Raw genomic sequence first — 133,627 nt, forward strand, 5'->3', positions numbered from 1 at the left:
GAAAATTCCTTACGATGCCCTCAAAACGCTTTACATTTTGACTACTCATTTACCTTCTGACACAGCATCAGGAGCAAATGGGAGTTCAGTATCTTGCTTAAAGGATACTTTGACATGGTCACAAAGGCCAGGGATAGAAACCACAACCTCCATCCATTTTCTTAACCACTTTTCCTCACAAGGATCGCGGGGGGGCGCTGGAGCCTATCCCAGCTGGCTTCGGGCAATAGGCGGGGTACACCCTGAACTGGTTGCCAGCCAATCGCAGGGAACACAGAAATGAACAACCATACTCACAATCACACCTATGGACAATTTGGAGTGTTCAATTAACCTGCCATGCATGTCTTTGGAATGTGGGAGGAAACCCACGCAAGCACGGGGAGAACCTGCAAACTCCACCCAGGAAGGCCGAAGCCTGGACTCCATCTCAGGTCCTCTGCACTGGAAGGCGGATGTGCTAACCAGTCTTCCACCGTGCCGCCAGAAACCACAACCTAAAAAAAAAAAAAAGAAAAGAAAAGAAAAGAAAAAAGAAACCACAACCTCAGGGATACTAGACGACCACAGCCATGCCGCTGCTGTTTCAAAGTGATTTTAGATTACATGAAATGTATACTTAGTTGGTAGTGCTCATGCCCCATAAGCAGAGGCAGCATCCCTATAAGTTAAAGTCAAATTATTTGCTTTGCATATTATTCACACTGTCAAACGTTCCCTTTTCTCTGTATCTCATTAGATGTCCTTTCAAAATAAATGTCAATTAATGCTACCATCTAGGAAATTACAATATTTGTAGTTTTATTATAAAAACACTTGTCAATTAAATAATGTATGCATGAATAAAATTATTGAAACTTGAATTTTGGTCCGTTTTCTTTTTTCAGTAATATCAGTTTACATTGAATACAATAAAGCTGAAAAATATTATTTTTAAATATTATTTTACTATTAATTACAATGAAGTCTATTAAACAAAGTATGCCTAACTTTAAGGTTATTCATTTCAGTAAAGGTGAACATTTTAGGCCATCAATTACATTAAAATGTAGAATAAAAGCTAATGAGTTCCACTATAAACATTTAAAAAATGTTAATGCATATCTTTAAAAACAACAGGCAGATTTGCACGAGCCTCCTAACAATAGAATGACGATGCTTAAAATTACTTGTTTGGATTTTTATTAACTTTCATAGAATATGTAAAACAAAAGAGAAGAATAAAAGCTAATCATTTCCACTAAAATAATATTTATAAAAAAAACTTTATGCATAACTTTAGAAATAATAACAGGCAGGCAATGAGAACTATGGCTATAATGACTTGTTTAGATTTGTATTGACTCATATCAGATAAAAGAAAACTGCTTTGCTCATTTAATGCCTTCAATTTCTTCTTTTTTTTCTGGCCATGTTATGCCTTCGATTTCTCATTAAACTGAATTTAGAATGCTCATAAATCAAGGTTTAAACAGTTTAGGCATGTGAGTGATATTTCCTTACATCAGGTCGGGACTCGAAACTATTTCTGGCAAAGATGCGATTCCTCTCGAGACACGCGATGGTTCGGCGTTTCCACTATCCGCAGCTGGGCCCGGGAAAAGCCATGAGGCCTGCATTGAAGACAAGTGACGTACCACTGCCACCCAGAACCCAGCTCGCTGTCTAGCAGTAAACTCGTACGTGTTTAACCCTTAAGATTGTTTAAAAATACCTTAAGTACAAATCATACGTAACACAGTATTCTGAAATGTGATTTTATTATTATATATTTTTTTCTCCAACACGACTTCCAGCCAATCCTGCTGCGTGATGTCTTCGGTACAGTTGTGTAAAGGCCCGGGAGCCGAAGGACCAGACCAGTGTTTTTCCATGACGTCACTCACTAAGACGTCACACGCCAGCATCCCGAGTCTAGCTAGTACCCAGACCAGTATTTTTCCATGATGTCAATCACAACGACGTCACACACCAGTTTCCCGCGCATGACGCTTTATAATCCGAAAGTGAGCATTTGCTCGGTTTGGCACTTGACAGTAAGGACACGTACCGAGGGGGATGCCGGAGAAATGTTTGTTGGACACGAGCGTTATTGCGGAAACGGTGGTTTGGGTGCGGATCTGCACCCAATAACCGCGGAAAAAATGCGGAGAAACGGAATGGACGACGGAAAACAGCACATTTAGAAACCAGGTCGGTAGTATTTGTGTGTGTAAGTGTGTGCGTGGGCGGGTTAGGTTGGCTGTGTCCAAATTCACAAGGCTCGCTCCGCGAAGGCCGAGTTTGTCGACCGTAGAGTACATCCCGGCGCGACTCGACTACACTCACGGAATTTATATTTAAATGGTTTGTCAATGAGTCATTACCACTCCGTCTGTAGATCTGGTACACTTACCGGTATTTTCTCCATTAAGTCAACGTGTTACCGACAAGCAGCATTGACAGTCCATTCATATGTAAGTCCGTGTCTTGTCGAGTATCGCCGGGGATGGCGTCATACGGTCGACAAATTTGGCCTTCGGGGGACCCAACCATGAGAATTTGGACACAGAGAAAGTCCTTCGGCTGTGTTGTAGCGGGGTTGTTAGTCTTTGCAAATAATTATGGTCGATGGTCCAATGAAACAGATACCTTGACGCTTGTTTCGGATTTCGTCAATCAGTGTTTCGGAGTTTGTATCATTCTGCAAGTATCACGTAACCGATGACGTTCGAAGCTTCACACGTCTCAGTCTCATTTGTTTGACAGTTTGCTTTGTCGCTAAGTGCCAACTACCAAACTATTGAATAGTCTGCGTGTGTTAGTAATGGTGACCAGTATAAAAGTGGCGTTTGGGGCCGTTTGAGATTGTGGGAAGAGGCTCGAAAATACGTCGACTTCCATCTATCCCCCCAATTTCCAATAATAATGATGATAATTATTTTTTTTACATGCTTTTCAGTATTCATTAAATACATTTTAAAAACTGTTTATGATTGTAAATACTGTCATTTTGTCTGTTTTTTAAAGTATTTTTTCTGCTGCTACCTGCTGTCCTTTTAGATCGATTATAGGCTGCCTTTTTATTTAGTCCGCCCTACCGTCGACCTGTCTAGCTGGGCTAGCAGGGTTGTGAAGGGTAGGCTAACTTATTTTCGTATTTTTTGTTATTGTTTTTGTATTGTTATTCTCAGGTCACTTCCCTTTATAATACTGATGCCCGATTGGCCACAGTGGGGCATAGGGCTTTGCTGTTTGCAGCGTTGGGTGCCATAACCATATACCTCGAGGATCGCAATTTGTGAACCCTGCTTTAATATTAACATTTTTTAACTGCACAATCATTGCACCTTGAAGTAATCCACCCATTAGCTGTACACGTTTGGACTAAAAGTCTTGGCCTGCATGAAAGTGTTCAGGTTTCTCTTTGAACCAGACTGGTTCAAGCTTGAGTTCGACAATACGATACAATGCAAGTTAGACCCTTTTCCTAATATTTCATGTTACAATAATATAATTTATCTTGATTATTTTGGCCACAATGGTGACATGTTTTCTAATTATACAGCCTCTATTTTCAGGAAACCATTTGGTGACATTGGCAAGCACGATGATACTGCTGGAGACGGATGTCACTCTGTTATGTAACAAATAAAGACAAGAGTGGAGTATCAAAATAGGACGACTACGCTTGCTTAACGCCACAGAGAAGGAAGATGGATGGGTATACATATATATATATATATATATACAGGTAAAACCATAAATTTTGACCAATAGCCCGGCTGAAACAAGATAAAACATACTTTTTTCTTGCCTACTTTATTGACATTTGGCATTGACACTTTTCACATCAAACATGTGGTGTCAATTAGGGCTGAGCGATTATGGAAAATAATCTAATTACGATTTTTTTCCCCACAAAATTTTCCGATTGCCATTTACTATGCGATTAAAAAAAAATAATAAATTAGGTCCTGTTCTATTTTTCAACATACACAAATAAATCCATGTTATAAACATAAATCAACCAATGAGAAGCATTAGAACTTTTATCTATAAACTTTTATCATAGAAGTGCAAACATTTTTAAGGTTCTGTACTTTCAAAAAGTCACAAAATGAATTAACATAAAATATGTGTACACTATATTCTCATTCAAATTTGAAAATAAAAAACTCTTTTGAATACCAATGAAAATATTAAATTAACTCAGTAATAGCAATTCATGAGCAAAATAAGTATAGCACTCTTAGCCACAAAAGTTGTTCTGTATAATTGTGAGTACCTCACAGTTTTTTTACTAGGAAAACCAGCATGTCAACTTATGCTGGTTTTAAAGATGAGCGCAAGTAACTTCAAGGTAATAATTTTTGCAATAAACACATTTTCAACCTCTGTCCCTCACATCTGGTTTATCTCTATCCCTTTCCCCCCTCCCTCCCGCTCACGCTGTCTCTCTCTCGCTCTCCCGCACACACGCATTGACCCTCTGCTCACACACACAGAAGTTGAAACACTGGTCGCTGGCGTTTTAGTCATAATGCAGCTATCATTCAGTGCTGTGTGGTGTTTTTTTTTAAGCGCTGAAAAAGGTTCGTATTGTCCCCTTTTGAGGTAGCAATGGGAGGGAGGCAGATTCTGCACGATGCTTTACATTGCGTAGCGTCGTTTTTATAGCCAAAATGCATCCACACAATTGCCTTGCTGGTACTAAACTTTCTGTTGCATCCGCCATTATAGCGTCGTGTTGAAGTCGCTTCTACACTTCCCTCCATCCTGGACTGTTCCACTCGGCCTCGCTCGGCCCCACCACTTTCCTCCCTACCCCGCGGCTCCTACCCCTCCCCTACTGAAATGACTCCAGCTAAGACGCACGCATGTTTTCAAACCGCAGTCAAATCGCAAATGCAATTAATCGTTCAGCCCTTGTGTCAATAGCGTAGTAGACACAGGTGTAATTAAATGTGATTATGGCCCTGGTCCATTTATGTTTTAGCTGAGCCAGGGTGTGGATATTGTGCATAGTGGCACTATGGCATGGCTGTGACAGTGTGAGACACTCAATAAAGTGTGACCTTAATTCATTTGGTAAAATACACCTGTGTGTACCCCACTATGACAATGCAAAATGAATGCTGTGTAATGTGTCTATTTAGTTACAGAACCCTGAATGAAACTGCTGACCCTTCAGTCATGAGACAACCTACTCCAAATTCTGAGGTATAATACCCCTATACAATTGATACCCTGTGATGCCATCCACTGTGTGTGTGAGGTGGGGCTCAGCAGATTTGCCAGAGGGGGAGACAGAGACAAAGTTGGAGGATATAAACTCAGGCATGCAATCTACTGTCGGGACGTTAAAAGTCTCCCCGCCCATGGAAAATGCATAGACACAGAGGCGTCTCTGTGGGCTGGGAGATTTGGGGCAATAACTAACCCATTATGAATGGGATGGGATGGCAGAAGGCCAGAAAATGTTGCAAGATGGTGAACTATGCCCGAGCAGGGCGAACCCAGAGGAAACTCTGGTGGAGGCCCGCAGCGGTCCTGTCGTTGTACCGCTGGTAACGAGCTTGATCGGCCAACGTGATGCCCACAAGGTGTGTGTCTAATAAACTTCTCCCTGAAAAAGAGGTCTGTTGCGTGGCGGTACAGGTGTCCGATGAAGGTGTCAGAAAGTGCACGGACAGAGAGGCGTCTCTGTGGGCTGAGTGAACTGGGGCAGTAACAAACCCATTACGAATGGGATGGTTTGGCAGACGGCCGGAAAATGTTGCGCCGGCGTGGAGGGGGACGTTAAAAGTCTCCCCGCCCATGGAAAATGCATGGACACAGAGGCGTCTCTGTGGGCTGGGAGATTTGGGGCAAAAACTAACCCATTATGAATGGGATGGGATGGCAGAAGGCCGGAAAATGTTGCGAAAGATGGTGAACTATGCCCGAGCAGGGCGAACCCAGAGGAAACTCTGGTGGAGGCCCGCAGCGGTCCTGTCGTTGTACCGCTGGTAACGAGCTTGACCGGCCAACGTGATGCCCACAGGGTGTGTGTCTAATAAACCTCTCCCTGAAAAAGAGATCTGTTGCGTGGCGGTACAGGTGTCCGATGAAGGTGTCAGAAAGTGCACGGACACAGAGGCGTCTCTGTGGGCTGAGTGAACTGGGGCAGTAAAAAATCCCATTACGAATGGGATGGTTTTGCAGACGGCCGGAAAATGTTGCGCCGGCGTGGAGCGGGACGTTAAAAGTCTCCCCGCCCATGGAAAATGCATGGACACAGAGGCGTCTCTGTGGTCTGGGAGATTTGGGGCAATAACTAACCCATTATGAATGGGATAGGATGGCAGAAGGCCGGAAAATGTTGCAAAAGATGGTGAACTATGCCCGAGCAGGGCGAACCCAGAGAAAACTCTGGTGGAGGCCCGCAGCGGTCCTGTCGTTGTACCGCTGGTAACGAGCTTGATCGGCCAACGTGATGCCCACAGGGTGTGTGTCTAATAAACTTCTCCCTGAAAAAGAGATCTGTTGCGTGGCGGTACAGGTGTCCGATGAAGGTGTCAGAAAGTGCACGGACACAGGCGTCTCTGTGGGCTGAGTGAACTGGGGCAGTAACAAACCCATTATGAATGGGATGGTTTGGCAGACGGCCGGAAAATGTTGTGCCGCCGTGGAGCGGGACGTTAAAAGTCTCCCCGCCCATGGAAAATGCATGGACACAGAGGCGTCTCTGTGGGCTGGGAGATTTGGGGCAATAACTAACCCATTATGAATGGGATGGGATGGCAGAAGGCCGGAAAATGTTGCAAAAGATGGTGAACTATGCCCGAGCAGGGCGAACCCAGAGGAAACTCTGGTGGAGGCCCGCAGCGGTCATGTCGTTGTACCGCTGGTAACGAGCTTGACCGGCCAACGTGATGCCCACAGGGTGTGTGTCTAATAAACCTCTCCCTGAAAAAGAGATCTGTTGCGTGGCGGTACAGGTGTCCGATGAAGGTGTCAGAAAGTGCACAGACACAGAGGCGTCTCTGTGGGCTGAGTGAACTGGGGCAGTAACAAACCCATTACGAATGGGATGGTTTTGCAGACGGCCAGAAAATGTTGCGCCGGCGTGGAGCGGGACGTTAAAAGTCTCCCCACTTATGGTAAATGCATGGACACAGAGGCGTCTCTGTGGCTGGGAGTTTTGGGGCAATAACTAACCCATTATGAATGGGATGGGATGGAAGTATGCCGGAAAATGTTGCAAAAGATGGTGAACTATGCCCGAGCAGGGCGTACCCAGAGGAAACTCTGGTGGACGTCCGCAGCGGTCCTGTCGTTGTACTGCTGATAACGAAATTGATCGGCCAACCTGATGCCCATAGGGTGTGTCTAATAAACCTCTCCCTGAAAAAGAGATCTGTTGCGTGGCGGTACAGGTGTCAGAAAGTGCACGGACACAGAGGCGTCTCTGGGCTGAGTAAACTGGGGCAGTAACAAACCCATTACGAGTGGGATGGTTTGGCAGACGGCCGGAAAATGTTGCGCCGGCATGGAGCGGGACGTTAAAAGTCTCCCTGCCCATGGAAAATGCATGGACACAGAAGCGTCTCTTTGGGCTGGGAGATTTGGGGCAATAACTAACCCATTATGAATGGGATGGGATGGCAGAAGGCCGGAAAATGTTGCAAAAGTCGGTGAACTATGCCTGAGTAGGGCGAACCCAGAGGAAAGTCTAGTGGAGGCCCGCAGCGGTCCTGTCGTTGTACCGCTGGTAACGAGCATGATCGGCCATCGTGATACCCAAAGGGTGTGTGTCTAATAAACTTCTCCCTGAAAAAGAGGTCTGTTGCGTGGCGGTACAGGTGTCCGATGAAGGTGTCAGAAAGTGCACGGACACAGAGGCGTCTGTGTGGGCTGAGTGAACTGGGGCAGTAACAAACCCATTACGAATGGGATGGTTTGGCAGACGGCCAGAAAATGTTGCGCCGACGTGGAGCGGGACGTTAAAAGTCTCCCCGCCCATGGAAAATGCATGGACACAGAGGCGTCTCTGTGGGCTTGGAGATTTGGGGCAATAACTAACCCATTATGAATGGGATGGGATGGCAGAAGTCAGAAAATGTTGCAAAAGATGGTGAACTATGCCCGAGCAGGGCGAACCCAGAGGAAACTCTGGGGGAGGCCCGCAGCGGTCCTGTCATTGTACTGCTGGTAACGAGCTTGACCGGCCAACGTGATGCCCACAGGGTGTGTGTCTAATAAACCTCTCCCTGAAAAAGAGATCTGTTGCGTGGCGGTACAGGTGTCCGATGAAGGTGTCAGAAAGTGCACGGACACAGAGGCGTCTCTGTGGGCTGAGTGAACTGGGGCAGTAACAAACCCATTACGAATGGGATGGTTTTGCAGACGGCCGTAAAATGTTGCGCCGGCGTGGAGCGGGACGTTAAAAGTCTCCCCGCTTATGGTAAATGCATGGACACAGAGGCGTCTCTGTGGCTGGGAGATTTGGGGCAATAACTAACCCATTATGAATGTGATGGGATGGCAGAAGGCCGGAAAATTTTGCAAAATATGGTGAACTCACAACACAACGTGATGCCCATAGGGTGTGTGTCTAATAAACCTCTCCCTGAAAAAGTGATCTGTTGCGTGGCGGTACAGGTGTCAGAAAGTGCACGGACACAGAGGCGTCTCTGTGGGCTGAGTGAACTGGGGCAGTAACAAACCCATTACGAATGGGATGGTTTTGCAGACGGCCGGAAAATGTTGCGCCGGCGTGGAGCGGGACGTTAAAATTCTCCCCGCCCATGGAAAATGCATGAACACAGAGGCGTCTCTGTGGGCTGGGGGATTAGGGGCAATAACTAACCCATTATGAATGGGATGGGATGGCAGAAGGCCGGAAAATGTTGCAAAAGATGGTGAGCTATGCCCGAGTAGGGCGAACCCAGGGGAAACTCTGGTGGATGCCCGAGTAGGGCGAACCCAGAGGAAACTCTGGTGGACGCCCGCAGCGGTCCTGTCGTTGTACTGCTGGTAACGAGCTTGACCGGCCAACGTGATGCCCACAGAGTGTGTGTCTAATAAACTTCTCCCTGAAAAAGGAATCTGTTGCGTGGCGGTACAGGTGTCAGAAAGTGCACGGACACAGAGGCGTCTCTGTGGTCTGAATGAACTGGGACAGTAACAAACCCATTACGAATGGGTTGGTTTTGCAGAAAAGATGGTGAACTATTCCCGAGTAGGGCGAACCCAGAGGAAACTCTGGTGGAGGCCCTCAGCGGTCCTGTCGTTGTACCGCTAGTAACGAGCATGAACGGCCAACGTGATGCCCACAGGGTGTGTGTCTAATAAATCTCTTCCTGAAAAAGAGATCTGTTGCGTGGCGGTACAGGTTTCCGATGAAGGTGTCAGAAAGTGTACGGACACAGTCTCTGTGGGCTGAGTGAACTGGGGCAGTAACAAACCCATTTCGAATGGGATAGTTTGGCAGACGGCCGGAAAATGTTGCGCCGCCGTGGAGCGGGACGTTAAAAGTCTCCCCGCCCATGGAAAATGCATGGACACAGAGGCGTCTCTGTGGGCTGGGAGATTTGGGGCAATAACTAACCCATTATGAATGGGATGGGATGGCAGAAGGCTGGAAAATGTTGCAAAAGATGGTGAACTATGCCCGAGCAGGGCGTACCCAGAGGAAACTCTGGTGGAGGCCCGCAGCGGTCCTGTCGTTGTACTGCTGATAACGAAATTGATCGGCCAACCTGATGCCCATAGGGTGTGTCTAATAAACCTCTCCCTGAAAAAGAGATCTGTTGCGTGGCGGTACAGGTGTCAGAAAGTGTACGGACACAGAGGCGTCTCTGTGGGCTGAGTGAACTGGGGCAGTAACAAACCCATTATGAGTGGGATGGTTTGGCAGACGGCCGGAAAATGTTGCGCCGGCGTGGAGCGGGACGTTAAAAGTCTCCCTGCCCATGGAAAATGCATGGACACAGAAGCGTCTCTGTGGGCTGGGAGATTTGGGGCAATAACTAACCCATTATGAATGGGATGGGATGGCAGAAGGCCGGAAAATGTTGCAAAAGTCGGTGAATTATGCCTGAGTAGGGCGAACCCAGAGTGAAGTCCCGCAGCGGTCCTGTCGTTGTACCGCTGGTAACGAGCTTGATCGGCCATCGTGATACCCAAAGGGTGTGTGTCTAATAAACTTCTCCCTGAAAAAGAGGTCTGTTGCGTGGCGGTACAGGTGTCCGATGAAGGTGTCAGAAAGTGCACGGACACAGGCGTCTGTGTGGGCTGAGTGAACTGGGGCAGTAACAAACCCATTACGAATGGGATGGTTTGGCAGACGGCCGGAAAATGTTGCGCCGGCGTGGAGCGGGACGTTAAAAGTCTCCCCGCCCATGGAAAATGCATGGACATAGAGGCATCTCTGTGGGCTTGGAGATTTGGGGCAATAACTAACCCATTATGAATGGGATGGGATGGCAGAAGTCGGAAAATGTTGCAAAAGATGGTGAACTATGCCCGAGCAGGGCGAACCCAGAGAAAACTCTGGTGGAGGCCCAAAGCGGTCCTGTCGTTGTACCGCTGTTAACGAGCTTGATCGGCCAACGTGATGCCCACAGGGTGTGTGTCTAATAAACTTCTCCCTGAAAAAGAGATCTGTTGCGTGGCGGTACAGGTGTCCAATGAAGGTGTCAGAAAGTGCACGGACACAGAGGCGTCTCTGTGGGCTGAGTGAACTGGGGCAGTAACAAACCCATTACGAATGGGATGGTTTGGCAGACGGCCGGAAAATGTTGTGCCGGCTTGGAGCGGGACGTTAAAAGTCTCCCCGCCCATGGAAAATGCATGGACACAGAGGCGTCTCTGTGGGCTGGGAGATTTGGGGCAATAACTAACCCATTATGAATAGGATGGGATGGCAGAAGGCCGGAAAATGTTGCAAAAGATGGTGAACTATGCCTGAGCAGGGCGAAACCAGAGGAAACTGTAGTGGAGGCCCGCAGCGGTCCTGTCGTTGTACCGCTGGTAACGAGCTTGATCGGCCAACGTTATGTCCACAGGGTGTCTGTCTAATAAAACTCTCCCTGAAAAAGAGATCTGTTGTGTGGCGGTACAGGTGTCCGATGAAGGTGTCAGAAAGTGCACGGACACAGAGGCGTCTCTGTGGGCTGAGTGAACTGGGGCAGTAACAAACCCATTACGAATGGGATGGTTTTGCAGACGCCCGGAAAATGTTGCGCCGGCGTGGAGCGGGACGTTAAAAGTCTCCCCGCCCCTGGAAAATGCATGAACACAGAGGCGTCTCTGTGGGCTGGGGGATTAGGGGCAATAACTAACCCATTATGAATTGGATGGGATGGCAGAATGCCAGAAAATGTTGCAAAAGATGGTGAACTATGCCCGAGCAGGGCGAACCCAGAGGAAACTCTGGTGGACGCCCGCAGCGGTCCTGTCGTTGTACCGCTGGTAACGAGCTTGACCAAACAACGTGATGCCCACAGGGTGTGTGTCTAATAAATCTCTTCCTGAAAAAGAGATCTGTTGCGTGGCGGTACAGGTTTCCGATAAAGGTGTCAGAAAGTGCACGGACACAGTCCCTGTGGGCTGAGTGAACTGGGGCAGTAACAAACCCATTTCGAATGGGATAGTTTGGCAGACGGCCGGAAAATGTTGCGCCGCCGTGGAGCGGGACGTTAAAAGTCTCCCCGCCCATGGAAAATGCATGGACACAGAGGCGTCTCTGTGGGCTGGGAGATTTGGGGCAATAACTAACCCATTATGAATGGGATGGGATGGCAGAAGGCTGGAAAATGTTGCAAAAGATGGTGAACTATGCCCGAGCAGGGCGTACCCAGAGGAAACTCTGGTGGAGGCCCGCAGCGGTCCTGTCGTTGTACTGCTGATAACGAAATTGATGGGCCAACCTGATGCCCATAGGGTGTGTCTAATAAACCTCTCCCTGAAAAAGAGATCTGTTGCGTGGCGGTACAGGTGTCAGAAAGTGTACGGACACAGAGGCGTCTCTGTGGGCTGAGTGAACTGGGGCAGTAACAAACCCATTATGAGTGGGATGGTTTGGGAGACGGCCGGAAAATGTTGCGCCGGCGTGGAGCGGGACGTTAAAAGTCTCCCTGCCCATGGAAAATGCATGGACACAGAAGCGTCTCTGTGGGCTGGGAGATTTGGGGCAATAACTAACCCATTATGAATGGGATGGGATGGCAGAAGGCCGGAAAATGTTGCAAAAGTCGGTGAATTATGCCTGAGTAGGGCGAACCCAGAGTGAAGTCCCGCAGCGGTCCTGTCGTTGTACCGCTGGTAACGAGCTTGATCGGCCATCGTGATACCCAAAGGGTGTGTGTCTAATAAACTTCTCCCTGAAAAAGAGATCTGTTGCGTGGCGGTACAGGTTTCCGATGAAGGTGTCAGAAAGTGCACGGACACAGTCTCTGTGGGCTGAGTGAACTGGGGCAGTAACAAACCCATTTCGAATGGGATAGTTTGGCAGACGGCCGGAAAATGTTGTGCCGGCTTGGAGCGGGACGTTAAAAGTCTCCCCGCCCATGGAAAATGCATGAACACGGAGGTGTCTCTGTGGGCTGGGGGATTAGGGAAAATAACTAACCCATTATGAATGGGATGGGATCGCAGAAGGCCGGAAAATGTTGCAAAAGATGGTGAACTATGCCCGAGCAGGGCGAACCCAGAGAAAACTCTGGTGGAGGCCCGCAGCGGTCCTGTCGTTGTACCGCTGGTAACGAAATTGATCGGCCAACGTGATGCTTGTAGGGTGTGTGTCTAATAAACCTCTCCCTGAAAAAGTGATCTGTTGCTTGGCGGTACAGGTGTCAGAAAGTGCACGGACACAGAGGCGTCTCTGTGGGCTCAGTGAACTGGGGCAGTAACAAACCCATTACGAATGGGATGGTTTTGCAGACGGCCGGAAAATGTTGCGCCGCCGTGGAGCGGGACGTTAAAAGTCTCCCCGCCCCTGGAAAATGCATGAACACAGAGGCGTCTCTGTGGGCTGGGGGATTAGGGACAATAACTAACCCATTATGAATGGGATGGGATGGCAGAATGCCAGAAAATGTTGCAAAAGGTGGTGAACTATGCCCGAGCAGGGCGAACCCAGAGGAAACTCTGGTGGACGTCCGCAGCGGTCCTGTCGTTGTACCGCTGGTAACAAGCTTGATCGGCCATCGTGATACCCAAAGGGTGTGTGTCTAATAAACTTCTCCCTGAAAAAGAGATCTGTTGCGTGGCGGTACAGGTGTCAGAAAGTGCACGGACACAGAGGCGTCTCTGTGGGCTGAGTGAACTGGGGCAGTAACAAACCCATTACGAATGGGATGGTTTGGCAGACGGCCGGAAAATGTTGCGCCGGCGTGGAGCGGGACGTTAAAAGTCTCCCCGCCCATGGAAAATGCATGGACACAGAGGCGTCTCTGTGGGCTTGGAGATTTGGGGCAATAACTAACCCATTATGAATGGGATGGGATGGCAGAAGGCCGGAAAATGTTGCAAAAGATGGTGAACTATTCCCGAGTAGGGCGAACCCAGAGGAAACTCTGGTGGAGGCCCGCAGCGGTCCTGTCGTTGTACCGCTGGTAACGAGCTTGACCGGCCAACGTGATGCCCACAGGGTGTGTGTCTAGTAAACCTCTCCCTGAAAAAGAGATCTGTTGCGTGGCGGTACAGGTGTCCGATGGTGTCAGAAAGTGCACGGACACAGAGGCGTCTCTGTGGGCTGAGTGAACTGGGGCAGTAACAAACCCATTACGAATGGGATGGTTTGGCAGACGGCCGGAAAATGTTGCGCCGGCGTGGAGCGGGACGTTAAAAGTCTCCCCGCCCATGGAAAATGCATGGACACAGAGGCGTCTCTGTGCGCTTGGAGAGTTGGGGCAATAACTAACCCATTTTGAATGGGATGGGATGGCAGAAGTCGGAAAATGTTGCAAAAGATGGTGAACTATGCCCGAGCAGGGCGAACCCAGAGGAAACTCTGGTGGAGGCCCAAAGCGGTCCTGTCGTTGTACCGCTGATAACGAGCTTGATCGGCCAACGTGATGCCCACAGGGTGTGTGTCTAATAAAACTCTCCCTGAAAAAGAGATCTGTTGTGTGGCGGTACAGGTGTCCGATGAAGGTGTCAGAAAGTGCACGGACACAGAGGCGTCTCTGTGGGCTGAGTGAACTGGGGCAGTAACAAACCCATTACGAATGGGATGGTTTTGCAGACGCCCGGAAAATGTTGCGCCGGCGTGGAGCGGGACGTTAAAAGTCTCCCCGCCCCTGGAAAATGCATGAACACAGAGGCGTCTCTGTGGGCTGGGGGATTAGGGACAATAACTAACCCATTATGAATGGGATGGGATGGCAGAATGCCAGAAAATGTTGCAAAAGGTGGTGAACTATGCCCGAGCAGGGCGAACCCAGAGGAAACTCTGGTGGACGTCCGCAGCGGTCCTGTCGTTGTACCGCTGGTAACAAGCTTGATCGGCCATCGTGATACCCAAAAGGTGTGTGTCTAATAAACTTCTCCCTGAAAAAGAGATCTGTTGTGTGGCGGTACAGGTGTCAGAAAGTGCACGGACACAGAGGCGTCTCTGTGGGCTGAGTGAACTGGGGCAGTAACAAACCCATTACGAATGGGATGGTTTGGCAGACGGCCGGAAAATGTTGCGCCGGCGTGGAGCGGGACGTTAAAAGTCTCCCCGCCCATGGAAAATGCATGGACACAGAGGCGTCTCTGTGGGCTTGGAGATTTGGGGCAATAACTAACCCATTATGAATGGGATGGGATGGCAGAAGGCCGGAAAATGTTGCAAAAGATGGTGAACTATTCCCGAGTAGGGCGAACCCAGAGGAAACTCTGGTGGAGGCCCGCAGCGGTCCTGTTGTTGTACCGCTGGTAACGAGCTTGACCGGCCAACGTGATGCCCACAGGGTGTGTGTCTAATAAACCTCTCCCTGAAAAAGAGATCTGTTGCGTGGCGGTACAGGTGTCCGATGGTGTCAGAAAGTGCACGGACACAGAGGCGTCTCTGTGGGCTGAGTGAACTGGGGCAGTAACAAACCCATTACAAATGGGATGGTTTGGCAGACGGCCGGAAAATGTTGCGCCGGCGTGGAGCGGGACGTTAAAAGTCTCCCCGCCCATGGAAAATGCATGAACACAGAGGCGTCTCTTTGGGCTGGGGGATTAGGGGCAATAACTAACACATTATGAATGGGATGGGATGGCAGAAGGCCGGAAAATTTTGCAAAATATGGTGAACTATGCCCGAGCAGGGCAAACCCAGAGAAAACTCTGGTGGAGGCCCGCAGCGGTCCTGTCGTTGTACCGCTGGTAACGAGCATGACCGGCCAACGTGATGCCCACAGGGTGTGTGTCTAATAAACCTTTCCCTGAAAAAGAGATCTGTTGCGTGGCAGTACAGGTGTCAGAAAGTGCACGGACACAGAGGCGTCTCTGTGGGCTGAGTGAACTGGGGCAGTAACAAACCCATTACGAATGGGATGGTTTGGCAGACGGCCGGAAAATGTTGCGCCGGCGTGGAGCGGGACGTTAAAAGTCTCCCCGCCCATGGAAAATGCATGAACACAGAGGCGTCTCTTTGGGCTGGGGGATTAGGGGCAATAACTAACACATTACGAATGGGATGGGATGGCAGAAGGCCGGAAAATTTTGCAAAATATGGTGAACTATGCCCGAGCAGGGCAAACCCAGAGAAAACTCTGGTGGAGGCCCGCAGCGGTCCTGTCGTTGTACCGCTGGTAACGAGCATGACCGGCCAACGTGATGCCCACAGGGTGTGTGTCTAATAAACCTTTCCCTGAAAAAGAGATCTGTTGCGTGGCAGTACAGGTGTCAGAAAGTGCACGGACACAAGGGCGTCTCTGTGGGCTGAGTGAACTGGGGCAGTAACAAACCCATTACGAATGGGATGGTTTGGCAGACGGCCGGAAAATGTTGCGCCGGCGTGGAGCGGGACGTTAAAAGTCACCCCGCCCATGGAAAATGCATGAACACAGAGGCGTCTCTTTGGGCTGGGGGATTAGGGGCAATAACTAACACATTACGAATGGGATGGGATGGCAGAAGGCCGGAAAATTTTGCAAAATATGGTGAACTATGCCCGAGCAGGGCAAACCCAGAGAAAACTCTGGTGGAGGCCCGCAGCGGTCCTGTCGTTGTACCGCTGGTAACGAGCATGACCGGCCAACGTGATGCCCACAGGGTGTGTGTCTAATAAACCTTTCCCTGAAAAAGAGATCTGTTGTGTGGCGGTACAGGTGTCCGATGAAGGTGTCAGAAAGTGCACGGACATAGAGGCGTCTCTGTGGGCTGAGTGAACTGGGGCAGTAACAAACCCATTACGAATGGGATGGTTTGGCAGACGGCCGGAAAATGTTGCGCCGGCGTGGAGCGGGACGTTAAAAGTCTCCCTGCCCATGGAAAATGCATGGACACAGAGGCGTCTCTGTGGGCTGGGAGATTTGGGGCAACAACTAACCCATTATGAATGGGATGGGATGGCAGAAGGCCGGAAAATGTTGCAAAAGATGGTGAACTATTCCCGAGTAGGGCGAACCCAGAGGAAACTCTGGTGGAGGCCCTCAGCGGTCCTGTCGTTGTACCGCTGGTAACGAGCATGACCGGCCAACGTGATGCCCACAGGGTGTGTGTCTAATAAACCTCTGCCTGAAAAAGAGATCTGTTGCGTGGCAGTACAGGTGTCAGAAAGTGCACGGACACAGAGGCGTCTCTGTGGGCTGAGTGAACTGGGGCAGTAACAAACCCATTACGAATGGGATGGTTTGGCAGACGGCCGGAAAATGTTGCGCCGGCGTTGAGCGGGACGTTAAAAGTCTCCCTGCCCATGGAAAATGCATGGACACAGAGGCGTCTCTGTGGGCTGGGAGATTTGGGGCAATAACTAACCCATTATGAATGGGATGGGATGGCAGAAGGCCGGAAAATGTTGCAAAAGATGGTGAACTATGCCCGAGCAGGGCGAACCCAGAGGAAACTCTGGTGGAGGCCCGCAGCGGTCCTGTCGTTGTACCGCTGGTAACGAGCTTGATCGGCCATCGTGATACCCAAAGGGTGTGTGTCTAATAAACTTCTCCCTGAAAAAGAGGTCTGTTGCGTGGCTGTACAGCTGTCCGATGAAGGTGTCAGAAAGTAAACGGACCTAGAGGCGTCTGTGTGGGCTGAGTGAACTGGGGCAGTAACAAACCCATTACGAATGGGATGGTTTGGCAGACGGACGGAAAATGTTGCGCCGGCGTGGAGCGGGACGTTAAAAGTCTCCCCGCCCATGGAAAATGCATGGACACAGAGGCGTCTCTTTGGGCTTGGAGATTTGGGGCAATAACTAACCCATTATAAATGGGATGGGATGGCAGAAGTCGGAAAATGTTGCAAAAGATGGTGAACTATGCCCGGGCAGGGCGAACCCAGAGGAAACTCTGGTGGAGGCCCAAAGCGGTCCTGTCATTGTACCGCTGATAACGAGCTTGATCGGCCAACGTGATGCCCACAGGGTGTGTGTCTAATAAACCTCTTCCTGAAAAAGAGATCTGTTGCGTGGCGGTACAGGTGTCCGATGAAGGTGTCAGAAAGTGCACGGACACAGAGGCGTCTCTGTGGGCTGAGTGAACTGGGGCAGTAACAAACCCATTACGAATGGGATGGTTTTGCAGACGGCCGCAAAATGTTGCGCCGGCGTGGATCGGGACGTTAAAAGTCTCCCCGCCCATGGAAAATGCATGGACACAGAGGCGTCTCTTTGGGCTTGGAGATTTGGGGCAATAACTAACCCATTATGAATGGGATGGGATGGCAGAAGTCGGAAAATGTTGCAAAAGATGGTGAACTATGCCCGAGCAGGGCGAACCCAGAGGAAACTCTGGTGGAGGCCCAAAGCGGTCCTGTCGTTGTACCGCTGATAACGAGCTTGATCGGCCAACGTGATGCCCACAGGGTGTGTGTCTAATAAAACTCTCCCTGAAAAAGAGATCTGTTGTGTGGCGGTACAGGTGTCCGATGAAGGTGTCAGAAAGTGCACGGACATAGAGGCGTCTCTGTGGGCTGAGTGAACTGGGGCAGTAACAACCCCATTACGAATGGGATGGTTTGGCAGACGGCCGGAAAATGTTGCGCCGGCGTGGAGCGGGACGTTAAAAGTCTCCCTGCCCATGGAAAATGCATGGACACAGAGGCGTCTCTGTGGGCTGGGAGATTTGGGGCAACAACTAACCCATTATGAATGGAATGGGATGGCAGAAGGCCGGAAAATGTTGCAAAAGATGGTGAACTATTCCCGAGTAGGGCGAACCCAGAGGAAACTCTGGTGGAGGCCCTCAGCGGTCCTGTCGTTGTACCGCTGGTAACGAGCATGACCGGCCAACGTGATGCCCACAGGGTGTGTGTCTAATAAACCTCTGCCTGAAAAAGAGATCTGTTGCGTGGCAGTACAGGTGTCAGAAAGTGCACGGACACAGAGGCGTCTCTGTGGGCTGAGTTAACTGGGGCAGTAACAAACCCATTACGAATGGGATGGTTTGGCAGACGGCCGGAAAATGTTGCGCCGGCGTAGAGCGGGACGTTAAAAGTCTCCCTGCCCATGGAAAATGCATGGACACAGAGGCGTCTCTGTGGGCTGGGAGATTTGGGGCAATAACTAACCCATTATGAATGGGATGGGATGGCAGAAGGCCGGAAAATGTTGCAAAAGATGGTGAACTATGCCCGAGCAGGGCGAACCCAGAGGAAACTCTGGTGGAGGCCCGCAGCGGTCCTGTCGTTGTACCGCTGGTAACGAGCTTGATCGGCCATCGTGATACCCAAAGGGCGTGTGTCTAATAAACTTCTCCCTGAAAAAGAGGTCTGTTGCGTGGCTGTACAGCTGTCCGATGAAGGTGTCAGAAAGTGCACGGACCTAGAGGCGTCTGTGTGGGCTGAGTGAACTGGGGCAGTAACAAACCCATTACGAATGGGATGGTTTGGCAGACGGACGGAAAATGTTGCGCCGGCGTGGAGCGGGACGTTAAAAGTCTCCCCGCCCATGGAAAATGCATGGACACAGAGGCGTCTCTTTGGGCTTGGAGATTTGGGGCAATAACTAACCCATTATAAATGGGATGGGATGGCAGAAGTCGGAAAATGTTGCAAAAGATGGTGAACTATGCCCGGGCAGGGCGAACCCAGAGGAAACTCTGGTGGAGGCCCAAAGCGGTCCTGTCATTGTACCGCTGATAACGAGCTTGATCGGCCAACGTGATGCCCACAGGGTGTGTGTCTAATAAACCTCTTCCTGAAAAAGAGATCTGTTGCGTGGCGGTACAGGTGTCCGATGAAGGTGTCAGAAAGTGCACGGACACAGAGGCGTCTCTGTGGGCTGAGTGAACTGGGGCAGTAACAAACCAATTATGAATGGGATGGTTTGTCAGACGGCCGGAAAATGTTGCGCCGCCGTGGAGCGGGACGTTAAAAGTCTCCCCGCCCATGGAAAATGCATGGACAAAGAGGGGTCTCTGTGGGCTGGGAGATTTGGGGCAATAACTAACCCATTATGAATGGGATGGGATGGCAGAAGGCTGGAAAATGTTGCAAAAGATGGTGAACTATGCCCGAGCAGGGCGAACCCAGAGGAAACTCTGGTGGAGGCCCGCAACGGTCCTGTCGTTGTACCGCTGACAACGAAATTGATCGGCCAACGTGATGCCCATAGGGTGTGTGTCTAATAAACCTCTCCCTGAAAAAGAGATCTGTTGCGCGGCGGTACAGGTGTCAGAAAGTGCACGGACACAGAGGCGTCTCTGTGGGCTGAGTGAACTGGGGCAGTAACAAACCCATTACGAATGGGATGGTTTGGCAGACGGCCGGAAAATAATGCGCCGGCGTGGAGCGGGACGTTAAAAGTCTCCCTGCCCATGGAAAATGCATGGACACAGAGGTGTCTTTGTGGGCTGGGAGATTTGGGGCAAAACTAACCCATTATGAATGGGATGGGATGGCAGAAGTCGGAAAATGTTGCAAAAGATGGTGAACTATGCCCGAGCAGGGCGAACCCAGAGAAAACTCTGGTGGAGGCCCGCAGCGGTCCTGTCGTTGTACCGCTGGTAACGAAATTGATCGGCCAACGTGATGCCCATAGTGTGTTTCTAATAAACCTCTCCCTGAAAAAGAGATCTGTTGCGTGGCGGGACAGGTGTCCGATGAAGGTGTCAGAAAGTGCATGGACAGGGAGGCGTCTCTGTGGGCTGAGTAAACTGGGGCAGTAACAAAACCATTACGAATGGGATGGTTTGGCAGACGGCCGGAAAATGTTGCGCCGGCGTGGATCGGGACGTTAAAAGTCTCCCCGCCCATGGAAAATGCATGGACACAGAGGCGTCTCTGTGGGCTTGGAGATTTGGGGCAATAACTAACCCATTATGAATGGGATGGGATGGCAGAAGGCCGAAAAATGTTGCAAAAGATGGTGAACTATGCCCGAGCAGGGCGAACCCAGAGGAAACTCTGGTGGAGGCCCAAAGCGGTCCTGTCGTTGTACCGCTGGTAACGAAATTGATCGGCCAACATCGTGATGCCCATAGGGTGTGTGTCTAATAAACCTCTCCCTGAAAAAGTGATCTGTTGCGTGGCGGTACAGGTGTCAGAAAGTGCACGGACACAGAGGCGTCTCTGTGGGCTGAGTGAACTGGGGCAGTAACAAACCCATTACGAATGGGATAGTTTTGCAGACGGCCGAAAAATGTTGCGCCGGCGTGGAGCGGGACGTTAAAAGTCTCCCCGCCCATGAAAAATGCATGGACATAGAGGCGTCTCTGTGGGCTGGGGGATTAGGGGCAATAACTAACCCATTATGAATGGGATGGGATCGCAGAAGGCCGGAAAATGTTGCAAAAGATGGTGAACTATTCCCGAGTAGGGCGAACCCAGAGGAAACTCTGGAGGAGGCCCTCAGCGGTCCTGTCGTTGTACCGTTGGTAACGAGCTTGACCGGCCAACGTGATGCCCACAGGGTGTGTGTCTAATAAAGCTCTCCCTGAAAAAGAGCTCTGTTGCGTGGTGGTACAGATGTCCGATGGTGTCAGAAAGTGCACGGACACAGAGGCGTCTCTGAGGGCTGAGTGAACTGGGGCAGTAACAAACCCATTACGAATGGGATGGTTTTGCAGACGGCCGGAAAATGTTGCGCCGGCGTGGAGCGGGACGTTAAAAGTCTCCCTGCCCATTGAAAATGCATGGACACACAAGTGTCTCTGTGGGCTGGGAGAATTGGGGCAATAACTAACCCATTATGATTGGGATGGGATGGCAGAACGCCGGAAAATGTTGCAAAAGATGGTGATTTATGCCTGAGCAGAGCGAACCCAGAGAAAACTCTAGTGGAGGCCCGCAGCGGTCCTGTCGTTGTACCGCTGGTAACGAGCTTGATCGGCCATCGTGATACCCAAAGGGTGTGTGTCTCATAAACCTCTCCCTGAAAAAGAGATCTGTTGCGTGGCGGTACAGGTGTCCGATGAAGGTGTCAGAAAGTGCACGGACACAGAGGCGTCTCTGTGGGCTGAGTGAACTGGGGCAGTAACCAAACCCATTACGAATGGGATGGTTTGGCAGACGGCCGGAAAATGTTGCGCCGGCGTGGAGCGGGACGTTAAAAGTCTCCCCGCCCATGGAAAATGCATGGACACAGAGGCGTCTCTGTGGGCTTGGAGATTTGGGGCAATAACTAACCCATTTGGAATGAGATGGGATGGCAGAAGTCGGAAAATGTTGCAAAAGATGGTGAACTATGCCCGAGCAGGGCGAACCCAGAGGAAACTCTGGTGGAGGCCCAAAGCGGTCCTGTCGTTGTACCGCTGATAACGAGCTTGATCGGCCAACGTGATGCCCACAGAGGGTGTGTGATTAATAAACTTCTCCCTAAAAAAGAGATCTGTTGCGTGGCGGTACAGGTGTCCGATGAAGGTGTCAGAATGTGCACGGACACAGAAGCGTCTCTGTGGGCTGAGTGAACTGGGGCAGTAACAAACCCATTACGAATGGGATGGTTTGGCAGACGGACGGAAAATGTTGCGCCGGCGTGGAGCGGGACGTTAAAAGTTTCCCCGCCCATGGAAAATGCATGGACACAGAGGCGTCTCTGTGGGCTGGGAGATTTGGGGCAATAACAAACCCATTATGAATGGGATGGAATGGCAGAAGGCCGGAAAATGTTGCAAAAGATGGCGAACTATGCACGAGCAGGGCGAATCCAGAGAAAACTCTGGTGGAGGCCCGCAGCGGTCCTGTCGTTGTACCGCTGTTAACGAGCTTGATCGGCCAACGTGATGCCCACAGGGTTTGTGATTAATAAACTTCTCCCTGAAAAAGAGATCTGTTGCGTGGCGGTACAGGTGTCCGATGAAGGTGTCAGAAAGTGCACGGACACAGAGGCGTCTCTGTGGGCTGAGTGAACTGGGGCAGTAACAAACCCATTACGAATGGGATGGTTTGGCAGACGGCCGGAAAATGTTGCGCCGGCGTGGAGCGGGACGTTAAAAGTCTCCCTGCCCATGGAAAATGCATGGACACAGAGGCGTCTCTGTGGGCTGGGGGATTAGGGGCAATAACTAACCCATTATGAATTTGATGGGATGGCAGAATGCCAGAAAATGTTGCAAAAGATGGTGAACTATGCCCGAGCAGGGCGAACCCAGAGGAAACTCTGGTGGACGCCCGCAGCGGTCCTGTCGTTGTACCGCTGGTAACGAGCTTGACCAAACAACGTGATGCATACAGGGTGTGTGTCTAATAAACCTCTCCCTGAAAAAGAGATCTGTTGCGTGGCGGTACAGGTGTCAGAAAGTGCACGGACACAGAGGCGTCTCTGTGGGCTGAGTGAACTGGGGCAGTAACAAACCCATTACGAATGGGATGGTTTGGCAGACGGCCGGAAAATGTTGCGCCGGCGTGGAGCGGGACGTTAAAAGTCTCCCTGCCCATGGAAAATGCATGGACACAGAGGCGTCTCTGTAGGCTGGGAGATTTGGGGCAATAACTAACCCATTATGAATGGGATGGGATGGCAGAAGGCCGGAAAATGTTGCAAAAGATGGTGAACTATTCCCAAGTAGGGCGAACCCAGAGGAAACTCTGGTGGAGGCCCTCAGCGGTCCTGTCGTTGTACCGCTGGTAACGAGCATGACCGGCCAACTTGATGCCCACAGGGTGTGTGTCTAATAAACCTCTCCCTGAAAAAGAGATCTGTTGCGTGGCAGTACAGGTGTCAGAAAGTGCACGGACACAGAGGCGTCTCTGTGGGCTGAGTGAACTGGGGCAGTAACAAACCCATTACGAATGGGATGGTTTGGCAGACGGCCGGAAAATGTTTCGCCGGCGTGGAGCGGGACGTTAAAAGTCTCCCTGCCCATGGAAAATGCATGGACACATAGGCGTCTCTGTGGGCTGGGAGATTTGGGGCAATAACTAACCCATTATGAATGGGATGGGATGGCAGAAGGCCGGAAAATGTTGCAAAAGATGGTGAACTATGCCTGAGCAGGGCGAACCCAGAGGAAACTCTAGTGGAGGCCCGCAGCGGTCCTGTCGTTGTACCGCTGGTAACGAGCTTGATCGGCCATCGTGATACCCAAAGGGTGTGTGTCTAATAAACTTCTCCCTGAAAAAGAGGTCTGTTGCGTGGCGGTACAGGTGTCCGATGAAGGTGTCAGAAAGTGCACGGACACAGGCGTCTGTGTGGGCTGAGTGAACTGGGGCAGTAACAAACCCATTACGAATGGGATGGTTTGGCAGACGGCCGGAAAATGTTGCGCCGACGTGGAGCGGGACGTTAAGTCTCCCCGCCCATGGAAAATGTATGGACACAGAGGTGTCTCTGTGCGCTTGGAGATTTGGGGCAATAACTAACCCATTTTGAATGGGATGGGATGGCAGAAGTCGGAAAATGTTGCAAAAGATGGTGAACTATGCCCGAGCAGGGCGAACCCAGAGGAAACTCTGGTGGAGGCCCAAAGCGGTCCTGTCGTTGTACCGCTGATAACGAGCTTGATCGGCCAACGTGATGCCCACAGGGTGTGTGTCTAATTAACCTCTCCCTGAAAAAGAGATCTGTTACGTGGCGGTACAGGTGTCCGATGGTGTCAGAAAGTGCACGGACACAGAGGCGTCTCTGTGGACTGAGTTAACTGGGGCAGTAACAAACCCATTACGAATGAGATGGTTTTGCAGACGGCCGGAAAATGTTGCGCCGGCGTGGAGCGGGACGTTAAAAGTCTCCCTGCCCATTGAAAATGCATGGACACACAAGCGTCTCTGTGGGCTGGGAGATTTGGGGCAATAACTAACCCATTTGGAATGGGATGGGATGGCAGAAGGCCGGAAAATGTTGCAAAAGATGGTGAACTATGCCTGAGCAGGGCGAACCCAGAGGAAACTCTAGTGGAGGCCCGCAGCGGTCCTGTCGTTGTGGCGCTGGTAACGAGCTTGATCGGCCATCATGATACCCAAAGGGTGTGTGTCTAATAAACTTCTCCCTGAAAAAGAGGTCTGTTGCGTGGCGGTACAGGTGTCCGATGAAGGTGTCAGAAAGTGCACGGACACAGGCGTCTGTGTGGGCTGAGTGAACTGGGGCAGTAACAAACCCATTACGAATGGGATGGTTTGGCAGACGGCCGGAAAATGTTGCGCCGACGTGGAGCGGGACGTTAAGTCTCCCCGCCCATGGAAAATGTATGGACACAGAGGCGTCTCTGTGCGCTTGGAGATTTGGGGCAATAACTAACCCATTTTGAATGGGATGGGATGGCAGAAGTCGGAAAATGTTGCAAAAGATGGTGAACTATGCCCGAGCAGGGCGAACCCAGAGGAAACTCTGGTGGAGGCCCAAAGCGGTCCTGTCGTTGTACCGCTGATAACGAGCTTGATCGGCCAACGTGATGCCCACAGAGGGTGTGTGATTAATAAACTTCTCCCTAAAAAAGAGATCTGTTGCGTGGCGATACAGGTGTCCGATGAAGGTGTCAGAATGTGCACGGACATAGAAGCGTCTCTGTGGGCTGAGTGAACTGGGGCAGTAACAAACCCATTACGAATGGGATGGTTTGGCAGACGGACGGAAAATGTTGCGCCGGCGTGGAGCGGGACGTTAAAAGTCTCCCTGCCCATGGAAAATGCATGGACACAGAGGCGTCTCTGTGGGCTTGGAGATTTGGGGCAATAACTAACCCATTTGGAATAGGATGGGATGGCAGAAGTCGGAAAATGTTGCAAAAGATGGTGAACTATGCCCGAGCAGGGCGAACCCAGAGGAAACTCTGGTGGAGGCCCAAAGCGGTCCTGTCGTTGTACCGCTGATAACGAGCTTGATCGGCCAACGTGATGCCCACAGAGGGTGTGTGATTAATAAACTTCTCCCTAAAAAAGAGATCTGTTGCGTGGCGATACAGGTGTCCGATGAAGGTGTCAGAATGTGCACGGACATAGAAGCGTCTCTGTGGGCTGAGTGAACTGGGGCAGTAACAAACCCATTACGAATGGGATGGTTTGGCAGATGGACGGAAAATGTTGCGCCGGCGTGGAGCGGGACGTTAAAAGTCTCCCTGCCCATGGAAAATGCATGGACACAGAGGCGTCTCTGTGGGCTGGGAGATTTGGGGCAATAACTAACCCATTATGAATGGGATGGGATGGCAGAAGGCCGGAAAATGTTGCAAAAGATGGTGAACTATTCCCAAGTAGGGCGAACCCAGAGGAAACTCTGGTGGAGGCCCTCAGCGGTCCTGTCGTTGTACCGCTGGTAACGAGCATGACCGGCCAACTTGATGCCCACAGGGTGTGTGTCTAATAAACCTCTCCCTGAAAAAGAGATCTGTTGCGTGGCAGTACAGGTGTCAGAAAGTGCACGGACACAGAGGCGTCTCTGTGGGCTGAGTGAACTGGGGCAGTAACAAACCCATTACGAATGGGATGGTTTGGCAGACGGCCGGAAAATGTTTCGCCGGCGTGGAGCGGGACGTTAAAAGTCTCCCTGCCCATGGAAAATGCATGGACACATAGGCGTCTCTGTGGGCTGGGAGATTTGGGGCAATAACTAACCCATTATGAATGGGATGGGATGGCAGAAGGCCGGAAAATGTTGCAAAAGATGGTGAACTATTCCCAAGTAGGGCGAACCCAGAGGAAACTCTGGTGGAGGCCCTCAGCGGTCCTGTCGTTGTACCGCTGGTAACGAGCATGACCGGCCAACTTGATGCCCACAGGGTGTGTGTCTAATAAACCTCTCCCTGAAAAAGAGATCTGTTGCGTGGCAGTACAGGTGTCAGAAAGTGCACGGACACAGAGGCGTCTCTGTGGGCTGAGTGAACTGGGGCAGTAACAAACCCATTACGAATGGGATGGTTTGGCAGACGGCCGGAAAATGTTTCGCCGGCGTGGAGCGGGACGTTAAAAGTCTCCCTGCCCATGGAAAATGCATGGACACATAGGCGTCTCTGTGGGCTGGGAGATTTGGGGCAATAACTAACCCATTATGAATGGGATGGGATGGCAGAAGGCCGGAAAATGTTGCAAAAGATGGTGAACTATGCCTGAGCAGGGCGAACCCAGAGGAAACTCTAGTGGAGGCCCGCAGCGGTCCTGTCGTTGTACCGCTGGTAACGAGCTTGATCGGCCATCGTGATACCCAAAGGGTGTGTGTCTAATAAACTTCTCCCTGAAAAAGAGGTCTGTTGCGTGGCGGTACAGGTGTCCGATGAAGGTGTCAGAAAGTGCACGGACACAGGCGTCTGTGTGGGCTGAGTGAACTGGGGCAGTAACAAACCCATTACGAATGGGATGGTTTGGCAGACGGCCGGAAAATGTTGCGCCGACGTGGAGCGGGACGTTAAGTCTCCCCGCCCATGGAAAATGTATGGACACAGAGGTGTCTCTGTGCGCTTGGAGATTTGGGGCAATAACTAACCCATTTTGAATGGGATGGGATGGCAGAAGTCGGAAAATGTTGCAAAAGATGGTGAACTATGCCCGAGCAGGGCGAACCCAGAGGAAACTCTGGTGGAGGCCCAAAGCGGTCCTGTCGTTGTACCGATGATAACGAGCTTGATCGGCCAACGTGATGCCCACAGGGTGTGTGTCTAATTAACCTCTCCCTGAAAAAGAGATCTGTTACGTGGCGGTACAGGTGTCCGATGGTGTCAGAAAGTGCACGGACACAGAGGCGTCTCTGTGGACTGAGTTAACTGGGGCAGTAACAAACCCATTACGAATGAGATGGTTTTGCAGACGGCCGGAAAATGTTGCGCCGGCGTGGAGCGGGACGTTAAAAGTCTCCCTGCCCATTGAAAATGCATGGACACACAAGCGTCTCTGTGGGCTGGGAGATTTGGGGCAATAACTAACCCATTATGAATGGGATGGGATGGCAGAAGGCCGGAAAATGTTGCAAAAGATGGTGAACTATGCCTGAGCAGGGCGAACCCAGAGGAAACTCTAGTGGAGGCCCGCAGCGGTCCTGTCGTTGTGCCGCTGGTAACGAGCTTGATCGGCCATCATGATACCCAAAGGGTGTGTGTCTAATAAACTTCTCCCTGAAAAAGAGGTCTGTTGCGTGGCGGTACAGGTGTCCGATGAAGGTGTCAGAAAGTGCACGGACACAGGCGTCTGTGTGGGCTGAGTGAACTGGGGCAGTAACAAACCCATTACGAATGGGATGGTTTGGCAGACGGCCGGAAAATGTTGCGCCGACGTGGAGCGGGACGTTAAGTCTCCCCGCCCATGGAAAATGTATGGACACAGAGGTGTCTCTGTGCGCTTGGAGATTTGGGGCAATAACTAACCCATTTTGAATGGGATGGGATGGCAGAAGTCGGAAAATGTTGCAAAAGATGGTGAACTATGCCCGAGCAGGGCGAACCCAGAGGAAACTCTGGTGGAGGCCCAAAGCGGTCCTGTCGTTGTACCGCTGATAACGAGCTTGATCGGCCAACGTGATGCCCACAGAGGGTGTGTGATTAATAAACTTCTCCCTAAAAAAGAGATCTGTTGCGTGGCGATACAGGTGTCCGATGAAGGTGTCAGAATGTGCACGGACATAGAAGCGTCTCTGTGGGCTGAGTGAACTGGGGCAGTAACAAACCCATTACGAATGGGATGGTTTGGCAGACGGACGGAAAATGTTGCGCCGGCGTGGAGCGGGACGTTAAAAGTCTCCCTGCCCATGGAAAATGCATGGACACAGAGGCGTCTCTGTGGGCTTGGAGATTTGGGGCAATAACTAACCCATTTGGAATGGGATGGGATGGCAGAAGTCGGAAAATGTTGCAAAAGATGGTGAACTATGCCCGAGCAGGGCGAACCCAGAGGAAACTCTGGTGGAGGCCCAAAGCGGTCCTGTCGTTGTACCGCTGATAACGAGCTTGATCGGCCAACGTGATGCCCACAGAGGGTGTGTGATTAATAAACTTCTCCCTAAAAAAGAGATCTGTTGCGTGGCGATACAGGTGTCCGATGAAGGTGTCAGAATGTGCACGGACATAGAAGCGTCTCTGTGGGCTGAGTGAACTGGGGCAGTAACAAACCCATTACGAATGGGATGGTTTGGCAGACGGACGGAAAATGTTGCGCCGGCGTGGAGCGGGACGTTAAAAGTCTCCCTGCCCATGGAAAATGCATGGACACAGAGGCGTCTCTGTGGGCTGGGAGATTTGGGGCAATAACTAACCCATTATGAATGGGATGGGATGGCAGAAGGCCGGAAAATGTTGCAAAAGATGGTGAACTATTCCCAAGTAGGGCGAACCCAGAGGAAACTCTGGTGGAGGCCCTCAGCGGTCCTGTCGTTGTACCGCTGGTAACGAGCATGACCGGCCAACTTGATGCCCACAGGGTGTGTGTCTAATAAACCTCTCCCTGAAAAAGAGATCTGTTGCGTGGCAGTACAGGTGTCAGAAAGTGCACGGACACAGAGGCGTCTCTGTGGGCTGAGTGAACTGGGGCAGTAACAAACCCATTACGAATGGGATGGTTTGGCAGACGGCCGGAAAATGTTTCGCCGGCGTGGAGCGGGACGTTAAAAGTCTCCCTGCCCATGGAAAATGCATGGACACATAGGCGTCTCTGTGGGCTGGGAGATTTGGGGCAATAACTAACCCATTATGAATGGGATGGGATGGCAGAAGGCCGGAAAATGTTGCAAAAGATGGTGAACTATGCCTGAGCAGGGCGAACCCAGAGGAAACTCTAGTGGAGGCCCGCAGCGGTCCTGTCGTTGTACCGCTGGTAACGAGCTTGATCGGCCATCGTGATACCCAAAGGGTGTGTGTCTAATAAACTTCTCCCTGAAAAAGAGGTCTGTTGCGTGGCGGTACAGGTGTCCGATGAAGGTGTCAGAAAGTGCACGGACACAGGCGTCTGTGTGGGCTGAGTGAACTGGGGCAATAACAAACCCATTACGAATGGGATGGTTTGGCAGACGGCCGGAAAATGTTGCGCCGACGTGGAGCGGGACGTTAAGTCTCCCCGCCCATGGAAAATGTATGGACACAGAGGTGTCTCTGTGCGCTTGGAGATTTGGGGCAATAACTAACCCATTTTGAATGGGATGGGATGGCAGAAGTCGGAAAATGTTGCAAAAGATGGTGAACTATGCCCGAGCAGGGCGAACCCAGAGGAAACTCTGGTGGAGGCCCAAAGCGGTCCTGTCGTTGTACCGCTGATAACGAGCTTGATCGGCCAACGTGATGCCCACAGAGGGTGTGTGATTAATAAACTTCTCCCTAAAAAAGAGATCTGTTGCGTGGCGATACAGGTGTCCGATGAAGGTGTCAGAATGTGCACGGACATAGAAGCGTCTCTGTGGGCTGAGTGAACTGGGGCAGTAACAAACCCATTACGAATGGGATGGTTTGGCAGACGGACGGAAAATGTTGCGCCGGCGTGGAGCGGGACGTTAAAAGTCTCCCTGCCCATGGAAAATGCATGGACACAGAGGCGTCTCTGTGGGCTGGGAGATTTGGGGCAATAACTAACCCATTATGAATGGGATGGGATGGCAGAAGGCCGGAAAATGTTGCAAAAGATGGTGAACTATGCCCGAGCAGGGCGAACCCAGAGGAAACTCTAGTGGAGGCCCGCAGCGGTCCTGTCGTTGTACCGCTGGTAACGAGCGTGATCGGCCATCGTGATACCCAAAGCGTGTGTGTCTAATAAATTTCTCCCTGAAAAAGAGGTCTGTTGCGTGGCGGTACAGGTGTCCGATGAAGGTGTCAGAAAGTGCACGGACACAGAGGCGTCAGTGTGGGCTGAGTAAACTGGGGCAGTAACAAAACCATTACGAATGGGATGGTTTGGCAGAGGGCCGGAAAATGTTGCGCCGGCGTGGAGCGGGATGTTAAAAGTCTCCCCGCCCATGGAAAATGCATGGACACACAAGCGTCTCTGTGGGCTGGTAGAATTGGGGCAATAACTAACCCATTATGATTGGGATGGGATGGCAGAAGTCGGAAAATGTTGCAAAAGATGGTGAACTATGCCCGAGCAGGGCGAACCCAGAGGAAACTCTGGTGGAGGCCCAAAGCAGTCCTGTCGTTGTACCGCTGATAACGACCTTGATCGGCCAACGTGATACCCACAGGGTGTGTGTCTAATAAACCTCTCCCTGAAAAAGAGGTCTGTTGCGTGGCGGGACAGGTGTCCGATGAAGGTGTCAGAAACTGCACGGACATAGAGGCGTCTGTGTGGGCTGAGTGAACTGGGGCAGTAACAAACCCATTACGAAAGGGATGGTTTTGCAGACGGACGGAAAATGTTGCGCCGGCGTGGAGCAGGCCGTTAAAAGTCTCCCCGCTTATGGTAAATGCATGGACACAGAGGCGTCTCTGTGGGCTGGGAGATTTGGGGCAATAACTAACCCATTATGAATGAGATGGGATGGCAGAAGGCCGGAAAATTTTGCAAAATATGGTGCACTATGCCCGAGCAGGGCGAACCCAGAGAAAACTCTGGTGGAGGCCCGCAGCGGTCCTGTCGTTGTACCGCTGGTAACGAAATTGATCGGCCAACGTGATGCCCATAGGGTGTGTGTCTAATAAACCTCTCCCTGAAAAAGTGATCTGTTGCGTGGCGGTACAGGTGTCAGAAAGTGCACGGACACAGAGGCGTCTCTGTGGGCTGAGTGAACTGGGGCAGTAACAAACCCATTACGAATGGGATGGTTTTGCAGACGGCCGAAAAATGTTGCGCCGGCGTGGAGCTGGACGTTAAAAGTCTCCCCGCCCATGGAAAATGCATGCACACAGAGGCGTCACTGTGGGCTGGGGGATTAGGGGCAATAACTAACCCATTATAAATGGGATGGGATGGCAGAAGGCCGGAAAATGTTGCAAAAGATGGTGAACTATTCCCGAGTAGGGCGAACCCAGAGGATACTCTGGTGGAGGCCCTCAGCGGTCCTGTCGTTGTACCGCTGGTAACGAGCTTGACCGGCCAACGTGATGCCCACAGGGTGTGTGTCTAATAAACCTCTCCCTGAAAAAGAGATCTGTTGCGTGGCGGTACAGGTGTCCGATGGTGTCAGAAAGTGCACGGACACAGAGGCGTCTCTGTGGACTGAGTTAACTGGGGCAGTAACAAACCCATTACGAATGGGATGGTTTGGCAGACGGCCGGAAAATGTTGCGCCGGCGTGGAGCGGGATGTTAAAAGTCTCCCCGCCCATGGAAAATGCATGGACACACAAGCGTCTCTGTGGGCTGGTAGAATTGGGGCAATAACTAACCCATTATGATTGGGATGGGATGGCAGAAGTCGGAAAATGTTGCAAAAGATGGTGAACTATGCCCGAGCAGGGCGAACCCAGAGGAAACTCTGGTGGAGGCCCAAAGCAGTCCTGTCGTTGTACCGCTGATAACGACCTTGATCGGCCAACGTGATACCCACAGGGTGTGTGTCTAATAAACCTCTCCCTGAAAAAGAGGTCTGTTGCGTGGCGGGACAGGTGTCCGATGAAGGTGTCAGAAACTGCACGGACACAGAGGCGTCTGTGTGGGCTGAGTGAACTGGGGCAGTAACAAACCCATTACGAAAGGGATGGTTTTGCAGACGGACGGAAAATGTTGCGCCGGCGTGGAGCAGGACGTTAAAAGTCTTCCCGCTTATGGTAAATGCATGGACACAGAGGCGTCTCTGTGGGCTGGGAGATTTGGGGCAATAACTAACCCATTATGAATGAGATGGGATGGCAGAAGGCCGGAAATTTTTGCAAAATATGGTGCACTATGCCCGAGCAGGGCGAACCCAGAGAAAACTCTGGTGGAGGCCCGCAGCGGTCCTGTCGTTGTACCGCTGGTAACGAAATTGATCGGCCAACGTGATGCCCATAGGGTGTGTGTCTAATAAACCTCTCCCTGAAAAAGTGATCTGTTGCGTGGCGGTACAGGTGTCAGAAAGTGCACGGACACAGAGGCGTCTCTGTGGGCTCAGTGAACTGGGGCAGTAACAAACCCATTACGAATGGGATGGTTTTGCAGACGGCCGAAAAATGTTGCGCCGGCGTGGAGCTGGACGTTAAAAGTCTCCCCGCCCATGGAAAATGCATGCACACAGAGGCGTCACTGTGGGCTGGGGGATTAGGGGCAATAACTAACCCATTATAAATGGGATGGGATGGCAGAAGGCCGGAAAATGTTGCAAAAGATGGTGAACTATTCCCGAGTAGGGCGAACCCAGAGGATACTCTGGTGGAGGCCCTCAGCGGTCCTGTCGTTGTACCGCTGGTAACGAGCTTGACCGGTCAACGTGATGCCCACAGGGTGTGTGTCTAATAAACCTCTCCCTGAAAAAGAGATCTGTTGCGTGGCGGTACAGGTGTCCGATGGTGTCAGAAAGTGCACGGATACAGAGGCGTCTCTGTGGACTGAGTTAACTGGGGCAGTAACAAACCCATTACGAATGAGATGGTTTGGCAGACGGCCGGAAAATGTTGTGCCGGCGTGGAGCGGGACGTTAAAAGTCTCCCCGCTTATGGTAAATGCATGGACACAGAGGCGTCTCTGTGGGCTGGGAGATTTGGGGCAATAACTAACCCATTATGAATGGGATGGGATGGCAGAAGGCCGGAAAATGTTGCAAAAGATGGTGAACTACGCCCGAGCAGGGCGAACCCAGAGGAAACTCTGGTGGAGGCCCAAAGCGGTCCTGTCGTTGTACCGCTGGTAACGAAATTGATCGGCCAACATCGTGATGCCCATAGGGTGTGTGTCTAATAAACCTCTCCCTGAAAAAGTGATCTGTTGCGTGGCGGTGCAGGTGTCAGAAAGTGCACGGACACAGAGGCGTCTCTGTGGGCTGAGTGAACTGGGGCAGTAACAAACCCATTACGAATGGGATGGTTTTGCAGACGGCCGAAAAATGTTGCGCCGGCGTGGAGCGGGACGTTAAAAGTCTCCCCGCCCATGAAAAATGCATGGACACAGAGGCGTCTCTGTGGGCTGAGGGATTAGGGGCAATAACTAACCCATTATGAATGGGATGGGATGGCAGAAGGCCGGAAAATGTTGCAAAAGATGGTGAACTATTCCCGAGTATGGCGAACCCAGAGGAAACTCTGGTGGAGGCCCTCAGCGGTCCTGTCATTGTACCGCTGGTAATGAGCTTGACCGGCCAACGTGATGCCCACAGGGTGTGTGTCTAATAAACCTCTCCCTGAAAAAGAGATCTGTTGCGTGGTGGTACAGGTGTCCGATAGTGTCAGAAAGTGCACGGACACAGAGGCGTCTCTGTGGGCTGAGTGAACTGGGGCAGTAACAAACCCATTACGAATGGGATGGTTTTGCAGACGGCCGGAAAATGTTGCGCCGGCGTGGAGCGGGACGTTAAAAGTCTCCCCGCTTATGGTAAATGCATGGACACAGAGGCGTCTCTGTGGGCTGGGAGATTTGGGGCAATAACTAACCCATTATGAATGGGATGGGATGGCAGAAGGCCGGAAAATTTTGCAAAATACGGTGAACTATGCCCGAGCAGGGCGAACCCAGAGAAAACTCTGGTGGAGGCCCGCAGCGGTCCTGTCGTTGTACCGCTGGTAACGAAATTGATCGGCCAACGTGATGCTTATAGGGTGTGTGTCTAATAAACCTCTCCCTGAAAAAGTGATCTGTTGCGTTGGGTACAGGTGTCAGAAAGTGCACGGACACAGAGGCGTCTCTGTGGGCTGAGCGAACTGGGGCAGTAACAAACCCATTACGAATGGGATGGTTTTGCAGACGGCCGGAAAATGTTGCGCCGGCGTGGAGCGGGACGTTAAAAGTCTCCCTTCCCTTTGAAAATGCATGGACACAGAGGCGTCTCTGTGGGCTGGGAGATTTGGGGCAATAACTAACCCATTATTAATGGTATGGGATGGCAGAAGGCCGGAAAATGTTGCAAAAGATTGTGAACTATGCCTGAGCAGGGCGAACCCAGAGGAAACTCTAGTGGAGGCCCGCAGCGGTCCTGTCGTTGTACCGCTGGTAACGAAATTGATCGGCCAACGTGATGCCCATAGGGTGTGTGTCTAATAAACCTTTCCCTGAAAAAGTGATCTGTTGCGTGGCGGTACAGGTGTCAGAAAGTGCACGGACACAGAGGCGTCTCTGCGGGCTGAGTGAACTGGGGCAGTAACAAACCCATTACGAATGGGATGGTTTGGCAGACGGTCGGAAAATGTTGCGCCGGTGTGGAGCGGGACGTTAAAAGTCTCCCTTCCCTTTGAAAATGCATGGACACAGAGGCGTCTCTGTGGGCTGGGAGATTTGGGGCAATAACTAACCCATTATTAATGGTATGGGATGGCAGAAGGCCGGAAAATGTTGCAAAAGATTGTGAACTATGCCTGAGCAGGGCGAACCCAGAGGAAACTCTAGTGGAGGCCCGCAGCGGTCCTGTCGTTGTACCGCTGGTAACAAGCTTGATCGGCCATCGTGATGCCCACAGGGTGTGTGTCTAATATACCTCTCCCTGAAAAAGAGATCTGTTGCGTGGCGGTACAGGTGTCCAATGGTGTCAGAAAGTGCACGGACACAGAGGCGTCTCTGTGGACTGAGTGAACTGGGGCAGTAACAAACCCATTACGAATGGGATGGTTTGGCAGACGGCCGGAAAATTTTGTGCCGGCCTGGAGCGGGACGTTAAAAGTCTCCCCGCCAATGGAAAATGCATGAACACAGAGGCGTCTCTGTGGGCTGGGGGATTAGGGGCAATAACTAACCCAATATGAATGGGATGGGATGGCAGAAGGCCGGAAAATGTTGCAAAAGATGGTGAACTATGCCCGAGCAGGGCGAACCCAGAGAAAACTCTGGTGGAGGCCCGCAGCGGTCCTGTCGTTGTACCGCTGGTAACGAAATTGATCGGCCAACGTGATGCCCATAGGGTGTGTGTCTAATAAACCTTTCCCTGAAAAAGTGATCTGTTGCGTGGCGGTACAGGTGTCAGAAAGTGCACGGACACAGAGGCGTCTCTGTGGGCTGAGTGAACTGGGGCAGTAACAAACCCATTACGAATGGGATGGTTTGGCAGACGGCCGGAAAATGTTGCGCCAGCGTGGAGCGGGACGTTAAAAGTCTCCCTTCCGTTTGAAAATGCATGGACACAGAGGCGTCTCTGGTGGCTGGGAGATTTGGGGCAATAACTAACCCATTATTAATGGTATGGGATGGCAGAAGGCCGGAAAATGTTGCAAAAGATTGTGAACTATGCCCGAGTAGAGCGAACCCAGAGGAAACTCTGGTGGAGGCCCGCAGCGGTCCTGTCGTTGTACCGCTGGTAACGAGCTTGACCGGCCAACGTGATGCCCACAGGGTGTGTGTCTAATAAACATCTCCCTGAAAAAGAGATCTGTTGCGTGGCGGTACAGGTGTCAGAAAGTGCACGGACACAGAGACGTCTCTGTGGGCTGAGTGAACTGGGGCAGTAACAAACCCATTACGAATGGGATGGTTTGGCAGATGGCCGGAAAATGTTGCGCCGGCGTGGAGCGGGACGTTAAAAGTCTCCCTTCCGTTTGAAAATGCATGGACACAGAGGCGTCTCTGGTGGCTGGGAGATTTGGGGCAATAACTAACCCATTATTAATGGTATGGGATGGCAGAAGGCCGGAAAATGTTGCAAAAGATTGTGAACTATGCCCGAGTAGGGCGAACCCAGAGGAAACTCTGGTGGAGGCCCGCAGCGGTCCTGTCGTTGTACCGCTGGTAACGAGCTTGACCGGCCAACGTGATGCCCACAGGGTGTGTGTCTAATAAACATCTCCCTGAAAAAGAGATCTGTTGCGTGGCGGTACAGGTGTCAGAAAGTGCACGGACACAGAGACGTCTCTGTGGGCTGAGTGAACTGGGGCAGTAACAAACCCATTACGAATGGGATGGTTTGGCAGATGGCCGGAAAATGTTGCGCCGGCGTGGAGCGGGACGTTAAAAGTCTCCCTTCCCTTTGAAAATGCATGGACACAGAGGCGTCTCTGTGGGCTGGGAGATTTGGGGCAATAACTAACCCATTATTAATGGTATGGGATGGCAGAAGGCCGGAAAATGTTGCAAAAGATTGTGAACTATGCCTGAGCAGGGCGAACCCAGAGGAAACTCTAGTGGAGGCCCGCAGCGGTCCTGTCGTTGTACCGCTGGTAACGAGCTTGACCGGCCAACGTGATGCCCATAGGGTGTGTGTATAATAAACCTCTCCCTGAAAAAGTGATCTGTTGCGTGGCGGTACAGGTGTCAGAAAGTGCACGGACACAGAGGCGTCTCTGTGGGCTGAGTGAACTGGGGCAGGAACAAACCCATTACGAATGGGATGGTTTTGCAGACGGACGAAAAATGTTGCGCCGGTGTGGAGCGGGACGTTAAAAGTCTCCCCGCCCATGGAAAATGCATGAACACAGAGGCGTCTCTGTGGGCTGGTGGATTCGGGGCAATAACTAACCCATTATGAATGGGATGGGATGGCAGAAGGCCGGAAAATGTTGCAAAATATGGTGAACTATTCCCGAGTAGGGCGAACCCAGAGGAAACTCTGGTGGAGGCCCTCAGTGGTCCTGTCGTTGTACCGCTGGTAACGAGCTTGACCGGCCAACGTGATGCCCACAGGGTGTGTGTCTAATATACCTCTCCCTGAAAAAGAGATCTGTTGCGTGGCGGTACAGGTGTCCAATGGTGTCAGAAAGTGCACGGACACAGAGGCGTCTCTGTGGACTGAGTGAACTGGGGCAGTAACAAACCCATTACGAATGGGATGGTTTGGCAGACGGCCGGAAAATTTTGTGCCGGCCTGGAGCGGGACGTTAAAAGTCTCCCCGCCAATGGAAAATGCATGAACACAGAGGCGTCTCTGTGGGCTGGGGGATTAGGGGCAATAACTAACCCAATATGAATGGGATGGGATGGCAGAAGGCCGGAAAATGTTGCAAAAGATGGTGAACTATGCCCGAGCAGGGCGAACCCAGAGAAAACTCTGGTGGAGGCCCGCAGCGGTCCTGTCGTTGTACCGCTGGTAACGAAATTGATCGGCCAACGTGATGCCCATAGGGTGTGTGTCTAATAAACCTTTCCCTGAAAAAGTGATCTGTTGCGTGGCGGTACAGGTGTCAGAAAGTGCACGGACACAGAGGCGTCTCTGTGGGCTGAGTGAACTGGGGCAGTAACAAACCCATTACGAATGGGATGGTTTGGCAGACGGCCGGAAAATGTTGCGCCAGCGTGGAGCGGGACGTTAAAAGTCTCCCTTCCCTTTGAAAATGCATGGACACAGAGGCGTCTCTGTGGGCTGGGAGATTTGGGGCAATAACTAACCCATTATTAATGGTATGGGATGGCAGAAGGCCGGAAAATGTTGCAAAAGATTGTGAACTATGCCTGAGCAGGGCGAACCCAGAGGAAACTCTAGTGGAGGCCCGCAGCGGTCCTGTCGTTGTACCGCTGGTAACGAGCTTGACCGGCCAACGTGATGCCCACAGGGTGTGTGTCTAATAAACATCTCCCTGAAAAAGAGATCTGTTGCGTGGCGGTATAGGTGTCAGAAAGTGCACGGACACAGGGGTCTGTGTGGGCTGAGTGAACTGGGGCAGTAACAAACCCATTACGAATGGGATGGTTTTGCAGACGGCCGAAAAATGTTGCGCCGGTGTGGAGCGGGACGTTAAATGCCTCCCCGCCCATGGAAAATGCATGAACACAGAGGCGTCTCTGTGGGCTGGGGGATTCGGGGCAATAACTAACCCATTTTGAATGGGATGGGATGGCAGAAGGCCGGAAAATGTTGCAAAATATGGTGAACTATTCCCGAGTAGGGCGAACCCAGAGGAAACTCTGGTGGAGGCCCTCAGCGGTCCTGTCGTTGTACCGCTGGTAACGAGCTTGACCGGCCAACGTGATGCCTACAGGGTGTGTGTCTAATAAACCTCTCCCTGAAAAAGAGATCTGTTGCGTGGCGGTACAGGTGTCCAATGGTGTCAGAAAGTGCACGGACACAGAGGCGTGTCTGTGGACTGAGTGAACTGGGGCAGTAACAAACCCATTACGAATGGGATGGTTTGGCAGACGGCCGGAAAATGTTGCGATGGCGTGGAGCGGGACGTTAAAAGTCTCCCTGCCCATGGAAAACGCATGGACACAGAGGCGTCTCTGTGGGCTGGGGGATTAGGGGCAATAACTAACCCATTATGAATGGGATAGGATGGCAGAAGGCCGGAAAATGTTGCAAAAGATGGTGAACTATGCCCGAGCAGGGCGTACCCAGTGGAAACTCTGGTGGAGGCCTGCAGCGGTCCTGTCGTTGTACCGCTGGTAACGAGCTTGATCGGCCAAAGTTATTCCCACAGGGTTTGTGTCTAATAAACCTCTCCCTGAAAAAGAGGTCTGTTGCGTGGCGGTACAGGTGTCCGATGAAGGTGTCAGAAAGTGCACGGACACAGGCGTCTGTGTGGGCTGAGTGAACTGGGGCAGTAACAAACCAATTATGAATGGGATTGTTTGTCAGACGGCCGGAAAATGTTGCGCCGGCGTGGAGCGGGACGTTAAAAGTCTCCCCTCCCATGGAAAATGCATGGACACAGAGGCGTCTCTGTGGGCTTGGAGATTTGGGGCAATAACTAACCCATTATGAATGGGATGGGATGGCAGAAGTCAGAAAATGTTGCAAAAGATGGTGTACTATGCCCGGGCAGGGCGAACCCAGAGGAAACTCTGGTGGAGGCCCAAAGCGGTCCTGTCATTGTACCGCTGATAACGAGCTTGATCGGCCAACGTGATGCCCACAGGGTGTGTGTCTAATAAAACTTTTCCTGAAAAATTGATCTGTTGCGTGGCGGTACAGTTGTCCGATGAAGGTGTCAGAAAGTGCACGGACACAGAGGCGTGCGTCTGTGTGGGCTGAGTTAACTGGGGCAGTAACAAACCCATTACGAATGGGATGGTTTGGCAGACGTCCGGAAAATGTTGCGCCGCCGTGGAGCGAGACGTTAAAAGTCTCCCCGCCCATGGAAAATGCATGGACACAGAGGCGTCTCTGTGGGCTGGGAGATTTGGGGCAATAACTAACCCATTATGAATGGGATGGGATGGCAGAAGGCCGGAAAAAGTTGCAAAAGATGGTGAACTATGCCCGAGCAGGGCGTACCCAGAGGAAACTCTGGTGGAGGCCCGCAGCGGTCCTGTCGTTGTACTGCTGATAACGTAATTGATCGGCCAACCTGATTCCCATAGGGTGTGTCTAATAAACCTCTCCCTGAAAACTAGATCTGTTGCGTGGCGGTACAGGTGTCAGAAAGTGTACGGACACAGAGGCGTCTCTGTGGGCTGAGTGAACTGGGGCAGTAACAAACCCATTACGTGTGGGATGGTTTGGCAGACGATCGGAAAATGTTGCTCCGGCGTGGAGCGGGACGTTAAAAGTCTCCCCGCCCATGGAAAATGCATGGACACAGAGGCATCTCTGTGGGCTGGGAGATTTGGGGCAATAACTAACCCATTATGATTGGGATGGCAGAAGGCCGGAAAATGTTGCAAAAGATGGTGAACTATACCCGAGCAGGGAGAACCCAGAGGAAACTCTGTTGGAGGCCCAAAGCGGTCCTGTCGTTGTACCGCTGGTAACGAGCTTGATCGGCCAACGTGATGCCCACAGGGTGTGTGTCTAATAAACTTCTCCCTGAAAAAGATATCTGTTGCGTGGCGGTACAGGTGTCCGATGAAGGTGTCAGAAAGTGCACGGACACAGAGGCGTCTCTGTGGGCTGAGTGAACTGGGGCAGTAACAAACCCATTACGAATGGGACGGTTTGGCAGACGATCGGAAAATGTTGCTCCGGCGTGGAGCGGGACGTTAAAAGTCTCCCCGCCCATGGAAAATGCATGGACACAGAGGCATCTCTGTGGGCTGGGAGATTTGGGGCAATAACTAACCCATTATGATTGGGATGGCAGAAGGCCGGAAAATGTTGCAAAAGATGGTGAACTATACCCAAGCAGGGCGAACCCAGAGGAAACTCTGTTGGAGGCCCAAAGCGGTCCTGTCGTTGTACCGCTGGTAACGAGCTTGATCGGCCAACGTGATGCCCACAGGGTGTGTGTCTAATAAACTTCTCCCTGAGAAAGATATCTGTTGCGTGTTGGTACAGGTGTCCAATGAAGGTGTCAGAAAGTGCACGGACACAGAGGCGTCTCTGTGGGCTGAGAGAACTTGGAGAGTAACAAACCCATTACGAATGGGATGGTTAGGCAGACGGCCGGAAAATGTTGCGCCGGCGTGGTGCGGGACGTTAAAAGTCTCCCCGTCCATGGAAAATGCATTGACACAGAGTGGGCTGGGAGATTTGGGGCAATAACTAACCCATTATGAATGGGATGGCAGAAGGCCGGAAAATGTTGCAAAAGATGGTCAACTATACCCGAGCAAGGCGAACCCAGAGGAAACTCTGGTGGAGGCCCAAAGCGGTCCTGTCGTTGTACCGCTGGTAACGAGCTTGATCGGCCAACGTGATGCCCACAGGGTGTGTGTCTAATAAACTTCTCCCTGAAAAAGATATCTGTTGCGTGGCGGTACAGGTGTCCGATGAAGGTGTCAGAAAGTGCACGGACACAGAGGCGTCTCTGTGGGCTGAGTGAACTGGGGCAGTAACAAACCCATTACGAATGGGACGGTTTGGCAGACGGCCGGAAAATGTTGCGCCGGCGTGGAGTGGGATGTTAAAAGTCTCCCCGCCCATGGAAAATGCATGGACACAAAGGCGTCTCTGTGGGCTGGGAGATTTGGGGCAATAACTTACCTATTATGAATGGGATGGGATGGCAGAAGGCCGGAAAATATTGCAAAAGATGGTGAATTATGACCGAGCAGGGCGAACCCAGAGGAAACTCTGGTGGTGGCCCGCAGCGTTCCTGTCGTTGTACCGCTGGTAACGAGCTTGATCGGCCAACGTGATGCCCACAGGGTGTGTGTCTAATTAACTTCTCCCTGAAAAAGAGATCTGTTGCGTGGCGGTTCAGGTGTCCGATGAAGGTGTCAGAAAGTGCACGGACACAGAGGCGTCTCTGTGGGCTGAGTGAACTGGGGCAGTAACAAACCCATTACGAATGGGATGGGATGGCAGAAGGCCAGAAAATGTTGCACTGGCAGGGAGCCAGAGGTTTGTCTTCCGGCCCGCCGAAAGTGCCGGGATACAGAGGCATCTCTGGGCCAAGAGAACAGGGTGTTAAACCATTGCGAATGGAATGGATCAGCAGACGGTCGGAAAATGTAATGTCGGCGTGGGGCTAGGCGGGGGCCGGGTGTTTAAAGTTTCCCCGCCAAAAACTGCCCAGATACCGAGGTATCTCTATTGGCTGAGAGACTACAAATGGGATGAGATGGCAGAAGGCCTAAAAATGTTGCGCTGTGGTGTGGCTGGGTGTTAAGTCTCCCCGCCTGCGTAATATGCCCAGATACAGAGGCCAACGCAACGTCCAAGAGAACAGTCTCTGATTTTACCGCTCCCTGAACAAGACATCTGTTGCGTTATTGTACAGGAGTCCAATAATAGTGCCTGCAAGTGCCCAGACAGAGGTGTTTCTCTGGGCTCAGAAAACTGGGCCTGTAACTAATGCAATATGAATGGCAGAAGGCCAGAATATGTTGAGAAAGATGTATGCCTGGGCAGGAAAAAGCCAAAGGAAAACATGGTGAAGCGGTCCTGCCGTGTCCCGCTGGTCACGATTTTGCTGGGCCAAAACAGCGCCCAAGAGAATTGTCTCCCTGAACATGACATCTGTTGCGTGACTGTACAGTAGTGTGATAAAGGTTCCAGCAAGTGCCCAAATACAGAGTATCTCTGGGATGATAGAATTTGGGTAAGGGCAGGGCAATGACGGCCTCCCCCAGGGCCGTTAGTCCCGGGACGACTGTTTACCCCCCAACAGGCTGACGCTACGTCAAAAAAAGCCAGAGGAAAACCTGGTGGGACTTCCGCAGTGGTCCTGACGTGTCCCGCTGTTAATGAGTTATCTGGGCCAACGCAGCGCTTAAGAGAATTGTCTCTGATTAACTGCTCCCTGAACAAGACATGAGTTGTGTGACTGTACAGGAGTCCGATAAATGTGCCTCCAAGTGCTCAGACAGAGGCGTCTCTGTGGGCTCAGAGAACTGGGCCTGTAACTAATCCAATATGAATGGCATGGAATGGCAGAAGCCCATAAAATGTTGAGGAAAAATGTTGAACTATGGCTGGGCTGGAAGAAGCCAGAGGAAAACCTGGTGGAGGCCCGCAGTGGTCCTGACGTATCCAGCTGATAACGAGTTAGCTGGGCCAATGTAGGGCTCAAGAGAATTGTCTTTGATTAACTGCTCCCTGAACAAGACATCTGTTGCGTGGCTGTACAGGAGTCTGATAAAGGTGCCAGCAAGAACCCAAATACAGAGGAGTATCTCTGGACTGATAGAATTGGATCGGTAACTAACCCATTACAAAAGAGCTGAAAAGGCAGAAAGCTGGAAAATGTTGCGAAGGATGGTGAACTATGCCCGGTAGGCAGAAGCCAAAGAGAAACCTGGTGGAGGCCCGCAGCGACCCTGACGTGTCCCGCTGGTATTGAGTTTGCTGGGCCAATGCAGCGCCCAAGAAAATTGTCTTTGATTAACTGCTTCCTGAACAAGAATCTGTTGCGTGACTATACTGGAGTCCGATAAAGGTGCCTGCAAGTGCTCAAATACAGAGGAGTATCTCTGGGCTGATAGAATTGGGGCGGTAACTAACCCATTACAAAAGGGATGGAAAGGCAGAATGCTGGAAAATATGGGAGGGCAATGACGGCCTTACCGAGGGCCTTTAGTCCCGGGACTGCTGTCTCCCCCCCAGCGGGCTGACGCTATATAAAAAGAAAAGCCAAAGGACAACCTGGTGGACGCCCACAGTGGTCCTGACGTGTCCCGCTGGTAACGAGTTTGCTGGGCCAACGTAGCGCCCAAGAGAATTGTCTCTGATTAAATTGAACGATCTTCCCTTTTTTTTTTATGAATTTATGGAAGTGAATGAGTTAAGGATGCTTGTTACTAAATGTATGAAATGGCAGAAGGCCACAAAATGTTGCGAAAGATGGTGAAATATACCCGGTAGACAGAAGCCAGAGGAAAACCTGGTGGATCATTACAAATGGGATGGATTGGCAAAAAGCCGGAAAATGTTGCTCTGCGAAAAGTGCGCGGATACAGAGACATACAGTATCTGTGATCCGAGAGAACTGGGGCAAGTGCAACTTTGCAAACAGACCAAACCAAATTGTACAAATTGGTGCATCTAATTGGGTTCAGCAATTAGGTTAAATTTTGGTCCCATGTTTGCCCATGTTTGTTCCGGTTCCCTTTTTAAAGAAGGATGCAGAGAACGGGGACCGGAGGGTGTGCTCCAACTATAGAGGGATCACACTCCTCAGCCTCCCTGGTAAAGTCTATTCAGGGGTGCTGGAGAGGAGGGTCTGTCGTCTCTGGTATTCAGGAGGAGCATTGTGGTTTTCGTCCCGGTCGTGGAATAGTGGACCAGCGCTACACCCGTGGGTGAAATTAGTTACTATGGGAAATGTTGCTTTCAAAAGCTTAATTTGTCCCTTTTCTCCCCATTCCGCATTACAGCAACAACAGTTTTGTTAGCCAGCAAAACTTTACTTTACCTTATTGGGACATCTGTCGGTTTGACAACAGAATATGGCCTTCAATCAATCAGCCTATCTATACAATCATGCATTTAATCGATGTGAATTATAAAAGGATTGTTGCTATCTGTAGGCTGCCTGGGTCCCAATCACCCACAAATAGCAGGGACGCACTATTGTGGTGATAATTATAACTAAATTTTTACGCAGATAACTTGTAACTCTAGCGGAATAAATTTTAAAAGTAACCCTCCCAACCCTGACTACTGATTCCTTGAAATAAGGCTAAGTATCGGTACTCCACCAGCCGTAGGTGAGCTTTGCCACAAAAGAGTGTGATCGATGGTCTGAAGTTGAACTAGGGGCCTCATCAACAGAAGACCGTTTAAGGGACAATTGACTGTAGCGATTATTTGGGTTGCCGTAATGGCTTAATGAGAAATTTAGACGGTACTGAGGGGAGTTGTAATTTCCTAAGCAACCTCTGGGGCACCACGTTGACTTTGCTTGTTTATAGGAGCAAAATAAACGCTAAAAATCCTATTGTCAAGTATTCATAATCTTAAATTGCTACTTTAGTTAATCATGGAGTTATTTGCTTTCAGAAGAGAATTACTAATCTACTCAGTAAACACAAATGATTCGCCAGAAATTTAATTTCTAGACAACAAATTTATTCAGTAAATACACATAAATCAGTCACAGCCTAACCTATTAATGAAACGGATAGGAGCGTCGTAAAGGTAATGAGTGATTATAGCTACAAATTATTTTTGTTATAAGTGCATTTAGTGGGATTCAAATCTATGGCAAATTGCACATGTTTAAACAGATTTAAAAGTTGTAAAACAGAATATAATCTATTGGAAGATTTTTGTGGTATATTTTTAATGTTCAATATAGATGTCATAATATTGAAATTGGAGGCCCTGCAAAAGTCCTTGGTGACAAGTCACACTTCTCTCCAAAGAATGTGTGCGAGCACGTGTGTGTGTGCGTGCGTGCGTGTGTGCGCAGGAGCGCTCGTGTGTGGGCAGTGGATGGGGGAAAAAAAATTTTTGGGGTGGGGGGCTGGCCAAGTTTTTTTTTTTTTTTACACCGGGGCCTCTCAGCATGGTGTTACGTCACTGGACATACCTACGTCGTCGTCCTTTTGGTTTTGTAGTATTGATCAATAGCGAGAGGGAGCGAAACGTCAATCACACACTAACAAGCACGTTCTAACTCTTTTTTTCCCTTTTTTAAATTTATTTAAATGTTTATTTATTTCTCTCCTGGATATATATACTACATGGCCGCTTAAAAAAAACTTAGACTGTTCTTTTTTTTCTTTCATAAAAGCTTTACTACTATTAACTCTTTGACTGCCAGACGTTTTCAAAAACGGGTTGTCGCCAGTGCCAGCCGATTTAAGCATTTTGAGTGATCTTTCATGGTCCACAGAAAATGTTGTGTTTGGACTATGGAAACACATACTACCAAATGAAAGATCGGACTATCAGCTTTCATCAGAAAAAAAAGTTTGTTTCTACCTTATTCCGTTCTTCAGTAATCAACAATAGAAAATGGTTACTTTCACCGAAATTCTCTCTTTTGAAACAAAAAACGGAGAAAAAGAGCTTTTTGTGAAACGATGTTATTTCATGCACTCTAGTGAATTCTACACTTCTTTTTGTCCATGAATGATGCCACAAACACCTAAATAGTGCTTTACTTCTGTAAAACGCTTTCACCAACAATGAAAAAGTGTTTTTTGATTGCAAAATACGTTTATTTCCATTCAACAGTGTAACAATTTGACAAAACAATTTCGCAAACTATTTACAAATGTGTGCAACTGTGGTACTACTTACAATTATGTGGATGTTTCAAATACAGTTTTTCCTTTTGTAACGCTCTCCTGCGTGCAAGGAGACGCCAGGACTCGCACAACAGTTTACTTTCACTTTCACATTGGTCCGTTTTGCGTGCAAACGTTACACTTTCTTGACGGCCTTTTTTTCCGGGGAATAAAAAGCAAGTAGCAGACTGTACACACTTCCTCCGATGAATATGCATTGGACTCGGGGCACTCTCCGTCGTCCGATCGAACGTCCGCCTGTGCGTGCTCGGTTGCGCTCCGCGTTACGACACCGTCATAGCCGCCGCGTCAGCGGTTCCAATTTCGCCGTCAAGCTCGGATTCACCTTCATCATCATCGTCATCAATGTACTCTTTTAGCGTTGGTCGATGCCTTTTGTCTTGTAAGTGTAGAGCTGCTTGCAAACGCTCGCCATTGCCCGTTCCCTCCTCCATCTAGCTCCATCTAACGTCTTCTACTGCCGCGTCAATGCTTTCCAACCACGGAGTCACCATCATCTTCATCATCGATGATGATCATCGTCATCAACAATGTGCTCTTTTAGCGATGCTTTTGGTCTTTGAAAAAAACGGCTCTGGCGTTAGCTCCTCGCGACCGGCCGCCATTTTTCCTTTGTTTTCCATTCTGATCTCCTGCTCAACGCTCTAGCTCCGCCTCTACTGACGCCCACCGATCTTGTCAAAAGAGAGTCATCGCTGCCCTCTAGGGGCCAAAAATAGTCATTAGGCTCACGAGACCTGCTTAAAACTTTCAGGAGAGCTCCGCAAGCCTTCCCAGCACCCGTTTCAAAAAAAAAAAAAAAAAATGGGAGGACGTCTTTTAACGTCTTTGGTGCTCCTCCGTAGGTTTTTGCAGAACGTCATTTAACGTCTTTGGCAGTAAAAGAGTTAATGACATGTTTGTTTGTTTTAAGAAAAAAAAACACCTGACGTGGAATTCGAGACGGTCAATTGTATGGAGGTAAATATGGTGCAATGGAGGTAAATATGGTGCAAAACTAACTTGTAAAAAAAGTCTAAATTTGTATCTGTAAAAGTCATGATTTGTACCTGTAAAAAAAATGTGTACCTGTAAAAAAAAAATGTGTACCTGTAAAAAAAAAAATTGTATCTGTAATAAAAATTTGTACCTGTAAAAAAAAATGTGTACCTGTAAAAAAAAAAATTGTATCTGTAATAAAAATTTGTACCTGTAAAAAAAAAAGTGTACCTGTAAAAAAAAAAAATTGTATCTGTAATAAAAATTTGTACCTGTAAAAAAAAATGTGTACCTGTAAAAAAAAAAATTGTATCTGTAATAAAAAAAATTGTACCTGTACTGAAAGTGTAAATTTGTATCTGTAAAAGTGATTTGTACTTGTAGAAATGACAACTTGTAGTCAAAGAAGTCGCCACTAGGTGTCACAAGTGTTTTTTCTGCTGCTTTCCAGTGACGTAAGTTTTGCACCAAATGTACCGCGACGTATGGGGCAAATTGATTTGTACTTGTAGAGCGCCGTGATTTGTACTCGTAGAGAAAGAGGCGGGCTCTGGTGCAATGGATGGTAATTTTGACCAATCAAGTGAGAAGGATTTGAGCGGACTGAAGCGCAAACTCATTGGTTTAGCGAACGACGGTGGCGGGACTCGCGGAAGGATACAAGCAGGACACATCGTCGCCAACCACATACAATTAAGAAGACTACAGTCTCTTTTGGTTTCTGGTATTACAAGGTAGGTATTATGTTACTTCATCATTCTTTCAAATATTGTTGTTTAAACGCTGGCCATCCAACCTGTTTTTGATTAGCATCACATATTTCGCTTTCTAGCTAGCTGGCATTTGATTTCATGCTAAAGCAGTCTAGTCGTTATCGTCATTTCTGGCGCAACGGACTTAATTGCATCTCATGCTTTGGAATACTGTGGCTATATGACAACAATGAACAACTAAACTACTTCATTATATGCCAAGAGTGGTGCAGTGCGCTGCTCCCCTATGTTGGTTAAAATTGTTATTTCTTGTATTTAGTTAGCTGGCTAACAAACGAATTCATGTCGCTGACATATGCGCCATTGACAGGTACTGCAGGGAAGATGCACCGAATCGATGTTATGTATGTACACATTTGACTCTATAGTGTACTTTATCTTGTTTTGCCTTCTAGAAAAATGACCGATCAGAGCAACAGCTCTTCGCTGCAACAGCAGGTGAGCGGAATATCGCTACTGTCTTGACATTAATGGTTTGGTTATTATTATTATTTCTTCCTGTTTGCATAATAATGTAATCAATAATCATGCACATTACACACGACCTATACAAAGTGTCCCAAAGGTCTCTTTACAATTATAACAATTTTGAGAATTTTAAGTACCTTTATTTTTGTGAGTTTTTTTTTTTTTAACTTAATTTAATAGACCTCTATATGGTCATCATCATTTACACCAGGCACATGAAAACGCTACTCGATTTGTTGCCATGTTTGCTGGACGTTTACCATCCATCAACACAGTATCTGAAACAAATAAATTCAATATGAATAAATACTTTATTTAATAAACACTGGTTAAAATAAAACAAATCTGGTTAAGACATCTCAACAACTGCCTTTATAATATATTGTTTTAAAAATTGTAAACAGATGTTATGGACACCCTGTATTTCTCTCTAGGAACTGCTGCTGAATCTTTTACTGGCCCGACTCCATAACAGACTATCAGGTGCCCTTGAGCGTGCCCCTCTGGACCTGGACTATCTGCAATTTATAATTTCACAGGACATGGTTTTACTAAGTGCACTAGCTAACCAAATTCAGATCCCTCAGCAAGTGTATGAAGCCCTTACTGATGTGCATGGTCTCCTCTCTGCCCAAGATGAAATGGAGCTTCATGTAACGGTTCCTGTGGGGAGAACAAAACCTGGTTGTCCAAAAATGTTAATATGTAGGGAATATGTTTCGGAGCTCCTCAGCATAGGGCTATCTGCAACGTACATTGCCAGACTTTTAGGAGTTTCTAGGTGGACGCTGCAGAGAAACATGAACAGCTGGGGTATTTCTGTTAGGGCCTTGTACAGTCAACTGACTAATGATGAGCTTGACAACCTGGTGTCACAAACACACCTCTGCAACCCACATGCTGGGTACAGATTAATGATGGGATTGTTGCGGGCACAGGGGCATCGTGTACAGTGGCAGAGGATTCGTGAATCGATGCATAGGGTTGACACAGCAGGAATTGTGCTGAGAATGTCAACGTTGAGGTGTGTTGTTCGCAGAACATACTCTGTCCCAGGCCCAAGATCGCTGATGCATATAGACACAAACCACAAACTTATAAGGTTGGTTATGTTTTTCAAATCAAAACATATTACCTGTACATGACTTAACTATGTACAAAAAAGTCATAATACCTAATGTTTTTCTTTATCTCAAATGTCATTGAAGGTACAATATGGTGATATTTGGAGGAATCGATGGTTTCTCAAGGAAGGTATAAATAATTGGATATTCCCTTTAAACGTCTAAACTTTTTGTCATCGAATCAGGTATTTAAATTGTGATTAGTTGTTTTTTGTTTTTGAAGACCTTTATTCAGATTGTAGCACTAGTTTAGGATGGCTACCTCAGAAATCAGTTTCATTTTCTTTGGGAGCACCTTTGTATTTGTATTCTTCAATGGTAACATAATAGTACTGTAATACTCTTACTTACAGTCATTTTAGTTGTAAAGCTTTAATTGCACTTACAGTAACAAATCAAAACTCCATCATCTGTTACCTGTGACTTTATGCTAACACTTCGCTGGCACTCTTCGTCTGAGAATTAGATTACATGTTTTCTTTTTTGACATTTTATAAAGACTAGTGCCATTACACCAATTGCATGGTGTATTATTGTTGCATTTTACCTTTTTAAATATAATCCTGTTTTAACTACTACATGACTTTTAGGGGTTATTGAAATTGTATTTGTTAAGAGCTTTGAAATTGACACTTAAAATTGATATTGTTATTGTTAACCCACTTTGATCATTTGAAAATAAAAAGTACAGTTGCTTGAAGTCATAATGGGACAATTATATTCTTCTCACATAGATAATGTATCTTGCTGTTGCAAATAATAACAGAGCCTCCACAACCCATGCCTTCTTCAATGAAGCTGTTGAGAAGTATGGCTTACCCCAAAGGTTAGTCAGACATCATCACCTAGCCTATCCTACCCTTAATAATGTCAATCTACCTGTTCTAACCATTGACTTGTTTTAAGGTTTTCATTTCAGTGAAGTGTAATACATAATTAATAGGAGTTCTCATTTTTGTTACATTTTCTTCTCAAGGGTTCGTGGTGACCATGGGGTGGAAAATGTGGATGTAGCCCAGGTGATGTTCTCCACAAGAGGAATCGGCAGAAACAGCTTCATTGCAGGGAAAAGTGTGCATAATCAGAGATACTTTAGAAGACACTTCATTTTTATGGAACTACCACATTCATAACCTTGTAGGTTTACAGGGTGAGTAAAAAAAAAAAAGAATACGCCAAAATCAATACACAATATTAAAAAATAATAATAATAACAACACAGAAAACTTCCGGTTAGACACATGTTGTAAATACGTTCAAATTATTCTTGTTTTTGAAGTTGTTAATGTGGCCACCACCAGCAGCACGGGCAACATCTAGCTTATTTGAAAAAGAGAAAAGAGCTTAACTGAATGAAAACTTCACTTAGCAGTCGATGGCTGTGATTGGCCTGGCAGAACCTCAGTGTGTGTGATTTTATTTTTTTCTTCTTGTAGTGGTATGTGAAAGATTAGGAGGTATTTTGTCCTCCTTGCGTGTTCAAATATGAGGGTGAGTTGTTGTAAGAAAAATACATTCTTTGCAAAAATGATTTTTAATCAAACAAGAGATCTCTTGGAACATTCAACACTCAGGTACATCACTTAAGAACGTGGAATTTCTGAGCGTCAGAATGTGTCCCCTCTTCCGGGTTGCAGACGCTATATATAGTTTCTTAAAATCCGCCCCTCTGATCATTTCGGCCAGTACTTTTCCAAAGGAGGTGGCAAGACGAAGTCTAATGTAAACAAACGTTCAGGGGCAAATTTGGTGCATAAACTGGGACATAGTTGAAGGGTCTGACTTCCCCAAAACAATATCTCGCAAAACAACCCGAACTGGACATAACTGATAGAGACAATAATGTATGTGTATGTGTATTATTTCAAAACGAATTCTGTTTTCATTGGTGAGATGTGCGTGTATTTAAAACAACGAATTTCTGGCCCAATCAGTGTCTAGGCAGACTGTGAGAGCCAAATGTGTTTTGGCAAAGAAGTGCGGAGAAGGAACTTTTTAGACAAAACAACGTCGTTCAAGCTTAAGGTTAGAGCATACGAGGTCAACATCATGTGCCCTGCTGAGACACAAGATTTCTAATTCAAAGGTTAATATGGAAAATTAAAATGTTCATATGTGTAACAATAGTTGGTATATAAATTTAGGTATTAAAAATGTTATTATATCTTTCAGTCCGCCCTTTGGGCTTACGTAAACACTAACTAAGCCCAACAACTAAATATTTAAACATTTTTACCAAAGGATTCCCACGGGATCTTCATCATCATAATAGCAGGTGCAACACAGGAAGAAGAAAAACACCCTTTTAACAAGAGAGGACGCCCGTCATATGTCAAACAGTGTGATTCATCAGAAGATATTTTGTTTTTTCAGTTTTTTGTGTTTTTTCGGTTTTTCAGCAAAATAAGCATATCACATATAAAGACAGTGGGTTATGATTATGTCAAAAAATTGTAGCAGGGGATTTCAGGAAATTGGCATGGCAGTTAAGGATTAAAAGGAGTGTCATTGTGTATGTGCAATTCGGGACGCGATTGAAGACTTGTCGTCGTTTGGGCTAGGGAGGTTTTGTTGCTTGCGTTTTGTTGTTGTTTTTTTCAAACAGAGTCCTTCAGCTCTGCGTTTGGCTGGCAACCTGTCCAGGTTGCACCTTGTCTCCTGCCCGAAGCCAGTTGGGATCGGCTTCAGCACCCCCACAATCATTGTGAGGACAAGCGGTCAGGGGAATGGATGGATGAATCCTTTAGCCCACATCTACTGCCAGAGATGTAGGAATTCATCGAATTGGGGTTTGTTTCCTGAAAGTGTGGCTCATTTTTTTTTTTTTTTTTTTTTTTTTTTGCAACGCCGGGGAAAAGGGACACATTACTCCTATTTCCATTGGGTAATGCTCAGCTCGTTAGCTGACACTGGAAGCAGCAGTCGACTGGTTTCTCTGTTGACTCCCCCTGGTGGCTCGAGCAGTTGGTCAGGTGGCTCGAGCAGTGGTCTCTCTGAAGGTAATGGTTGAGTAGGAAGTGGACCCGGCAGGTCTGAAGGCCGGATGTTGAACGAACCAGGTGTCGGCGTCATTGGACTGATTGACCCCTCCATCACCTCAGGTCTGAGTGCAGGACATTTTTATTAGTCACTAATAAACATTTTATTCACATCCCTTCTTCTGAGAGAGAGCATTTTGGTAGTGTTATTAGTTAGGGGTTAGTAAATTTTTAGTAAAGTTCTGCAGGCCCGTCCTGTGGAAAAAATTCTGTATGTTGTGACATTCAATTATGATCCAGCCTTTGGCTGGTTTTTTAATGACCTAAGCACATTGATTGCAAGGAAAATAAAGATCTTTTTTAGCCAGTTCAAATCTGACAAGGCCAATTTTGTTTACAGAATGTGATTATTAAAATATGTTATTATAATACTTATTGTTATAGATATAGCATGTCAAATGTGCTTCCGGCCATTAAACAAATGCAACTTTCGCCTCAATAATAAAATCAAAAAATAACAACTTCCCCCAGGGCCCCAGGGATTAATAAAAATAGAAATGGAACATATTCACCTTAATTTGTCGTCTCTGCCGAAACTTACTCCTTCTCCATGGTCCAAAAAATTCCCCAAGGTCCTCCTATAAAATTCGTTCTCACGGACTATCTCTAATTATCATATTAAGACTAACTTTTAATTTTATATTTATTTTTTATTTCGCAATGACATACCCAGACCAACTAATAATTCCCCCTTCTGAAAAAGATCGCTTTAGAGAATTTTTCAGACTAATATATAAAGTTTTGCAGTACCTAAATTTAGCTTGTGTATTTATTTTAAAAAGAGGGGAAAAAGTTTATATTTAACCAGTAAATTCAACAATGCATCCCAAGCCAGTGTTTAAATTTGAAAAGAGAATTTGGGAAAATATCAAAAGACCAAGTTTTAAAAAATAAAATATAATAATTAAGGTTCAAATAAATTATATCTTATCTATATTCATATTAGCTGTTTTCAATTTCTGAAACTTTAAATTTACCAATATTATCTTTTGTACTTTAAAATATTGTAGCTTAACCAATAAATTTAACAAAAAATCAAATATTATCAATACATAAAGTTGCCCTTAGTTTTAATATTACCATTAAGCTTACTAGTCCCCCTGTTTGATGTTTGTCCAAAAAACTGACTGTTTTAAAATAGCAAAATAAACAAATCAGATCAAATCAAAAATAGACATCAAAAAGTTTTTAAAATATAAAAAATTTGTATATATAAAATGTTGTCAATCAATTAGTTAAATTTACCAAATGTTTTACTGTAAATGTTATAACCCTACCCATGTCAAAATATAGATTTCAGTGCAAACAGTCAGCGTCAAATCATATGGCCCGGTATCAGCAATTCAAAGAGAGCATTGTTTGTTGGGTGTGGCCTTCGTATGGCATAGTTCTTTCGTAGGACAGTTCTGGACGCAGGAACGCTTTGAAGACGCTTGTGCAGAATATTTGGAGCAGTTTCATAGAACAGTTCATTTGGCAGTGGAGCAGTTTTTCTTTTTTCACATTTGTATATGATGGCACAGTCTTTGTGGCAATAGTCGGCAGGAATCTCCGCCCTTCCATCTGGCGTTAGCAGGCTGCAGGTGTAGTCAGGTATGGCGGCATCTTTTTCCACCGCCCTGCTGGTGGTGGTGACAGGTGGCAGTTGCAGTTTCTCTGTGGGTGGGGGTTTTAAAGAGGTCTGTGTCCCGCCAGTTGACTTTGTTCCGAAATAATGACCCTTGACCAATAATCCTCACTCGACTGAAAACACTAAAATCCGCCCCAACAGTATTTAGGTTATAACATGTCAGTAAATATTAAAACCAAAAACTTCTTTTATTAAAAAAATTAAATAAAAATAATAAAAAATAATAATTAAAACAATGAAAGTTTACAATTTTAAATAATTGCTAATTATATGTCAATATTTGTTATGGTTTACAATATTTAATTTAATATGTTTTGCATACCTTCATAAATAATACTTAGGATAAAATAGGACAGATATACTCTAACAATTTACAAATATAGTTAATTAATAAGTGTGTAGTTTTCAATTAATGTTTTCTCAATGGAGGCCGCAGCCCGTAAAGTCAGCCTTTGGTCAAACGTCAAAGCAGGAATGATTTTAATTACATAGCACCTCAAATTATGTCAAAAATGTGTTTCTTCCAGATAGCTTCCCCAGTCTGTTTGTAATGAGACTTCAAATGTCGAATTCAAAGGTTAAATATATTCAGGAGAGATTAAAATTACTTTCTATTTATAAACGTCGGAGAAAAAAAAAAATAAAAACTCCTTTTAAATTATAATTAACACATTACTTCATCCCCAGGACCGGAACATGGCACTTTGGTGCGACCCCAATTGTCCTTAATGGGTGTGTCTCCTGATTCTGAAAAGATATTTAAAATTTATTAAACAATGTTCTCGCGCACAAACAAAATCATAAGGGAAAAAACAATCATCTATATAAGAATTATTCCACATTAATTGCCATCCAAGTTATTTGTTTTTAGTTATTATTATTATTATTATTAAAATAAGAGTAGAGACTAAACTATTTAATCTAAAACAATCACACAATTAACATTACCTTTTATAAAAACATTTTATTTGACCTCATTACAAAGATTGATGGCTGTTGGCATTTTTTAACCCGAGAAAGGGAATGAGTCATAGCAACTACAATCAGTCAAAGCCACCCATGCTCTACAAGCATAAGACATGCATCTAAATTTTATAATATCTTAAAACTATACCTCTCTATGTTATTTGTGTATTAATATTCGTTCGTTTTATAGCAAACATAATTTTTAAATATGACGTATTTGCACTCTTGAAGCCAGTTTAAGTATTCAACATTAGTGCTTAAGAAATTTATGTAAGGGGCTTATAAAATCAGTTACGGCAACAATTTATATAATGTCGTTCAATTATTTAACGCAGACAATTGCGGGTTTTAGCGTTAGAAGTTTTATTAGTAATTTTACCGTCTAATTAATTTATCCCGTTTAGCGCTTATTAAACGGCTTAATTTGTTTTATTACATAAATTTGTATTATACAGTTATTTTATTTGCAAAGCAACATTTCAGTATTCATCATTTTTTCAATACACTTTTCTTAAAGATACGTCCGGGACTCTCCTTTATATAAAATTACATACACTCATAACATTATTAACGGGCGGTCGCCGTGTACGCACATTCAAAGTTAAATTGCCGTCATTAAAACCATCGAACAAATGCCATATCTTATTAGAATAAACTAACCTTTTTCACAATATAATCAAGTCCCGTCGTTCAATATTAATTACATTTTAAGTCATTATTTAAACGGTATGATTAATCCGGAAGCTTTAATTCCGACTAGCGGAAGTCATATCAGGTCAAATCATTTAGTCTTATATCATTATTTAGTTATATAAATGGTTATAACTTCACAAAAATACCTAAAGCTAGTATTCTAGCATTATTCATTATTTTGTCAACAAGCTTTCGATCATTTCTGGCTTTTCTTCCACTCGAAGAAATTACAGATGTGTGTTGCACCAGCTCATCTAGTTCGTGACGTTTTTTCACACATGCAAGTTCAACGTTCTTCATCAAAGAGATTAGACACACTGCAGATTGTAATGACGGAAAATAACCTTTTCTACAGCCGTCTTGCATCCAGTCGCAAAGTTCTTTTTTTGTTTCTCGTTTAGCCTTTGTAGGTAAAATCCCTATAGCCACAGCGCATGCGTTCCCAATTTGTTTATCCAGCGTCATCCCATCTAAACTCAACGGAATCCCATTCGGGTCAAACCACTGTGTTTTGAGTTCAAATAGAGTGTCCATGTTTCGTCTTAATTATTAACTCAGGTATTTTATAGCTTATTGATTTGTATTATATTATATTATATTGTAAATTATCATAGTTCAGTTGTATTAATATTTAAATGAAGTGACGTCTCACTTATAACAGAATTAATCAACTGTTCTCGTCGCGGTCCCTTTAAGATTTTACCGTAACGTTAGAGTTTCTTCACCGATCAGACGGCATACACACAACGGACAGACAAGACATGTCGTTTTGTACGACATATCAACACATAAATATCCGGATGTCAACTGCGCTACCCCAGCTTCAACAGTTTCTTTGTCTTTGAATTTTAATCACGAATATTCAATAGACCTATTGGCTTGATCTAAAGCGTCGTATCAAATATGCTTTAGTCAGCCCGACTTACACGAGTTGAGTCAATACATCTTATCTCTTATATCTTGTCTAAAAATGTCAATATCCAATTATTCATAGACCTATCGATTAATCTTAAAACGGCGTATTAAGTCCGTTTTATGTCAATCTGACTTCCATAAGTTGAGTCTTTTGTCCCTAGAAAATGAAGCAGTCGATCCTCCCGCAGCTTTAATCGGCAACACTTATTCAAGGATCTTCGTTATCTAATTACCCAAGAATCTATTACTCATAAAAACAAAGTGTTTGTCTCTCCCGCGCATCAGGCAGGGATCAAGACAAAGATGCTTTTTGAGCCGACTTCTCTCAACTTAAATATGTATGGACGTAAAACCAATGCCCATACATCTACCGCTTGGTTACAACAATAATGTTTCCCCAGCTGATTTACTCTCAACTTCAACAACTTAATCTTAATCTTAACCTCATATACACAGACTTCAAATCAATTATCTACGTATCTATCGTCTGTAAAAACCAAATTGTAAAGACAAAATGTTTCCCAGACTGACTTACAAGCGATCGTTATTAATCTTTATAACTCCAAAAAGATCGCATATCATCTGCGCATTTCCGCATACACTACCACGTCACCACGTGTATAGTTCAAACACCGCGGTAAAATCCGAAATCTGGGACTTTCACGTCCAAGCAAACGATTTCAAAATTCATCACTATTTTTCTTACACAGACTCCAGCCTCAAAATAATTTTACACGACGAATTTACCAGCCGCCGCGCCCTGAAACAGACAGAATTCCTAAAACGTGGATTCATTTGTCCACTTACCTTAATTATTATGTGGCCGTAGAATTCTGCCCGTCCCTGAACGCCCCGCTGGAAACTGTCGAAACGTCGGTGGTCGCCAATTGAAAGATTAGGAGGTATTTTGTCCTCCTTGCGTGTTCAAATATGAGGGTGAGTTGTTGTAAGAAAAATACATTCTTTGCAAAAATGATTTTTAATCAAACAAGAGATCTCTTGGAACATTCAACACTCAGGTACATCACTTAAGAACGTGGAATTTCTGAGCGTCAGAATGTGTCCCCTCTTCCGGGTTGCAGACGCTATATATAGTTTCTTAAAATCCGCCCCTCTGATCATTTCGGCCAGTACTTTTCCAAAGGAGGTGGCAAGACGAAGTCTAATGTAAACAAACGTTCAGGGGCAAATTTGGTGCATAAACTGGGACATAGTTGAAGGGTCTGACTTCCCCAAAACAATATCTCGCAAAACAACCCGAACTGGACATAACTGATAGAGACAATAATGTATGTGTATGTGTATTATTTCAAAACGAATTCTGTTTTCATTGGTGAGATGTGCGTGTATTTAAAACAACGAATTTCTGGCCCAATCAGTGTCTAGGCAGACTGTGAGAGCCAAATGTGTTTTGGCAAAGAAGTGCGGAGAAGGAACTTTTTAGACAAAACAACGTCGTTCAAGCTTAAGGTTAGAGCATACGAGGTCAACATCATGTGCCCTGCTGAGACACAAGATTTCTAATTCAAAGGTTAATATGGAAAATTAAAATGTTCATATGTGTAACAATAGTTGGTATATAAATTTAGGTATTAAAAATGTTATTATATCTTTCATATGTTAAAGACAAAGTTTATGTTACACCACTTACATCAAATATAAATTACATGAAAGACCGAGTTACAGTTGCAATCAACATTGGCAACTTACGGTTGTCTTTACTGCCAGTGGTAAACACTAGCCACGTGTAAAACCTAAAAACTTGAAGCTATTTACAACACAAGTCCAAGCTACAGTTTTCCATTGTTTTTCATTTTTGCAATATCGCATGATTTTTAATTTTCATTTGATTTGTAGCTTTAAAGGGTATCCCCTTGAGATGCAACATCTTTCAAAGGTGACATTCCAACACATACAAATAGTAATAATGTACAAAATAAAGGTAAAGAATTCCGCTGTGTTCTTTTTTTAATCACCCTTACTTTCTCATTAATTGAAATTAATGGAATATTTGTTTCATTTATGAAACTGCATTTATCATTTTAAACTACTTTTTTTGTTGATAATAGAAAAAAACATTTGCTATTGAAATGCTTAAATTTAAAAGGATTTGGAACAATTCAAACCTGCTCTCAAAAATGATTAAATAATTAATTGGATAGCCAAGTAGTTTATTAAGTAGTTGATTAATTGTTGCACCCAGTTGCTTGTTTTTCCAAATATGATTCACTCTTTTACATGGTTTAAAAGGTTATCTATATGTCTTCTTTAATTAAAAAAAAGGGCAGGGGGCACAATTACATTGACTTTACAGAATTGAACGTCTTTGGCGAGATGTCTACACAGCAGTCACTTGCCTCTACTATGCTGTGTTGCACCAAATGGAGGAAGATGATCTCCTGGACCTGTCCAGCAGTGTTCACCTTTTCTGCTGCCATTATGTCTTCATTCCTCGCTTACAAGCCCAGCTTGATGTTTTTAACGATGGCTGGGACAGTCATCCCATGAGCAGCGAGGGAAATCGTACCCCGAACCAACTGTGGCACATGGGACTGCACTATAATTTACAAGAGTCTAATGATGTTGTAAGTACTTTTAAAAATTTGGTAAGCAAAACTTACTTTAAACAGTAGACAATGATTATTTTTTTCATATCAACTACAGGATTTGAACATCCCCCTGGTAAACTGAGAGAGTAGTGGCCTTGTGTCCAGCGACACCGACTCTTGTGTCTATGTGCCTGAAACTGACTGCCCTTTGACACCTCAAGAACTGGCTGGACTCCATGCTGCTGTGGATCCAGCAGGACCTTCTACATGCATGGGAGTAGACCATTATTTGGCTGCAGTGAACTACATGCACAGTATAAACTGTGTAGGGTCTAGCCAAGCGCTTCTGGGCTGTTATTTGTTTAAAACTGCCTGCACTAAATGACATTTTATGATTTAGTACTATATTAAGTTTGTATTTTTTTTTAATTGCTTACACTTTAAGAAAACAACCTGTTAAAAGTGGAGCACATTCATTTACAGTAAATGTATATTTAAAAATAAACTATTCAATCAGCAAGCAGACTCTTTATTGACATAACAATTTGGTTCATTGATTGTGCTGCAAACTTGTCACGGTGTGGTCACAGAGCGGCGTGGTGTCTGTTGGCGTAAGAGGTGGAGGACCACAGCAGGAGTGCGGGTTAGACTGACGTACTTTATTGTACCACATACACTAACCAGGGTACTGGTTAGTATTAAATAAACAAAGAACTGAAAAGATACAAAATCAAAATGACAGACAGAACTCCGGGGGTGACCGTGACAAGTGGCAATGATCCCACGCCGACTGATCACCACCTGGGAATTAAATACACCCACACTAATTAGGGACTAGTCACACCTGGGGCCAGGCACAAGTGGCTGAGGGCCCGGATTGGTTAACCCGCGGAAGGGCGGGACCCCACTCAGGGCCCTCAACCAAAGCCAGATCTTCCCAGACTTGACAAAACTACACTAAAACGTTGATAGTTATTTGAATTGTCTTTTCGTACAAATGGACAATGAACTGTAATAAGAACCTATCTAGCGAAACATCAGAACTACATTATTTAAAGTAATGAAATAAAGATTTTGATCTATACCAAACCAAAACCAGTATCAGTTGTGGCTATGCAGTTCTTTAAATGGTCACTGAATTCTGTGTAATGGCTGTAGTGGCCAGGCAACTTTTAAGTTTTGGAAGCATGTAGAAAACGTGGGATGTTCCCACGTTTTCTCTCACCACCACGTTTCTCTCACCACCTCCACTTTCATATCTGGCATGGGTATCTCCCATCCCACCCAGAACTTTAGGAGCCTTTTAAGATTCTCTTGAGACTCTAAAAAAAAGAAGAAAAAGTGAAATTAAGTTGTGCATGCTATTAAGTAACAATAATCAATTAGATTAGTTTTTATTTTATTTATGTATTTTTTTGGGGTGAAAAAAACAGGGGTTCTGCAACATCAGGGAAAAAAAAGTGATCCCTGCTAGAGGATGATCATTTAAGAAAATCAAATCACAGATGTCCCTATAAATAACTGATTAAAATTCAGCCTTGTAGCAATATGTGTATGCTTATGCTTAATACTCATAATACAACTTGTGTTCATAAACAAGAAAAAATGGTTAAAACGAACTTTTAATTCTCAACCACATTTGAAAATCTGCATTTATGCATTACAAAATGTGTACAAATATCAACATGTAATTTACCTGTCCTCACAAACTGACGCAAGTACCACATTATTCTACATCTACAGTCAACGGAGTAACCATCTTCATTGTCCAACCCAGATTCCTCAGGCCATTTGATTAGGTCCAAAACAACCTAGGACAGCAAATGACACAATCATTATGGCACCATAGTTGGCATTGAACCAATTCATTCTATTTTACAATTTTCTCTCTAATTTATATAAATGGTCATTCCACACATGGGTGTTAATTGTGTGAAGGCTGATGTTGTGGTCTCAACAGCTTAACAATGAAATCTGTATCCTGCTGAGGGAAACAACATGTGATTGTTGATTTCTCGTCAGACTTTGTTCAAGGTTGGAATTGTTCATTGAGCTTTTACTATGCATATCTGTGATTTCCTACTGTGTGCCTGTTCATTGAACGCACCCTAAGTCCACTGCAGGAATGATTGCTGCTTTTTCTTCTGCTTCTTCACGAAAAACATTTGCTCTTGTCACAAAACGTTTCTAAAACTGAAAATTGAAAACCACACGTGTTCTTCATGTGCTTATTGAAAACATGCGTAGGCAATGCCAATGCTGTTGCATAGTTTACGTGGACGTCCAGCGAGCACTACACTTAATAAGCTTAATTAGTGCTTCATGCTTCTCCACGAGCAGTGCACGTCCAGCGAGCGCTTCAGTGCGTGAAGCTATCTTCCTGCGCCCTCTCGCACACACGTGGAAAGAGGCGTGTTGCTTACTTAAGGCGTTTTCCACATACCGGTAGATATAAAACAGAGTTGGTGGGCTGTCTCGTATTTATTTTTTTTAAGTACCGGTACTAAGAAAAAAATTATACTGAGCCGTTTTTGACACCAAAACATCAAGGTACGGTACTGGCACCAGTATCCCATGCAACACTATTTTCATTACACTTTTGCGAAATACTTGTATTTAAACAAGTCTCAAAAACAATGGGAGCGTAAATTTTTTGGGGCGATATTTGCATTTTTTGAAATTACAGTGTTTCCATTAACAGTTTGCTTTTGCGCAACTTGCATTTTGCGCAAATCTGAGGGTAATGGAAACACACATATACAGAAGGAAACAAAACATTAAAAAACAATACAAGACTCAAGTGTAGAATTATCTTTTAGGCTTACCTCCGCGTGATCGGCATTGTCACCCATATTTATGGTCCTCCTTCCAAGACCCGCTTCCAAGAGAAAAGTTTCCTCTTTTGGCGTTTTTTCTATGTTTGTTGATAGCAGACAGAACTGCAGTTCTATCAACTTACAGACAGAAACAATAAGAGGATTTGCCAAACTTCTTTTGCGCTTCTGACCTCGAGAAGCAAACACATGGAAACATCTATGAAGCACAAAAAGTTTTTAATTAGTGAACATTAAATTGTCAAGGATCTGTCAGTGACTCAAAGACAAATATATCTTCTAAATATATTATATTTAATGCATTTTTTTAATTCAATGGTACAAAGTTGTTGTTTTTTAAATCTACATACCACATGAGTACTGTCATTCTAAAATCGTAATATCGTTAACCAATGTAATATTGGCTTCCATTTTTCAAAAACAAGCTATCACATTGTAATGGTCACTTACCTCTGCATCTCTTGCTGCACTGTGCCTGGTCTGGCTATGACACTGCTGGTAGGCGTCATAGCTGCTGGTTGAACAGTGCGCTGGGATGTAGGTTGAGCAACAGGTGTAGAACTTGTGGTGCTTCCAAGCTGATGACTTAAGCAGTCAAGCAGCACACGGACTGCTGATTCCACATTTTGTGTATTCTGAAAATATAGAGATATGTGAAGGCTACATACAGCAATTAGAGACAGCTGGAACATGAGATTTTTGAGTGACTAAAATGATGTGTTGTCACATGTGAAGAACAGCTGAAAAATGAAAAGATACATTAATTAAATAATTGTTTAATGGATCAAATACAAGACATTCCCAAAAAAGAGGGGGAAACAACCAACTACAGCACTACAAATCACACAAAAGGGCTCATCTCGATTGTCTTAATTGAAACATACAACTAGGAGCTCCAAGTTGTCCCTCAAATCTTTGGAAGCAACTCAAAAGATGTTCTTATGCAGCCGTTTTAAGGAGGGAGTAAATTGTTTTAAAGACACATCTTGGAACAAGGATGGACCACTGAAAAGATTTCATGGGTCAGCTTAAGTAACGGGTCCGCCGATAGATCCTCTAAGGATATATATATATATATAGCTTCTTGATGTTGAGGTTTGAAAACCAGCTGGACTGTAAATAATCCTAAACTAATATTGCATTGTTTATCATATTGGATAGTATATCATATTTCACATTTAATATACAGTAAATATTTTGTTGCAGTATGTCTGTTCTTTTTTGTGAAGTGTTTGATACTAATGACTTAATTATATGGGTGTTAAAAAAAAAGATTCAGCAATATATCACGAAATTACAGCGCACAGCACAATTCTTGAATCGATTTGATATGCGGCCGAATCTATTCTTAAACCTCAATTTTTTTAATGGAGATATTCAACCAAACGTCTTACTTTAGGGTTAGGGTTCATACGTTAAACATGGAATAATGTTATATTAATGGACATTAAGCCTTAATATTTTATTTCAATGCTGTTCAAACATCAAACAGATTTTAACAGATTGTTTTGTTAAATACAGTGGCTCACAGTTATGAGCCTGAATTTTAGTATTAGTAAATAAATAAATGTTCATACTAATCTTACAGTGTACACGTACAAGTTTACTGATGAGTATTTTCTAAATTTGAGTTAAAAACAAACAACACACGCAATAAACAATTTATAGATTTGTATCAGGATTAATTGGTATTGAATAGAATCGTGACCTATGAATCATGATACGGATCAAATCGCCACGTACTAGGCAATTCACACCCCTACTTAATTACACTGGCTCATGATTACCAAATCTAAGAAAGTGATACCACCTACGCCTGAGGTATTTGTCGAATGACACAATCAAGGGATGACGTCTCATTTTCCTGAATTATTTACAAAAGGCCAGGTTTTTTTTTTTTAAAGGTTGGTTGGGTTATTTGAAATGCTTGTCCTGTTTAGTGTAACAGTAGTAGTAGTACGGCATCATAACTGATCAATTAATATTAAAAATGGAAACTCCCATTAGTCCATTAGTTGTTGTGTAACTATTGTATATATATATATATATATATATATATATATATATATATATATATATATATGCTATACATATAAACTTGCTACCAGTAACTCCCCTAAATTAACTCTTTCACTGCCACTGACGTCAAATAACGTCAAGTAAAAACCTACGGAGGGCTGCCAATGACGTTAAAAGACGTCATCCAATTTTTTTATTATTATTTTTTGAAACGGGTGCCGGCAAGCCTTCAGGACATGTGGTGAAAATTTCAATCAGGTTTTTTGAGCCTAATGACTATTTTTGGCCCCTAGAGGGCAGCGATGACTCTCTTTTGACAAGATCGGATGGGCGTCAGTAGAGGCGGAGCTAGAGCGTCGAGCAGGAGATGAGAATGTTAGACAAAGGAAAAATGGCGACCGGTTGCGAGGTTTTCAAATTCGAAAAGCATCGACCAACGATAAAAAGCACATTGATGACGACGATGATCATCATCGATGATGATGATGACTCCGTGTTTGGAAAGCATTGACGCGGCAGTAGGAGACGTTAGATGGAGCTAGATGGAGGAGGGAGGAAATGGACAAGGCGCCCGTTTGCAAGCAGCTCTACACTTACAAGACGAAAGGCATCGACCAACGCTAAAAGAGCACATTGATGACGACGATGATCATCATCGATGATGATCATGGTGAATCCGAGCTTGACGGCGAAGTTGCAAGCGCTGACGCGGCGGCTATGACAACGTCATAAACGCGGAGCACAACCGAGCACGTTCAGGCGGACGTTCAATCGGACGACGGAGAGTGCCCCGAGTCCAATGCATATTCATCGGAGGAGTGTGTACAGTCTGCTACTTGCTATTTATTCCCCGGAAAAAAAGTCCGTCAAGAAAGTGTAACGTTTGCACGCGAAACGGACAATCAAAAGTGAAAGTAAACTTTTGTGCGAGTCCTGGTCCCTCTCCTTGCACGCAGGAGAGCGTTACAAAAAGAAAAACTGTATTTGAAACATCCACATAATTGTAAGTAGTACCACAGTTGCACACATTTGTAAATAGTTTGCGAAATTGTTTTGTCAAATTTTTACATTGTTGAATGGAAATAAACGTATTTTGCAAACTAAAAACACTTTTTTATTGTTGGTGAAAGCGTTTTACAGAAGTAAAGCACTATTTAGGTGTCTGTGGCATCATTCATGGACAAAAAGAAGTGTACAATTCACTAGAGTGCATGAAATAACATCGTTTCACAAAAAGCTCTTTTTCTCCGTTTTTTGTTTCAAAACAGAGAATTTCGGTGAAAGTAACCATTTTCTATTGTTGATTACTGAAGAACGGAATAAGGTAGAAACAAACTTTTTTTTCTGATGAAAGATGAAAGTCCATTCTTTCATTTGGTAGTATGTGTGTTTCCATAGTCCAAACACAATATTTTCTGTGGACCTTGGAAGATCAGTCAAAATGCTTAAATCGGCTGGCACTGGGGACAACCCGTTTCTGAAAACGTCTGGCAGTGAAAGAGTTAAACTACATCAGGCTCACAACTTTGCGTTTAGACTACTGCATAACTATTACTTTGACAAGAACCGCACCAGGCTCATGGTGTGCGTGCTGAATAATGTATGCAAAGCAGACCTGAAAAGAACTCAGACGCTGAGTTAAAGCTACGAGACGCTCAAGGAAGCGCTGGTGAACTATATGTCGACCACCCACTTAAAAAAAAAAACCCATTAATGTCAAGATAGTAGCGATATTCCGCTCACCTGCTGCTGCAGCGAAGAGCTGTTGCTCTGACCCAGAGGTGGGCATCGAGGGCCGGAGTCCTGCAGGTTTTGCATGTTGCCCTTCTTCAACACAGCTGATATATGATCAGCTCATCAGCAAGCTCCGCATAAGCCTGATAACGATCCTGCTGATTGGAATCAGCTTGTGTTGGAAGTGAGAAACCTCTAAAACCTGCAGGACTCCGGCCCTCGAGGACCGAGATTGCCCACCTCTGCTCTGATCGGTCATTTTTCTAGAAGGCAAAACAAGATAAAGTACACTATGGAGTCAAATGTGTACATACATAACATCGATTCGGTGCATCTTCCCTGCAGTACCTGTCAATGGCGCATATGTCAGCGACATGAATTCGTTTGTTAGCCAGCTAACTTAATACAAGAAATAACAATTTTAACCAACACAGGGGAGCAGCGCACTGCACCACTCTTGGCATATAATGAAGTAGTTTAGTTGTTCATTGTTGTCATATAGCCACAGTATTCCAAAGCATGAGATGCAATTAAGTCCGTTGCGCCAGAAATGGCGATAACGACTAGACTGCTAGAAAGCCAGCTAGCTAGAAAGCGAAATATGTGATGCTAATCATAAAAAAAGGTTGGATGACCAGCGTTTAAACAACAATATTTGAAAGAATGATGAAGTAACATAATACTTACCTTGTAATACCAGAAATCCTTCCGCGAGTCCCGCCACCGTCGTTCGCTAAACCAATGAGTTTGCGCTTCAGTCCGCTCAAATCCTTCTCACTTGATTGGTCAAAACAACCATCTATTGCACCAGAGCCCGCCCCCTTCTTTCTCTACGAGTACAAATCACGGCGCTCTACAAGTACAAATCAATTTGCCTCATACGTCACGGTACATTTGGTGCAAAACTTACGTCACTGGAAAGCAGCAGAAAAAACACTTGTGACACCTAGTGGCAACTTCTTTGACTACAAGTTGTCATTTCTACAAGTACAAATCACAACTTTTACAGATACAAATTTACACTTTCAGTACAGGTACATTTTTTTTGTACAGGTACAAATCGTGACTTTTACAGGTACAAATTTGTTTTTACAGATACACATTTTTTTTTACACATACACTTTTTTTTTTACAGGTACAAATTTTTATTAGATACAAAAAATTTTTTTACAGGTACAAATTTTTATTACAGATACAATTTTGTTTTTTTACAGGTACAAATCACGACTTTTACAGATACAAATTTAGACTTTTTTTTACAAGTTAGTTTTGCACCATATTTACCTCCATAGTTTTCTTCTGAGTAAATGGGGAATTTTTGAACACCAGAACGTTGTTGGTTTGGCTAATAGACATTTGCCACAAAATACACAAATCATTTTAGAGCTGAAAACCTGGATGTGGAATATCTTGCTTTTCAAATCCGTTGCAGTTACTGTATGTGTTGTCATTTTCTGAGGCTGAAAAAAATCGAATCAACTGATTCTGACCTACTGTAATTTGATAGTGTGAGAGTGCAGATTTCAAATGCTCATCCTTCTATATGATTGTCATTTCGTCAATAAGTGAAACTGATGTTAATGGCACCTGAAAAGTAAAGCTTTTTATTTTTTATTTTTATTACACGTAAGCAGTATTCTGCTCTTCAGCCAGTAGATGGCATAAATGACGAGCACTGGAAATGTTGATGCAGCACGATGTCCAGGGCACGGTTCAAGCTAAACACTTAAGATTCATAAAAAAAGGCTTTATTTACAGGAACATGTAACAAACACATGTCAAAACAAAAATTCGGTCAAGTAAATTATTGAACCAACTTTTAAATCCAATGAGAATTTTTTTTTATATAGTGCATTTTGTTAAAAAAAAAAAAAAGCAATACAGTTCTTCATTGTGGCGGTCAGGGTAGGCCTGAAGAGAATCTCAACACCAGGTTTAATATGTATGAGCCTCAATCAAGGTACACATACCGATAATCAAGCAGAAATTGAGCATTATCCCTGCTTCTGATCAATGTCAGTTTAGGCTACAATTTTTTTATGTTTCCCAAAGATTATTGTAAGTGATCTCTGTACCCCGATTTTATGAGTGAACAAATTATTTGGATGATGTCCGCAGCGTCAGCATTCAGTCTGTATAGCCTTGGCCATCCAATCAGATCTGGCCACCAGTAACCTCAGTCTATCACCTGATGACTGCATCAACTCCTTACCACTGATGAAAGATAAGGATTGAAAAAAAATAATGGTTATTTAAAATAATTTGTAATACTTTATATTTTTTGTTGTAGATTTGGTCTGTTTACTTGAGACAGTGGGCGCCAAGCAGACTGACTCCATTAACAGCAAGGATCCTGTCTCCAGGTTGGAGCTTCTCACAGCGAGCTGCAGGGGTGTCTGGAACCACTCCTCTGATGAAAATTCCTTTCACCTTCAGTGACATATCCTGGAATATGAGGTCAAACTATGAACATTTTAACGGCCAAGCCAGATTTGTTGCACATTATAATCTTTAATCTGTTTACTTAAGTAACTTCTGTGTGGAGTTTGCATGTTCTCCCCGTGCCTGCGTGGGTTTTCTCCGGGTACTCCGGTCTCCTCCCACATTCCAGAGACATGCATGTCAGGTTAATTGAGCGCTCTGAATTGTTCCTAGGTGTGATTGTGAGTGTGGATGTATGCAGAGCATATGTTGAAAGCTGAGAAAGTGTGTCGCGGCTTTCAGAGAAAAGGTGAGGCAGAGTTTTGGTGGACAAAAGGGGCTTTCAGAAGACAAATACAGCCAAGGTGATCAGAGAGACCGGGAGGAAATTACCTGGTGGGTCTTTTGGTAAGAAAGGGGAAAAGGAGATTCATGCTAAAACCAGGAAGTGCAGGTGGCATGCAGGCAATGAGGTTAGTTAAGAAGAAGTGGGGCAGTTTGGACAGTAAAACGAGAGAGAAGGATCTCTACAGGTTGTCCAGCGAGATGGAGATGGGCCGAATGTGCAGTAGGTCAGGGTTAACCCTATAACGTCAAATGTATCATGTTAAATACAAAACATTTTCATGAGTATAATATTTTATATAGTATAATTTTTCCCCCCCATTAAGATCCTGACGTCACGTATATGGTCTGACGTCTGACACATGCATTGCACTGATAATCCATTTGAGGACAGTATCACCCAGTTGATGGCTTTTTCCAGCGACCTTGCAAGATCGCCTCAATTGAGAAAGGAGACACACCTATACTTATTAATAGTGGGAAATTATCTTTTCGATTTTTGGAAATAATATGTTTGATATGTCTGTTTATTATTATATTTTTGACAGTTATAAATGTACAAATTTAAAGCATTGTGACCGGATGTATCAAATACGACTCAAATCAAGTCATTTGTGCAAGTTGATTTAACAAAATGCTTTCTTGTTTGTTCAAAAGGACCAATAAATACTCTATTTACAAAGAATCAGAATTTTCTCTCACATATTTCATGGTTCAGGCTTTATAGGGAGTTAAGCATGCAGAGATGGAACCAGTCCTAAGTGTATTGTTGCCCTAGGCGAGCGTGCAGATTTGCTACCCCCCTCCCACGCACGCACACACACGCACGCACGCACGCACACACGCACGCACGCACGCACGCACGCACGCACGCACGCACACACACACACACACACACACACACACACACACACACACACACACACACATTAATTAATTAATTAATTACAATATATAGATGTATGATATTTAATAGGGTGGGGCGGTGGATGACTGGTTAGCACGTCCGCCTCCCAGTGCTGAGGACGTGAGATTGAGTCCGGGCTTTGGCCTTCCTGGGTGGAGTTTGCATGTTCGCCCCGTGCTTGCGTGGGTTTTCTCCGGGTACTCCAGTTTTCACCCACATTCCAAAAACATGCATGGCGGGTTAATTGAACACTCCAAATTGTCCATAGGTGTGATTAAGAGTGTAGATGCTCGTTCGTCTCTGTGTGCCCTGCGATTGGCTGGCAACCAGTTCTGGGTGTACGCCGCCTACTGCTCGAGGCCAGCTGGGATAGGCTCCAGCATCCCCACGCGACCCTTGTGAGGACAAGCGGTTAAGAAAATGGATGGATGGATGGATATTTAATAGCACACCACACAATAAATACCAATTTCTACAAACAACTACAAATAAAAAATAAAAAAGTATGCCTTTGCTATATATTTGTTTACATTAAACCACCATGCAATTCTTATCTTGTATAAGTCAACGTGGTTATGTGAAACAATGACTTACGTAAATCTATTTGCAGGTATCTGGACTGGACTGACTGTTTTATTCGCTTTGGTGCACAGAGTAGCATGGATGTAATGGTGGAATAAACAAGTTACAAGCAAGCTAAGAAGCTAACGCTATTTTTATGTTTCTTTTTATAGACAACGATGATTGACTGACATACATGCCTCTACCCTGGGCCTGTTTTTTTCCCTATACAGTATATATATATATATATATATATATATATATATATATATATATATATATATATATATATATATATATATATATATAACAGAAGAGGATTAGGGCCAGTGAAGCGAGAGAGTTTGGCAGTATTTTCACTTTAAAGTCAGAATTCTCACTTTAAAGTGAGAATTTTCACTTCAATCTCAGAATTGTAACTTTAAAGGGAGAATTCTGACTTTAAAATGAGAACTCTAACTTTAAAATCAGAATTCTGAGATCAAAATGAAAATTCTGACTTTAAAGTGAAAATTCTGACTTTAAAGTGAGAATTCTGAGATTAAAGTGAGAATTCTCACTTTAAAATCACAATTCTGAGATTAAAGTCAAAATCCTGCCAAACTTTTTTTCTCTCTCTTCACTGGCGACCGCCTAGTTCGCCCATTCCCAGAGCCGCGGGCCTGGATTGAACTGTGTTATGTGGAAGCTTCCAGGAGAAGTGGCTATGGACTTTTTGACCAGGATGTTCATAGAGGGTGAAATGGGCCCAGTTTTAAAAAGGGAGATGTGCAGATTATATTTCAAACCTAAAATACAAATTTTACATTTCAATGTGGCATACAATACCAACCAGCGCGTCTGCAAAAATCATGCAGTGTTTGATCCATTCAGTGGGTAAGAAGAGGCAAGAGTAATTTTTTCCTATTTCCCAAGCTCTTAGGGTCATTGAGGGACCTGTTTTGAAAACATGGACGGCATCAAGATGGCCGTGATGATGGCTCTACGGATCCAGAATTGCATGAAGGTGAATTAGACTCCCGGGGGATTAGAATGGGAAAATAAATATTGTAGTTTAGATTTGAAATGAATTTTGTGACCATGGTTCTGGAACCTTTCTGACACCGATCATGTAGAAAACTAAAGTTGATGACCTATGCAATCAAGTTTTGGGAAACAATAAGCGAAGCTAGACCAAGGGTAACAAGGAAGCGTAGCCGTTAGGATGCTGATGAGGAAGTACAAAAAAGGTCAGAAAGAGTTGCATTGTGTCTTAATAGATCTAGAGTAAGCCTATGACGGTACCAAGAGAGAAACTACTGCATGAGAAAGGTTCGAAGAGGCAGAGACATATGTTAGAAATTTGGACGGATTTTTTTTTCTTTTCTGGAAGGATAATGAGAATAGACCTGCTAGGCAAGAGAGCTAGAGGAAGACCTAAAAGAAGGTCACTAGATAGTGAGGGAAGACCTGAGGGATGTTGGTTAGAGAGGAAGATGTAGAAGATAGCCCCAGATGTAAAAGATGCCAAGCTGGAGGAGTAATTGGTTTAGGATGTTAGTTGTTGGAGCACTGGTCACCTTATGTAGGTTGATATGCATTTAAAAAAAAGATACACCTAAATTATTTCGTCCCTAAACTGTCGCTTACAGACACCTGTGGGCCCCTAAACCCCAGTTTGAGAAACTGCATGTCTGCATTATAAAAAAACATGCAAAACACGATCTCTTAAGGAAAAGTATCAAGTTAAACTAACCCTTGTGTCGACGAGCGCGAGACCAAGACCACTTTCGTCACGCTCTATCTCCAAACTGAAGATCTCATCGTTGTTGTCGTCAAAATGGCTGCTCATCTCTTCAGCCTCCTCTTCCTCTTCCTCTATGAGTTCAAAAATCATTTTCATACTGGTGTAATCTTGATTAAAATGGTCATCTTTCAGTGCAGATAGGCATTCGAACATTAAGCCACCTGAGGACAAAGTTATGGAAGGTTTTTCTTTGACGACATCATCAAACAAGTATGAAGATTTCAGCCCTAAAGTACCTTCATCGTGTGTACCAACATTAGGGGACCAGGGATGTGTGTCTTGGTCTTGGTTTTCTTTAACCAAATGAACAGGATCTATAATGAGAGGGGTGTTGGGTGGGGTGAGGAGACAGGAGGGGTCCAGTGCTGACCTCCTCATCTCAATGGTCTCAGTTTCTCTTGTCTGCAGCTCTAGATTCCGAAGCTTCTGGGACAAAAGGAGGGCGCCACAGGAGCTGAACTCATCCAGGTACTGGATGGAGGAGGGGAGGGACGGTGAAGGGGGTGAACCAGAGGATGCTGGCGGAGGCTGAGGTAAATGTACTGATGTTGTAGCCATTGTTTCATGTCTGGATTTGGTCTTCATGGTGATACTCTGAGGATGAGAATGGAGGACAATGAACTCATTCACTCCCAGCCATTTTCACTGAAGCAACCCCCATTCACTCCCGGCTGCTTTACCGGATTTTGACAGATTTTGCAAGGCCCAAAGAATATTGTGTTTTATTGCTATAAAAACATGGAACCTACCAAAATAAATATTAGTCACTTCTTTCATCAGGAAAAAAAGTACATTTGTATCTATTTACGTTTTGCAGCAATTAGCATTATAGCTAAGTTTCATCAATATTCACATTTCAACATGGCTGATCTCTTATACTCTGCTGCCACCTGCTGGTCCTTTTTTTATTTATTGAATAACTACCATTGCTTTAAGCCACCTCTTCATGTCAGAAGCTGCATCATCAAAGCCTTCTCTATGCTTGCATTAAAAACAACATAAAAAACGTTTTTGGGAGAGAAGAACAAAAAACAAAAAACATTTTTACACGTTTTGGGGATTGAATGAGTTAATGTAATTTCCTTGATTGTCTATGGTAATGTTAACTATTAGAATGTACAGACTCCATGATTTCGATGTGAAACAGAACTATAGCTAAATCTGAGGCAAACTGAAGTCCATGGTTTGCAGGTCTGCCAGGATCTTTGCTCCGGGCTTCCTGTGTGGAGTTTTCATGTTCGTCGCCAAAAATCACATGTTACATATAGACAAACATCCATTTACACTCTCACATTGTGGGAGGAAGTCAGAGTACTTAGAGAAAATCCAGGTAAGCACGGGGAGCACATGCAAACTCCACACAGGAAGGAGCCGAAATTCAAACTCTGAATCTCACAACTGTGAGGCAGACCAGACTAGAACATCCATGTTGCCTTACTGTTTGACAGTAGTCATGAAATGTGTTACCTGGTTCTGGCCTGTGTGGAGTTTTCATGTTCGTCGCCAAAAATCACATGTTACATATAGACAAACATCCATTTACACTCTCACATTGTGGGAGGAAGTCAGAGTACTTAGAGAAAATCCAGGTAAGCACGGGGAGCACATGCAAACTCCACACAGGAAGGAGCCGAAATTCAAACTCTGAATCTCACAACTGTGAGGCAGACCAGACTAGAACATCCATGTTGCCTTACTGTTTGACAGTAGTCATGAAATGTGTTACCTGGTTCTGGCCAGTAGCTGGGACCCCATGGGACTTTAAATTAGAGAGGTTGAAAATGAATACTTTGAGCTTATTCAAATGTTCAATCAAGCCGGAATCTGTCACTGCTCCTCCCACCATAAACTGGTAATCCTCATCTGGTAGCACAAGAGGATGGTGGGTATCAAAACTCTGTAGGATGTCCTCTGAGAATGCAAGAGATATACAGAATATAATGGCAGAGAGAACAATAAAGACATTACTGAAGAGAATTAGTGAACCGAAATGTGTTTTACGCTCACCAGTTCTGTGTGCTTCTGTTTGATCTCGGGCGCATGGAGTCCAGGAGTGCCTGGTGGGACATGTTGGGCTGTAAAGACTGAGCAGGTGGTTCAGTTGAGCTGCGTTCAGGGCAGGGAAGTCACATCGTAACGAGGCCCAAGAGCTCTGTACATAATTAATACTAGTTAGTCAGACGGCTGTTGAATTTAATGTCAATTGATTACTGTGCAAATAATGGGCTCATTTCAGCAAGACAAAATATACGGTGTGGAAAGTTGAATCTTGGCGTATTTCAACAAGAGATTGGACAGACATGCTATTTTGAATTGTGAAAAAAAGACAATATGTTGCCTTTAATTAACCATCTCCTTGTAAGTGTGCATCTTTTCACCTGGAGTAATTTTTTCCTTGGCGTAGTCAGAAAATTGATAGCTGATGAAACTGTGCGCGTGTGCTCCAAAGCCAGTTTTCCCAATCCAGTTGTCTGTGACCAGTTCAGGAGCAAGTCAAAATTGGTCTGTATGCGAATGCCTGTAGACCGCTGATAGAAAGCTGGCTCTGAGCCTGCAAACACATCAAGAAAAAGTCCTCTTTGAAATTGGTCACGATCTAAATAGGACGATTTATTGAGCTCCATTTTTATTGCCAGGCTGGCTGTAATATTTAATAGCTCATCTGTCTTTGATTCCAACATGACAAAATGCACATGAGTCAGCATAAAAACAAAAATACAACCAAAATGAAGTCAAAGGTTGGAGATATTCTATGTTTTTCAACGCCAACAGTGAATTTGATTGTGTCAAATGCTATTTAAAGACAAATGAATAAAGTGTATTGATAGTGGTTGTATTCTTGTGGTGAAATATTAGTAGCGTGTCAACTACCACACGCTTTCTCCTCAGCAATTCAGCTGCAGGCACTGAAGTTTATATATATATCCTGTCTGTGTTCTCCCTGCTGCTGTGGTAATACAAACTTATAGTAAATGTGGTTCGTCGTTGTTTGAGGCTTTATTATAGTATTCTGTGGGCAAAACTTTGGATCTGCTGTGGTGATCAGTGACTTTGGAAATTACTGTATTCTTTTCCAAAATGTAATTCAAAATTTGAAGACTCTAACATTCAAATAAAATGTTTTTTGTCATTACAAGCACCGATTTGCGACACCCATAGGTGTCAGGTTATCAGGGGTGTCCAAACTATTCCCTCAGAGAGTCGCATAAAGAAAACAGAAAGATGCAAGGGCCAACGTATTACACATGGTCAAATCAATCAATCAAATCAATCACTCGATTATACATTATTTATATAATGTAATTATTAAAATAAATGCTGTCAAGACTTTCTTTTAAAGTTGATAAAGCAAATAGCTGAGAATTTTCCTGTTGTTTTGAGGTGTATCCCACTTGGTTAGCCCCTCCCACTGAGTAGCAGCTAAATCCCATCTCTACATCCAGAACCAAAGAGCAATCTGTAGTAACTGACCATATTTGAGGAGAAGTCATGTAATATTTGATGCATTTTTGTTTTTGAAATGGAATTATCTATATTCTCCACAATATTCGGAGGAAAAATTATGTTGTTACTATTTTGTCTGTAAATGTATTTGTGTGTATGCATTTCTAGAAAAGTTTAGTAGTAGTAGTAGTAGTGGTAGACCCAATTACTCATATCCCCCACTTTTTCAACAGCTACACTTCTAACGTTTCTCACCCTAATCCCACGATTAAAAAAAACAAAATAGCATTGCAGGCCATGTCAAAAGTTATTTTTTAGTATATACTCCAGGCCCCTAAAAATGGATAGCAGGCTGCAAATGGCCCCTGGGCCATATTTTGGCCACCACTGAATCGATTGTATTTTAACTGGCATAAGAATAGGGATTTATTCACAAGACCAGCCAAGATTTAACTGTTATACCTATGCATTGCATGCATACAGTACAACCTACTGTAATGATTGGATACATCTGTGATATTAAGTAAGTAATTGTTTTGACATTAATCAATAAAGTCTTTGATTCTCTAAATGGCAAATGTGAATGTTCTGTCACAAATTGTTACAACCTCTCATTTTTCTAAAATGCAGCCAGAAATTGCTTTAAGATAATTTCCCACTGGATTCTTGAGACCAACTATTTTTTTCTTGTGTTGTGTCTAACCACCACGCATTCATGTTTGTAGTTTGGATTTACATTTTTTTTTTTTTACTGCTGCAGTTTCTCATTAAATTGTTTCCAGAAAAAGAAAATCTGACTTTCAGCTAATGATAATACCATGTTTATTCATTCCTAGCATTTTCCTCACATTTTGTTCTTTTTTCTGCTAAAGGAGGGCAAGCAGTTAGGGTGCAACATTTGTGACACTGCCAACAACGGATGTGGCATTTTAACAGCACTTTCAGTTGTTGTTTTTTTTGCTTGTTGTCTGTGTGAATGGATTTGTTTGGTGACACTTACAAAACACATACAGTAGGATTACTATTTCCTACACGTTTGACCTCCATATAACACAAAGGCTGGGTTACTCACTAAAAATGTTTAATTTAATCTAAGACTAACTCTAATCACAGATGAGTAAAACTAAGTTTAAAATGAGTTAATACGATTTTTAAATTAAGAAGAGCTCTGTTGCACCATTTAAATTTTGTCTCGGTTTGGTAAAACTCAATTTAACTGAATGTAAACTAAGTTTAAATCAATAGGGATCATTGTGGATACTGAAATTTAAGTCAATAATTAATTACACAATTAAATATATAGGCTACAGGCTAGCACTGGAAGCGTGTTGTCAGGACTCCGAGCCTGTTTCAACAGGTGCTTGTTTGATTAAACTTTACCAGGTACTGTCAACACTCACGCAATGAGCGTGACACACACGCATTTCTGTCCATTATTACACTCTCATTTCTCACGCTAAGAAAAAATATCTGTGGATAGAAAAACTTTAATTTCCAATTAAATATATAAAAAAATAATTTCTGGGTGTAAGCCGAATGGAAAAACTCATTTCCAATAGAATTTCAAATTATTTATTTAGTTTAATAAGTGTAACGTTTGTGCCATGTGGTCACATGACATAGCGCACTCAGCGAGTTGTGGAATGCGGAAGCGGTTGGCTGCGGGGCACGGTGACACTGGGCTGACGAAAGTTTGCTACAGTTATGTTGTCGTTTTTCTTAAAATAATACCAAATTACTTAAAATCGAATACAACTAATGTCAAATGTGAAATGCCATTAAAGTGACTTATTTACATTGTGTATTACTATGTGGAGAAATTTGAATGTAATTGGAGTGCTTATAGAGCCCATTAGTCTGTTGGTTAATATTTTTGTCTTTTTGATATTAGAGTTACTGCGGTGAACCCTTCAATATAACCAATACTATATTTTTTGTTATTTTAATTTTTGTATTTTATATATTTAGAACATATTTGAACATTGAACACTAAGACATCGATAATTATAATGCATCTTATGCTATGTTTCTGCTATTTCTTCAATATTTGTCTTTTGAATATTTGATCATGTGTGTACACTGGATTATTAATTTGATTGCTTTTATGCAGGCAAGGTGTGATGACAAGATATGAGCCTAGGCCTGAAAGCTGGAGACTGTGCAGAGTTTGAACCAAAACTGAACCTTCACTGCTCTGGTCGGGCTGGTACAAGGCTGCATCTTCGTGCAGCAGGTCCCCTTCATTATTTTAAAAAACAAACAAACAATAATGTTAAATAATGTTGAAGGATGGTGTCTGTGAAATTTATTGATGTTCCTTTAAAAAAAAAAAAAGTTGACAGCCCTGACTTTACGTTGTTGCTAACTTGCTAGCGAGCAAAAACATTAGACTACGGTAATATTACTTGTTAACTTGATCGGCTACGTTATGGGCTGTGCACACAGGAGGGGACGTCGCTCGCTCTCAATTCCTTTCCTATGGAAGCAGGGCGACAAGGCGAAAATTGCCTTGCCCCCTCCCTCTCAGCGACACGTGACATTTGTGCATGTGAAAAATCGCGCGCGTGTCCGCGATGCGATACTAGAAAGTTGAAACATGTTCAACGTTTATCGCTATCGCCAGGGCTTCAACCAATCAGCGAAGGTTTCATTGTTGAGCCAATGAACGCAGGGCATGCTACACAGTGGGCTATCCAGCAAAATGGATGAGATAATTTTAGCAGCGTTTATCATTTTGTAACAAAAAAAACTATCATTTTGTACGATACTTCACGCAATCATTCCCGTGACGTCAAAAAAAAGGCCAGCGCATAAGAGCTTGTTGGTACATGGTTAATTTGTCCAGTAAGTTTTCTTTACCGGTTTTGTAACAGTTAATAACAATAACAATAACAATAACAATAACAATAACAATAGGTAATGGATGGATCTCCATACTGGAATTATGTAACGTAGTGAAACTTCTGTGTTGACATTACAATGAAAACGTTTAGATTTTCAATCAAGTCAAGACAATCAAGTCACGGCTGCTTATCACGTCCCGCGAGTTGATGCTATGTTCAGACCGAACTGAAAATATTGCGACGCTACGCTGGTCTCGCGAGTGTTTGTTCACGGGGTTCTCAATGGGATTTGTTTTGCTCTGCGCCGCAACGGAGGAAAAGGAGGGATTTCCGCTTTGTTAGGTGGTGCTAACTTTATTGTAGCATTGCTAGCTGGCTTCACACTTCGACAATTAAACAAACAAACTCACAAGATAAGCCAACCACAACGCTTCTTCCTCCAAGCAATCACCTTTTTGGCCCGGTCCCGGTACACGTGACTCACCGTGTCGTACAGCGCTGGGTGTCTGCAAACTGCGACGGTCAAGCTATCCTCCATTGCTATGCTACATGTTCTGCAACCGCTTCCTGTGTTTTGTCTGTGACGTATTTGGTGACGTGGACTATCTCGACACCGATTGGCTGTCGCTGATGCGATGGCGTCAAAAGTTCAATTCAAATAACGCCGGTGAAATGGGCGAAGTAGCGAAATGATTGCCGGCACGCCATCGCGCCCCCTCCCCCCGCGCACGCAAAGTCCATTCACTACAATGCAATCGCGCCGCCAAAAACGCCTCTGTTGGTCTGAACGTAGCATGAGACCTGCGAGGCACGTATTTCGCTGTCGCTTGTCGCCTCACGTGTGTCGAGCCCATTATAATGGCTCGGTGGAGAGGCTCAAAGTTCAAGAGGATTGAGCATGTCTGTTTGTCTGTTTTGCTAGATCCACCTCAAAATTGCAGCCATTATTAAAAGTTAAACTGTCAGTTTAAATGTCAGCTTTTATACAATTTAAACCGTATAAAAGCTGATCCAAGGATCAGCGAGTGAAAAAGTCAGTGAGTGAACGTGTTGCCATTTCCGGTTCACGAACGTATCAGCGTAGATGAACGAATCTTTTGAACGGTTCTTTTTAATGAACTGATTCTAAAGATGCAGTTCACTTAAAAGAACTGTCATGCCCATCACTATTGCCGGTTGCCTTTAGCTCTTTTACTGCCAAAGACGTTAAATGACGTTCTGCAAAAACCTACGGAGGAGCGCCAAAGACGTTAAAAGACGTCCTCCCATTTTTTTTTTTTTGAAACGGGTGCTGGGAAGGCTTGCGGAGCTCTCCTGAAAGTTTTAAGCAGGTTTTTTGAGCCTAATGACTATTTTTGGCCCCTAGAGGGCAGCGATGACTCTCTTTTGACAAGATCGGGTGGGCGTCAGTAGAGGCGGAGCTAGAGCGTTGAGCAGGAGATCAGAATGGAAAACAAAGGAAAAATGGCGGCCGGTCGCGAGGAGCTAACGCCAGAGCCGTTTTTTTCAAAGACCAAAAGCATCGCTAAAAAAGCACATTGTTGATGACGATCATCATCATCGATGATGAAGATGATGGAGACTCCGTGGTTGGAAAGCATTGACGCGGCAGTAGAAGACGTTAGATGGAGCTAGATGGAGGAGGGAACGGGCAATGGCGAGCGTTTGCAAGCAGCTCTACACTTACAAGACGAAAGGCATCGACCAACGCTAAAATAGTACATTGATATCCATGATGATGAAGGTGAATCCGAGCTTGACGGCGAAATTGGAACCGCTGACGCGGCGGCTATGACGGTGTCGTAACGCGGAGCGCAACTGAGCACGCACAGGCGGACGTTCGATCGGACGACGGAGAGTGCCCCGAGTCCAATGCATATTCATCAGAGGAAGTGTGTACAGTCTGCTACTTGCTTTTTATTCCCCGGAAAAAAAGGCCGTCAAGAAAGTGTAACGTTTGCACGCAAAACGGACCAATGTGAAAGTGAAAGTAAACTGTTGTGCGAGTCCTGGCGTCTCCTTGCACGCAGGAGAGCGTTACAAAAGGAAAAACTGTATTTGAAACATCCACATAATTGTAAGTAGTACCACAGTTGCACACATTTGTAAATAGTTTGCGAAATTGTTTTGTCAAATTGTTACACTGTTGAATGGAAATAAACGTATTTTGCAATCAAAAAACACTTTTTCATTGTTGGTGAAAGCGTTTTACAGAAGTAAAGCACTATTTAGGTGTTTGTGGCATCATTCATGGACAAAAAGAAGTGTACAATTCACTAGAGTGCATGAAATAACATCGTTTCACAAAAAGCTCTTTTTCTCCGTTTTTTGTTTCAAAAGAGAGAATTTCGGTGAAAGTAACCATTTTCTATTGTTGATTACTGAAGAACGGAATAAGGTAGAAACAAACTTTTTTTTTTCTGATGAAAGCTGAGAGTCCAATCTTTCATTTGGTAGTATGTGTGTTTCCATAGTCCAAACACAACATTTTCTGTGGACCTTGAAAGATCACTCAAAATGCTTAAATCGGCTGGCAGGCTGGCACTGGCGACAACCCGTTTTTGAAAACGTCTGGCAGTCAAAGAGTTAGGAATGATGACTACCGCCGCCGATGGTATGGAGGGGAATTACTTCTCACGCATTCGCTGACGGTACGTAAGAGTCGGTGTCTGTGCGGTGTGTATTTACGTCATTTTTTTACGTGACATGCCGTTGTTTGGGCCAACGCCAAAGTGGGTAATGTGGCCGACGTCGGATTGGTGTATCTAGGCCTTAATACAACTACGTTCTTCCTTTCTTCTATTTTCTGGCAATCTGGATTCCGCTGTGATGCCGTTCTGTAGTAAAAAACCTGCCACCCTTTGATTTAATCCACAGGTGATTCTACTCAACTGACAGCAGCTTGTTTATTTTAGCTTAGCTTTAGCTTGGTAGCTTATTTATCAGTAAATCAGGTATTGTTTTTACTTTGAAGCACAACAAGTAATATGATTGTCTATGAGTGTGTATGATGCACAAATACCTCTCTCCATGAGTAAGTTGAACAGTGATGCATTGATGAAGTAGAAAATGAAGGCAATAAGCTGTGAGGAAATCTCAGGATGGAGCTGACAGTCTGACAGTAGTCTCTGGGTCTCGGACAGGACCTCCAAAACCTGCTGGACTTGAACAGGGACCGTCAGCCCGTTGCTACTCAGGACTGGAGCACCTTCGCCAGTCAGAGAGTGACCTTCGAGACCCTCTTTGAATGGGTTGCAGTCCAGAAAGCCCGGCAAGATGGGGTGAAGGACCTGGTAGGACAGAATCAGAATCAGTCAACCCCCCAAATTTTTTCTTAACAATATGTTCTATGCGGCCCCACTAGTCTATTTGTGGTATTCTGGTTAATATTGCGTGCAATATGAGTTACCTGTAAGCAGAAAAATACAGCATTTTTAATCAATATCAGAAGGCGGCCATTTTGCCACTTGCTGTCGAGTGAAAATTACATCACAGTTGCTCAGGGCTTCACAGCTCGGCTTCAGAAAACAGGTGGGCTGTGATTGGTTGTTGCCTGAGCCCTGAACAATTGTGTGTGTGTGTATATATATATATATATATATATATATATATATATATATATATATATATATATATATATATATATAACATAATATTGAAATGTTTAAGTCAACCCCCATTTTTCTTTTTTTTACAACAATGTAATAATGTTGTTCTATGCAACCCCACTAGTCTAAATATGATATTCTGGTTGATATTGTGTTAGTACATGTGTCACGAATCGGTCCTCAAGGGCCTGAGTCCTGCATGTTTTAGAGGTTTCTCTACTCCAACACACCTGATTCAATGATCAGGATGATTATTGGGCTCCTACAGAGCTTGCTGATTAGCTTAAATGCGAATCAGCTGTGTTGAACGTTGGAAACCTCTAAAACATGCAGGACTCAAGCCCTCGAGGACCGGACTTTGACACCACTGTGTTAGTGGAATATGAGTTAAGCAGCAAAATACAGCTGTTTTTATCCATCTCAGGAGGCGGCCATTTTGCCACTTGCTGTCGACTGCCACTGCTGTCTCAGGTAACAACCAATCAGAGCTCAGCTTCAGAAAATAAGTTAGCTGTGATTGGTCGCTGCCTGACCCCTGAGCAACATTGATGTCATCTTCAGTCGACAGCAAGCGGCAAAATGGCCCGATTTTTCTTCATAACTCACATTCCACAAATGTAATATTAATCAGAATGTCATGTTTAGACTAGTGAGGTTACATTTAACATATTACTGTCAAGAAACGTTTAAGGTTCCACTAAAAAGTGAACTTTTGTGAAGTGATCAGCTCCTGAGGCAGATTAAAGACCACCCACGTTGCCCACGCTTAACATGACTTTTTCAACACTGTAAAATTATTGATGGAAGTTTACTTGGTCAAAACCAGCAGAATCAGCAAAAACGAGGGCGTTTTCCTCCCTCTCTCATCTAAAAGGTCCTTGCTACACCATAGAGTAAATCATAGACAATGACAGCTCTGTTTAGGCTAATTGTACGCAGACATCCCCTTTCCCCAGAAATCTCACTCTTACGCCCACCAAGGCCAGCACCGGCACTAAATCCACATTCCAAAAAAGCTGAATATGGCTCATGAGGGCTTGGCACTGTGCTGTAACAAGACTGCTGAGTGAAGAGTTCTGAAGGAATCCGCCCTGAGCAGATCATTTTACTTTGACTGTAAAGCCCAAGGTAGGCGGGGAAAGGCTGAACACAAACGACGAATGCAAGTAGACAGCCACAGCGCCCATCGCACATGAGACAATGGAAATGGGGAAAACACTATGTTTTCTGGTTGGAAAATGCCGATCGGTGGAGCCAAGCAGCGAGAATGAAACTAAGCTTAATGCTTGATTTACCACATTCAACCAAAGACCTGTATTGTCTCACAGTCAAAACTGTGCATTCATCATAATGGGCAAATAAACAGTCTGCCCACAAGTCTGGGGAAATGTGCGCATATCCATCAACAAATGTCTTCAGTTGAAATAGCTTGTCATTAATGGCGCCTGTTGTTTTCCATGCTGCAGCAATATTTACCACATCGAAACATTGTGTATAAAATAGAAACACTCTGCCTCTTCTTACTGTATTTGTGAAAGCGCAGTTAAAGCTGGGACATTCATTCACCCTAAGATCTCCACAACTGAAAATAGGTCAGACTGGCTTGTACTCACTCGTAAGGGAGTCTTGACACTGCACTTAATCATTAGGCCACAATCGAGAGGCCTTTGCTTGACTTTGGAGACTTCATCACATTCCTCCCTAATTCTGTTCTTTCATTCAGGAATAGAAGAGGGTTGCATGGTGTGATGAGTTGACAAGTATGATGGATAAAATGACTTGCTGGCACAATCAGTGCAATGTGTGCGAGAAACAAAGTTGTATCCTTCACTCACCAGGGACAAAAAGCTAATTAAATTAACATATAGAACAGCTTTTTGGCCACATTAGCACCCTACACTATCCAGGAGCATGCGGTTTCATATTTTATGTCTTTGAAAATATTAAACAAACCCATGCACCATTCCACTCCGCAAATCCACTTTCCTTACTAAACTACAAAATAGGAAATAAGTCCATAAATATGTCAGTGAAACTGTAGCACATTTGTTTCCATATATGCTGTCCAATAGGGCAAACAATCACCTTCGGAAGTCATGTGTAATTTAATGATGTATAAATACAGCTGTTCTGTCAGGACCTCTGAGGTATGCGCAAGAACAAGCAGCTGCAAAGATTCACAACTCAAGTGTCCACAAAACTCCTAGTCGAGCACATCTGGCTTTTATGGAAATGTGTCAAGACGAAAGCCATTGACCTAAATCCCATTGATAATAATGTGGGCTCTCGCAACTTATGAGGGCTAGCGACCAGTGTCCCACGAATTGTGTAAATCTGCGTATAAGTGACACCCATCAAAAAAAGATTAAAGGTGCATTACGGATTTGTCACTTTTTCACTCACGACTGCCACCTCTGGCTTCAAGAGTAACTGCAGCCTCTGTAACAAGCTCATACATATACGTTCGCTTGAAAAAAATCTTCGTTTATGCAATTTTCTTGGCGCCTGAGCTGGAGTTTTTTTTTTTTTTTCAGATTCGAGTTTCCAATTGTGTCATACGCTAGCTAACACAACATGTCCGCAGGGACGAACATGACGTCACCCTCCACCACGCCACTCCTTCCCACCCCAAGAAACTGTGGAGTGTTCGGGGTGAACTAGGCACAGTCGCAGTTAAAAAGTCAGGGCTCTTTGTATGTACTCATATGGGCATTAGTGGATCATGCATGATGTAGAAAAATATTTTAACATTAACATTTTAAACTCCGCTATGAATCTTTCACCAAAAGCACTGCCAGAACCTCTATGAAAAACGGGGGGTTAGCTCTTAGGTTATGATTTTTGTATGTATAAGGTTGTAACAATGTGGAAAGGTTAAAGAGATATGAATTATTTTGCAAGCCAGTAATGCTATGTGGTATCCTAAACTACCCTAAATTCTGACGCACTAAACTCTGTTATCTTATAAAATGCTGCTATGTTATGCTATGCTATTGCTAAGTTATTGCTGTGCTATACATGGGGTTAAGTAAATGATATACTCAGTAGCACGGACATATACATCCTTAATATCATGCAAGAAGTATGTATGTATTGTATTTCACTAGACAGGCTATTTGAAAGAAATTGTGCTGTGGACAGGAAAATATTGGTCTTGGTGCACTGAACAGAAATGTACAGCTACTATTATGCCCACTTTAGAGATACTGTGTCATATCACTGACTTCCTTCCTGCAAGGAAAGCAGGGTAACAGAAAACCAAATGAGCTGAATCAGGCACAAAATCCAATTCTACTCGCATGAAATGTGAGACTTTGGCTTGTTGGCCGCTGATGGCCTGTTGGACCAGCAATGCAATAATCATAAGATACTTCACATAACTTGCTTTGGACACACAAGCATTTACAGTCACATTCACACCAATGGAAGATTAAGTGACTTCTTTTAACCTGTATGTTTTGCACTTGAGGGATGAAAAAAAAAACTACGAAAGCACGAGAGCATGTTGTGTCAATAAACCTGGGCCTAAAAATAGATAACCCACAGATTTAATTATACTTTGGTGTTTGTGTTCAGATTCAGCAATAATTACATATTGGTGTTTTACAATATCTCAATTGTTTGAAATTTCATACTATCATACTTTACTCTGTTAAACTTATAATTTTTTTCTATTTTGGCTTTTCTGGTGGCTGGATGTTCACATTTAGGTAGCCAATTACTGTATTAGTCAAGAAATTTTATTATATAGTACAGTATGTTGATGTGAAGTTTCATAGAAGAAGAAAAAAACTATTTGTTGGGTCAATTTGACCCAGGATATGCTCAATGTTCCAAATGCATCCTGAGAAACATTGTTTGTTATAATATGTCAAAATGAACCATTTCTTACTGTCTGCTGGTGCCAAGTTTCATAGCGAAAAACTAATATTTGTTGTTGTTTTTTCAACTTGATTTTGATTTTAACTTCATTTTGACCCACAAAATAACATGAGAGTTAAAAATGAGTTTATTAGGTTAATCACCTAATGGAAAATATTGCAATGGAAAGATTCCTTGGCAATAGTTCAAAGACCTTGGCTGAGCTCCATCGGTATATACAGCATTCACACAAAGCCCCTCGGTGTCTTGTCTTTCACCAGTGTCACAATGACCCCAGTGTGGTCTGCCGCTGTGGCCGGTGGCTCGGCTTAAAAGCTGTCAGCAGCAAACTGGGCCCTTTATTCTCAGCTTGTCATTGATTATTTTCCTTTCGTGAGCGACACGTTGAGAGGTGTTGGGGCCAGATGGAGCTACAACACAAGAGATGTTTGACTTCTCAATGGTAGTAGTTTGTAGTTTTACCAGGAACCAATGTATAAAACACCATATTTGGTTAATCATCCAATCAGGGGTTGGACAAAACGCAGCATTAAATCTTAATTCATTCACTCCATTTTCACTGAAACAACCCCATTCGCCCCTGTCTGCTTTAGTGGATTTTGACTGATTTTGCAAGGCCCACAGAATATTGTGTTCTTTTGCTATAAAAACATGGAACCTACCAAAACAAAGATTAGAGTCTCTTCTTTCATCAGGAAGAAAACATATTTGTATCTGTTTCCGTTTTGCAGCAATTAGCATTAGCGAAGTTTCATCATTATTCACAAACCTGTTGAAAACACTGGGAAAAAGAGCTTGTTGCAACATGGCCCTGGTTGATCTCTTATACTCTGCTGTCACCTGCTGTTTTTTGTAATAACTATCATTGCTTTATCATTGCTCTTCATGTCAGAAGCTGTATCAAAGCCTTTTGTATGCTCTTGCATATAAAAACATAAAACATGTAAATACGTTTTTGAGAGTGAAGGACAAAGTATTAAAAAACGTATTTATAAATTTTGGGGTTTGAATGAGTTTTGAACAATACTGTGCTTTCAACGTTGCTGGAATTGTTTGGGCAAGGCTCTTTTCTGTTCTATCTTTACTCATTGCACAAAGCACCATCCATGTTATTATAGAAAATCAGCTTCTCAAAGGTTTGTATACACAAATAGTGGGTCCCTGGAGTGACATTATCAGCTAGGCTGGACGAAAACTTCTCACCACTTTCAAGGGACCGGACTAGGCTGTCTGGAACATTATCATGCCGAGGCACTATCACTCAGAAACACCCGCATCCCCCACAGTTGCAACGCCTTTGGATGCACAGATTAGCATTAGCTGACTGTTACTTTCTGATAAGCGGCACAGTTGTCCCTCTCTATGTTGTGGCCCAACTTTTGGGGGTTCATTGAATCACATGCATTTATTTTTTATTTTACTTATATCGCAGATTATTTGCATTATGACGGAATTTTGTGGAGAGTTTTTCCCCACACGGACTGTTACTGGCAAACTCATGTAGTGATAGGTGTGACCCAGGAGGAAAGAGTGTTAAAGACCAAGAAAGTCCAAAGTTTGGGCTGATTTCACACTTACAGTCAAAATAATAGCAGTGTGTTTAAAAAGGTCAAAATACTAAAGTAGTAGTCCAATAGTTTTTATTTTCATGCGTTGGGAACACTGCCGATCATATTCTAAATCAAAACATGAAGAAACAGTTGTCAATTTTTAATTGCTTTTAAGAAAAAAAAGAAAAAGAAAATTGTGCTGATAAAAAAATAGCGTCTGTATTTTTCTTTACAAATTTGAATATTTACATTATAAACAAAAATGTTCATGGATTTAGCATTCCTGTGACTCATTAAACTAAGATTTAGTTGTATAACCATAGTTTCAGAGAACTGCTTCAATTGGTGTTGCATGGAGTCGACCAACTTCTTGCACTTATTAACAGGTATCCCAGCCCTGGATGATTTGACAACAGTCCACAGTTCCTCTGCATTTATTGGTTTTGCCTCAGAAACAGCACTTTTGATATCGCCCCATAGGTTTTCTATCAGATTGAGCTGGCCACTCCATAACTGTAATTTTGTTGTTCTGGAACCAAGATGCTGCTCGTTTACTGGTATGTTTGGGGTCGTTATCTTGTTGAAACACCCATTTGAAGGGCATTTCTTCTTCAGCATAAGGTAACATGACCTCTTTTGATATATACAAACTGATTGATATATACAAACTGATCCACGATCCATGGTATGCGATAAATACGCCCGACACCATAGTAAGAACAACATCCCTATATCATGATGCTTCACTGTCTTCAGAGTGTACTGTGTCTTGAATTCAGTGCTTGGGGGTCGTCTGACCAACTGTCTGCGGCCTTGGACCCAAAAAGAACAATCTTACTTTCATCAGTCCACAAAATGTTTCTCCATTTCCATTTAGGCCAGTTAATGTGATTTTTGGCAAATTGCATCCTCTTCAGCAAGTCTTTTTTTTTCTAAAAGTGTGACTTTACGACAGCTTCTTGCTAATAGATTAGCTTCACACAGGCGTCTTCTAATTGTCACAGTACTTACAGGTAACTTCAGACCGTCTTTGATCTCCCTGTAGCTGATCATTGGTTGAGTGAGTCTTTGCCATTTGGGCTATTCTTCGATCTGTTCGAATGGTTGTTTTCCATTTTCTCCCACGTCTCTCTGGTTTTGCTTTCCATTTTAAAGCATTGGAGATCATTTTAGCAGAGCAGCCTATTATTTTCTGCAATTCTTGATATGTTTTCCTTTCTGCAATGCATTTTTTAATCCAAGTCCGCTGTTCTTCTGAACAATGTCTGGAGCAACCGATTTTTCTCAGGTTTTCTAAAAGAAATACATGTATGATTGACAGGTGCTGACTTCACCCTTAAATAAGGGCCACCTGATTCACACCTGTTTTTTTCACAGAATGAATGACCTCGTTAATTGAACTCCACACTTGCTTTTTTTTTTTTTAACACACCCCTTTCAATTAATTATCTAATTGCACAGACTCAGGACCATGCAACAATTTCGGGTCTGTTAGTTTTCTGTGACTCTGCTACACCTACTGGTAAATTGTTTGCCATGTGGAAATAGATTTTCTACCCAAAAAAGTGATTGATCTGGTCAATCATGTTAGACTGCTATTATTTTGAAGACAACTGTACTAAAAGAGACTAAATAGCATTCTCACAACTGTCTGAAGCGACACAACTCCATGTCTACGGTAAAGTAACCATCATTAGCTAATTTAATATAGTCTACAAGAGTAACAAAATACTGTAAACACAGAAACATTCTTAGACAACTTGCTGATTGCCTCAACTGACACCGTCACCGTCACTGAACACCAGAGTGGCAGACATTATGCAACTTTAGCCAATTAGCAGTGTGTAATTTGCCTAAACTAAATGCTTATTTATGCCACTGGCAGACAGTAGCACACAATCACATTTCATTGGGAGCATAAATTAAAATAAAATTAAAATAAAAACTTACCTTGGTGATGTAGTACACACACTGCTGGAAGGTAAGCATGATGACCTCCTCCAGGGCCGCCATTGTTTCTTCACTGGCTGAGCGCACACAGGACAGCTGCAACTCTAGCAGGTCTAAAAAAGAAGCAACAACTACACTGAACAAATATATAAAAGCAACACTTTTGTTTTTGCTGCAAATTTCATTGTCCATGATTTACTCTATGGGGTAGCAAGGACCTTTTAGATGAGAGAGGGAGGAAAACACATTTTTGCTGATTCTGCTGGTTTTGACCATGTAAACTTCCATCAATAATTTTACAGTGTTGAAAGAGTCATGTTAAGCGTGGGCAACGTGGGTGGTCTTTAATCTGCCTCAGGAGCTGAACTTAAGAACCAAAATTTTTATTTTTATTTTTTTTATTTACACCAAAGGCCAATTTCCCACGATTATTATTCACAAATCTGTCACGATGGAATGAGAGTGGATAAGGGATGGTGGTCCCAAATGCAGTCAAACAGGAATCAAGTGCAATGCGTGGTGCTTTTATTAACCATAGGGAGAAAGGTGAGTAGACTGGTCGCCATGACTGTAACGTGACAGGACGTGATTTGCCTTGCCTTGCCATGTAGTGGCTACGACTTGGCTGTGGCAAGGACGACTTGGTGATATTGATTCAGAATCAGAATAGATTTTTTTGTCCTTCAGTCTGATGGTGTAATGATAATTAAAAATAAATAAATAAATAAATGTATGGCTGTAATAACAATATCCAGAATGCAGAAATGTTAGCATTGATAAAATGATGATTATGCAAAAATCTTAAAATGTGACTGACCCAAATGATCCCCATCCTCTCCTTCTTTTCCATCTTCATTCTCTTCACTAGTTCTCCACTCCAAGATGACAGGCAGCTGATACTGGATGAACTGGAGCATCTCTAGGCTGTTTGACAGCCACACCACTAGGGGCAACAGTCTTGCAATTATGTCCTTATTGCTGAAAGGGCCCAGGACATCCAGGTATAAGATTTCATCAGAAGGAGTTGATAATGATTAAACAAATCTGTAGTATGGCGTAGGAATAAGGGCTTACACTTCCTTCTGAAACGCAGCAAGTTCCTTGGTTTGCTCCTGTATTGAAAATGATACAAGACAAACTATCATTATAATGATAAAAATAAATCCTGGTCAGTATTTATGACAGCAAATTCTTATGTGTGTGGTCCACACTGAGTTTGGGACAGTTACAGACCAAAAAGCTGGCACAGTTTTTGGAAACACAAGGAGCAACTGGTTGTGTTGAGTGTTTATACATCGTGTCATTCAGTACAAAAAGAATTGAAGCATTTGACTGGCTACTAAAAAACTGTTAGTTTAGCTTTAATTAATGACAATTTTCAGCAGTCTGGATGCTTTGTGGCACCACGCTGCCCCTCACAGGTCAGTCTGGGTACTCTGCCAGACATGTGGTTTGTGGGGAGGAGACTCACCATTGTCTGAAATATCGTTGTGTGTGTGGTGTGCAGCAAAATCCATCAATTTTGTCACTTGCTTTTGACTGAAAATGACTTCACAGTTGCTCAGGCCTCAGGTAACAACCAATCGTGGCTCACTGAGTGTGTTCATGTGACGATTCGCACCTGTTTTCTGAGTTTGGTCATGTCACATTCGCAAGCTGAACCATGATTGGTCGCCTGAGCCCTCAGGCACTGTGATGTGATTTTCATTTGACAGCAAGTGGCAAAATGGCCGCCTTCTGAGATGGATAAAAACATGTGGATTCCACAAACATACTATTAGTGAGAATTAACGTGTTTAGACTAGTGGGGATGCTTAGAACATACAGTATTATTGTAAAGAAATCCCTCTTTAAGTCTGTACAGCACTCTCACATAGATTTCGTGACATTTAATAATATGAATCAAAATAATTCACCACTACTCACCCAAACAGCGCTTTGAACTTCACTTGCAATAAGGAGCAAGAGCCTCCGCAGGTCTGACGTCCGAAAATATGACGCTGAATACTGAATGCACAGGCACAGCAGAAACGCAATGCTCGATGACGATCCATCTTTGATGCCACTGCCTCCAATTGCAACTATTTGCTTGATGATGCAATGCTCATCATCAGTTTGATAGTTCAAACTCAGGCAGTGACCTTGTGGTGATTTAAGAAATGGAGGGGATATCTTCTGGCGCTTTTTGGTGGCTGGGCTTGGCAGATCACGGCAGGTCTTGCAGAGTATGACATCTCTTGTCTGGCTTGTGTTATGCACAGATGGAGCGTAGGGAAACAACCAGGAGAGAGTGGACACGTTGGGCTCCGCAGTACTGTTTACTTCCTTTTTACAGAAAGAAACAGCACTGAATCATAAACGATATAGTGCCAAAATATGACGTGAATATTTGTTTACATCTATTACCTTGTGCATCAGGGGATCTTTAAATAAAAACAGGTAGCTTTGTCCCAGCCCAATGACATCACCAGGGCAAAGTTCTACTTTGTCTTTTAAGACATTTCCATTCCTTGTGACCACCGCTTCAGGAAAGGGGCACAGCATAGTTGGTCCGCCAGCACTATTGCGTTGAAAAATGCAATGTTTTGGAAAAATATCTTCAGCAAGGAGGACAATGTCTGCCTGTGATACATCTATGTTGTCATTTTGTCGTCCCAACACAATGCTTGGACTCATAAGTAGGTAGATGACAAAGTCCTACGGAGACAAACAGTACAAGATGAAAAAACACTGTGAAGAATTGATAATGTTGGAAATTGTAACTCAGGGAACTATTCATATTTTGGATTCACTATTATTAATTCCTTAAGTCAAACATGAAACTGTAATAAATAAATAAATAAAAGGAAACTCAATTGTCCATAGAATTTGTTAGTGTGATTCTTCTATATGTACACTGCGATTGACGGACGACCATTCCACGGTATAATAATGAAATATCAAAAAGGGAAGAATGGAAATATACAAATAGTTCCGACTGTAAAATTTGATTACTTAACTACATCATGATATTATCATCCATTAAGATATAAAAGGCTCAATACTTAACAGGTAGACACAGGAATTACGACCACTCCATGGATTAGATGGCAAAAATACACTTTTAATTCTCCTTCCTTGTTTCACATCCTCGATTTCTTTGTGAATGGGAGAAGCTGAAAACCAACTGCTACTCTCAAGAGACGCTAAAACAGAATTATAAATTAAAATGATAATATTAACTATATGTATATTTCTACCACTCTCATTACTCTTATTTTAGGTTGACTCTTAAATCTGCCCAAGAAACTGCCTATGAAAATTAGCTAAACTCATTTAACTTGGGCACATTTACACTGTAAAAATGTTGATTAATATGCATACATTCAATTCAATTTCTGTTCATCCATGTTTTATTATTGTTGTCATTAGGGTTACAGGTGGGCTGGAGATTATCCCAGTTGGCACTGCATAGCCACTCCCATCACATACCGGTAGCAGTGGTTTGCTCAATAGGTATTATAATTCCAGACTTGATCCAAACCTGAGTAGATAAACACTGTTTTATCCCCACAGTGAGTAACAAAGCCAACAAGCATGCGCCGGGATTATGTTTGACTTTGTGCTTTTGATGCCTACCTCCTCATACAATTCCGATGTAACATTATGAAATATGGCGCAAACAAACCCCTTAACCTTTATTCAGAGAACCAGGTCTCTAAAAGTTACCTTAAGCGGCCGTTGTGAATGTGTCCAGATATGTTGGCCTGCATGTGTAGGGCTGTTCAAACTCCTAGTAATCAGACAGGAAGCAGTGCCACAGTTGTGTTTTATAGCTTCCTGATCAGTCTTCTGACAGTTTTTCTTCTGACAGTTTCGTGTTAGTGTTTCTTTTCTCCTCAGAGAACATTGTTATACTGTTTTGTTTTCCAAAACGGGAAGGGTTTATGTCGTGAAGTAGAGACAATATTGTATGTTATTTTCCTGGTTGTTTTAATGTGACAACATGAAAAGTTGAAGTGGTTAAAACACAGATTTGTCTGGATTGTTGTTGAATCTGATTTATATATCACCATTTGCCACTAGTTGGCAGATAAACAGTTTTTCTCATAAATTTACATACTGCGAGGGCAGAGGTCTCATTTTCGGGCCCTTCAAGGCACCTGACTCAAATGAGCCGCTCATCAGCAAGCTCGGCAGAAGCTAGATAACAATCCTGGTTACTTGATTCAGGTATGTTGGAGGAATGAGACTTGGAAAACAGACTGGATAGGGGCTCTCAAGGACCGGATTTGGAGACCCCTGCTCTAGGGTACACAGTACATTATGTAGAGTAAATTTAACTCTATTTAGAGTTTGACCAAATACACTCAGTTTTAGAGTAATATTTACACTTGGAAAAGCGTAAAATAAAAAAATTGGAGAAAAATAAAAGTCACCGAAGGGTTGAGGAATTAACTCACGATCTTCAGCTTGGGAGACAGCTGGAATGTTCAGCTGGAATCTTCGTAACTCCAAGGCCAAAAACAATGTGTTTGGTCTCTTGGACATTAGTAAAGTCAGAATTTAGTCATCAGATTGTATTTTAGTTTTAATCCAATTTTAGTCTATGAAAATAAAGAGCAATTTCAGTCGAGTAAATTGACAATTTAGACATTGTTTTCCTTCAGCATACATTTCAACTTTTACACAGAAACTTTGTAAAATTTGTAACTGTAGTTACAAATTGCTGTGCAAGACACATTTAACACAACGGTGTCTTTATTAAACTTTGCTTCAATGAAACATGTTCAACTAACAATAACATATAGTCTTAAAACTTAGTTTTCACCGAAATAAAAAAAAAGTGCAAAATTGTCTGAGATAAATCTTACAGCTGCATAATGAATCTGAACATGTTTGAACATTAAATAAAGTTTCGTAGTGTTTTTTTTCTCCCACCTGTGTTTCATTTCATCTTCTGATTGAATTTTGGGAATTTTCATCACTGTGTTGTTGTTGTTTTAGTCATTGACGAAATTGCCAGTCAATTTTAGTTATCATCATCGTCTCAATGAATGGCTTGCATTTATATTATCATTTTATTTTCGTCTGAAATTTTTTTTTCGTGACGAAAAATATGAAAAAATATTCAGACGACAAAATTATCACTGAATAGGACCTTGAAAAAATATTTGCATATAAATCGCAATAGTAGGGGGCTGGGGATCGCAATTCGATAATTAAAAAAATAATAATTCAACCCTACTGTAGAGTCAAATACAGTTAGTACACGAGAATAATAACACAAAAAAAGTAAGTTTTAAAAATGTACTATCTAAAAATGTAGAGGCAGACATTGATGAAATATGATCTGAATAAAATTTTAAAAAAGCAAGACATTTACTTTGAAACAGCTAGGGGAAAAAATTCACACTGAAATTTCTTGTAATCTCTTCTCAAGTAATCTAAACTATAAATAATTCATTTTAGCTAAGCACTTGAGGGTTATTCATACATTTTCAAATCTCTGCGACTTCATTTGGCCTAAGTTGCGACTCGCCCATAAATGGACCAACCGTTCAGGAAACTCACAAAATTCCTTATGGCCACGACGTCCCTGCATACATACATGTATACAGTATATTCAACATTAGCTTTGAAATATTTTCAATTTCTTTTGCCATGAATTAGGTTGGTGTTTCCACCACTGCGTGTCAGGCTTGATTGCATTAGCTGTGCCAAACTAGTAAATTGCATGACATCATAACACACAAGCAAAAACGGAAATTTGCCAACAAGGTCCTGACACAACATCTGCTCACAGCCCCTCAGGGATGCACAGAATATATTGCATTATCCATTTTACGCACATGTGCAAATAGCTGAGTGGAGCATGAGTGTGTTATTGTATGTGATACCTGTACAAGGCTGTGGCCATGTAGTAGCAGCAGGTACGGACAGTCGTGAGGTGGGTGAATGGAGTACTGTGTGGTGTTATCGTCGCTACTTTCCGTCTCCTCCCTCTCAGACTCCTCTCCTTCCTGCTCACCTCTCAACCTGGGCGGACAGAGGGTCTCTGTTTTTGCCTGCGACCCACCATCCCCCTTAAAGGCAACTGCATGTTCAATGTCAGTGGCTTCTGGGCACTTGTGGGTCTCCGCTAAAGTTTCATTCAAGGACATGCTTTGATCCCGATTCTCTTTGGTCTCTGAATCGGCATCTATGAGGTCTATCTCACTTTTACTCCTCCAGAGTTTCTGGGTTCGACTCATTGTTCTCTCTATGAGGGTGGAGTTAACTCTGGAGCGACTCTTCTGCAGCTTACGGGCCTGAGCGTTGATCCCTATCATGGAAATGGATAAACAAATACAGGAATTAGCTTGAGCAACCTGTGCAAATAACCTGCTATATAAATACATTAGGGACCCAGCTAATGGGATGCAGTGATAAGGTAACACCTGTTTTTCCCCCCTGGTGTTTAATGCATGTGTGTGTGTGATCGTGTACGTGTCAATACCCAGATAGCCCACACACAGGAAGCAGACCTCGGTGGAAATAAAGGCAGAGCTCATGGAAACAGAAAGTGATCACCCACACTGATAGAAGGCTATCGCATGCTGTGCCAGTGGCAGAAGCAAAATGCCAAACAGGACGCACTCTTACACTGTAACCACAGCTGTGTCAACTCAAGCCAGTGTTTCCAGTAGAAATGATGTGGTGCTACTAATATCTCTGGAAAGATGGGGGTAGTTTTATATGGCATCATGCTTTTGTGCAAGTGCAGAATTTATTTCCAGGCAAAACCTTTGGAGTGTTTTTAAAACAGAGGGTGTTAAACATTTGTGCAGAATCAAATGCAAGACCAAATCAGAAAAAAAAGTAAAAAAAAAAAAGGACAAACATTATGGTCTTATTAACTCATTTGCTCCCCAAAACGTATAAATGTGTTATATTTTAAATATTACCATGGTCCCAAAAATGTATTTAGAATTTTTTAAATATGTTTTTAAATATGTTTTATTTTAAATATTAGCATGGTCCCAAAAACGTATATATATATATATGTTTTAAATGTTCTTGTTTTTTAATGCTAGAGCATACAGAAGACTTTGATGCAGCCTCTGAACTGAAGCGAATGCTTCAAGCAATGGTAGTCATAGCTGTTTCTTGCTATTGGACAAACAGGTGGCTGCCTAGGGCCCCCAAGCCACCCGGAGCCCCCCAAGCTCTATGTGTAGTCTTACCTGAGGACGGTAAAAATGTCCTGTCTTTATTTGTCTCTAATATTTGTTTATTACATGCCTTTTATGCTTAAAAAAATAAACTGTGATGATAAGCAGTGCCTGGTCTTTTTGTGTCATACAGTTAGTGACGTAGAGCCTCTACGTCATTAACTATGTAAGAATGATTGAAAGCTACCCATCTACCTTTCCCGTTAACGAGACTACTAAACAAAACAGATATTGTAATGGCATCAAAAAGAAGTTATCTCAGCGTCGCAAAGAAACGGAAGATAAAAAAACTCAATTTTATTTTATTTTTAGCAAGCTTGTTTATTTGTTTTGCTAGTCAGCTCGCTAGCCTCTGGCATTTATTTATAGATATTAACCTTCCCTTGGCCAGCCCCTAGTTTAACTAGTATAATATGTAAATTATTGTTAAAATGCTTAAAAGTGACAAATTTTTAATTGGGTACAAGCTTTAAAAAGACACTGTACATCACAATTTTTAATATAAAAACAGATTTTTAATATCCCGTATTACTGCAATATTACTGTAATAGTAAATAAATAAAAAAATAGATAAATTTTAAAAAAAATAGGAATATTTACTTATGGTCTATTTGCTTGATAACCTAAAGAGCTATTTAAGTTAGTTTGTTTTCCTTGTTGCACTTTAAAATGTTGTTTGTTTTATTGTGTTTTATTTAAATTAAACATTTGTCTAAACACTCAAAAGCTGTTTTATCTATTGATGTAAAATGATTGTCAACTTAAGATGTTTAATTTTGACTGTAGTCTGTTTTGCTCATAAAGTCTACTAGATTGTGGTATTTTAGGAGACCATCTAAAGCAGAGGTGGGCATCGAGGGCCGCAGTCCTGCAGGTTTTGCGTGTTGCCCTTCTCCAACACAGCTGATATATGATCAGCTCATCAGCAAGCTCTGCATAAGCCTGATAACGATCCTGTTGATTGGAATCAGCTTGTGTTGGAAGTGAGAAACCTACAAAACCTGCAGGACTCCGGCCCTCGAGGACCGAGATTGCCCACCTCTGATCTAAAGGGTTAGGAATCTCTTCATTGTAGTTTGGCAAACTAGGGGCCCCCAAACAGCATCTTGCCTGCCCCCATGAAGCTAGAAACGGCCCTGATTGTCGTTATTACAAAAGCCGCCAGCAGAGTATAAGAGATCAACCAGGGCCATGTTTTAAACAGATTTGTGAATAATGATGAAACTTAGCTATATTCTAATGCTAATTGCTGTGAGACGGAAACAGTTCGAAATATACCCTTTTCCTGATGAAAGAAGAGACTCTAATCTTTCTTTTGGTAGGTTCCATGTTTTTATAGCAATAGAACACAGTATTCTGTGGGCCTTGCGTAATCAGTCAAATTCCAGTAAAACAGCCAGGAGCGAAGCGGATTGCTTCAGTGAAAATGGCTGTGAGTGAAGGAGTTAAATGCACTTTAATGCAAGAGGTGTGGTTGTCTGGAAAAATGGAGCAAAACTTTGCAAGAACTCTAATATTAGATTTATTATGGACAGTGCTTTATTGAAAAGCCAAGACTATTGAGCATGCATACACAAGGAAATAATAAGCGGCAGCCTACCAGCAGTGATGGTGTCTTTTTCTTTGGACGTTTGCTCTTCCACCAGACTTTTCCGCTGGATTTCAAAGCGTCTCGCAAGGCCCTCCTTTGGTTTCCATAGCGACTGCAGGAGGAGCGGCTTCTCATTGTCGCCCACAACTCTGAATCCTTCGGTTTTCCACTGACGCTCGCCAAAGGAACCAATCGTGTCGCACAGAACATAAGAAATTGCTTCTTCTTTTCCAAGGCCATACCTGGATGGCATAGAAAGGAAAGAATTGGCATGGGGGAAAAATAATGCATAGCTGTTAAGTTAAGCGAAGAGTCTAATATATCCATAGATCTGATATATGAATCTGAACACACTGACTGTTTGTCTATATGTGTTCTGTGATGGTCTGATGAAAGCTGTACCATCATCGAGAAACTGGTTATTTTGTTGTGTTAAAAGTCCTAACCCAGCTGACTTTAGGGGTTTAAAACCCTTTGGACGAGTTCCCAGTCAATTCAGATTTTTCTATTAATTTAGGGATGGGCAACTTAAATGGTGGAGGCGGGCAAAATGTTTCAGCAATGCTACCATGGGGCTACAAACAACCTTGCACATCCTACCAAGACATATGACAAAATTTGACATATGGAGAAAATACGTGCTCTCAATATATTTTCATACTACATTTGTCAATGCATGTATAAAAAGATTGGGTTTGTGGCAAACAACAAAATAACCACATGCGGTGATTTTTTGTTTTTTTCTGGCCCAGTGTAAAGGGCTCTCTTGCATGAAAATTACCATTCAAAGACGGTACAAAACTGCTGAACAGCAAACCAACAGTAAGTGCAAGAGCTCACTTTGTGCATTTTTTTTCTAATAAAAATCGTCTTACTCAAAATTTTAATATTATTGAGGTCCTGTTTATCATTTGTGTCATTATAAATATGCAAAAAATATATATTAGGCCTATTCATATTGTAGTAAAGAGCAGTATAAGACCTGGTGCAAGTGCAACTAAGGCATGTTTGCCTTCTAGTGGTGAATGGTGATATTGTAACATAAAACTATACATAGTATTCACATGACGCCACCGACCCCCACCTATCAACCCAGCGCGCCTTTGGTGGGGCAAACAGCGAGACAACGCCAGCAAATGCTGAGGAGTGCTCGTGTTGCTTACTACAAGTTACTTTGATCCATTCATTTTGTTCATTCCAGATTTTCACAAACCTTCACAATGGTGCACACGTGTGCTGTTCACGGGTACAAAATATGGTGAACAAAGATGAAATGAAACTTCTAGATTGTATTCACAGGCCGTCATTTTCCCCACATTGTGTCCTTTTGTACACCAGTCCATGGAATGTTGAATGGGAACGACAAAGTGTCCGGAAGTGTGTTCTGACCATTTTGATTAAGGTAAGTGTCATTGTAAGATGGCAAAAATGCTTTTATCATAATGCAATCGTGATATGTGAGCCGCTAGCCAAGGCTATCTCTGGCTAAAAATAGATTTGTGGTCAAGATGTTATATTTTGAGGTCTCTCCATATACCCTCCTTAAGGTCTCTTATTCTTCTTTCCCAGTAGCCCAAAAGTTTAAATTGTTGTTAATGTGTATGAAAATAAGTGATGAATCAACAATGTTGCCAGCGCTAGTAGCTAGCGCCTTCGGGGAACTAGCTAACTTGGTTTAAAAATAACCAGAGATTCTTCACCTTAAATTCACAAATGATAAATGCACATAGCAACCAATAAAAGCCAAAAGTAAAGAAGACGCAAGAATGTCTGTGTTTTGAGAGCCAAGCCATTCTACCTTAGAGCATACATGGCCATGTCTTCAGGTCCGGGCAGTATCTGCAAATGTTTGTAATCCGATCGATTCCACTAACCAAATGTTTCAACGTGTACCGCTGCAAATAATGTTAAGTTAAATCTAGAAGCAAAGTTGACCCAACATGAGGGGCGGACTTGCGATCCCGTGACGTCAGTGAATGGTCTGTACACTATAGAGTGGAACACCGCTATTTGTGGGGGATTGGGACCAAATAGCAAAAATTTGCATAATTGATACCCGTAGAAATGCATTGGGGGGCAATTGTAAACCACCCAAATTATCCCCAAAAAACACTGCTAAACCTCTAAAAAGAGGCCACCCCGCAAAAAACAAAAACAAACAATACACACAAAACACAAAAATAAAGGGAAAAATAAAATAAAAACAAATATTGAATATATATATATATAAATGTTTGTTTTTAAAATGTGCTAACGATTCCGAACCATGAGTATTGGGACATTTTTATTTATTTTATTTTACCAAGGGACCACTTGGAGTGTGGTCAGCTGCATGTGGCTGCCAGTTGACCACACCTGAACTAATTATCTTATAAAAGGTTGAAGCATCACTGATTGTCACACAGACCTAAGCAGGGTGAAATTTGTTCTCCGCATTTGGCCCAACGGGAGCGGTGAGCAGCAGCAGTGCCGAGCTCTGGAATCATTTGGTGATCTAACACCCCAATTCCAACCCTTAATGCCATGGAGGCAATTGGTCCCATTTTTATAGTCTTTTGTATAATCCAGCCGGAGATCAAACCCAGGGTGGACACTCAACCGCTAGGCCACTGATAAAATTAACTTATAAACTAGCAGAGCCTGAGCTTGGATTCAAACAACTCGAACTGTGATGCATATCTGCGAACAATTTTTGTTGCTCTACCAAAAATCTTTTTTTTCCTGGTGTTCACATACGAATTAAGAATATTAAAATACTTCTTTAAAAAATACCTGTAGGCTGCAGTTGATAAAAGATTACGAATCCAAACATATCAGAAGTTTACCTGGGTCCTTGAGCATATTTTGTTCAATTTTTGAGGTTTCATTTTATTTTACCTAAACGTTTCTAACAGTTGCACTGCGAACATGCAAACGTTGCTGTACACGTTGAATTTCACTTGTGTTAATCATTCTGTTACATTTTTGGGGTCTGAAATCCAAGCAAAGACTAACAGACGTTTTCCCTCTACGGGGAAAATTTCTGCCAACACTGGCCGTCTTTCACACAAACTGTGGTTTGCGCTACACTTTCAGAGCTATTAAATTGACTATTTGGCACGTGTGCATACTGTGTGCACAACGCTGCAATTATAACGCAATGGACAGAACATCAAGTCTACTTTGTTTATTGAGCCGCTTATTAAGTATAAACACATGTGCATGCCTGACTGGTTTTATATACAAATTGTTTGTAGCAAAAAAGGAGGAAGTATGGACAAACAACACAAACATATGGCAAACAGACACTTGTCATGATAGCAAAGTCCCTCACCTTTCAAGGGCCTCTTTGACCAGCTCTTTTGCACTGGAATGTGTCGTGGCCAAGACACTCTTATAGTGAGCTCCTTTACAAATTTCACTTCCAAAGATCTTCAGTATTCCGGGAGCACTTAACTGATTTGACAGCTCCGAGGGGTCATCCACAATTTCTGCATCTGTCACAATCACTGAATGAACAAAACAACACAGAGAGAGAAAACATAATGCTGTCATGTTTATGTATGTATATTGGGTTTTCTTTTTCTACATTCAAGGAAGGAATGTACACATTTAGCTATTTAGTGTACTATTTTTTTAATTAAAGTTTTTTATTTGATAGATTATGAATACCATCATGATAGTATGTATTGGCTTTAGCTTTTAATCTACCACGGTAGTGAACATGGCAAACGCACATTCACACACACACACACACACACATTTAGTGTCACACAGTGGGGAGCTTCCCAGTGGCCAAGATGCTTTGCTCAAGTACGCAGGCAGCCTACAACCCACCCTTCACCCACCTCCTCTCCCCACAACCAAGGAAATTTAACCTGGGGCCCTTTTGGTTCAGGTCACATTCTTATCTGACATCTACTGCCCCAAATGAAAAACCCCTTTTTGGGAAGTATAGTATAATATGACGTTGTGCTCAAGACCACACGACCCTGGATCAAGATTTTCCCGAGGCCAGACCTCACAGAGATCAAGACAGGGCCAAGACTTTTGGGAATCGAGACCATGACCAAGACAAGCCAAGACCTTGACAAGACATCATTTCCTTAAAAATCCATTTAAAAAATCATGACAAGCTTGAACAGTTAAAAAGAATTTCCTCTTAGATTTTTATTTTCATTTAAATACATTTGACAGCCAAAAATACATTAGTTTTTATTTTATTTTTTTTGTGGGATGGAACACAGCCGACTCCTAGCCAATTGAAGTGGCTCTCCTCATTCTCTTTAAAGTGGAAGTCAACCCATAACAATTTCTTTACAATAATGCATGGTGTCAACAAAGTCTCTTTACATATAAAAATATTACAAAGGAGGTTGATGAGATATCTTAATGAGATTTGCTTTATTTTAATCAGTGTTTATTAAAGTTTTTATTCACATTAAAATTGTGTGTTTCAGCTACTGTGTTGATGGATGAGAAACTGATGTTTAGGCTATCCTACAGCGAACATGGCAAGAAATCGAGTACCGTCTTGATATGTTCCGTGCAAATAATGGTGCCCATATACAGCTTTATTAAATGAAGTTTAAAAAAACAACACTTTGATATACACTCATTAAAATAAAATTAATTTACTTAAAATATCTTAACAACTGATTTTGTAATTAATTGTTTTAATTTTAAAGAGACTTTATGGACACTGTATATTGTATGTGCCCTCATTAGTCTAAACATGGTATTCTGATTAATATTACATTTATGGAGTATGAGTTAAGCAGTAAAATCCATCCGTTTTCATCTATTTCAGGGAGCGGACATTTTGGCACTTGGTCAACCAAAAACGACATCTCAGTTGCTCAGGTAATGACCAATCATGCCTCACCTGATTTCTGAAGCTAAGCAGTTAATGGTTGTCACATGAGTATTGTGTAATGTAGTGTGGTGTACTTCCATGTTTCCAGTTAATATATATGAACTTACTAAATATAATCATTAAGCACGACCAGTTTGGAATGAATGTGGAATCAAATTATGACAGCATGAAAGTAAGAAAAATAAAGTCAACCAATCAAGTGAAAGTATGCTTCTTGTGAAAGAACTCAGTGTTTAAAGAAAGAAACATTACAACGTGCCAAAATAAAATAAATAAAAACCCTTTCATGCTTGTTCGACAGCGTTTCCATAATGTGAGTCAAAGTGTCCCTGCAATTCATGTGGGACTCACATGAGATAAATGAACAAACTGTAACAGCTGTTGGCACTCCATTTACCATGATGCAACATTCGATCCTTTCAAAGTATGCCCAAACGTCATGCCTCCCTTTTGTTCTGTGGATGTCTGTTGCAAATTTGTAGTCGCTAATCTCAGGATGAGATCGGGTCTCACGACTGGTTGTATTTTTTCCAACTTTGCAAAGCTTCTCAAGAAGGCATTGTTATGTCCCATGACTAAAAACGTGAAATGAGCTGGAAAAATTACTTACATTTGCACCTTTGGGCAATTTATTTGGGGACTTCAATTAACCTAACATGTATGATGTGTAGAGACTCAAACCCAGAACCTTAAAACTGTGAAGTAGTTGTTCTAACCATTGGACCACAATGCTAGCTGCTTTCAAATATCTCAAAACAAACTTTATTAACCGATGCACTAGCCAATACGTTAACAAAAGCCCCATGACATTAACATTGGAAGAAAATGAAAGGATTTACTGAGCGTGACGTACCACTTCCTTTCCCGATTTGGGTGGACATGGCCTGCATGGATAGTGAGCCAGAGGCGGCGCCGCGAAGGAAGACTCCTGAGAGGCGGTTGGTGTGGTGACGGATGCGGCTTTTGCAAGGCTGTCTGAAAGCCACAGCCTCGGCTGACCTGCCAGTGGATGAACTGCCAGTAGACGAACTTGACCTGAATAATCAAACGAGAAAAGGTGGACTGCTGAAAGGTCCTTGCAAAAGAATCCAGTTAAGTAAACAACAAAAATGATACAGAGCACACTGTGATATCAAGGGGGCAAGCAAAAAAAGATAAACAAAACATCGAATGTCAATAACTACTTACAAATAACTAATGTCTATAAATGAGTGTTAAGACGTACAGTACGAGCCTGTCTTCTCCTTCACCATTCCTCCCTCAGCTCTTGCTATACTTGAATGAAAAAATAAAGGGTTGTGCAGGACTGGGCAAGCCTGTAAGCTTCTTACCACAGTGGTTCAAAGGTTCTCTGCTCCTATACCAAAACTGCTTACATATAAAATAGCTCACATTTGCGGGATAAAAATGTCGATACAGAGATGAAGCATTCACATAAAGGTTTTGGACAACAATAAATGCTATTAGGGGTATCAATTGCCTAGTACCTGGCAATTCAATTCGTATCACGATTCATATGTCACGATTCGATTTGATACCAATTAATTTTGATACAAATCTATAAATTGATTATTGAGAATTTTTTTTGTTGTTGCTCAAATTTAGAAAATACTAATCAGTAAACTTGTACATGTACACCATAAGATTTGTATAAAAATGTATTTATTTATCTGAAAATTCATGCAGGCTTATAACTGAGCCACTGCATTTAACAAACAGGTTGCAGTCTGTTTCATGTTTGAACAGCACTGAAATAAAATATTAAGGCTTAATGTTCCATTAATATAACATTCTTCCATGCTTAATGTGTGAATCCTAACCCTAAGTAAGACGTTTTGTTGGATATTCCCATAAAAAATATATGTTTAAAAATCGATTTGGAAGTATTTCGAATCGATTCGAGAATTGTGCGCTGTAATATCACGATATATTGCCGAATCGATCTTTTCTAACACCCCTAAATGCTATACAGTGGTCCCTCACTATTTTATGATTGACTCTATTGCAGATTTTTATTTGGGTCCATTTATGCTGCTATTTTTGTCCTTTTTTGTAATATTTGAATAAATAAAAACTTTCATTCATTCAACACAATACAACCTTTTTAAACAAAATATAGAATCATTGGTAAATTAAGAAATGTGTACATGATAAGTTTAAAAAATGTTGAAATTTTTCATCTTTTAATTCTTCTTACAAGTCAGATGAACAGACCAGTTAGTAAGGCCAGTGCGTGACCTTAGTGAACATGTGTGTGTGTGTGTGTGTGTGTGTGTGTGCGTGTGTGTGTGTGTGTGTGTGTGTGCGTGTGTTTCTAAACTAGAATAAAGTGCAATTGCACATCCACTACAGTAGGTGGTGGTGTTGCTCTCATTGTCAGAGAGTACAGAAGGAGTAATAGCTCTTCTGCAGAAGAGTACTGACAACAGTTTTATAGACAACTTGTAATATTTATTACAATGTATGTGTCACTTGAAATATATATGGGAATATAAAAGTTTAAAAAATAACAGGACAGAAGCATTAAATTGGAATTGGACACAAAATAATTGAAAAGCACTGGTGTAAACACACCCAAATGTTCACTAAAAATATATATAGGAATGTAAAAGTGAAACAAATCTAACAGGACAGAATTAGACACTTGGACCTGGATTGGCTGGCAACCAGCTCAGGGTGTATCCCACCTACTGCCCAAAGCAAGCTGGGATAGGCTCCAGCACCCCCGCCACCCTTGTGAGGAATAAGGGGTTACAAAAATGGATGGGCACTTGGAAAGGCAGTATGAAGCAAAAGATGTCACAGCGCTGCCAGAAACATTTATGTAGATCATTTTGATATAATCTCCCATGATGTCAATGAACATAATTGTAATATTCTGTGACTGTGATTGGCGATGGTTGTTATGTCGTCAAAGATGAAAGGCCAAAGGAACATTTTAGAGGAAAGACCAAAAGGAACTTTGTCTTAAGTTACGTGTAGGGAATGCCTGCATGAGTTGTAGCTGATGTTCGTTTGAAAGTGCATTCCGTTACACTTCATGGTAAGCGACTGAAGTGCATAACGATGTGTCATCCTTGACCACATATGAGTGTGAGGGCAGTACAATAGGGCATGACAGCCAGGATTGCAATTTCATGCTGTGATGTCCATTCATCCATTTTAGCACTTGTCCTTAACAGTGACATGCAGTGAGGGTCAGCAAAGCCTTTCCTGCTGGGTAATCTGCTGAACTCGGCAGCGCTGACCTACTTTTACAAATTACATGAAATAATTTATTTGCAATTGCAACAACCCAGCTTCCAGAAATGAGTGTGTGTTACTTTGTTGTCTTTCTTTTTTGTCCAATCAGAATGTCCCCTGTCCTATGTCCATGTCAATGTATTATCTAAAACCCTGTTGAAGGCCCAGAAAAAATGTTTTGGGGGAAATTTTGTCTGGGTATTTTTTAGATTTGCATATTTGATTAAATTAAGCCCTAATGAACAACAGCCCCAGTACTATATAAAAAATAAATAAATATATAAATAAATAATAACTTACCGAAGGGATCCATCACTGGACTTTCTTGCTTGCCTTCCAAGGCGTCTTTTCAGAGAAGATGTAGAAGATGTAGATAAACCTCTCTGTGCAAGAGAGTGTAATTCCTCAGCGTTTCTTTGACTCATCTCTGATAAAGGTAAAATATCCCGATTCGTTTGAAAATCAGCGTGGGTTGCATAATGTCCTTTGAGAGCTCAGCTTCATTCCTGAGATGTTTCACGCGAGACGAGCGACACAACGGCGCTCATCTACTGCCTCTCTGCAGATGTTTCTTCGCTCTCATCCAGCTGTTGGAGCAGGCGAATTGTGTTCCCTGTTGTGTCCAAACTCTTCCGCTCTGAAAGCTTTAAAGTGAATTACATAGTTAAAAGAATGTGCAATCTGTCAACAAAATGTAGTTGAGATATGCTTTTAACTACTAACGAACCTGCTGTCCAGATGTGCGTCCACGGCGCAACTCTTTGGGGATGCTAAGTGAGCACATAACACGCACACATACACATAACACACACACGCCCATCCAAAAAAAAAAAAAAAGTTCAAAATAAGACAATCCTCTAGAGTGGGCGGGCCACAGTTTCAGTTCAGCTTGCTTATGGCTGCGTGAACATTTTTATTTAGCTACGTAGCGTGGAAAACACTTCATGCCGAGATGTTATAGGTTCTAAAGAGTGAGGCTCGAAAATAATTGGGAAGAGTACAGTAAATAATTATAAGCGGAGGCAACACCTGCAGAAACATGAAGGAAAAATCAATGTACTGCATTGCGAAATATAAGACATAATAAAATAACACTTTTTTAAATTCAATAAGCAAGCTAAAATATAGTGCTAAAGCGCTACATTTAGTGAAGTACAAAAAACAGTATACGTGTAGCTTACATAACAGTAAAATACAATACAGTAATGCAAAATCTATAGCATTTGCAATGTACAGTAGCCTACAGTATTTATTATTGCGTTTATGTCGCCATCTAGTGGACATTTGCAGGACATACCATTGTAAGACAATTTGTACACATCCCCCAGTCACGTCATTATGTTTTTGAAGGGCGAAAAACAAATCTGGATTTATTTTAATATCACTTTAAGCAAACATTTTTTTGTCTGGCCAGCATGGTGGAATATTGGTGAGCAAGTCTGCCTCACCAGTTGAGACATCCCGGGTTCTCTGAGATTGTCTATAGCGACCAGTCCAAGGTGTGTGACAGCCTCCAGATCCTCCATGATCCTCCAGGACAAGAACCCATCGCGTCATTGTGGTAGAAGGTGACCTTGATTTCATCTGGCCAAATAATTTGATTTTAGAACAAAGATGTTTTTGTTTTTTGGTCAATATTTTCTGACGAAGTCTAACATGTCTTCCTTATTCTTGAGTGCAGTTTGAACATTGTTTTAAACCAATTAGTGTGTAAACTTTTCCTCTGAGGGTCGCATACAAAAAAATAGGAGGATGTCAGTTAATTGGATTATTATTATTATTTAACATTTGTGCAATTTTATGTTGTTTATAAATTGTATTTTTTTGTGTGTTTTTTTTTAAACTGCATCACAGCTTTTTGAGGTGGTAAGCAAATTTCGGGGTGGTTAGCAGTCCTGCAGTGACCCACTTATGCTGATATCCAAAATGACAACCAAAACAAGAGAAATCTGAAGTTAGTTAGTTAGTTAGGATCATTAATTGGACCTTGACAAGGAGCAGAAAGTGGAGGAAACACATTTTCCTTATTAACTATATTCACCTTAATTCAGACATATTTTGTAACTTTTTTTAAACTAATTAATTGTCAGTTTCTTTGTGCCTTTGCGTATCGTTAACATAGCCCCTGCAGTTTTTTCGACACCTATACTTTTTACACTCCACTTAAAGAAAAAAAAGAATGTGGGCCATGACAAATGTTATTTTGAGTACCGGTATATGTTGCGGGTCACCAATAAATGGAGAGTGGGTCGCAAATGGCCGTAGTTTGGACACAACACTCTTTATTTTTCTTCATGAAAATATCACTTGATTGTCTACTTTACATGTTTTGACTGCCCGAACTTCTCCAGAATATTCTAGCCGGATGTTTGTGAAACCCTTCTAGATAGTATGGAAATATTAATTTCAATGACATCATGATTCTTTGATTTTAAATCCATTGTGGTGATTTATAAAGGCATATTGTAGTCCTTAACTAAATAGTTTTTCAATGATAAGATTCTAATCTTAGTTATGTAGATTTTATTAAACATACTGCTCTGAATTGACTTTGTGAATCTAATAACAGTCGGAGTAAATCCTCTCATGGCCTGCACGAGAAGATATATAGCTTTATTGGGCCTAACTTGCCTAACAGGACACCACTGATGCATGGGATGTTGTCACAGGTTCTGCAGTATAAACAAAAAAGACTTCACAGTGAAATATCAAGCTTTTCAGTTTCTTTGCTTCATGTTTGTGTAGCTAAAATGAATAAAAATCCACAAACTCATCTCCCATTGATGAAAGGTCAGCTCTTGTTCTGAAGTTGTAAGGTAGTAAAAAGGCTTAACATGAGATAATCAAATCCCCTGTTGGACAAGGAAAAGTGACACTCGCCAGAAATACCTGCAGACAAAACAAGGTTATGGTGCATTGTTTTTGTAAACATTTTAAAAAGTCAATTTCGCACATTTTGACTTGTTTCGCCGCCAATCGAGGCAGCCCCTCTCATTCCCTTTAAATGCTGATAATTTTTTCTGCATGATTGTGCTTCATGGACTGGGTGTGGTTATGTAAATTAGCCCTATAAATGATGGGCAGAAGTACAGAACAGCTCACCCACTAACACATTTCCAGAAACTGTCAGATAAAATTAATTTCACACTTGATGAATTGGCAATCACTTCAGACGCAACACTTTGTATGAACTTTTTCTGGGCCTATCAAATGTTTGTTTTTTTTGTCTTCCCAAAACTGATTTGATACAACTGCCACAACTCAAAGATTACTCAGAGTAGCTCAGTGTTTTATCTTGTGCCGATATAACCCTTCATTTCGAGGCGGATATAGCAGCAGCCAAAACAGTGCTTCGTGGCAACCACTACTGTTGAGTTTTCTTTGTGCAGTCCTTCAAAAGGAAAGTGTAGTAATGTACTGCAAGATTTTTCTCGGGCTGAAATTTAGAATGTCAAATTCAATGAGTGCCTTTGAAAGATTAAAGTGGTCATGTTTGAAACAAGCAAGTGTTTTTGTGGGTCGTGGGGCGGGGGGGGGGGGGGGGGGCGGTGTTATCTGCAAATCTGTCTGGTCACTGCATAAATGGGGCGTGATTGCTGGTTTTTCAGGTTTGGAAACTTGTAGAAGTTCATTAGATGCAATGCCTCATGCTCCTGTGTTTGCAAATGTTTAGTGGAGAATGGATTTAAAGCAGTGTTCCATCAAAAAGCAAGGTCATTTACCAATATGTTTACAATAGTTGACTCGTTTATTCCTATAGGTCAAGGGTTAGCAACCTTTTCTGTCAAAAGAGTCATTTTAGGCCAAATAAATAACCAAAAATATGTCTGGAGCCGCAAAACATTTGAACATTGTGATGAAGGAAACAGTGTGTTAGTGTTAGTCGAATGTACTGAAGGCTCAAGAGCTAATTAGAGTTGCACCATAACAGAAAAATATGCAGCATTAATTTATTAATAAATCATACATTTTCTTGTACCTTTTGTCTTCCGTTTTTTTAATTTATTTTTTTAATTTTCATAATTCATTTTTGATACATTTTTAGACTTTCTGTTAACTTTCTGACATTTTTGGCCATTTTATGGACATATGGTAATTTTCTGTCTCTCTTCTTCCTTTTTGGACATTTTATGGCTATTTGGTCTTTTTTATTTTTTAATTTTTGGGATTTCTTCTTTTGTTTTTGGACATTTTAAGGTTACTTTTTAAATGTTTTCTTTTATGCCTTTTTTTTAAATTCAATTCTCTGACATTTTTGGTAATCTCATGCATATTTTATGGTAATTGTCTGCTTTTCCTCTTCCTCATTGGACATTTTATGGTCACTTTTTGGACATTTGTAGGCATTTTTTTTTAAAGGTTTTCAATCTACTTTCTGTCTCTCTTTTTCTGACAACTTAAAAATTTGGACTCTGACATTGTTTGAATATTTAAATGTTTTATTTAATCATTAATTCATTTAAAGAATATTTTATGTGAAAATATTTATTTAAAAAAAGTAAATTTCCACCCAAAAAATTAAGATCCACAGATAGTCAAAGGAGAGAGACATTATCTTTTTTAAATCAGGGTTGAATCATACTTTGAGAACAAATTATTTTTCTTTCCGTCATACTTTGAGAACAAATTATTTTTCTTTCCGTTTGATGACTGAAAAAGCTTGGGAAGGCAGGTACAAAGTCCTGACACTCAAAAGTTTAAACCGATGATTGTCATTGGCACGGGAGGGGGAACCACAAGACTCCTCCTCCCATTCAGATGTGACGGTCACATTCTACAAAGTTAGTTTTGGTACAAGCCTCTGTTAGCCATGCAAAAAATATTAATGTCAAATGAGTTTAAGCTAGCCTTGGGCACTCTTGAGCCCCAGTTCTATTTATCTGGAAATACTTTTTTCTGTCTGTCTGTAGCTGTGAATGAGGTGTCTTGTGGCACATTGTATTAAATTCACGGTAAAAGCTGGGGCTTGGCCAGGCAAGGGTCACCCTACCAATGGCCTCGCCACCTGTAGCCTTTGGGTTTATATCCACAATGATGTAAAGAAAACACTATCATCACAATCGGCCACTATGCTGATATAGTAGTAAAAATACATACTGTATAAATGACATTTTTAGGTCTTAAATATAAATCAATCAAATAAAAAACAGTTTGGTTGTAACTGAGCATACCTTCTTGTGCTGTTGTAAACTGTTGATCTTCTGTTTTGATAGTTTTCTATCACGTGATTGGTATTTGCTTGTTGACAAAATGGTGGTCAAGACTAGGAGGATAAACAAAGCTTCAAACTAAAAGACTATGAAACCAATTTGTGTTTGTTTTACTTAACAATAACTAGTTAATAAAGCCTACGTACGTTTAAAAATAAATAAATAAATTTACAATCTAGTTAGATGTGCTGACTGCTGAGAGCTAAAACGTTTATAGAGACACTTTGTATGAAATGGGAAAGACACAATACAATGACAAAGTAGCATCATAAACAAAACAAAATCTCAGTACATTGAAATTGTCCACTGACATTGAGAAATAGTCAAATGAGAATAAAGCACAAAATTTAATTTATATAATCTTTGTAATTATTCAATTGCATTGGAAGCATTAAAGTTTAGCAGCTCTAAATCAATAGTACGATTGAATAAGAACATGACATTGTGACTTGATGTTAAAGTTCATCAGTTGGAAATGACATTGTGCTAGTTAAATCAGAATACGCAACACTGTAGCATTGTCATATCTTGTTTTGCTGTAGGGCCAAGATTGTTTCAATATCATGCAAATGTTGCTCAAGTGACAGCAAGCACCCTGACTCACAAAAGTACTCAAATTGACTTGTCTTTTAGTTGTGATAATTCCAATTTTGAGCAATTCCCAGCCGAATCCGTATACGAAAGAGGAAGTTGCTGGCAAATACTTGGGCTAGCAGCAGGACATCTCTTTGTAACAAGGAGCAGATGCCAGCTCAATTAAGAAAAGCTGCCCTTGTTAAGATTTGGTTCTCTCCATAGAAGGGGGAAAGTTAACTTGAAAAAATAGTACAGTAAATGTTTGAACACTTACTGAAGGCCACATTTGCCAACTTTCTGCCTTAATTCCAAAGTGGAGCCACTAAATTTTGACCTTTGTTTCTCCTAAGAGTCCCACCTATATTGTTGGAACGAAAACAGCACATGTTAATTCACCATTACTTGGTGTTGGCTATCAATGAAATTTCTCTATTCGCACACTTACAAGTTAACACTTCCAAATATGAGATATCGGTCTCCAACATGGCTGCCGCTGCCGTGTCCAGAGCACGGACTATGAATGGACTGATTGGCTCAGGCCTCGCAGGTGAAGCCAGAGGGCAGCCATTTTATTGTTTCCAGTGTTACTCTTACTGGTTTTATGCCAGGACCTCTGTAAGAATGCTCCAAAATATTTGCCAAAAATCAGCAAAAGCACATTTTCTCATTCTGATTTCTGTAGTAGATAGCAATGGTATGCAACTAACTACTACAGCTCCAATATTTATCATATCTTTCATTATGGACAATTGAGGACTTTTAAGAGACACAAATATTCCAAAATAATCACCAAAAATCAACCAAAAGACATTTTGTCATTCTTATTGCTGTAGTAGATAGCACTGGTATGCAACTAACTACTACAGCTCCAAGGATACTATTACTGGTATGGACTCAAATGACAAAACGGCAAGACCAGGGAATTTTAAACTCTTTTTATTGTGCAGAAATGTTTCAGTAAATCCTTGACCAACGGAGGGACCCACATGGATGCTGGACCTTCTCAAGAGGACATTACAAATGAATTTGAGGTCATGACGTGTATGTATGTAATAATTATAATAACAATATTTTTATTAATATAGTATAAATAATAATAGTAATAATAACAATAATATTTTTATTTTATTTTTTTACTCAAAGATGAGTATAGTATGAGGCTTCCTTACAAAACCAACCAAGTGTTTGAGGCAAGCAAGAAGACTGGAACAGATACTAAGGGCAGATATGCGAGTATATGTATAAGTAGGTGCTCAGTGATTTGCCAGAAGGGAGATGCAGTGGTCCACAATCCAAAATATGGGGGAAAATTGCAAGTTAAATTCCAAATAAAAGGTTGAGCAGGAAATGAGCAGAACTTTGTACCTTTTGGCGTTCTGATTGCTGTTGCAATGATAGTCCATTACTTAACACAAGGGATTTTTGGTGAATATATGTGAATATATGTATATATATATATATATATATATATATATATATATATATATATATATATATATATATATATATATATATATATATATATATATATATAAATACGTATATATTATCATTTATGGTCCTTTTAGTCCCTTAAATGTCCCAAACTTGTCCATAATGAAAGATATGATAAATATTGTAGCTTCAGTAATTAGTTGCATACCATTGCTATCTACTACAGCAATCAGAATGAGAAAATGTGTTTTTGTTGATTTTTGATAATTTTTTTTGAACATTTTTGGCCCCTAATGTCCTCAAATTGTCCATAATGAAATATATGATAAATATTGGAACTGTAGTAGTTAGTTGCATACAATTGCTATGTACTACAGCAATAACATGACATAATGTGTTTTGGTTGATTTTTGGTGAATATTTTGGAACATTGGTATTTTTGTCCCTTAAATGTCCCCAAATTGTCCAAAATGAGAGATATGATAAATATTGGAGCTTTAGTAGGTAGTTGCTTATCATTGCCGGTTACTACAGCAGTCAGAAAAAAAAATATAACCTTTATGGTGATTTGAAGATACGTCACCCTGGAAATGTAATTTGTAGATGGTCCCTAAATTAGACGTAGGAGTGAATATCAAACATCAAACCAACTTTTTCTCGCTTGCGGTTTGTTGGTGTGAGAAAATGGTTGAGTGCCAGTGTGTGCGTGTGCGTGACGGTGCTGTTTGAAAAGAAAAAACGAGGAGGAGGAGGAAAAGGAGGGGAGCAAAATAAGCTCACGCCCTTTGCTGACATCTGAACTGAGACTTTACGTTTCTCTTCCTGCGATCTACTTGTGCCTAAAGAACGGAAGCAGCGCCGTGTTTCCTGGCGCTCATCGGTCGTTAAAATCGAGGCACCTCTTTACCTGTCTGTCGGGCATGTGACCGTTAAATCAGCGTCCATTCACGCAAAGAGGGTAAAATAGGAAAAGCTGGTTGCTAAGCTGCCTAATCACGAAGTGGAGGGAAAATAGTTCTCCGGTGGTTACTTACCGGCTTCCACCCGAGGCGGACGGAGATGGAGCGGCTGTGCGGACCAGAGCTTCCCTTCTGGGTAAGTTTGCTACATTGATGCTCAGTTGTCCGCACACAGTGAGTCAATAGTTTGGCTTTAACTTTATGTACATTTCACCATAGGCTACTCCTTATACACGCTGTATGGTTTGAAAGCGTTTATTTGTTTGTTTTCTTTGCTGGCGGCCATTCAGATCAGGACCGACCAGAGCTAACTTCACTACTATATCTCGATAAGCTCCCTGCTGTCAGATTGTCAAAATGAATTACATGTTGTGGTTTTGCTCTCTAAATGCAGCTCACTAGCTCTTACGCACGGATTCATGTTAAGATGCATATTGCTGTAAATTAGTTATATACAAATAACTTAATACTATTGTTGTCATAGTTAACATGCACCTAAAGAAATTACATTTATATGATCTAATGAAATGCTTTTTTCCCCATGGGGCAAAATAAGCAGGTGCAATGTATTGTTTTGTAATTGATTGATTAGTTGTAACAATTGACCATTTTAATTCACATTTTAAAGAGACAGTGTGTATTATTTAGCGCCATTTAGTGGTGGAATCATAATTCATTAATTAAAAAAAACTATTACTTTCAATAATAGCAAAAAAAAATTTGTCACGTCAACGTACATTTAAAAAAATATATTACCATAGCTCTGGCGGTGCTTGAGTCGACCGGCACTTACTTTCCGCAGCTGGGGCCTGCAGATAGTTGTTGCTGAGTCCTGTGATTCGGGCTCCTGCCATTTGTCTACTTCTGCTTGGCTTTTGCTAGCTTCTCCCGCTAGCCGCACTTATTAGACACTCCAGCTCGTTTTTGTTAGCCACAACAACAACAACAAAAGAAAAAAAGAAAAGTTTTTGGTAGCCACTCTTGCTTTCTTGCATTCTCAATCCTTGAAAATTTGCTGCTGAACAGCTTAAAAGCTATTTAAGTTCATGGCATTTTATCAAGTTATCAATATGGTTTTTGAACAGGACATTGAAGTTTTGGACTGTAAAGCATATTATACTGCACTTTTTACTGACTTGTTGAACGTTTTTGATATTGTTGATCATGGCACTTTCATCTTGCTCAGGAGATTCCGTGACATTGGTCTTTCTGATGCTGCTGTTGGTTGGTTCTCAAATGATTTGTTACAGAGAATGCAATATGTACATTTTGTTCGATTGTCTTCTTCGTATCTCCATGTTTCTAAAGGTGTCCCTTAGGTACACTGTTGTCACACAGCTGTCCCTAGGAGGCAACCTTAACTACATATAACAGTGAATCATGATACATAGTAGGGGTGTTAGAAGAAATAGATTTGGCAATATATCGCGATATAACAGCGTGCAATTCTAGAATCGATTCAATATGCGGCTGAATCGATTTTTAAACTTACATTTTTTATGGGAATATTCAACAAAACGTCTTACTTAGGGTTAGGATGTAACCATTAAGCATGGAAGAATGTTATATTAATGGAACATTAAGCTTTAATATTTTATTTTAGTGCTGTTCAAACATGAAACAGACTGCAAACTGAATTTTCAGATAAATAAATACATTTTCATACAAATCTTACAGTGTACATGTACAAGTTTACTGATTAGTATTTTCTAAATTTGAGTTAAAATCGCAATAATCAATTTATAGATTTATATCGGGATTAATCGGTATGGAATCGAATTGTGACCTATGAATCGTGATACGAATCGAATCGCTAGGTACTAGGCAATTCACACCCCTAATACATAGTGTGGTCATACATTACAAGCTTACGGTGCCAACTATCATGTACCCTGGGCTCCAGGTGGTGGAGTGGTACCGTCACTTTCCTACGATGCAGGTTGGCGTGGGTTTGCTTTCCCGCCTGGGAGACCGTGTTTGTATGTGATGTATGTATGTGTGAGTGAGTGCAAAAAACAAACAAACAAAAAACTATCATCCACCCATCTATCCTTTATTTGAACCGCTTAAAGCCAATGAAAATTAATAGAAAACAAGGTGAGTAAATGCAAATAACTAGGGATGCACCAAAATGACATTTTTGGGCCAAAATCGAAAACCGAAAATGAGAAATGCGTAGCCGAAAACCGAAACGTCGAAAAAAATTATGCCAATTTTTTATTATCATTGCATTTATTATAATTAATCAAAATTATGTTATTATTATAAACTATTTAGGCCTGGCACTGGCATTTTAACAAAGCACAATATAAATTGAAATGCATCCAGACTACAGACATCATAGACATGTTGGCGAATGGTACATTAAACACCAAACGCGGGGTGAGCAACTGAGCATTTTCTGGCGGTGCAATTGCACTTTATAGTCAATGTACAGTACTTCGCACCGGCGGGCACGGATGCGTGCTGTGCGGTGCGGATGACGCATTTGTAGGCTATTTGGAGCGGGACATTCACATATTCACCAACGTTTAAAAAAAATAAAAATAAATTCGCACCAGCCAATCGACTTTGGGAACGGACTGCAAAGTCACACCTGTACAGCTCTGTAGTCACCCGGTCACGGAGGTAGTGGTAAGTGTTTACTTGTTCAAAACTGTTGATAGCAATAGTGCTAACATTAGCTAAAGTATTTAGCACGGCCACCAGAATGCAAGTGAAAAAGTGGAAGCGCTCGAGGAGCTGTCATCAAAGAAATAAAGGAAGGCTTTGCAGGAGAAAAAGTGGCGTACCTATAGTGCACTACTTGGCAGCGCTCTCTTTTTTTGACATAGTTTACCAAGCGACCCTCTCCTTTTCCGGTGTGCACATTGAAGCTGCCGGTAATCACAAACGGCAGCGAGCAGCAAGGCGGACACTAACGCCCGTGTTTGGTGTTTAATTCGAACAGACACTTGCTTGCAGATTTTTTTATTATTTTTAATAAATTTCTGTCAGATTTTTTTTTAATCCCTCTTATTTAAAGTAATACATTTTGTATAAACAGTCAGTGTGTTGTAGATTTTTTTTTTTTTAAAGAATAACGGAAAATATATCGTGGCATATCGTTATTGTGATAGATGAATTATTCCATATCGCCCAGCACTAATCGCTATCAATGAGCTCCGCCAAAATGTGTCAAATGTCTGTTTTCATTTACACATTTACAGTCATGCATTATTCCTCTGCTGCACTTGAACAAGCTTTTAACTTTTATAGTCTCTGCCTTTGATGTTGTTCAGTCTCTTCAAAGGTGTATTGTGCTGTTTAAAAAGGTAATGTTGAAGCTTTTTTCCACATCATGCATGCTCCACCAATGCCTAGATGAGTATGAAGAGCCCTGACTGTTTTACTCTGACTGCACTTCTCAGATTTCATCTTCCTTTTATAGTAGAGTGTGCGGACCCTCACACTCCACAGTTTCTTTGAGGAGGTGAGGTGCGAGTTTTCTTACCTCCTTTGAAGTCATGTCTTCCTTTGTCAACTGTGGCTATTGCTTTAAGATTGTGCACGTGCACCATGAACGAGTCTGACACATATGCTGTAGTTACACTTTGGGCCAGAGGTGGCAGTCGCGAGTAAAAAAGTGACAAACTGCGCAAAGATCCTTTAACTCAAAGGAAGTTTTGAATGTAGACAAATCCAAATTAATGTTTTTTTTTCCCAAATGGAAAACAGTTTACCTCTATTTCTCCCAAAGATTGAAACTGCGGAAGGAGCAGAGTGCAGACATCCAAATAGCTACCACTTATATGTTTTTCTATTATGGCAAGGAGATGATGACCTATTTGTACAAGTTGTTGTTGTTTAAAATTACCTTTATTTAGACTACGGTGATCTGCTTTTTATGAATAAATCAGCACAACACCTGAGGAAATTGAACAGCTCCTTTGTGCTGTGCGTTTATTACTGGTGGTGGAATTTGTGTTCACCATTGTATGCTTTACACTGCAGCAAAGTATCCATCTCCGTATATCTCTAGACTCTTACACTGGTTTCTTTTTGTTTGCAAATGTATGATTTGGCTCCTCCCATCTTACCTTTGTGCATACTAATGTAAACGTACATCAATAACTGTGGTTTGCACTCTCAAAAATATCCTTTAAATGACAGTTTTTGGGGTCAGGACAGAGCTGGTAAGGCAGCTTTCAAATATGCTGTTCCCTTTTCATGGAACACCTTACAAAAGGATCTGAACTTGTCAGAACTTATTTCGGTGGGAGAGTTAAAATCTATAGTAAAGGAATGTGAAACTAATGCTGTTGGACAATTTGACTTGTTTCCCACTAATAATAATGACAATATTAATTTTGAAATTTTGGACGGTGCCATTTTGAACTTCAACATGTTTTGGACAAGTGGGTGCAATGTCAGCTCACTCAGTGTTTTTTTTTTCATGTGCTTTGTATTTGATATTAATATTAATAAAAAGTCAAAAGCTAAAAATTGGACACTTACCTTACGAGGGTTAAAAATTGACGAATTTGTTGTTGAATTTATTTTATATTGATTTCATGATTAGGATTTTATATATAGTGTAGCTTGTGCTTATTGTGTTAAGACCGTTTTGTTGTCATGACTGTGTGTCGTTGTCCCCGTGATCAGGTCACTCTTGGAAAATAGAATTTTATCTCAATGAGTTTTTTACCAGGTTAAATAAAGAAAAAGAAAAAAAATCCCTAATAGATACTGTTCCCCTTTTGGATGGTGATGCACTTTTAAGGTTCTATCTGATTGGACAAGTCAGAAAAAAGCCTACAATTGCATTAGAATTCAGGGTTGGCATTGAAACATTTTAGCTAAGGATGCTCAATATCACATACTTGATTACTCAAGTAATCGATGGAATAAGCTAAACTATAATTGATTTTAAAAAGATTACTTTGTGACTGCCCTAATTCAATTTCCAGATTTTGTTTGTCTTAAGTATCATGGCTGGTATCGGCAGCCTCCACAAGTATACCTTAAAACTGATACTTGGTATCGGTACACGCACATCCATACTTTTAGCCAATGTGGCTAAACAATATAACAATCTCCTATCTGCATTTAAGTGTAGTTAGCCACAACATCACTTGTTTATGGTACATGCACATGACACAGTCATTGGGGTTGTGGGCATAGCTTGATGGCCAACTGCACATTGTATTGGTAGAAATAGGTCAAATTATTATCAATAAGGAAGTTGTAATTGAGCTAAAATGCCACAGATGAAATGAGGGAGGGCAGGGGTGACTCAGGCTGTCGCTTGGTCAGCTTGTCCTCATTTGATCCCTGCCCATAAAATCAGGCCAACTGAGTGGGTGAAAAAGTTTTACTCTACATCTCAGCAATTCAGTACTAAATAGAGCTCAGTCTTTGCACTTGTTTTCAACACTTACCTTCCAACATATTTAAGATATCAAAATACACCTAACTGACTTTACAGTGTTTTTAAGTGTTTTTAGGAAATGTTTAAAACAACAAAAACATTATGGAGTATTATTTTAGTTCTTTTTCGTTCTGTTATTGTGATGACAGTATTTTTCGATATATTGTGCAACTGTAGCTATGGTATTTAGGATTATTGTATTTACTTATTGGACTTATTATTGCTTTTATTATTGTCTGTACCATATAGTATTGTATTGTTCAATATTGGACATTTCAGAATCAAGCCAAATGGAAATAATTGTACTGCAAAACCATTAAATGTCATATAATATGCTAGCAATTAACATATACACCAGCGACATGCAGTGAGCTCTAGGTTTGTGTAGGCAGGCAGTTGCAAATTGAGACGCACACACCAGTCAAAAATGTGTATGTCGACAGGCGAGTGTACAACGTATCCTAGGGTGACCATATTTAATTTCCCCCCAAAAAAGGACACTCAGCTTGACCGCGAAATACTCGATACTCAGATACAAGATGCCATACATTCAAACTGTTTTAACATATGCCTCCTCTGGATGAGTAGAAAATAAAACAAAAAAAACATTCACAAGTTCTGGGCCACCGTCAACCAGTCCGCAGTCTGCCAGCCACAGTAAACGTTGCAGTGCATTCTGCCTCCCATTTGCCGCACAACGAAAAACGGACAATTTCAAACCCGCCCAGAAAGAATGTAATAAAGTGAATATCTCCCTGTAAAACAGCCTAATTCCTCACAAAATCTTTTTCTTTTTTGGTTTATGGTTTTATTGAACATATAAGGATAAAGAAAACCCACTACAGTAAAGTAAAAAAGAAAACAAAAATAGGAAGAAAGAAAAGAGTTTATATGTTCAAAAGGGGTAGGAGGAAGTTAAAAACTTATCAAGCTAGCAATAGCAATAGCAATGCCAAACACCATGTAAAGTGAAACAGCCAGTTAATTGAAGCACATCCACAAAGCCAATCTTTCCTTTTGCACCATTCTTTGTGGAAAGTACGAATAATTTTTTGTCCTTTACTTTGCAGAAGATCCAGTAGCTAAAGGCCAAGATACACCATTTCAACGTCGGGAGTCGGACAGCATTGGGCCGTCTGATCAGTGTATAAATTACTGTCGTGAAGTCGGATCGAGGTGGAATACGTTAGGGTTTCCAGCATATTTGACATGTTGAATCGGCGTCTGGGGCATTTGATCACTGTGATTGGCTGTTAGCTAGCGAATCAGCACACGGGGCAAGAAGAGCAAGTAACAACGCGGATAAACAGTACTCAACTCAACTTTGTTTTTCAGGACAGCACACATGAATATTAAAGTCCTCCATATCCAAGAGGATATGATCATATTTCAGCATGATTTCGGTTAGAAGATTTGCAAAGTCGTTTAAAAAGTCATTTTTTTAATATTCTCCAGAGTGGCGTCATCTTACCGCTTTGCTGTGCACTAAGTGTGTTTTGAAATCACGAATGCATTGTGCGAACGTACGTTTGCATAGGAATAATACAGTGACGTAAAATGGCTGCGTAGCGATCTGCCTATTTGCGTAAAGGACTTTTCTACTGGGAAAATGACTACGCATGCGCGAACACACATCGCTACGCGGACAGGGCTGGGAAAAGCACAGTAGCGGTGTGCCTTCAGGAGGATAATTTTTGCAGCATTTTTGTCCGCAGGCCAGACGAAGTAATGAGTCATTTTTAATTGAGGTATGAAAATCACCAAATGTTGTCACTTTTAAACCTATAGGGAGTGTAGGCTTTTTGAAATGAAAGAAATAATTAAAATAAATAGAAAAAGCCAAACGGTTTCAACTTTCATTTCAGCCTGGGGTAGCCAGTGCCTACCTTGTCTATCCTGACCCCACGTCACTGATATACACAAATGTCATTATTTAGAACCATTTTCCTTAACCTTTATTGAGTGAAGGCACCCATTTTCTATTAGGAAAATCTCATGACACACCACCTAACAAAAATGGCTTAATATGCAGAGACCTTTAGAGAACAATCAGATTGTGATTTGCTTGTATTTAGAATCAAATTATCTTGTAGGTAATAATAGAAAGTGAATATGTCTGTTCCATGGTCAAACTGATGGAATCAAACCCTTACTAAATGCCCTTTGAAGTTAATTCAAAGATTTTTTTCTGCATACTTTTTGCAGTGCATGTTTGAAGATGAGTGCTGAACATGTGGAAAGACTGGGAACTACTGTATGTACTGAAGGCTTTGAGACAAGTTGGTGACCTGATGGGAACTCAAGGCGCCACTGGCACTTCGCCATTGGCTCCGGGTGCGGTGCTGTTCTCTGCACACGAGGGCCGTTGGCATAGCTGATTAAAGTTGTTTATCACGTGTTTGGAATCATGTGACCATTCAAGACTGCAACCGCCGAGTCAGCTTCAAGTGATCTCTAAGCTGAAGCGACATTGTTGTATGTTTTGCAACTACGCCATAAATGAAGACAACTGATGACTGCTTCTCGTGAATGTCCTCCAGGAAAGCCTCCGAAATGTACTCATTAGGCGCTGCCGTATTTGGTGTATGAAGCAAACACACTGTGGATAATAGCAGTGTGCGGTTAGCTCCTGCGCCCCTCACACCTGAGCGCTGAAATAATCAAACATGTGAGCCCATGCTGGTATAATAATTGATAGGGATAGACCGATTATTGGCATTTTTGAAGCATATCAGCATCAGCCGATAAGAGATCAATGAGCAGGGTTTTTCCTTGCTCAAACTGAGGCAGAGGTGGTGTCATCCTTACTATGATGGGTGACTACCAATACCAGGTATCAGTATTGGTGTCAATACCAGTCTTATGTAAGGTATCGGTACTCACGGCGGTGACCAATACCATAATCGGCCGCCCTCCTGGGACATGGGACAAGAAATTTGAAATTATATGAATACAAAGTTTCCATTAATTTCATGCAATTTTAAGGAAAAATTATATATTGGGATATATAGGTCTTTCTTTAAAATCATCTGTCATTTATGGATGGGGAATTTTATTTACTAGTGGTATCGGTATTTGATATCAGTAGCGGTAACTACTCAAGTTGCGTATCGGTCGGGAAAAAAGTGGTATTGAACATCCCTAATCCTGACCATGCGCCATGACGTGCATGTATTCTGTAAATTCAACTGACTCCCTTTCATTTTTTACAGGCAACATATAATAATTCCATGTTTCAATAATAAGAATAATAGTTTTAATAAGAATATGACTATTATCATGTTAAAGCTTTCATTCATTATCAGTCACTCAGGATGGAGGTGGCGAACAAATAAGGTGGAGGTGGCCGCCTCTAAATTCTGTACACAGGAAAAACCCTGCAAAAGTCAAAGGAAAAGCAAAACACTTTCAGAGGTAATCCTCCTACATTTATGTTTGATTAAATGAGGACTCTGAATTGCCATTGGTGTGATGTGAATGCTTGTTTGTCAAGCTTTTAAGACGATGTGTACCGAGTCAATTGTAAATGCATCCCACTGGTCATTTTTCGTACCTTGAGTTCCAAGTTAATTAGTCAAGCCTTTTAGGGTTTAAAGCAGGTCCCGAGTTAGTTCATTAACTTCTAACGGTTGAAGAAGTAAGCTGCAATGCTAGTTAACAGTTTTGCTTCTCATCGTAACTGGCATACATAAATTAACATTTGATTTTGAACAGGGATGGGTGAGTTGATGCCAATCATGCCAGGTATCGATATCGTGCCGGCAACAGGCCTTATTTCTAGTGTAGTTCCTATACCGTTTTTTTGGCCCCCGATACCAATTCCGATACCCAGCTTTGCAGTATCGGCATTGGTATACTATACTGACACCTAAGTTATTTTTTTTCTCAACATGAAAAAACTGTCTTGCCATTGGCTCAGAGCATTCAAGGGTCAATAGGATATCTTAGCTCGGCACGAAGTGAACATGTCACACATCACTGAATGTTGTGCATGAGCAAGACACAAGATGCTGCATCCAAAGTCCTATATTACCAACAGAATTAATGGTATCCGCATGTTACTTCTTAGTACTCACCGATACCGATACCACTGTTTTAATGCAGTATCGCCCTCCGATACCAGTATCGGTATGGGAACAACACTACTTATTTCCAGGTATCTGTACTCGCCAATCGGCCGCCCTTGTGGCCATTTCATGATCACAAACAAAAATTTCAAAATCAGAAGAATAGAAAATTTTAATTAATTTCATGCGATTTTAAGGGAAAATGCTATAATGGCAAATATACATCCATCCATCCATGTTCCAAACCACTTATCCTCACTACGGTCAACCAGGTCTCTTAAAATTGTCTGTCATTGTTTTTGTTTTGTTTTTTTGTTTAGGGGGGGTTATGTATCAAATGTACTAGTGGAATTGGTATTAGTTTCTGTGTGAAAATAGTGGTATCGAGCATCCCTAATTTAAACTTTATTCACCTCAAAGTCTTTGTTTTTCAGAGCCACTGTTTTATTGTGAGACCTGGCATTTATAGAATCTTCTGTCTTTTTTACACATTTCAAACTGCTGCTACTCACAACAACATGCTGAAAATATTTGAAGCAATTATGGTTTCAGGGCAGGACTGAAAAAATGAAGCCAAACAAAAAGGAAATGAATAGAATAGGCACATTTTATGACTACATGTGCACTTGTGTGAAGGATAGCATGGTTACATTTAAGGTGCATTGTGGATTTTAAAATGTTCATGTTAAAGATTTTTCTACATCATGCATGTTCCGCCAATGCCCAGATGCTTACAAAGACCCTGCCTTTTTAACTGCGACTGCACCTACCAGCTTGTATCTTTCCTTAAGTGTGGAGACACACTTAAGGAAAGATACAAGAAATTGTGGTTGAGACAACCACAATTTCTTGGGGCCTCATCAATCACATCAATGTACATTTTTTATATAGTCATAGGTCTTGTAATCACTAATTAATATTGCATGGCTCGAGTCTGTCACATGTTTTGCTGCTATCTTCCTGCTACGGATGCCCAAAGGACAACTTCACGGACATAATTAGCTCTGGTGGTGCTTGCATCGAGTGACGGACCCAATGGGTCGACAGCTGCTTACTTTCCACAGCTGAGACCTGCAGGTGGTCGTTGCTGAGTCCCATGATTCGGGCTCCCGGCACTTTTCACCTTCAGCTTTGCTCTCGCAAGCTTTTACTAGCTTTTTTTTTTTTTTTTTTTACTAGCTTCTCCCACTAGCCGCTCTTTTGTTTGCCACTCCAGCCTAAACTCTAAAAATGGTTGGGTCAAATTAACCCAATTTGGGTAAAACATGGGCCAACCCAACTTTTTGAGCTATCAAACAGATTGATAATCCACAAAGCAACCACATTTTTTGGGTTATTCATTTGACCCAACTTTTTGAGTTATTTAATCCAAAACATCGGGTCAAATTAAATAACCCACAAAGCAACCCACTTTTTGGGTTGTTTTGTGGGTTATTCATTTGACCCAACTTTTTGAGTTGGTCCCTTTTTGACCCAACTGTTTTTACATTGTATGGCTCCGACTAACTCCCGCTATTTCATCCATCCAATTCATCCATTTTCTGTAGAGATAGATCGATATGCTTTTTTCAGGGCCGATACCGATAATCGGTAGTCAGGGAGGTTGATAACCGATATTTGAAGCCGGTATACTCCAGCACTTGACTCCTTAAATGCCCTTAAGCACATATTTATTAAACAACTTTTGTGATTTGCAACATGTTAAAGGGTTTTTCAGATCTCAGAAAATAAACAACTTTGTTTTAAAATTCTGACAATGTGCATTGTGACCCCAGGCTCAGCATTATGTCTTATAAAGTTAAATGAAAACAAATATCTTATTACAAAAAAATGTATTTAACTGAAATGTTCAATGTTCATGTTTAACTTATCTTTATTTTAAAGTACTAAAACAAAAAGAGTATCCTCAACGCAGCTACTAGCCAGCTGAGAAATGAATATCTGATTAACGCTTCTCCTTTGGTTTTTGTGGGTGTTCCATCTTGTGCGCCCCATATGCCGCTGCAGTCTTCACCCTACTAGTTTTCTGTGGTAGAAAGTAGTGAAACAGCAATGAGTGACTTTCACTTGGAGTGTTTGCCACCAGCTACTGCACCAGCTATAATGTGGCTTACACACACAGACACATACTGGAAACGCACATGCACTCGCTCGCTGCCTATTTTTAATCAATATTTCCTAACCAATAGCCCGCACACTAATTATCAAATGTCCGCTAATCATTAGCTCGCGGGCTAACCGCTCACCCACACGCTAACTCCCAAATAGCCGCTAAAAACGACTATTAGGTTAGCTCGCAGGCTCAGAGCACTCTTGACCTCAGCCAGAGGTGATGGTTCATCTTGCAGGACAATGGTAGAACGTTCTGTCTTTGTTTGAGGTGTTTGTGAAAGGTGTTGTACTGTTGCTGCCCTACCTAAACCCTTTATGGGTAGATGTATTTAAGAGAGTGAGGTGTCACATGGCCCTGGGACACAATTCAATTGATTTGCATACTGTTGCACATTTCATGCAGAATTGAAACTAAAAGGGATGAAGCAAAAATGAAGAACTAAGAATCGGCTGGAAAGGATGTTTGATGGAAACTTTTCCTGTCACATGCATTTTTTTTTTCTTTGTGAAATTGTGTCACACAGCAAGGCAAGGCAGCTTTATTTATATAGCGCATTTCCAGTGTTGGGAAAGATGCAAACTAGTTCAAAATTCAGTTAAGTTTTAAATGAACTAGTTTCCTCATTGTTGCCACTCATTTCATTCACACTAGTAGACCGCTCCAATTTTCACCCTACAATCTCATTAGGAAAAATTTGTTGCCTGAAAACTAATTTGTTCATAAAACGTATAAATATGTTCTATTTTAAATATTACCATGGTCCCAAAAACGTATTTGTATGCGTATATATATATATATATATATATATATATATATATATATATATATATATGCGTTTTATGTTTTTATTTATTTATGATAGAGCATATAGAAGGCTTTGATGCAGCCTCTGAACTGAAGAGAAAGCTTAAAGCAATGGTATTTATTACAAAAACTGCCAGCAGAGTGTAAGAGATCAACCAGGGCCATGTTGCAAACAAGCTGATTTCCCCACAGTTCTAAACAAATTTGTGAATAATGATGAAACTTAGCTGTAGTCTAATGCTAATTGCTGCAAAAGGGAAAGAAAAAAAAAAACTTTTTTTCCTGATAAAAGAAGAGACTCTAATCTTTCTTTTGGTAGGTTCCATGTTTTTATAGCAATAGAACACAATATTCTGTGGGCCTTGCAAAATCAGTCAAAATCCAGTAAAACAGCCGAGAGCAAAGCACAATTATTGGTTAAAGCGATGAGTCTGGTTTCCAGGCTAGGCGACAACATCAGGACAGCTGCAGTCATAATAATGCTCAGCATGGCAGAGCATACTACAGAACAAATGGCTCAGTGCACAACAAATTTGGCGTAAGTTTGTAAACCAGGCTTAACTTCTTATATGTCTTTAAAATTGGTAAATTGTTTCCGTGTGTATTGTTTGTTGTTCCCAACTTTGTGTTTTTGTTGACTACAGTTGTGTTCAAAATAATAGCAGTCTAACATGATTAATCAGATTAATCACTTTTTTTTGTTGTAGAAAATCTATTTCAAACAATTTACCAGTAGGTGTAGTAGAGTCACAGAAAACTAAAAACTTTCAGGAAAAACGGTCACACTTCCTTTGGCAGGCTTCAAGGAGATTCCAGCCAAAGTGGGTTTATGGAGTGTGGCTTCAAAGCAATAAGTGTTCAATTGTAAAAAGCCAGTTTAAGGCCAATGTGAGTGAGATTCCAGGTACAGAAAGACTTTCACTGCTACTACCCTGAAGTAAACAAACATTTTGAGAAGTTGAGTTCATATTTCTTTCACATCGTCCCTAAAATGAATCCATAAGTCATACAGTTGCGTGTTCCATGTTGTAGTGTAAAAAAACATGTCCAGCAGCAGTTCCTGTTCTCCTGCAGTCTTTACAGGTGTTTGCCTTTATTTAACAACTTCTCAGTGTAACAGGGAACAGATGGGGAATCTGTTGCAATATTTGTTGTCAAGCTACTAAATACAGTGAACATATTGACCTTTTGCACGTGACTTCACATCCCTCATGGGAACGCCCCCTACGGGACGCTGGACAGCAAAAGAGCCACTTGCCTGTATCGTAACGATTGAATCTCGTACAGCGTAAAGTCCTTTATCTAATCGATTATCTTATAAAATGGTCATATCTTGCTTTGCGGTCGGTTGTACAGACAGACAAAGGAGTAAACCAAATGTTGCTTTTTATCGCATACCTACTAATGAAGACAAAAGACGTCGATTAAAAGCAGCAATCAACAGAAAGGACTGGCAGCCCACAAAGTATTCACGGATTTGCAGCGATCATTTTTTGCGAGGTTAGTAGATAAATGTTGTAATTAGTAGATAAATGTTCATACATATAGTAAACGTACACTCTAACAAAGATTGTAACAGAGGTGCCGAATTGTGTGTTTCAAATCACATTAAGAAGCCAGATAGTTAGCGTCCACTCCAACTGCACGAACACACAGCTTAGTTTTAAAATGAACCTTTTTCAAAACTATTAAGTGCATTTGACTGTTTAATAATGGGAGCTTGGAGTTTTTCCACTCTGGAGTCGGAGTCATATTCATGAAATTACTGAATAGCTTGCCACTACGATAGTCATTTGTTCCCTGCTAGTAAACATAGTAACATAACATCATCACGGCATTTCAATATAAAACGTAATGTAAATGTAAAAATAAGCCAGTTAGCATGATAAACAAGTTTTACCTTTGCATTACGAGGTGTATTGTCCCCCGGTGTGAGCGTAGCATCTTGTCCCAGAGACTCAGCCAGCGACAAGCTTTTGAATCAGCCCCGTTCTAAGGAGAAGAGACGGCATTGACTACATAATGATATAGGTCGTGCGCTGTTGAATTCCGGCAAAGTCGGTGATTTGATTAACTTGGTAAAAACAGCAGGCAACAGAAGATAAGGGGTTGTTTTTAAACTAGTGATCTCCAACTAAAGTAAATATCGCACTCTATGAGTCCCGACTAAATGTGCAACTTCGACTGACAGGAAAGTAGTAGATTCCATGGCTCTATGGGCAATAATAACTTTTGATCTCTAAAATAGCAGTTGCTAAGTCACTAATTCGCTCCGGGTCACGTCCACTTCCATTCAACAATTATTTCCTTCCGCCGTCCGTCATAGGGCAGTCACGTGATCACGTGACGTCGGCCCAAAGGTCAATATGTGAATGTACAGTAACTGTCACATATCCTTTATCGCCGGTTTAATTGAAGTATCAATTTTTCAACTGCCATTTGGAGCACAAATTGTGCCTATAAGTTTAAGATATTTCTGGAATTATTTGTTTGAAAACTTTGGATCGACATGACATTTCACTTACTGTAGGGAGTACTGTATATATATATCTCCACTGGATTTATTGTGGCAGTAGCAGATTAACTGCAACTAGCTTATTGCTCTTTCATCATTCCAAGTGTTGCTTGGTTATACACGACTGTGAAAGCGTCCCATGAGGATGTTGATTCCCACGGTGCATGACTCTTTGGGGAAGTGTCCTTATATTTTCTTGAAATGGAATCTAGTTTGCATAATAAAACATTCAAAATAGCAACATTAAAAAAAAAATTCATCCTTGCCAATAAACCAAGAAGATTCTGGCATAATAAATGTGATTTCTATCTTCTATGCTTCTTACAGTCGATGCTGAATTTCAGTCATAGAACCGTGAAACAAAAACTGTAGCAGATGAAGGTTTCATATAATAATTAATAATAATAATGTTAATAATGAGCTGTGGCCCACGGGGAAATCATTTTAACAAATAGCTGAAGACTTCTACTCCAATATCCTTATTAAGCACAATTCTATAAACAGGAACAATATAGTGCTGGTAATTCTGTATAAAGGGTCCTAATTAATACCCATGACTTATCCACTCTTTGAACATGTTGAAATTTAAAGATTTTGTAGATTATAGTATCCAGAGGGTGTTTACAATTTAAATCTATCAATCTAAGGTATGTGAATTCAATTAAAAAAAAAAAATTGCCTGTCGATCCAAAGAGTGAAACTGGAAATACTCGAATGACAATCTTAATCAGTATAAAAAAAACAAAAAAAAAACCATGGAAATGATTTAATACGGCAATATGTTACAGCAAATGAAACTAACATGTCAATACTGTAATTAGAAGATATGTGAATAAATAACCTTGTGTTTGCTGTTTAGCTTTAATGTGGAAAAGTGAAGGAAAATTACTATTTTAGTTAGTATTTAGTTGTCAGTATATTTTTTTGTCATGTCTATGTATATCATTAGCATAGCAACTTGGGATGGGTGAGTACTGATACTAGGTATCAATATCGGGGTGACAATTTGCCTTATTCTAAGGTATCGGTACTCGCGAAGGTGACCGTTACAGTACCAGTATCGGCTGCCCTCTTGTGGCCGTTTTATGATCATGATCTAGAAATTAGAAGAATAGAACATTTTCATTAATTTCATGCAACTCAAAGAGAAAATTGGAATATATTGGGCGTGTTTCATTAAAATTATTTGCCATTGTGTATTTCAGGAAATTTTATGTATCAAAAGTACTAGTCGTATCAGTACTTGGTTGGTTGAGAGTTGAGTACTCATACTGGTATCGGTCTGAAAAAAGTGGTATGAAAAATTCCTTATTTTCGACATTCACACATTTCACGACCCCCCCCCCCTTTTTTTAAGTAAATAAAATTGTGATTTTGACTAAATGTTGTGGACCGCTAAAAAAATGAAAGGCAAATGCCACCCGGTGGTAGTCTAGACACCACCTTTAGTTTGATCCTTGAATCATGTAATTGTGTGTGTGTGTGTGTGTGTGCGTGTGTTTGTGTGTGTGTGTTGTATTGTCTGGGAAAAGGAAAAGATAACGCGAAAAAAATAAGTTCAATACCCACCAGCTGGAGTGATTACCTATCACCCCATACATACCTCAGTCGATGGGAGTGGTGATAAATGGAAAGTGAGCGGAGGCCGCCAGCTGTGTTTATCTTAGTTGTATCTGTGGGTGGGCCCTTGTGTTTGTAGGGAACCATGATAACCAGCTCTCTGTCTGATTCATGTTGAGTTTACCATTACTTCCGGATGTTGGCTCCCATTGTTATTGTTCTTCATCCACGTCGAACATATGGATTTCACACAAAATGTTTGAACAATGTGGCATTAGTTTTATTGGTCTTGATTCATTTTGGACCTCTCAGAGAGTTGGCTTGAATTTTGGAACGTTCCAAATTATTTTACAAGTGGTATTTTTCTCTTTACATCAACTCTTTAGGAAAGTAAATATAATTTGCCTAATTATTTGAAATAATTTGAAATGGACGTGTTGCTCTTTTTTTGCTGCCCGTTTCTGCAGGTTGCCAATCAGACGCTGCACACAGATCAGCCCGACCTCCCCGTGTGTTTCCAGCTCACGGTCCTGTCATGGCTGCCATGCATTTACCTATGGGCTGTCTCCCCTGTCTACCTTTTCTACCTAAAGAAGAACAACAGAGGTTACATCATGATGTCCGTCATGAACCGATTTAAAACGGTGAGACACCCAAACTGCCCTGCAGGAAGGACTACAAAATTTCATCATGTCCTACTTACTGGTCTTGTCAACAGGGCATCTCAACAATTGAGTCGGGACATTGTAGCATACTATTTTCCCTACTGAAAATAAGATGAAGCCATCTGTGGCCTTATTTGTGGAAACATGATCTGGCTTCATGCTCCCAATGCAGCCACCAACTGTCTTTAAAGCATCGGCTGCAAGCAGCCCTGTCAACTATTGTGCATCACTGCAGTGAAAGCCTACTGGTATAATAAAGCAGCAGCAACAAACAAAACACAAACAACAGACATATGTAAGCTGCTTGCTGTGGTGGCCCCTAACCGAAAGTCAAATAACAACATGTTGTTTGTTGATTGCCATTGTATATTAATCCTGACAATAATTTAGTTTCTAATCTTTAAATTGAATCCACTATACTATAATTTTGATTATTATCAACACTCTAAAGTAGACAGCTTTATAGTTCTACATTTTAGAACTAAAAAGCTATCCACTTTAGAGTGTCGATCCACAATAAATTATAAATCCATACACGCTTTAATGTTCAAGTGTTTCACGCTAGTTAAAAAAAAAAAACATCAAACTTTCTCTATTTTGTTTCCTTTCTCTTCTTTCACTGGCTACCCCTCTCAGGTGTTTGGTTTGCTGTTATGGTTTGTTAGCTGGACAGATCTCTTCTACACATTCCATGAAACGCAGCAAGGAATCAGTCAGCCGCCTATTTTCTTTACCACCCCACTAGTGCTCGGCATGACCATGGTAAGAACACTGTTTGGTCATCCAAACACATATACATACATGTGATTCAAATGTAAGGTGTTCAGACCTAGAGTGCACACAAAACTCATTTTGGAACTTCACTTTTTATTGAGCTACATTTATAAAGGTCCATTGCTATGTGGATTTAGTTTCCATGGAATTCTAGCAAACACATTCTGTACAAATAAATACTGGTAAAGAGGAATAAATGAAGAGATCATATCGGATGAGGCAGTGTGATAAGTCACTGTGGGTGTATTGTACAAAATTGCATGTGCCTACAGCATGTTGGTTTAACATGTAACTAAAGAAATGACATTCTGAAATTATAATCTAATGAAAGAATTGTTTTTTTTCTCCATGCAGCAAAATAAGCAAGCTCAATGTATTCTTAGTAATTATAATTACCCTAGATAACATTCAACTATTGGCACATTTAAATTTGCATCTGACTGGTCAAAATCATATGAAAGCATACAATTTCATATGAAGCTATATTGCATGTCTTTGCGATATGCATATTGCATGGGCCAATATTGTAATACCGATATTTTATTCCTATATTGTGCAGCCCTACTAGGAATATAAAACAGAGGGTATGCATGTATTGCGTGAGTATGTATCATTTTGGACACAAAGCTTTAGATTTTTGACATGAATATGTCTTAACATGACATTTTATGGTGATGTGACGGGTGATTTGTGACGGCCAGCTAAAATATATGCATACACCGTGTGAAGTAGACTCTATTTGACTACGCCTATCTGGAAGTGCAGGTATATCCTTCTTCTATACAACCGTAGTGCTTTCATCATTGTCTATAATTGATTCCTAAGTGCACTGCTTTTATATGAAACATTATCATTTTGTATGGAGTCCTGCAAAGTCCAAGTGCCCTTAAATAACCTTTACGTGGAAAACTATGACCTGGATAGTTGAGATTCTTCAACCCCACCATTGGTGTTTGTGTGTGTTTTGTTTACTGTAAGCTGTCATGATTTCTTCTCACAGGTATGCCAGTATTTCTTTTAGCTAGTATGATGTTAATGGAATGGAATGAAATTGAATTTTAATCACAGATTTTGAATAAAAACACGCAGGGCAAAAAAATAAAAAAAATCTGGATCCGGCAGTTTACCCGAGATGACCTCGTCTATGGCTGTCGTAGTAGGTCAAACAAAAACGGAAGGGGAAAAAACAGACTGAGCAGCATATCTAACCCAGTCAGTGTGTGAAATGACGGGAGCAGTCAGCAGTCAGACCCTGGTTTACCTCACATGCCCTCAAATGTTCTGTCTCAACTAGTCTCAGTCAGTCTCCCCCCCCCCCCCCTCCACCCACTATTCCATTCTGCTCCAAAAATATTATATTCTTCTCGCTTTCTCACCCAGCTGCTGGCCACATTTTTGATCCAGTTTGAGAGGTTGCGTGGGGTTCAGTCCTCAGGGGTTCTCTTCATCTTCTGGTTCCTGTCTATGCTGTGTGCCATTGTGCCTTTCCGCTCCAAGATCCTACAGGCATCCAGCCAGGTGAGAATATACCTCTGACCTCAGATGCCTTTTGATGGCTCTCTCAGCTCAGCACTTCACTGTCCACATACATTCTTGTCCCAAAATTCCATCTTTAATCATCTTGTTTCATTGAACCTCA

The 133,627-nt window shown here is 42.6% G+C and overlaps 4 protein-coding genes and 1 long non-coding RNA gene across 11 annotated transcripts in view; 3 read left to right on the top strand and 2 right to left on the bottom strand.

Moving 5' to 3' along the window:
- Positions 1–47,529: 47,529 nt before the first annotated feature.
- Positions 47,530–54,816, top strand: LOC144038728 (uncharacterized). Its single transcript, XM_077551433.1, has 6 exons — positions 47,530–47,713; positions 48,148–48,190; positions 48,655–49,322; positions 49,429–49,474; positions 50,079–50,170; positions 50,321–54,816. Exons 1-6 carry the CDS (start codon positions 47,538–47,540, stop codon positions 50,475–50,477), a joined length of 1,182 nt encoding a protein of 393 aa, XP_077407559.1. The 5' UTR covers positions 47,530–47,537; the 3' UTR covers positions 50,478–54,816.
- Positions 54,817–59,773: 4,957 nt separating this feature from the next.
- On the bottom strand, positions 59,774–65,769 carry LOC144038729 (uncharacterized). Its single transcript, XM_077551435.1, has 5 exons — positions 65,732–65,769; positions 62,420–62,604; positions 61,961–62,168; positions 60,832–60,946; positions 59,774–60,457 (listed from the first exon to the last, which is right to left on the bottom strand). Exons 2-5 carry the CDS (start codon positions 62,476–62,478, stop codon positions 60,357–60,359), a joined length of 483 nt encoding a protein of 160 aa, XP_077407561.1. The 5' UTR covers positions 62,479–62,604; positions 65,732–65,769; the 3' UTR covers positions 59,774–60,356.
- Positions 65,770–67,321: 1,552 nt separating this feature from the next.
- radil2b (Ras association and DIL domains 2b) lies at positions 67,322–106,806 on the bottom strand. Of its 4 annotated transcripts, XM_077551253.1 has the most exons (20): positions 106,629–106,804; positions 106,202–106,545; positions 103,512–103,693; positions 101,117–101,291; positions 97,813–98,045; positions 94,899–95,323; positions 91,426–91,716; positions 90,946–91,344; positions 90,094–90,131; positions 89,837–89,997; positions 89,020–89,132; positions 81,052–81,319; positions 74,121–74,293; positions 73,750–73,894; positions 73,586–73,653; positions 73,469–73,501; positions 71,979–72,336; positions 71,692–71,903; positions 68,028–68,167; positions 67,322–67,936 (listed from the first exon to the last, which is right to left on the bottom strand). In XM_077551253.1, exons 2-20 carry the CDS (start codon positions 106,324–106,326, stop codon positions 67,843–67,845), a joined length of 3,633 nt encoding a protein of 1,210 aa, XP_077407379.1. In that variant the 5' UTR covers positions 106,327–106,545; positions 106,629–106,804; the 3' UTR covers positions 67,322–67,842. The 4 variants fall into 4 exon arrangements, with proteins under 4 accessions (XP_077407379.1, XP_077407380.1, XP_077407378.1 ...); XM_077551254.1 differs by having other exon boundaries at positions 71,692–71,813; positions 73,469–73,653; XM_077551252.1 differs by having other exon boundaries at positions 73,469–73,653; positions 106,629–106,799.
- Positions 88,564–92,075, top strand: LOC144038634 (uncharacterized). The gene is made up of 3 exons (XR_013289258.1): positions 88,564–88,747; positions 89,888–90,020; positions 91,281–92,075. It is a non-coding gene; the product is annotated as an uncharacterized LOC144038634 (long non-coding RNA).
- Positions 106,807–113,814: 7,008 nt separating the features above from the next.
- The window catches only part of abcc3 (ATP-binding cassette, sub-family C (CFTR/MRP), member 3), a 48,088-nt gene continuing 28,275 nt past the window's right edge, over positions 113,815–133,627 (top strand). For 3 of the 4 annotated variants that reach the window (XM_077550259.1, XM_077550262.1, XM_077550261.1), the window contains exons 1-4: positions 113,815–114,216; positions 131,017–131,193; positions 131,851–131,976; positions 133,369–133,506. In XM_077550259.1, coding sequence (XP_077406385.1) covers positions 114,181–114,216; positions 131,017–131,193; positions 131,851–131,976; positions 133,369–133,506 — 477 coding nt within the window. In that variant the 5' untranslated portion in view covers positions 113,815–114,180. The remainder of the gene's footprint in view (positions 114,217–131,016; positions 131,194–131,850; positions 131,977–133,368; positions 133,507–133,627) is intronic. The other variant, XM_077550260.1, reaches the window with a different exon arrangement.

This window comes from Vanacampus margaritifer, chromosome 18 (assembly GCF_051991255.1).
Source record: "Vanacampus margaritifer isolate UIUO_Vmar chromosome 18, RoL_Vmar_1.0, whole genome shotgun sequence".
Taxonomy (NCBI): Eukaryota; Metazoa; Chordata; class Actinopteri; order Syngnathiformes; family Syngnathidae; genus Vanacampus; species Vanacampus margaritifer.

What these genes read in the sequence shown, in the direction of transcription:
- radil2b (XM_077551252.1), bottom strand. Translation starts at nt 106,326, where the DNA reads ATGAGTCAAAGAAACGCTGAGGAATTACACTCTCTTGCACAGAGAGGT. An exon ending in AAAAGACACCATCACTGCTG is followed by an intron (nt 95,324 to 97,812) that starts GTAGGCTGCCGC and finishes TTTCCATGATAG; the next exon opens with GGATCAACGCTCAGGCCCGT. An exon ending in GTGTGTACTACATCACCAAG is followed by an intron (nt 81,320 to 89,019) that starts GTAAGTTTTTAT and finishes CTGTCCTACCAG; the next exon opens with GTCCTTCACCCCATCTTGCC.
- LOC144038728 (XM_077551433.1), top strand. Translation starts at nt 47,538, where the DNA reads ATGGATGGTAATTTTGACCAATCAAGTGAGAAGGATTTGAGCGGACTG. An exon ending in TTGGTTTCTGGTATTACAAG is followed by an intron (nt 47,714 to 48,147) that starts GTAGGTATTATG and finishes TTTGCCTTCTAG; the next exon opens with AAAAATGACCGATCAGAGCA. An exon ending in ACAAACCACAAACTTATAAG is followed by an intron (nt 49,323 to 49,428) that starts GTTGGTTATGTT and finishes ATGTCATTGAAG; the next exon opens with GTACAATATGGTGATATTTG.
- LOC144038729 (XM_077551435.1), bottom strand. Translation starts at nt 62,478, where the DNA reads ATGACGCCTACCAGCAGTGTCATAGCCAGACCAGGCACAGTGCAGCAA. An exon ending in ACAATGCCGATCACGCGGAG is followed by an intron (nt 60,947 to 61,960) that starts GTAAGCCTAAAA and finishes TTGCTGTCCTAG; the next exon opens with GTTGTTTTGGACCTAATCAA. An exon ending in GCGTCAGTTTGTGAGGACAG is followed by an intron (nt 60,458 to 60,831) that starts GTAAATTACATG and finishes TCTTTTTTTTAG; the next exon opens with AGTCTCAAGAGAATCTTAAA.